The sequence below is a fragment of the Musca autumnalis genome, unplaced genomic scaffold (assembly GCF_047663935.1).
Source record: "Musca autumnalis isolate F117 unplaced genomic scaffold, ASM4766393v1 scaffold_1, whole genome shotgun sequence".
Taxonomy (NCBI): Eukaryota; Metazoa; Arthropoda; class Insecta; order Diptera; family Muscidae; genus Musca; species Musca autumnalis.
Window position 1 is genome coordinate 284,177,330 of NW_027411644.1, and position 144,179 is coordinate 284,321,508.

Genomic DNA, 144,179 nt, shown 5'->3' on the forward strand with positions numbered 1-144,179 from the left:
TGGTTTTAATAAAATATTTTTAGAGAAAACAATTGGTTTATTTTTCCGTTAAATCTACATATATTTTTGAATTTGTATCATACATATACACATACATATCGTCATCTGAATAGCCCAAAGACGTAACCCTCAAAGGGTTACGTTGAGGGTTACGTCTTTGGACATTTCAGGTGACGATATGTATGTTCCCACCACATCCCCGAAGGGATAATCAATCACCACTCAGGAAATGAATGCAGAGAAGAATGTAGAGAAGAGATTTGCCACCGCCGAAAATTTTGATGTTCTGCAGACCATCTGAGTGCATGGCGGCCGCGTTTACCACTGCACCACGGTGTCTCGCATGAATTTGTACTCGTATCAACCATCATGTGACCATATTTCATAACTCGGTTTCCAAGCCATAACGTACACTGCAAGACCTTGTGGTTTCACTAAATTGGATCTGTTATTTTTTCATTTTTCCAAAATGTTCTGCAATTCCGACCTACGAACAAAATACGGGTTTAAGTGATTGTATCTTCGAAACATGCATCCACATACACAGCCATGGTAGACATCGTAAAGGATTATTCAATATCAGATCAGATTTGCAGCAAGACAAATGAATTTGAAGGGTCGCACGCATGTTAAAGCTATCTCCAGATGATGTACAACTATATATTTTTCTCTTTTTTGAAATATTTGGATAATTAATTGTTATTTTTGGTATTTTCAAAAACAAATAACAAAAAATTATATTTTGTTCTTGTTACTAAATGTCATTCAATTTTTGTTTTGCTTTGTATTTGACACGGTAACGTACAGGTAAACAGAGTTGCATCGACATACATTTTTGAGATGGGACTACCTGTAATTATTTTACCATGAGACACTAGGGTGACTTGATAAAGAAAAAGACTTCAATAAATACTTCATAATTACAAATTTGTAAAAATGTTTGTATAAATAGAAGTTATCAAAATCAGCCTTTGTCTTCTAGCCATTAGCATTCAAATACGCCTGATGAGCCTGGCTTAAACCACCAGGCGAAACGATCGTAGCGTAATGGTTGAGTGTGTGGTATTTCGCTAGAATTCATTTTTCAATACAAAACTCCTTAGGCCATGTTAGCTCGATTAATCCAATTAATTAATTAAAAACTATTTTTATTTCTTCACAAAAACAATGTTCCTCGTTTCAAAATTGCTTTTTGACCATTTTAAAAATAAACCATATTCATCGGATTGACTGGGGTTCATTTTGAAAATCAAAACTATTTTGATTTTCCTCAATCCATAAAATTCACACACACATTCACATGTTTTGAAAAATGTACACATCCCACCCAGCTAGCATTTGGAAGATTGTTTCTTCAAAAATCACATTGCGGACTCTTTTTAGAGTCCCTTTGGTGATCAAAAATTGATTAAGTCGCTTGTATGATCAGAAAGGGACTCGAAAGTGACTCCCTATAATGATTAAAAAGAGTTCAATTTAAAATACAACAACAAATGTGTAGCAATAACAAATGAATCATTGAGGCGTTTAAAATTTGACTATTTTTTCGTTATTTATAGTCACAGTTTGATCTTCATGAAGATTGAAAAATGCTTAATCAAAAAAGGGTCATGCAGGTGTTTGAAAAGTGATTATAATTATGTATCTTCTGATCATATTTTGAAGAGATAGGTGACTAAAAACTGATTGTTTTGTTTTATTTTTGTTTGGTTGTAAATAATTCTCATATACACTTTTTATAAAACTTTGATATAAATGTAACGTATAATATTTAGTGTATAGACAAACACAACACATGTTCAGGTTTTGCCAAGTGAAATGAAGAGGCAGTATACTAACCACCGCGCAACATAAAGGATAATTAAAAGACATAACAAAGCAGAAAAGACAATAAAACAAAGGAAAGGAACAAAAAAGAATAAAAATAAATTTTTTAAATTTATTTCGTCTAATAAAAATACTCATAAATGAATCCCTAAAGACTCATGAAAATGGCAAAAATGACTCGAAACTAATGCAGAGGAAGACTCATTTGTGATTTTTTTAGAAGAGTCGCCTGAGGTTACGTTTTCCTCCCGACAAAGGAGTCATTTATGATCAGAAAATGAGCTCATATTCCAGCTTTTTAATCGTGCAGTCGGATCAAAAAAGACTCGAATTTGATTAAAATTTTCAAAAAATGCTGGCTGGGCCAGATAGCATTTGGAAGACTGTTTTTTCAAAAATCACATTGCCTAGTCTTTTTAGAGTCCTTTTGGTGATCAAAAACTGATTAAGTCGCTTGTATGATCAGAAAGGGACTCGAAAGTGACTCCCTGTAATGATTAAAAAAAGTACAATTTATAATACAACAACAAATGTGTAGCAATCACAAATAAATCATTGATGTGTTTAAAATGTGACCATTTTTTTATTTTTATTGTCACATATTAATCATCTGGCAGATTGAAAAATGCTTAATCAAAAAAGGGTCATGCAGGTGTTTGAAAAGTGATTATAATTATGTATCTTCTGATCATATATTGAACTGTTAGGTGATTAAAATCTGATTGTTTCGTTTTATTTTTGTTTGGTTGTAAAAAATTCTCATATACACTTTCTACAAAACTTTGATATAAATGTAACGTATAATATTAAAGGTACAGACAAACACAACACAACAGGTTTTGCCAAGTGAAATGAAGAAGCAGTATACTAACCACCGCGCAACATGAAGGATAATTAAAAGACATAACAAAGCAGAAAAGACAACAAAACGAAGGAAGGAAACAAAAAAGAATAAAAAGAAAATTCTTTTAATTTATTTTGTCTAATAAAATGATTCATAAATGACTCCCTAAAGACTCATAAATGATTATAAACATGACTCTAAAAAGACTCGAAAAGGGTTCCAAATTAATCAACAAAACACCAATAAATGATTGAAATACGACTCGAAAAAGACTTTATATACCATCAGAAATGACTCGAAACTGATGCAGAGGAAGACTCATTTGTGATTTGTTTAGAAGAGTCGCCTGAGGTTACGTTTTCCTCCCGACAAAGGAGTCATTTATGATCAGAAAATGAGCTCATATTCCAGCTTTTTAATCGTGCAGTCCCAGCAAAATTTGACGGAAGGGGTTCTTTGCGATGACGTGATTTCATGTCATCTTTTGCATTGGTTCAAAGGAAGTCGTGGAAGATCCGATCTTTTCATTAGGATTTGAACCAATGCAAAGGAAGTCGTGAAAGATCCGATCTTTTCATCAGCATTTGTACCCATTCCATCGATCCAATAGAGATGATGTTTGTGTTTTTATTTACACACCTGTTTATTTTCATTGTGGTATGTTCCAGTACTGCAAAAATCTACTAATTTTTACTATTTTTTTCCGATAACATAAAGGAAAAATTGTTATCGCAGTAAAAATAAGTAGATTCTTGCAGTTTCTGGAACAGACCAAAGTTGTTAGAACTGTCGTCGTGATGTTGTCCTACATTTCCTGCATAGTCGATGGTCAGACTAGCAAGGTTTCTTGAAACCAATTTCGTTAAAATTTCTTTTCAAGCTTCGTTAGTGTCCACACACGTTAACGTGAAATTTCAGATTTTTTCGTGTCCTCTTTATTTTACCATTCGCGTTTGTTGTGTTTCTCATACCAATAAAAACAAAACAAACATAAATAAACTAAAACCAGCACAATATAATTAACATTTATAATTAAAATAATATTAATACATAGTTAAATTTTCACTATTTCATTAATTTAATGTTTTTATTAAATCTTTTTATGCTTGCTTTGTTCTTAACATCTGCTTGAGAAAATAAAAATGAAAGAAAATGGAAGAAAAAATCTTGCAACGAACAACAAGAAGAGGCAACACAACAAACACAGAAAACCATGTACATGGGTTTCACTACTTCATACCCCTCGCCTATAAACTTGACGTCGCCATGTTGAAATCGTGCTAGTCTGACCATCGACATATCAAACAACTAAAACTTCTAAACAATTGGTATTATATGAAGTCCCAACCATCGAGCTAAAAATAGAATCGGACTGCACACATTGCTATTTTAAAAGTTCCCTTGTCTGTTCTAAATCTGACATATGTTGAATGAAATCAATCAAATCTCGCTTCTTGAAATTTGAAAAAAAGTCCGAAACGAAGAGTAACAAGAATCTGAAAATAAAGAAGAAACTACTTTTGGAAAGAAACAATTAAAAATAAATTAATTAAACATGAATGGTATTTTCCATAAAAAGTCTCTCCTCCCCGTTCGTTACATTTTGTTCTTAGAGATCCCTAAAGCAAGCCGGGTTGTAGATCGCTACATATTTCCGTCACTAAACAAAAAGTATAAATTACCAAAATGTTGTTATAAAATAACAAAATTATAAAATAAAAGCAATTTACGAAATTAAAATACTTAAAGGAGTACATTTGGAGTCCATGTTGAAATCTGAACTGGTGATGGGAAGATAATTGAAAAAACCTTTTGTAAGATGAAAGAATATCAGTTGCGGAGAACGGAGGAAGTAATCTTTTGCGTTGCAGCGGTGGTGATTACATTGCAATTTTGGATGTAAACTTTTGAAAAACTAAACTGATAAATTAATTGTAGCTATTTCATGAATTCGTTTGAATTAATAAAGAGTTTTGTTTATCATGAAAACCATATTTCAATACAGCATTTCCATTTTCCAAACAAGACATGAAAATTTCATGCCAAGGGGTTGGTGAAAATGACATGCCAAAGCATTGGTTAAAATGACATGTCAAAGCATGGGTGAAAATGACATGTCAAATCATTGGTGGAAATGACATGCCAAAGCATTGGTGGAAATGACATGTCAACGCATTGGTTAAAATGACATGCTTAGGATCCAGAAAAGAACGTCATCTTTTGGGGTCCACGCTCATATAAAATTCATCGATGAAGATGCTAAAAAGATGACATGCTAGATCACTTGCACCCATGATTGAATGTCATCTTTGGCATCGAACATTTTGCTGGGTCGATGCCAAAGATGACATTCAATCATGGGTGCAAGTGATCTAGCATGTCATCTTTTTAGCATCTTCATCGATGAATTTTATATGAGCGTGGACCCCAAAAGATGACGTTATTTTCTGGATCCTAAGCATGTCATTTTAACCAATGCGTTGACATGTCATTTCCACCAATGCTTTGGCATGTCATTTCCACCAATGATTTGACATGTCATTTTCACCAATGCTTTGACACGTCATTTTCACCCATGCTTTGACATGTCATTTTAACCAATGCTTTGGCATGTCATTTTCACCAACCCCTTGACATGAAATTTTCATATTGTTTGGAAAATGGAAATGAAATGTATTGAAATATGGTTTTCATGAAAAACAAAACTCTTTATTAATTCAAACCATGGCAGAACTACCAGGTAGTGGTATCACACCAGCTGATCGAATATGAAAAGTCAAATCACTTTATAAAAAAATTATTTTTGTTGTAATTTCCACAACAACATAAAGAAAGTATTGACATAACATATTCAAAATTTTACGATGCCACTACCTGGATAATTGTGCCATGATTCAAACCCATTCATGAAATAACTACAATAAATTTATCAGTTTAGTTTTTCAAAAGTTTACATCCAAACCCAGCAAAATTTGACGGAAGGGGTTCTTTGCGAAGACGTGATTTCATGTCATCTTTTGCATTGGTTCAAAGGAAGTCGTGAAAGATCCGATCTTTTCATTAGGATTTGAACCAATGCAAAGGAAGTCGTGAAAGATCCGATCTTTTCATCAGCATTTGTACCCATTCCATCGATCCAATAGAGATGATGTTTGTGTTTTTATTTACACACCTGTTTATTTTCATTATTTTCAGTATGTTCCAGTACTTTGTTATCGTAGTAAAAATAAGTAGATTCTTGCAGTTTCTGGAACAGACCTGAACAGACTGATATTCTTTCATCTTACAAAAGGTTTTTTCAATTATCTTCCCATCACCAGTTCAGATTTCAACATGGACTCCAAATGCACTCCTTTAAGTATGTATTTTTATTTCGTAAATTACTTTTATTTTATAATTTTGTTATTTTATAACAACATTTTGGAAATTTATACTCTTTTGTTTAGTGAAGGAAATATGTAGGGATCTACAACCCGGCTTGCTTTAGGGATCTCTAAGAACAAAATGTAACGAACGGGGAGGAGAGACTTTTTATGGAAAATACCATTTATGCTTAATTAATTTATTTTTAATTGTTTCTTTCCAAAAGTCGTTTCTTCTTTATTTTCAGATTCTTGTTCCTTTTCGTTTCGGACTTTTTTTCAAATTCCAAGAAGCGAGATTTGATTGATTTCATTCTATGTCAGATTTAGAACAGACAAGGGAACTTTTAAAATAGCAATGTGTGCAGTCCGATTCTATTTTTAGCTCGATGGTTGGGACTTCATATAATACCAATTGTTTAGAAGTTTTAGTTGTTTGATATGTCGATGGTCAGACTAGCACGATTTCAACATGGCGACGTCAAGTTTATAGGCGAGGGGTATGAAGTAGTGAAACCCATGTACATGGTTTTCTGTGTTTGTTGTGTTGCCTCTTCTTGTTGTTCGTTGCAAGATTTTTTCTTCCATTTTCTTTCATTTTTATTTTCTCAAGCAGATGTTAAGAACAAAGCAAGCATAAAAAGATTTAATAAAAACATTAAATTAATGAAATAGTGAAAATTTAACTATGTATTAATATTATTTTAATTATAAATGTTAATTATATTGTGCTGGTTTTAGTTTATTTATGTTTGTTTTGTTTTTATTGGTATGAGAAACACAACAAACGCGAATGGTAAAATAAAGAGGACACGAAAAAATCTGAAATTTCACGTTAACGTGTGTGGACACTAACGAAGCTTGAAAAGAAATTTTAACGAAATTGGTTTCAAGAAACCTTGCTAGTCTGACCATCGACTATGCAGGAAATGTAGGACAACATCACGACGACAGTTCTAACAACTTTGGTCTGTTCCAGAAACTGCAAGAATCTACTTATTTTTACTACGATAACAATTTTTCCTTTATGTTATCGGAAAAAAATAGTAAAAATTAGTAGATTTTTGCAGTACTGGAACATACCAAAATGAAAATAAACAGGTGTGTAAATAAAAACACAAACATCATCTCTATTGGATCGATGGAATGGGTACAAATGCTGATGAAAAGATCGGATCTTTCACGACTTCCTTTGCATTGGTTCAAATCCTAATGAAAAGATCGGATCTTTCACGACTTCCTTTGAACCAATGCAAAAGATGACATGAAATCACGTCATCCCAATAACCCCTTCCGTCAAATGTTGCTGGGGAACATTTTGCTGGGGTCGGATGAAAAAAGACTCGAATTTGATCAAAAATTTCAAAAAATGCTGGCTGGGATACTACTACAAATATTGACATCAAAATTTGATAGTGTATGGGCCGCTTTACATTCCTACATACGATGAATGTACAGTCGGTTTTGTTAGATTACCATGATTAAACTTCATCGTATGTATAATAGGGTGAACCAAAAAAAAAAGAAAAAAAATGAAAGACCTACCCCTATTTGTTCATTTGATCGATAAGAGAGAAGAAAGGTTTGAGACAAAATCTGTTGATAAATTTAAAATCCTCATCGGTTTGACAATGGGCCGAAGAAGTAAAGTAGAAAACATCTATTTTTGAATTGTCAAGCATAAAGTCCATAAAAAATTTTCAATAAAACTAATTAGGACGGGCCAACAACGCGGACCGGGGTTTGCTAGTTAATAATAAATTTAGATATAACCTCCCCCAGAAAAATACAGACTAGAGCGCTCAACGTGCCTACTTAGCACTTCAGCCTTTGTCCCTACGGACATTTGGCGATTTCATCGCCCATCTTCTCAACCTAACCTAAAGGGGATACGATTCACTTTTTGCACGTCTGTAATTGTTAAAATTATCAATTCATTGTCCATTGGAGCGCACTTAACGACTGGGAATGGGGGAAATGCAATCGAAATTCTTGCTGCTTATCACTGTCGTAAATACTGTAGTAATGCAGATCAATCGAAAACAGTAATAAAAAATGTCCCACGATTGTCAAAAACAAAATATGGTTGTTAACCTGATGATGATAACAATTTTCGAAGATGATATTCTATGGACTAGTCAGTAGCCGCATGGTATAAATAGGGAATTTCGACAGTTGAGAAATGTAGTCACTTCAAGTGTTTACAACGTTTGAGTGGTGGGCTCCCTATAGTAAAGCGAGAAGATGAGAAATATTTTAGTAATTTTGTGTATAGTCGGCTTTGCCGCCGCTGGTGTGATTGTCGATCGTCCAAGGCTAAATTTAAATGTAGTTCAAGGATCACAAAATGGTAAGAGAATACTTTTTGTTTTATATTTTTCATGAATTTTCTAATTATTCTTTTCCCATTCTTTGCAATATGTCATGTAGGCATTGGCCGCCTGTATACCATGTCCAGAGATGAATTACTTCGTCAGAAATTCATTCTAGACATACTCCGACAGGTTGAGTTGCCATTGGAAGATCGCCTCCTGTTGGAGATTAATATCGATGGTGTTACCGATGAAAATATGTATATGGGGGTAAGTGGGATTGACGAAATGGCACAGTGGTCTTCCATAAAAAACCCATTTATAAATGGAAGATCCCTTAGGGGCCAAATACATGCGGTCCGTTGAGTGTCCCGTTACAACAACCACATGAAGACTTCGAGAACAAACTTGGCATCACTTACACATTTTTCATGTGGTCGTTGTTGTTTCTCTCACATTCTCTCTCTTATGTATTTGGACCCTTAAGCTGGAAACATATCCTTAAAGGCCGCGACTCAACGGACCGTATTTACCGCGGCCTTCAGAGGTATTTTATATATTGAAGATCCTCATGCACCAACCGAAATCGGTCCGTTGAGCGTCTGTATACAACAACCCCATGAAAACTTCAAGAAAAAACTTGGCATCACTTTATGATATTTTCATGTGGTTGTTGTGCAGGGCGTTGAAGGCCTCGACAAATCGGTCCGTTGAGTGTCAGCATTTGCTATGAAATATGCCAATCCTTACAATACTTCCTTCCTTACAGCCCCTTGACGATGATATGCTAATGGTGTTGGATTTGATACGTAACAATCGCATCCTAGACCGCAACGTAATGTGTTCCTATACCAATGAAGTGCATATACGCCAACTTCTAGGACTCTATCGTCTATTTGTTCGTTGTCGTGATTTCCAAAGGCTGCAAAAGTTGGCGGTTTATGCTCGTCGCTATGTTAATCCCGTGCTCTTTGTAAATGCCCTAACATTGGCTCTGCAAGATCGTGCCGATACTGAGATGTTAATTGTTCCAGCTCTTTATGAAATTTTACCCAGATATTACCTCGACGATTCTGTGATACGCACTGTGGAGAATTTGGAAAGAGATACTAACCAAATTGGAACTATTGCTAAAAATGATGTGTCCGTGCGTCCTAGCCTATTCGATCTTACTCAATTGCGTCGCAATGCCAAACTGAATTTCAATCCATTTTTCGGTGGTAATGGAGTTGGTATCTTTGATAAGTCCCAACTGTGGATGCCATGGCGTGATCTGCATCAACAATTGGCTATGCAAAAGGCAGCCACCATTGGTGGCAATCGTTTGATTATGTTCGATCAAAACAAAGAGAACATGTCACTGCGTATTATTCCCATGGGTAATAGCCAAGGTCACTTATCGGAAGATATTGGTTTGAGATCGTTCCTTAATATTTTACTGGATGAACTGGTTGTGGAACAGTCGCGTGCAATGAAGAATTTGGATCGTGATGTGATTACGAATGAAAAACAAGACTTGGGGCGGCGATCAATATTCCTGAATCGTGAAAGAAATATACTGGATCGAGTGGAACCAGTAAGACGCTATGAAGATGAGGATGTGATGTTTAAAAATCGTGATAGGGTGGAACCTCTAAGACGGGATGATATTATAATGAACCGAGGAGATATGGTAAGTTGGATATATAAACAACTCTATCCTGACAAAGTGGATATTGTGTCCACACAATGTGAATAATGTATCTGCACCATCCATGTAGAATGTAGATAACATATCCACACCATCCTTACAATGTGGATAATGTATATACACCATCCAAATAGTGTGGATAATGTATCTATTTTATCCAAACTATGTGTGTACACCATCCTAACAGTGTGGATAATGTATCTACTTTATCCAAATAATGTGGATTATGTGCATACACCATCCAAACTGGCTGTATAACGTATCTGCACCATCCTCACAATGTGGATAATGCATCTGCACCATCCAAACTGTCTAGATAATGTTTCTGTGCCATCTATGCGATGTAGATAATGCATATACGCCATCTTAACAATGCGGATAATGTATCTACACCTTCCAAAGAATGTAGATAACGTATCCACATTATCCTTACAATGTCGATAATGTATCTACACCATCCAAACAATGTAGATAATGTATCTATGCCATTCAAACAATGCAAATTAGGATGATTATGTATATATGTATACCATCCAAACAGGCTAGATAATCTATCTGCACCATCCTTACAATGTGGATAATGTATCCACGCCATCCTAACAATGTGGATAATGTACACCTTCCAAAGAATTTAGATAACGTATCCACACTATCCTTACAATGTGGATAATTTATCTACACCATCCTAACAATGTGGATAATGTATCTACACCATCAAAACAGTGTGGATAATGTATCTACTTTATCCATACAATGTGGATTATGTATCTACACCATTCACACAGGATAGATAAGGTATCTGCACCATGTGGATTATCTACGTCATGCAAACAATGTGGATAATGCATCTACATTATCCAAATATCTTAGATAATTTATCTATTTTATTACCTATCCAATATATGTCTCTTAAAACGTCTCTATATATATTTCTTTCTACAGAATTTGCCACTCAGACGTGATATGGATGTCCGTGAGATTCGTCGTGACAATGATATACGAATGAATCAAGATATACCAATTAGACGCCTAGACAACGATGATGATGAACTGATGCGAATGAATCGGGAACATGTTGGCAGCACAAAACTTGGTCTGCTTTATGGTAAAAGGGGTATTTTGAATCGCGATACGAATACAAAGTACGATGTTAACCGAGTGCAAATGGATAGAAATCTTGAAATAGAAAGAGATTTTCAAGCAAATAGATTTATGGGAGTGAAGAGAAATTTTGGTATGGATAGAAATATCGATGTGCAAAATCGTGAAAGGGACGAAGATCTTCTATTGAAGAGAAATCTTGATATGGATAGAAACGTGGAAATGAATCGAAATCTCCGAGTGGATAGAGAAGACAATGTGATGTATCGTAGAAACTACGACAATGACTTACCCACTACATCCGTGGATGATGACCGTTTGCTACATGTCAGCGGCAGAAGATTAAATTTACTCAACAGTAAAACTCGTAATGTCCCCCTGAATGAGATATTGCAAGGCGAACGGACTGATGAAGTACGACGTATTCCACGTAGTATTGATCGAACGACCGGTGATGATAGACGACAACGCATGGGTCAATTAATTTTGCATCACTTGCAACAGTTAGTGGCACGTCTAAATGTTGAACATATCTCACAACAACAAAATGTTGGCCGGGTCAGTCTGTTGAAAAATACCAACAATGTGGATGTAAGGGAAAATCTTGGCCATTCAGTGGTGGACAATGTAAGGGACCAAATGTTGACGAGGCAACGACGAGGTAGTAACAACATTGTGGACAACTTGAATTTCGATGTGAACAAAATCCAAGGAGGGCGTTTTGACAACTTTGATTTAACTATGTTGGAAGATTTCCATTTGGATGAACGCACAAAAGTCGTAGTAATTGAAAAAATGCAAGAAATTTCCAAACGTCTTGAGACAACCCTTGAACAGACCATAACCCATCTTAGTGAACGTCAGCTGCACTACAACAAACTGGGACTAGATGATGAAATCATTATTCGAGAAATCGATCGTTTGATTTTAAATGAAATCTTACAGGAAATTGTTAATCTCTCGGAATATGTAGAGGGTGGTCAAATATCCAAAATTCTTGAGACTCCCATTACCCAACTGCTGCTACGTTACACAATCAATACCATTGAGCGACAAATTCAGCAACTAAGAAGACCACGAAATTTGGATGAAATTGCCTTTGATGGAGTGACCATTAACAATGTAAAAGTGGATGATTTCCGTACCTATGTGGAAGAAGTTGATGTGGATCTAACAAATCTGCTCAATAAAAGGGATGGTGGTTTGGAAAAATCACAAAGAACTGTTATTGGTCGTGTGCCTCGCCTTAACCACAAATCGTTTGTCATTAATCTTGATCTCACCTCACAACGTAATCAGCGTGTTGTTGTACGCACTCTAATGGTACCCAAATTTGATGCCTTGGGCCGTGTGATGACTCCCGAAGAACAACGTCGAAATGCTCTACTTCTAGATATTGTTGATGTGGATTTGACAATTGGTCGTAATGTCATTAAACGTAAATCCCGTGACATAACCTGGACGGGACGTGATGTCACTACCTACTCGGAATTATATGAACGTGTTATGCGCGCTATGCAAGGTAATGTTGATTTAACGATGAATCCTTTGTTTGGCCAAACCACACTTTTGCCTCATCGTCTTCTGATACCACGTGGTCGTGTTGAGGGTCTTGCCATGCAGTTACTGGTTATCATCTCACCTTTCGATGACAACATTCAAGCAACGAGAATAATTTCCGACGAACGTCGTCGTGATGTAAATACCCGTTTTGGTTTTAATTCTCTTCTTTTAGATGACCTTCCCTTGATTTATCCCATGGATCGTGACCTTATTGATTTCCAGAAATTGTTAAACCTACCCAATGTTAGTATAAAGGACGTACTCATTTATCACGAGGATAAAGTGAAACAACGTCTTCCACAATAAGATGCTGCTCGGAACTACGGTGAATGTTTTAACTTCGACTTAAATGCTGGCAATTATCGGACCGGATCATTGTAACGAACTGTTTCCTGAACTGAATTCCTATATATATGTATAATTTTATTAGTATATACTGTTATTGTATTTTTGTATAAATAAATAAATTTTAAATGCAATTTTTTAAAAAGAAAAATGTGTGGCGTTAAATTTTTGTGAGCAGGACTTGGTTAGCCCAATTTTTACGAATTTAAGACTACGTTTATATCAGAGTTTTTTGTCATGATAAACAACTCTACCACGATTTATTTGACGTAAAATGTATGAAAACAAAACAAACATACGTCAAGTTCCATCGGACAACTCCTTCGGAAATCTCCGTCACAAAAGTTCAAAAATTGTACTTAAGTGCAGTTTAAGAACAGTTCGAAGATAATTTTGAAGCTTTATTTGTTGTTGTAATTGTTGTAGCAGTTTCTATATGGTTGCATATGTCTGAACTTCAAGTTCAGGAAGGACTACATGTGGTCCATTTTGAGAGTGCGGACCTGTGCCACATGCTGGGCAGATATTTTGTACGGTGTCATCGATCCTTGTCCTATAGGAATTCAGACGGCTGCACCATCCAAAAATATTCTGGTTTGTCGCGACAACTGACGCTCTTCAACTGCGATAGAAGACGGATGTTCTCCAAAGATCGCATTCACAGTTGCTTATGTCATCTACGACTGTATCCGTGTGAAAGCTATTTAAACCTGATTGATGGGCTTGTTGATCTAGGGAGTTCTCTTTTGTAACGTTGGAGCTCTCTTTCCAGATCAAGAAGATACCTCCTGGCATACCTTAGGGTGGCTCTCACGGTAGCACCCGAGGAAGTACTTGAAGAATGTTTGTCTCCTCATTTATATGGTCCACTGAAAACATGAGGAGGCACCCTGTTGACAGAATTGAATATTTTTCAATCCCATTGCACTTCTATTTGCGGCCCATATTGGCGCCGCATAGCTTACGACAGACCGACCCATCGCCTTGTATGTGGTTAACAAGATTTCTTTAACTACACCCCAATTACGGCGGGCTAGGGACTTGAGGACCTTGATTTACATCTCAGCTTGTCACTGTGAATATGCTGTCGAATGTGGCTTGTGGTCGAAATTCTGCTACCATCAACCATGACATTTAACTTAGTTCTCACCTCTGCAGTCCATATGATGAACAGAGTGGCCGTAGATTTAGTGGATCATATTTGCATATTCCTGGTGTAGTGAGATCATTTAAAAAGAAGTTTAGCCCTTCACAAATGACATCATTGAAGGTACTTACAATCATCCGCATACGCTACGATCTCAATACCATATGAAGGAGGCCGGAATAGATGAGAGGAAGATGTCAAACAGTTCCGGAGATATCACCCAAATATGAAGAACTTCCTGTTTCAATCTACGGGACTTCTGCTTCTCGTCATGACATGTAATTGATTATCCAACGTTTCAAACTCGACCGGAGGGTAGTCTGCTTAACGTCCTCCCAAAGAGCGAGGAGTGCTTGACAGTATCAAATACTTTTGATAAGTCAAGCGCCACCATCACTGTTCTATCACACGGCTTCCTCTGGTTAGGTCCTCGACTAATATGTGTGAGATGTTGTTGTTGTAGCAGCATAAAAACGACGTAGAAATATAGGCTGGATGCTGGCTGCTGTTGGCCGAAACACTATGATTTCGGGTCAATCCGGTACGTAAGAACCCGCTGCCGTGGGATTGTGTGGATATAGCTTGCAGTGCTGTTGTCGTGCTGTGCAGGCTACGGAACCCATGCTGATGCTGGGGAGGAGTAACGTCTCAAGAGGCGAAGAAACCGAAATCGCTCGGTACGATTTATGTTTGCTGGCATCCTTGCTCGTCTTCAGTAGCAGGACCACCCTTCCCATTTACGAGACTTCGGGAAGTTTGAGAACTTTAGTGAGATACTCGACTCACGGCACATCCATCAGTTTCAGGGTCCAACGCTTTGGATGAATTATCTTGATAACATTCGCAATATCATGCATTGAAAATTGTGGTGGTTCATCCTCGGCAAGAAGAGATCGGTAGTACTCTTCTCGCCCTATCACTCGCGGGTGCTCAACAAACTGTCGATTGAAATAACTTGGACACCTCTTCGGACAAACGTGACTGATGGTCTTCTGGAAGAACACATAGTGGACATAGTATAAGAAAACCTGGTGCCCTTCTATAAAAAGACCTTGTGATCTTCTATAAAAACACCTGGTGGTCTTCCATAAGAAGACCTGGTGGTCTTCTATAAGAAGACCTGGTGGTCTTTTTTAAGAAGACCTGGTGGTTTTCTATAGGAAGACGTGATGGTCTTCTATAGGAAGACGTGGTGGTCTTCTATAAGAAGACCTTGTGACGTTCTTTAAAAATACTTTGTGGCCTTCTATAAAAAGATTTTTTGGGGTCTTCTATAAGAAAACCTTGTGGTCATGTATAAGTAGTTGTCTGGTGGTCTTCTATAAGAAGCCCAAGTGATCTTCTATAAGAAGCCCAAGTGGTAATTTATATGGTGGTCATCTGTAAGAAGACCTGGTGGTCTTCTGTAAGAAGACCATGTGGCCTTCTCTAAGAACTTGTGGCCTTCTATAAACAGACCTTGTGGTCTTCTTTAAGAAGACCTTGTGGTCTTCTGTAAGAAGGCGTGGTGGTCTTCTATAAAAAGACCTGGTGGTCTTCCATAAGAAGACCTGGTGGTCTTCTATAAGATGTCCTGGTGGTCTTTTATAAGAAGACCTGTTGGTCTTCTATGAGCATGCCTGGTGGTCTTCTATAGGAAGACCTTGTGGCCTTCTTAAAGAAGAACTTGTGGCCTTCTGTAAAAAGACCTCGTGGTATTCTATAAGAAGACCGTGTGGCCTTCTTTAAGAAGAACTTGTGGTCTTCTATAAAAGACCTGGTGGTCTTCTATAAAAGACTTGGTGGTCTTCTATAAGAAGACCTGATGGTCTTGTATAAGAAGACCTGGTGGTCTTTTATAAGAAGTCCTGGTGGTGTGGTCATCTTTAAAAATACCTGGTGGTCTTTTAGAAGAAGATCTTGCGGTCACCGATAAGAAAACCTTGTGGCCTTCTCTAAGAAGACCTGTAGAAGATTTTGTAGTCTTTTATAAGAAGACTTTGTGGTCATCTATATATAAGATGACATACATATATCATATATTAATGTTAGCAATATTTTTAATATAATATTTAGCGTTTGTTTATTTTTTATTACTTTGTGTTTCAGAAGATGTCAAACATCGACCGACAAGTGAATAGCTTATTTTTTTATGGTCAATTAATAATGTTTACTGAAGCCATTAATCAAACATTGGTTTGATGATTACCTTATCAAAATCTGTTGCGAGTACAAATTACATTTCGATGCTAAAAATTGCGACCAGTGAATAGCCTTTGCGGTAAAGAAAGCTCATTCGCTCTCCCTCTTCACAGCAAATGTTATTTGAAAATTTTCATTTTACCCAGCTAGCACTTGGATGATTACTTTTTCAAAAATCACATTGCGGAGTCTTTTTAGAGTCCTTTTTGTGATCACTTGTATGATCAGAAAGGGACTCGAAAGTGACTCCCTGTAATGATTAAAAAGAGTTCAATTTAAAATACAACAACAAATGTGTAGCAATCATAAATAAATCATTGAGGCGTTTAAAATGTGACTACTTTTTCGTTATTTAATGTCACATTTTGATCATCATGAAGATTGAAAAATGCTTCATCAAAAAAGGGTCATGCAGGTGTTTGAAAAGTGATTATAATTATGTATCTTCTGATCATATTTTGAACAGTTAGGTGATTAAAAACTGATTATTTTGTTTTACTTTTGTTTGATATATACACTTTCTACAAAACTTTGATATAAATGTAACGTATAACATTAAGAGTATAGACAAACACAACACATGTTCAGGTTTTGCCAAGTGAAATGAAGAGGCAGTACACTAATCACCGCGCAACTTTATATACCATCAGAAAATGGTCAAAAATTACTCGAAACTAATGCAGAGGAAGACTCATTTGTGATTTGTGTAGAAGAGTAGAATTACCATGATTAAACTTCATTGTATGAATAATACGGTGACCCAAAAAAAAAAAAAGAAAAACAAATTAAAGTCCTACCTCCTATTTGTTTATTTTATCAAAAAACCTTATATGGCGAAAACCAAAAATCCTTTGCAATTCCATTTGAAAAAAATTAAAAAATTTTTTTGCGAGCACATCTACAATTTTTGGTTTTCTGGTTTCAAATCTGTTCGCGTTCACAAAATTGGACGATGCGCGCAAAAGTTATAGCGGTTTTTATTCTCATATAAAGAAAAAATATTTAAAAATATCTTATTTGTTGTTATGAGAAAATCTATGCATAAATCGTTATGCATAATCGTAGATGTTTAAATAGTTATTAAATTTATTATTATTTTCGCGGAAAATCAACAAATAATACAACAAATTTGACGAAAATCCAAATTATCCTTTCCCAGAGTCCGTACAAATCCTCAAAAAATAAATTAAAAATAAGTAAAAAAGTATCAGTCGGCTTTGCCGACAGAGATATACCCTCAGCCTGTGCAAATTGAAACACTTTTTTCACAAAAAATATAAGGATTTTGGGGGTTTCAAAATTTTGGTCGTATTGCGGAAAAGGTACTTAAAGGAATGGATCGACATAGACCATGGGGGTGCCATAGGGGGTTTTTACACCCTTCGGGCTGTTTTCTCAAGAAGTATGGACTTGCCCCTGAAACAACTTTTACCATCGTAATTGAGGCAGCGAATGCAATTTGCTCCAACAAAAATCAAAGTGATTCAATAGCAGGTCATAAAGTGAACTTATCCAAAATTGAGTGTGGGAAGTACGGGATGGAGAGGACCGATATAATCCATCTTTGAACTTGAACTAAATTTGGACAAAATATTACGAAAGCCAAATTTTGGACCGAATCGGCAGATCCGTTCGAGAGTTATCTTGCGCTCCAACCACTACACACGGTGTCATAGGTTTTTTTGTAACTTTCAGGCTATTTTCTCAGGAAGTATGGACTTGCCCCTAATGAAACATACAGCGTCGTATAGAGGACAGCGAATAGAAGTACTACAACAAAAATCAAAGCGATTCGAGACCAGGTCCTAAACTGAACTTTTTCGAAATTTTGTTTGGGAGGTACCCGAAGGAGTGGACCGATTGAGTCCATATTGGAACCTCATCTAAGTTTGATAGAAATTACACGATGTGTAAAGTATGGACCAAATCGGTTATTCCCTACAAGAGTTATCGTGCGCACAAGTTTTGCGACAATTTTTGAACATTTGTGGGGGAGGTACCTGAAGGAGTGGACCTATATGGCCCATCTTCGAACTTAAATCGAATCTGGACAAAATATTTCGATACCCAAAATTTGAACCGAATCGATTGATCCGTTCGAGAGTTATCGTGCGCACCAGCCAGCCGTCCGTCTGACGGACATTGCTAGATCTACTCAAAATTGTCTGAAACGGATATCGTACAAACATACTTGGGGTCTAAAACCATTATTTCGATGAGGCACATTTTTGGTCGTATCAAAGTGTAAATACCCTCTTTAGCCTAAAGGCTGAGGGTATAAAAATAGTAAAAATTAGTAGATTCTTGCAGTTCTGGAACAGACCCATTCTGTGTATGCCTGTGTGCTGTTTGAATAATATGCCAAACAATTTAAAAACAATCAAATTCAATGATTTTTTTTTAAACAAACATTTTATCATATCCACAACTCGATTATGTGGAGAAACCTTGACACTTCATTAATTTTTCGCGTTTTTTATAAAATGCTTAAAACTTGTTGCTTTTGTGTTTACTAATTTTGACGTTTTAGGAATTCATGAAAAACAATGGTTCTCTTTATACCATGACTATCTGTTTTTTATTTCCCTTTGTCTCTTGAAAATCCTATAAAATATTCGTAAATAAGATGAGAACCGATTTGAAAATTACCAAAAAGGCCGTAAATCATGCAAATTCAAATCAATATTTGCAGCAGTCAATAAATAAATTAAAATTATACACAAATGCCAAGAGATAATTAAAATGAGCGATAAATCATTTTAATATATTTTCGTAAATGATTGAAGCTGTCCATAAAGCGGCCCATACACTATCAAATTGGCTTGTCTAGCCGATGAACTCCTTCTGTACGTGTGCGCTTGATAAGTGTTTAGCAAAGCATTCAATCAGCCTTCAATCTGCAACCGAAATCTTCAAATATTCCTCTAAAAATTAATGAACTTAAACTATTTTTATACCCTCAGCCTTTAGGCTAAAGAGGGTATATACACTTTGATACGATGAAAATGTGCCTCATCGAAATAATGGTTTTAGACCCCAAGTATGTTTGGACGAAATGTGTTTCAGACAATTTGGAGTCGATCTAGCCATGTCCGTCCGTCTGTCTGTCCTGCTGGCTGGATCGCACGATAACTCTCGAACAGATAAACCGATTCGGTTCAAATTTTGGCTTTCTTAATATTTTGCCCAAACTTAGTTTAAGTTCGAAGATGAGCTACATCGGTCCACTCCTTCCGGTACCTCCCGCACAAAAGATCGAAAATGTTCGAAAAGTTTGTGCGCACGATAACTCTTGAAGCAAGTAACCGATTTGGTCCATACTTAGCACATCGTGAAATTTCTACCAGACTTAGACGAGGTTCCAATATGAACTCAATCGGTCCATTCCTTCGGGTATCTCCCACACAAAATTTCGGAAAAGTTCAGTTTAGGACCTGTTCACGAATCGCTTTGATTTTTGTTGTAGTACTTCTATTCACTGTCCTCTATACGACAGTACAAGTTTCATCAGGGGCAAGTCCATTCTTCCTAAGAAAATAACCTGAAAGTTACGAAAAACCCTATGACACCGTGTGTAGTGGTTGGAGCGCAAGATAACTCATGAACTGATCTGCCGATTCGTCGTAAATTTGGCCTTCGTAATATTTTGTCCAAACTTAGTTTAAGTTCGAAGATAAGCCATATCAGTCTACTCTTTCAGGTACCTCCCCCCATAAAGTTCAAAAAAGTTCGGAAAAATTCTGCGCATGATAACTCTTGACGGTAGTGACCGATTTGGTCCATGCTTTGCCCATACCAGTATATCTACCAAATATATATCAGCTTTGAATATGGACTACATTTGTCCACTCCTTCGGGTGCCTCCCAAACAATATTTTGGATGAGTTCACTTTAAGAACTGCTCTGGAATCAATTTGATTTTTGTTGAAGCAACTTTCATTCACTGCCTCAGTTACGACGGTAAACGTTTTTTTTTCAGGGGCAAGTCTATACTTCTTGAGAAAACAACCCTAAAAGTGTAAAAACCCTCTATGGCACCATGTAGTGGCTGGAGAGCACGACAACTCCCGAACCAAATACTGAGTTGATCTACATTTTGCATATCGTAATATTTATTGGAATATTAGATGAAATTCGAAGGTGCTACTTGTAGATCCACTCCTTCCGGTACCTCCGGCATAATATTAGCTAATATTAGCTAAAATAGTACACGCGATATTTGTCGGTTCATACGCTTAAAATTGTCAAAACCCCTTAAATATATACGTGTTTGGAAAAAAAGTGTTTCAATTCACACAGGCTGAGGGTATATCTCTGTCGGCAAAGCTGACTGATCCTTTTTTACTTGTTATTTCTTCACAAAAACAAAGTTCCTTGTTTCAAAATTGCTTTTTGACGATTTTAAAAATAAACCATGTTCATCGGATTGACTGGGGTTCATTTTGAAAATCAAAACTATTTTGATTTTCCTCAATCCATAAAATTCACACACATTCACATGTTTTGAAAAATGTACACATACTACTACAAATATTGACATCAAAATTTGATAGTGTATGGGCCGCTTTACATTCCTACATACGATGAATGTGCAGTCGGTTTTGTTAGATTACCATGATTAAACTTCATTGTATGTATAATAGGTTGACCCCAAAAAAAAAAAGAAAAAAAAATTAAAGACCTACCCCTATTTGTTCATTTGATCCATAAGAGAGAAGAAAGGTTTGAGACAAAATCTGTTGATAAATTTAAAATCCTCATCGGTTTGACAATGGGCCGAAGAAGTAAAGTAGAAAATATCTATTTTTGAATTGTCAAGCATAAAGTCCATAAAAAATTGTCAATAAAACTAATTAGGACGGGCCAACAACGCGGACCGGGGTTTGCTAGTTAATAATAAATTTAGATATAACCTCCTCCAGAAAAATGCAGACTAGAGCGCTCAACGTGCCTACTTGGCACTTCAGCCTTTGTCCCTACGGACATTTGGCGATTTCATCGCCCATCTTCTCAACCTAACCTAAAGGGGATACGATTTTACTATTTGCACGTCTGTAATTGTTAAAATTATCAATTCATTGTCCATTGGAGCGCATTTAACAACCGGGAATGGGGGAAATGCAATCGAAATTCTTGCTGCTTATCACTGTCGTAAATACTGTAGTAATGCAGATCAATCGAAAACAGTAATAAAAAATCTCCCACGATTGTCAAAAACAAAATATGGTTGTTAACCTGATAATGATAACAATTTTCGAAGATGATACTCTATGGACTAGTCAGTAGTCGCAGAGTATAAATAGGGAATTTCGACAGCTGAGAAATGTAGTCACTTCAAGTGTTTACAACGTTTGAGTGGTGGGCTCCTTATAGTAAAGCGAGAAGATGAGAAATATTTTAGTAATTTTGTGTATAGTCGGCTTTGCCGCCGCTGGTGTGATTATCGATCGTCCAAGGCTAAATTTAAATGTAGTTCAAGGATCACAAAATGGTAATAGAATACTTTTTGTTTTCTTTTTTAAATAAAAGTTCTAATTATCCTTTTTCCTTTCTTTGCAATATTTCATATAGGCATTGGCCGCCTTTATACCATGTCCAGAGATGAATTACTTCGTCAGAAATTCATTCTAGACATACTCCGACAGGTTGAGTTGCCATTGGAAGATCGCCTCCTCTTGGAGATTAATATCGATGGTGTTACCGATGAAAATATGTATATAGGGGTAAGTGGGATTGACGAAATGGCACAGTGGTCTTCCATAAAAAACCCATTTATAAATGGAAAATCCCTTAGGGGCCAAATACATACGGTTCGTTGAGTGTCGCGTTACAACAACCACATGAAAACTTCGAGAACAAACTTGCCATCACTTAAGCCCTTGTTGCGAGGCCCTCTAAAAGCCAAGTCCGGTCCTGGACAGCAAAAAAAAAAAATTTTGCGTGGAGGGTTTCTTAGGGGAGACCATTTTGCCTTCGTGGCGGTCTCAAAACCACGGCCAAATTAAATTATTCCTAGCTTCCGATTTTGCCAGTAAAGATGAGGAAGCTAGAAAGAGCTAAAAGTTAGTAAAATATTAGTGTTTTTGTTTTTTTTGTAGGCACTTGCTGTGGGTAACCTTATTTTTGTTTCTTGTGGTTAGCCATGCCTTGTTAGTAGGGTTAGGTGTTGTTGGTGGGGCAAATTTTTGTTGCCTGTTGTGTATGTTATCTGGGGGTGGAAATTTTATTGTGTTCCACCCATTCAATTCGTTGTGGCACAGAATTTGTCTTTTTTGGGGTTATGCCAATCGTTGGGGTGCCGCTGGTTGTTGTATAGCTATACACCCTTGATGCCTGGGTATGGTGGCCAGGATTGAATTTTTCAGCAAACAAAATCCACATGTGAAGGAGTACATAAGCTGTCCAAACTCCATCAGGAACACGTTCACTGAGATTTTGGGTACTTTCCTGCACTCCATCACATGTGGAATACCTGAAAAGAAAAAGAAAATCTGGTTAGTAAATGTAAATCAATTATTTTTTTTGTAAAATCAATTTTTTTTCTCGACAATGAACGATATACCACCAAATGAAAAAACAAACAATGAAAAATGTCAGATGTGTTAGACGTCAATTGGCTATGAATGTCATGCACGTAGGTGCGATAGCATGGATAGGGGTTGCCAGCCATATATACGGCCAAGTAGGGATACTGTATTACCGGTACAGTGTGTTCTCTTAAATGGCAGTTTAGAGAAATTAGATTCTCATTTTTTTGAGTGAAACCTAATTTGAAAATGGCAGTAGAAAGGGACACTTTATGCAAATTTAGAGCAGGATAAAGGGTGTTGTATTGGTGTCCGTCTGCAAAATGTCCATCAGTGGAAAGTTACATCTGCGCACTGAAAAGTCTATAAAAGAGAGTAGCCCTTAAAGAGAGGTTAGTAGTTTTAATGTGGCGTTGAACATAAAACCTTTTAATTGCAGTCAATAGTGAAGTTATATGAGTTAAAAGATAATTGAAAAAGTATATAACATCTATAAGAAACAATAAAGTGAACATATCAAGATTAAAAGGTAGAGAACAATGTGTGTATTAAAGTTGAAAAAAGTGTTAATTATATACTTAAAATTAGGAAAAGGTGGTGTTTTGTTTATGGAAGAGAGCTTTGGTCAGCAGTCTGTATCCGTAACTTAATAGGAATTCTGGCGAAAGTTAAAAGGTAATAGGAAATCAATATAAATTTGTAAAAAAAAGCCAAATATTTATTTGGAATACATTTTTGATAGGCAAGCCAAATTGTATGGACATGTTTACCGGCTCGAAAATTTGTACAAGTGGTATCTAGTGGACATTGGTAAAACTAAAACCATCCTGGACAACACCCCACTTGGTATAAGGTAGGAAGTTATATTTCCCTATATTAAAAACATCGGCTGAGCGCCACCTATGAGCCAAGATTATTTCCAAGTTCAACGCCACAGAATTGTTATACCTGTTATACATTATCCAAGACACGAAATAGTGTCCACAGCTAGCTGTTCTAATTTTACTGTGAGTGAAATTCCAATACGCGCACCTGGCAAGATCATTGAAATTAGAAAGCAGATTTGTTTGATTTATGAAAATTTGAGGTCAAAGAGCAAGAAAACTGGCCTTGAGACACATTGATGTGAATAATCATTGGAGATCAAACCAAAAGAAATAAATTGACAACCTATAAGGACAATTGAGTCAAAACCAAAAAAAACAAGCAGATTACATGCAAATAGAAAATTTCCCTTGACATATCCATTTTTTTTATGTTTTTATTTTCTTCATATTAGTTATTATTGTTAGTGTATTATTTAATATATTTCTTCTGTTTATTTAAGATTGACGTCGTAATATTTATATTTAGTTTTAATTATATTTTTTTTTTTGATATTTTTAAACCTTTGTTTCAGCATTCCCAAAGTTTAGTTTTTTTTTTTTGAAAATTTGTTCCCCATCGATTCCTTCATAAAAGAGCTCTTTGTTGAGGACATTAGGGTGGGTTTGAATGTTTGAAATTATTGATATTTAAGACCACGGTCATAGTGGATTCCGATTATTATCACTTTGCGAGTGTTGATTTATTTTTTTTTATGTTAATGTTCAGTATAATAGAACGATAAAATAGGCCCATCAGGGTACATGTTTATTGGTCAACAGACCTTTCGCTTTTTGTGTTGAATTGGTAAATAACCGCCAAAATTTTAAAAATTCCTAATTAGGATTATATTTAAAACAACGAAAAATTTGCTTTTTTTTATCATTTCTATTTTTATTATCTATTTATCTTTGTTAAATTGAAGAAAAGAAAATTTATTAGTAATAGTATTCATATGTTTAATGTTGGTATGTTTGTTTAATTATATGTTAGGATTAAAATTACAATAAATATGGTTTGATTTTTTATAAAGATTTTAAAAGATGATGTGTTAGATATTTCGATAGAGGACTAAAGGACGAGGTAAGTGATGTGATGTGGGCGGCGTGTGGGGTCACTAAGTGGAACAGAAGGAGGTAGTGATCATGGTTGGGTGGGCAGTGTATGGGTCACAGTTGGGGGTAATATAGGGGGTGATGCATCTTGGTGTTAATTCAGTGTCAGTGTGTGTAGTTTTCCTTTGTTTAATTGGTACATGTCAGGAGTAGGGGCAATGGGTTGGGACCACACCCAGAGAGGCGACCAAACTAGCCGGTGCCCATAAGGACAAGGACCCCCTACCAAAGCGCATGTAACAATATGGCGCCCAAGAATAATGTTAACCAGATATAAAATCGGTTGTTATGTCGGAGTGTATGTCACCAAAACACTCGGCAATAGCCCATTAAAGAAAATGAAATAGCCCAAAGTCTCCTACTCGAGTTTCAGTGTCCAAAGTGTTCTCGCTTCATAGCCAGTCTGGACATGAGCCAGACTGTTGTATGGAGTGAAACATATTGGAATACTGGGGCGAAAGTGGGGAATGACTATATTCAAAACAGGAAAGGATTTGGCCTACCGTGGGAGAAAGTACACCGGGGTAGTTTGCAAATCATTTTCTGGGAAAAAAATTTGAATGTTAGTGTTAGTGTATTTGTTTTGTGAGCCTGTTCAAACGTTAGATAGCCGTCCTAGAAATATGTTAGGATATGTTGTATCTGTCCATGTTGAATAGTTAAGGATGTACTCGTAACAACGATGCATCGTGTCACATCGCAAATTATGAGTTTTGTTAGTGATTATGTTTAATGTTGTCTTATGCATCACCGTCCAGATAGACCCCTTGAAAGGCCAAGAAAAACCGCACATATCACACCTCGTCCAGAAGTCCTCGCTAATAATGAAAAAGTGAACTTTAGTGAATAATAATTACATATATTAAAATAGTAGATAGTTTTTTGAATTACTAGTAGGGAAGTTCAAATTGTAACCGTTGTGTTGGGGATGCATCTATCAACGCGTTCCAAAACGAAAGATCTGAATAGAAAAAGGGATAGACCAGAAACATTTGATTTAAATAGATCCTTACTAATTGAAAATAAGAAAAAGAAAGACGATATTAACCTGGAGATGGCAGAAGGTAACGCAAATAACCCGGGTCAATTTAGGGATTTGTCAGCGACCATCAACGTTGGCTCTCCAGTTACTAACTCGTTAGGGCCAGTTTTTTTGCATGGGGCACCAGAAGGTGGTCCTCAGGAAAATGAAGCCACTGCACAGGGAACGTTTGTAGGTCAGCGAATCTTGGAGAATCAAATGCAAAATCTGAAATCAGAAATGGATGAGATAAAGAAAACATTAATCAATTTGACCAAGGCGATAAATGAAGGGAATGGAAATGGGGTAAGTCGTAATCAGGGACCTGAAAGGCCAGAAAGGTTTACTAATAGTGCAGAAAATGTAGCTTCTACTAGCAGACTGGTGACTCATCAACTAAATCTAATTTCAAACCAATTGACAGGACAGGTTCCAAACCTAAATAGCGACCCCACATCCTTAGATCCTATCAACGGGACAATGGGAGTAACTTCTAACAGGGAAGATGCAAACCCACAGCCCAATTCCACTTCTAACCACTTGGCAAGGCATGGTCCGGTACAAAACAATAATCCGACCCGATTTGACCCGAATTTTGGTATAAGAATCAACAAGCTAGGGCTCCATTTCGACGGTAGCTCGTCAGGACTCTCAGTCGAAGAGTTCGTGTATCGTGTAGAGTACTTCCAACGCCAATACAATATCCCGTGGACTGAAATGATACGCGACTTTCACATTATGCTTACTGGAAGAGCTGCGTCGTGGTATTGGCTATTTGAGAAAACTAATAAATTCCATGATTGGGATGAACTCAAACATAGTTTATTGAGTCAATACCAATCCTCAAAAACCAATGTGGAGCTTATAACGGAATTGGCCCAAAGGAGACAACAGCCCAGTGAGTCAATTGATACGTATTTTCATGTCATGGGTCAGATGAGGGCGAAGTTGGTTCAACCACTGTCAGAGTTTGACGTGATAAAAATAATGAAGAGAAATATTAGGGAAAACGTAAGTCGAATTGTTTATCCCATACAGGTCTCTTCAGTGGAACAACTTCGTGTGGAATGCAACGAAGCTGAAAAAAATTTTCTTCGACGAGAAAATAGAGCTTACATTCCACCACCATCTCGACCGATGAGACAGGCGAATGAAATAGAGATTGACGGGAGTTATTACCAAGAAGAGACTTATCAGAATAAAGAGGGGTTTGAAGAGATTGCTGCCCTACAAGCAGGGAGACAACGAAACCTAAATATAAGTTGTTGGAATTGCCAAAAATCTGGCCATACTTTCCGCGAATGCGAAGCAACAACCAGGGCATTATTTTGCTATAAATGCGGTAAGCCTGGAATTAAAACCCCGCAATGCGACATATGCCAACAGGGAAACCGGAACAGGGGCGTGGACATGACGGGGGGGCCACGTCCAACTGCAAACCCCTAAAGGTTATTCAGAATGTTCAATATCGTCCAGTTACAAACCAGAGATCTATATTAGACCATATTTCTAAAGCTAATAACGGGTCATATGAACCCAATATGAGACATTATGTCCCACTTGAAATGCGAAAAGAAAATTATGATAAAGTCAGAGCAAGGATAATGGGAGATAGTCAAGTCCCAAAAGAAAATGATTCCAAAATCAAGAAAATGCGCCAAAAATTCAAGAACAAGCATAATGAGATGAGATTGGTCATAGAGTCAGTAAAGCAATTTGGTACTAATTCTGACCCACGTTTATTTGCCGAGGTAGAGGTTCAAGGTGTAAAAATCAGGGGCCTATTAGATACAGGGGCCTCAATTAGTATCATTGGAAAAGGTTGTAGGGAATTTATAGAATCCATAGATGTCGCTATTAAACCTCTATTCACCAACGTCAAAACTGCCTCTGGCCAGCAACATAGAATAATTGGAAAAGTTAAATTAGATATAAAATATAATGATAAAATCAGAACCTTGGATTTCTTCCTTTGTCCTGACCTTGAACGAGAATTGTATTTGGGCATAGATTTTTGGAAATCATATAATTTGGTACCCAAAGATCTGGAGGTAAATGAAATTAATATAGAAAAAGTGCAAAAGGATATTTTAGAAGATGAAGCATATAAACTTAATCCCCACAATTTGTCACCCCAACAACAGCAACAACTAAATGAGGTCATTAGAAATTTTGATACTTTTGAAGACAAGGGTTTGGGTAAAACTACTCTAGAAAAACACACAATAAAGTTAGTAGAAGGAGCAGAACCGGTAAAGGATCGACATTATCCGTTGTCCCCGGCTGTCCAAGCTATAGTTTACGGGGAAATAGATAATATGCTCCGGCTCAATGTAATAGAAGAAAGCGAGAGCCCTTGGAGTAATCGTACAACTGTAGTTAGAAAGCCGGGGAAGAACAGGTTCTGTCTCGATGCCCGCAAATTAAATAAATTAACCGTGAAAGACGCATACCCACTTCAAAATATTGATGGGATTTTGAGCCGGATAGATGAAACGTATTTCATTAGTAGTGTCGATTTGAAATATGCCTTTTGGCAAATCGAACTTGACGAGGAAAGCAAGGCCTGCACTGCGTTTACAGTACCCGGGAGGCCATTATACCAATTCAGGGTAATGCCTTTCGGGCTCTGTAACGCAGCGCAGCGCTTATGCCGACTGATGGACAAGGTCATTCCTCAGCGCTTAAAAGAACACGTATTCATCTATCTGGACGACCTCTTGGTTATCTCGAGTGAGTTTGAAGAACATCTTCGACTCCTAAACGAAGTGGCAATATGCTTAAAGAAGGCTAATTTAACAATAGGGATGAAGAAATCCCAATTTTGTTTTCAGGAACTAAAGTATTTAGGTTTTATCATTGGCCAGGGTAAACTTAAAACGGACCCAGATAAGATCAAAGCAATTAGGAACATAAAGGTACCCAGAAATCCACGCGAAGTTCGGAGCTTCCTAGGAACCGAGGGCTGGTACCGCAGGTTCATAAAGGATTTTGCAACGATATCAGCTCCACTAACAGATAGTCTTAAAAAGTCGAAAAGGTTCGAGATCAGTGAAGAAGGCATAAAAGCATTCGAAAATCTTAAAAAGGCCCTAACGTCAGCTCCTGTGCTACGGCACCCAGACTTTACCAAGCACTTTTACATACAATGCGACGCATCTGAGTATGGCATAGGGGCCGTTCTCTACCAGTTAAACGACCATCAGGAAGAACACCCTATAGCCTTCTACTCACAAAAACTTAACTCGTGTCAAAGAAACTATAGCGTGACCGAGAAAGAGTGCTTGGCAGCGGTGATGGCGATTAGAAAATTCCGGCCTTATGTGGAGATGATGCCCTTCACAGTGATAACCGACCACGCCTCCTTAAAGTGGCTAATGTCCCTAAAGGACTTAAGTGGTAGATTAGCCCGTTGGTCTCTCCAATTACAGGCCTACGATTTCGAGATCCAACATAGGAAGGGGTCGGACAATGTCGTTGCCGATATGTTGTCTCGAGCTCCCGTAGATAATCAGGTAAATGAACTGAATATGGAAGAATTCCTCAATTTTGAAACAACGGAGTTTGAGAGCGATGAATACCTGGATCTTATAAAAACTATTAATGAGAATAGCCAAAGACTGCTCGATCTCAAGGTAGACAACGGAATGGTCTATAAGAAGACTCTTCCGGATCCCATAATAGGCGATGAATTTCGCTGGAAACTTTGGTTACCAACAGCGATTACTCATGAAGTTATTGACAAGGCCCACACATCCCTTACGGCGTGTCATGGGGGAATATCTAAAACCCTGGAACGGATCAAAAGGTTTTTTTATTGGCCCAGGATGGCAAGCCAGGTCAGGCAGTATATCAAAAATTGCCAAAAATGCCAGGAAGCAAAAGCGAGTAACCAACATTTAATGCCGGAGATCGGTAGGGAAGTGGTTACAGACAGACCCTTCCAAAAGTTATATGTAGATTTTCTGGGAAAGTATCCCAGATCGAAAAAAGGGAACACATATATCTTTATTGCTGTCGATCACTTCTCTAAATTCACCTTTTTAAAGGCCATGAAGGAAGCCACAGCGGCAAATGTTGTACAGTTTCTAATAGAAGAAATATTTCACAAATTTGGGGTCCCCGAAGTTATTCATAGTGACAACGGGGCCCAATTCGTGTCAAAAACTTTCCAGCATATGATCGAGTCGTACAAAATTACCCATTTAAAGACTGCCTACTACTCCCCCCAGGCCAACGCCTCTGAGAGGGTGAACCAGTCTGTAATCACCGCAATAAGGACATACCTAGAAGAGGATCACAGGGACTGGGACCTCTATTTGAACGAAATCGAATGTGCATTACGTAATTCGGTACATTCTGCAACAGGAATGACGCCATTCTTTGCACTATTCGGATTTCACATGTTTTCCAGTGGCCACGACTATAACCTGGCGCGGAAGCTAATTTCGATGACAGACCATGAGTTAAAAGATCTACAAAGGCATGAAAAACTGGAGATGATTAGGGACAAGGTAAAAGAAAACCTCCATAAGGCTTATGACAGGAGCTCGGAAAGATATAACAGGAGGGCCCGAATAGTGAAATTTAGACCAGGTCAGGAAGTATATCGGCGAAATATGGTCCAATCCGACTTTGCCAAGAATATTAATGCAAAGTTTTGCAAAAAATTTCTTAAATGTCGGATTGTGAGGCCCGTGGGGACCAATATGTACGAACTGGAGGATCTTAAAGGACATCCCATTGGGGTTTATCATGTAAAGGATATTAAATCCTAATGTGCAATATGGAACCGAACCTGTGATACTATTAGAACTAAGCATTTATGTTTGTGTTGTCCTAATAGTATTTAAGTTCGATTTAATAGTGCAATATTATGATTTGATAGCTGTGATAGACCAAGTACCTAAGATTTTTAATGTTCGTGAATGTCCTGATTATACACTTCTCCTAATAATTATACATCTGATTTTACACCTCATCTAATTATACCCTACTCCTGATTATACACCCCTTTGTAATTATACACCTATTTTTTTTAACTATTTTATACACATCTTTATATAAAACTTACCGAACCAATGGCTCGAAGTAATCCCTCCCTCATTCTTAGGAATGTCCAAAATGTCGGTGATAACGTATATTCAGAAGGCCCATACCTAAAAGGAAAAGAACCAGTCACCAAGTATCGGTACTTAAGACAAAAGATATCTAAATACTTCCCTAATTACTATGCCCGGCTTATCTCAGGGCGTGAGAATTCCCCACGTTGGGTTTGTTTCACCATATGCTGCATAGATTCTGTAGGCCCATCGCACACCATCACTGACGGCATCCTTTGCCAGTGAGGGAGTTTTGTTGCGAGGCCCTCTAAAAGCCAAGTCCGGTCCTGGACAGCAAAAAAAAAAAATTTTGCGTGGAGGGTTTCTTAGGGGAGACCATTTTGCCTTCGTGGCGGTCTCAAAACCACGGCCAAATTAAATTATTCCTAGCTTCCGATTTTGCCAGTAAAGATGAGGAAGCTAGAAAGAGCTAAAAGTTAGTAAAATATTAGTGTTTTTGTTTTTTTTGTAGGCACTTGCTGTGGGTAACCTTATTTTTGTTTCTTGTGGTTAGCCATGCCTTGTTAGTAGGGTTAGGTGTTGTTGGTGGGGCAAATTTTTGTTGCCTGTTGTGTATGTTATCTGGGGGTGGAAATTTTATTGTGTTCCACCCATTCAATTCGTTGTGGCACAGAATTTGTCTTTTTTGGGGTTATGCCAATCGTTGGGGTGCCGCTGGTTGTTGTATAGCTATACACCCTTGATGCCTGGGTATGGTGGCCAGGATTGAATTTTTCAGCAAACAAAATCCACATGTGAAGGAGTACATAAGCTGTCCAAACTCCATCAGGAACACGTTCACTGAGATTTTGGGTACTTTCCTGCACTCCATCACATGTGGAATACCTGAAAAGAAAAAGAAAATCTGGTTAGTAAATGTAAATCAATTATTTTTTTTGTAAAATCAATTTTTTTTCTCGACAATGAACGATATACCACCAAATGAAAAAACAAACAATGAAAAATGTCAGATGTGTTAGACGTCAATTGGCTATGAATGTCATGCACGTAGGTGCGATAGCATGGATAGGGGTTGCCAGCCATATATACGGCCAAGTAGGGATACTGTATTACCGGTACAGTGTGTTCTCTTAAATGGCAGTTTAGAGAAATTAGATTCTCATTTTTTTGAGTGAAACCTAATTTGAAAATGGCAGTAGAAAGGGACACTTTATGCAAATTTAGAGCAGGATAAAGGGTGTTGTATTGGTGTCCGTCTGCAAAATGTCCATCAGTGGAAAGTTACATCTGCGCACTGAAAAGTCTATAAAAGAGAGTAGCCCTTAAAGAGAGGTTAGTAGTTTTAATGTGGCGTTGAACATAAAACCTTTTAATTGCAGTCAATAGTGAAGTTATATGAGTTAAAAGATAATTGAAAAAGTATATAACATCTATAAGAAACAATAAAGTGAACATATCAAGATTAAAAGGTAGAGAACAATGTGTGTATTAAAGTTGAAAAAAGTGTTAATTATATACTTAAAATTAGGAAAAGGTGGTGTTTTGTTTATGGAAGAGAGCTTTGGTCAGCAGTCTGTATCCGTAACTTAATAGGAATTCTGGCGAAAGTTAAAAGGTAATAGGAAATCAATATAAATTTGTAAAAAAAAGCCAAATATTTATTTGGAATACATTTTTGATAGGCAAGCCAAATTGTATGGACATGTTTACCGGCTCGAAAATTTGTACAAGTGGTATCTAGTGGACATTGGTAAAACTAAAACCATCCTGGACAACACCCCACTTGGTATAAGGTAGGAAGTTATATTTCCCTATATTAAAAACATCGGCTGAGCGCCACCTATGAGCCAAGATTATTTCCAAGTTCAACGCCACAGAATTGTTATACCTGTTATACATTATCCAAGACACGAAATAGTGTCCACAGCTAGCTGTTCTAATTTTACTGTGAGTGAAATTCCAATACGCGCACCTGGCAAGATCATTGAAATTAGAAAGCAGATTTGTTTGATTTATGAAAATTTGAGGTCAAAGAGCAAGAAAACTGGCCTTGAGACACATTGATGTGAATAATCATTGGAGATCAAACCAAAAGAAATAAATTGACAACCTATAAGGACAATTGAGTCAAAACCAAAAAAAACAAGCAGATTACATGCAAATAGAAAATTTCCCTTGACATATCCATTTTTTTTATGTTTTTATTTTCTTCATATTAGTTATTATTGTTAGTGTATTATTTAATATATTTCTTCTGTTTATTTAAGATTGACGTCGTAATATTTATATTTAGTTTTAATTATATTTTTTTTTTTGATATTTTTAAACCTTTGTTTCAGCATTCCCAAAGTTTAGTTTTTTTTTTTTGAAAATTTGTTCCCCATCGATTCCTTCATAAAAGAGCTCTTTGTTGAGGACATTAGGGTGGGTTTGAATGTTTGAAATTATTGATATTTAAGACCACGGTCATAGTGGATTCCGATTATTATCACTTTGCGAGTGTTGATTTATTTTTTTTTATGTTAATGTTCAGTATAATAGAACGATAAAATAGGCCCATCAGGGTACATGTTTATTGGTCAACAGACCTTTCGCTTTTTGTGTTGAATTGGTAAATAACCGCCAAAATTTTAAAAATTCCTAATTAGGATTATATTTAAAACAACGAAAAATTTGCTTTTTTTTATCATTTCTATTTTTATTATCTATTTATCTTTGTTAAATTGAAGAAAAGAAAATTTATTAGTAATAGTATTCATATGTTTAATGTTGGTATGTTTGTTTAATTATATGTTAGGATTAAAATTACAATAAATATGGTTTGATTTTTTATAAAGATTTTAAAAGATGATGTGTTAGATATTTCGATAGAGGACTAAAGGACGAGGTAAGTGATGTGATGTGGGCGGCGTGTGGGGTCACTAAGTGGAACAGAAGGAGGTAGTGATCATGGTTGGGTGGGCAGTGTATGGGTCACAGTTGGGGGTAATATAGGGGGTGATGCATCTTGGTGTTAATTCAGTGTCAGTGTGTGTAGTTTTCCTTTGTTTAATTGGTACATGTCAGGAGTAGGGGCAATGGGTTGGGACCACACCCAGAGAGGCGACCAAACTAGCCGGTGCCCATAAGGACAAGGACCCCCTACCAAAGCGCATGTAACACCCTCGGCACATACGGTCCGTTTAGTGACACGTTGGGACACACGTTGTCCCAAAAAAGTTAAATTATGTTTAACTTTAATGCGTCAGCCACATTGTTGTTTTTCAAAAAACTTGGCATCACTTACACTTTTTTCATGTGGTTGTTGTACCGCGACGCACAACGCATCGTATGTGCCGAGCTGTAAACATATCCTTAATGGCCGCGACTCAACGGACCGTATGTACCGCGGCCTTCAGATGAATTTTACTATGTATTGAAGATCCTCATGCACCAACCAAAATCACTCTGTTGAGCGTCTGTATCACGGCACAATAATACAGGTACAGCGGCAAAAACAGCTGATCTTCCATGGTCCGCCATGGTCTGTATACAACAACCACATATAAACTTCAAGAAAAAACTTGGCATCACTTTGAGATCTTTTCATGTGGTTGTTGTTTTAGGGCGTGAAAGGCCTCGACACAATCGGTCCGTTGAGTGTCGTTCTAAATTATGTTTTGCTTTAAAGCGCCAGCAAAGCATTTGTCATGAAATATGTTAATCCTTACAATACTTCCTTCCTTACAGCCCCTTGACGATGATATGCTAATGGTCTTGGATTTGATACGTAACAATCGCATCCTAGACCGCAACGTACTGTGTTCCTATACGAATGAAGTGCATATACGCCAACTTCTAGGACTCTATCGTCTATTTGTTCGTTGTCGTGATTTCCAAAGGCTGCAAAAATTGGCGGTTTATGCTCGTCGCTATGTTAATCCCGTGCTCTTTGTAAATGCCCTAACGTTGGCCCTGCAAGATCGTGCCGATACTGAAATGTTAATTGTTCCAGCTCTTTATGAAATTTTACCCAGATATTACCTCGACGATTCTGTGGTACGCACTGTGGATAATTTGGAAAGAGATACTAACCAAATTGGAATGGTTGCTAAAAATGATGTGTCCGTGCGTCCTAGCCTATTCGATCTTACTCAATTGCGTCGCAATGCCAAACTGAATTTCAATCCATTTTTCGGTGGTAATGGAGTTGGTATCTTTGATAAGTCCCAACTGTGGATGCCATGGCGTGATCTGCATCAACAATTGGCTATGCAAAAGGCAGGCGCCATGGGTGGCAATCGTTTGATTATGTTCGATCAAAACAAAGAGAACATGTCACTGCGTATTATTCCCATGGGTAATAGCCAAGGTCACTTATCGGAAGATATTGGTGTGAGATCATTCCTTAATATTTTACTGGATGAACTGGTTGTGGAACAGTCGCGTGCATTTAAGAATTTGGATCGTGATGTGATTACGAATGAAGAACAAGACTTGGGGCGGCGATCAACATTCCTGAATCGTGAAAGAAATATAATGGATCGAGTGGAAGCAGTAAGACGCTATGAAGATGAGGATGTGATGTTTAGAAATCGCGATAGGGTGGAACCTCTAAGACGGGATGATATTATAATGAACCGAGGAGATATGGTAAGTTGGATATATATAAACAACTCTAATTTATCCTGTCAAAGTGGATAAAGTATCTGCTTTATCCAAACAATATGGATTATATATCTACACCATCCAAACAGGCTAGATAATGTATCTGTACCATCAATACAATGTGGATAATGTATCTACACCATCCAAATAACGTAGATAACTTATCCACACCATCCTTACAATGTGGATAATGTATCTATAACATCCAAACAATGAGGATAGTGTATCTATCCATAAAATGTGGATAATGTATCTACACAATCCTAAGGATGTAGATAACGTATCTACACCATCCTAACAGTGTGGATAGTTATATACACCATTCAAACAATGCAGATAATGTATGTACACCATTCAAACAGTGAGGAATTTGCACCTATACCATCCAAACAGACAAGATAATGTATCTGAGTCATCGAAACAATGTGGATAATGTATATATACCTTCCAAACAATGCGGATAATGTATCTACTTTATACAAACAATGTGGATAATATATTTACACCACCCAAACAATAAGGATAGTGTATATAAAACATCCAAACAATGTGGATAATGTATTTACAACATCTAAAAAATGCTAGTAATGTATCTACTTTATCCAAACCATTTGGATAATGTATCTACACCATCCAAACGTAATGGATATTGCATCTGCACCGTTCTAACAATGCAGATAATATATCTAAACCACCCAAACCATGTGGTAAATGTGTCTACAACATCCAAAGAGGCTGGAGAGTATATCTACTTTATCCAAACAGCTTCGATTTTGTATCTAGTATGTTTATAGGCAGATAACTTATTAAAATTACCTTACTCCCATACAATGACTCTAAAACATTTCTTTCCACAGAATTTGCCACTCAGACGCGATATGGATGTCCGTGAGACTCGTCGTGACAATGATATACGAATGAATCAAGATATACCAATTAGACGCCTAGACAGCGATGATGATGAACTGATGCGACTGAATCGGGAACATGTTGGCAGCACAAAACTTGGTCTGCTTTATGGTAAAAGGGGTATTTTGAATCGCGATACGAATACAAAGTACGATGTTAACCGAGTGCAAGATAGAAATCTTGAAATGGAAAGAGATTTTCAAGCGAATAGATTTATGGGAATGAAGAGAAATTTTGGTATGGATAGAAATATCGATGTGCAAAATCGTGAAAGGGACGAATATCTTCTATTGAAGAGAAATCTTGATATGGATAGAAACGTGGAAATGAATCGAAATCTCCGAGTGGATAGAGAAGACAATATGATGTATCGTAGAAACTACGACAATGACTTACCCACAACATCAGTGGATGATGACCGTTTGCTACATGTCAGCGGCAGAAGATTAAATTTACTCAACAGTAAAACTCGTAATGTCCCCCTGAATGAGATTATGCAAGGCGAACGGACTGATGAAGTACGACGTATGCCACGCAGTATTGATCGAACGACCGGTGATGATAGACGACAACGCATGGGTCAATTAATTTTGCATCACTTGCAACAGTTAGTGGCACGTCTAAATGTTGAACATATCTCACAACAACAAAATGTTGGCCGGGTCAGTCTGTTGAAAAATACCAACAATGTGGATGTAAGGGAAAATCTTGGCCATTCAGTGGTGGACAATGTAAGGGACCAAATGTTGACGAGGCAACGTACTATCCAAGGTAGTAACAACATTGTGGATGTTATGCGAGGAATCGGTCAAATAAATCGAATGGACAACTTGAATTACGATGTGAACAGAATCCAAGGAGGTCGTTTGGACAACTTCGATTTAACTTTGTTGGAAGATTTCCATTTGGATGAACGCACAAGAGCCGTGGTTATTGAAAAAATGCAAGAAATTTCCAAACGTCTTGAGACAACCCTTGAACAGACCATAACACATCTTAGTGAACGTCAGCTGCACTACAGCAAACTGGGACTAGATGATGAAATCATTATTCGAGAAATCGATCGTTTGATTTTAAATGAAATCTTACAGGAAATTGTTAATCTCTCGGAATATGTAGAGGGTGGTCAAATATCTAAAATTCTTGAGACTCCCATTACCCAACTGCTGCTACGTTACACAATCAATACCATTGAGCGACAAATTCAACAGCTAAGAAGACCACGGAATTTAGATGAAATTGCCTTTGATGGAGTGACCATTAACAATGTGAAAGTGGATGATTTCCGTACCTATGTGGAAGAAGTTGATGTGGATCTAACAAATCTGCTCAATACAAGGGATGGTGGCTTGGAAAAATCGCAAAGAACTGTTATTGGTCGTATGCCTCGCCTCAACCACAAATCATTTGTCATTAATCTTGATCTCACCTCACAACGTAATCAGCGTGTTGTTGTACGCACTCTAATGGTACCCAAATTTGATGCCTTGGGCCGTGTGATGACTCCCGAAGAACAACGCCGAAATGCCCTACTTCTAGATATTGTTGATGTGGATTTGACAATTGGTCGTAATGCCGTTAAACGTAAATCCCGTGACATAACCTGGACGGGACGTGATGTCACTACCTACTCGGAATTATATGAACGTGTTATGCGCGCCATGCAAGGTAATGATGATTTAACCATGAATCCTTTGTTTGGCCAAACCACACTTTTGCCTCATCGTCTTCTAATACCACGTGGTCGTGTCGAGGGTCTTGCCATGCAGTTACTGGTCATCATCACACCTGTCGATGACAACATTCAAGCAACGAGAATAATTTCCGACGAACGTCGTCGTGATGTAAATACCCGTTTCGGTTTTGATTCTCTTCTTTTAGATGACCTTCCCTTGATTTATCCCATGGATCGTGACCTTATTGATTTCCAGAAATTGTTAAACCTACCCAATGTTAGTGTAAAGGACATACTCATTTATCACGAGGATAAAGTGAAACGTCTTCCACAATAAAATGCTGCTCGGAACTACGGTGAATGTTTTAACTTCGACTTAAATGCTGGCAATTATCGGACCGGATCATTGTAACGAACTGTTTCCTGAACTGAATTCCTATATATATGTATAATTTTATTAGTATATACTGTTATTGTATTTTTGTATAAATAAATAAATAAATTTTAAATGCAATTTTTTAGAAAGAAAAATGTGTGGCGTTAAATTTTTGTGAATATGACTTGGTTAGCGTAATTTTTACGAATTTAAGACTACGTTTATATTAGAGTTTTTTGTCATGATAAACAACTCTACCACCATTTATTTGACGTAAAATGTATGAAAACAAAACAAACATACGTCAAGTTCCATCGGGCAACTCCTTCAGAAATCTCCGTCACAAAAGTTCAAAAATTGTACTTAAGTGCAGTTTAAGAACAGTTCCAAGATCATTTTGAAGCTTTATTTGTTGTTGTAATTATTGTAGCAGTTTCTATATGCTTGCATATATTTGAACTCCAAGTTCAGGAAGGACTACATATGGTCCATTTTGAGAGTGGAGTTAGTAGAGTTGAAAAGGTGCGGACCTGTGCCACATGCTGGGCAGATGTTTTGTACGGTGTCATCGATCATTGCCCTATAGGAATTCAGACGGCTGCACCATCCAAAACTACTCTGGTTTGTCGTGACAGCTGACGCCCTTCAACTGCGATAGAAGACGGATGTTCTCCGAGGACCACATTAACACGATAGTTGTTTATGCATACGTGTGAAAGCTATTTAAAACTGCTTGATAGGCTTGATGATCTAGGGGGTTCTGTTTTGTAACGTTGGAGCTCTCTTTCCAGATCAGGAAGATGCCTTCTCATTGTAGCACCCGCGGAAGTACTGGAAGAATGTTTGTCTCCTTCACAGTTCACAGGGCGGCATTCTGACAGAATTGAATATTTTTTTAATCCCATTGGAATTATATTCGCGGACCCTATTGGTGCCGCATAGCTTACCGTAGACCGACCTATCGCCTTGTATGTGGTTAACAAGGTTTCTTTAACTACACGCCCAACCTCGCCGCATAGGGACTTGTGGACCTTGATCTATATCTCGGCTTGTCACAAAGAGCTGTGAACATGCAGTCGAATGTGGCTTGTGGTCGGAATTCTCTACCATCAACCATGACATTCAACTTAGTTCTCACCTCTGCCTTCCATGTATTGGACACAGAGCCCGTACATTTATGCCATCTGGAAGAGGCCGGAATAGATGAGAGGAAGGTGTTAAACAGTTCCAGAGATATCACCCAACCTTGAGGAACTGCCTGTTCCACACTAAGAACACAAAGTGGTCTTCTATAAGAAGACCTGATGGTCTTCTATAAGAAGACCTTGGGGCTTCTATAAGAAGAACTTGTGGTCTTAAATATGAAGACGTGGTGGTCTTCTATAAGAGGACCTGGTTGTCTTCTATAAAAAGAACTTGTGGTCTTCTATAAAAATACTTGGTCGTCTTCTATAAAAAGACATGGTGGTCTCTATAAAAAGACCTGGTGGTCTTATATAGGAAGACGTGGTGGTCTCCTATAAGAATACCTCTTGCCCTTCTATAAGAAGAACTTGTGGCCTTCTATAAAAATACATGGTGGTCTTCTATAAGACGACGAAGTGGTCTTCTACAAGAATGCCTGGCGATATTATATAAGAAGACTTTGTAGTCTTCTATAAGAAGACTTTGTGGTCTTCTATAAGAAGACCTTGCGGTCACCGATAAGAAGACCTCGCGGTCTTCTCTAAGAAGACGGGTAGATCTTCTATAATAACATTTTGTTGTCTTGTATAAGAATCCTTTGTGGTCATCTATAAGAAGACATAGATATATATATATATATATATATATATATATATATATATATATATATATATCGTCACCATAAATGCCCGAAGACGTAACCGACATGAAGATCGAAATTCGTTTTTTGACGTAATCTGATACATAAAGCTAAAATACATGCTCTAGCAAAATTTCAAACTTCTACGTTCAAAAACAACGATCCTATTCAAGAAATGGCATTTCGGAAAATGGGATAATATTGCAGATTTTGTTGTAATGGAGGATCGCAAAACTAAGCAATTCCGCGGTTTTGGTTTCACTACTTATTCCCCTTCGTATATGATCGATAATATCCCATATACTCGCCTTCATAAGATTAATATTTCGTAAAACAGTTTTTAATTTCATAACGTTTTTTGCTTCTCCTGTAAAGTTTTGGTTTTGTGGGTTACGTCTTCGGGCATTTATGGTGACGATATATATATATATATATATATATATATATATATGTATCATCTATTAAAGTTAGCAATATTTTTAATATAATATTTAGCAGTTGTTTATTTTTTATTACTTTGTATTTCAGAAGATGTCAAACAGCGACAGACAAGTGAATAGCTTATTTTTTATAGTCAATTTATAATGTTTACTGAAGCCATCAATCAAACATTGGTTTGATGATTACCTTATCAAAGTCTGTTGCCAGTACAAATTACATTTCGATGCTAAAAATACAATTTATGATGTTAAAAAGTGCAACCAGTGAATAACCTTTGCGGTAAAGATAGCTCATTCGCTATCCCACATCACCTCAGACCTCGCATCAGACCCGTCATCACCTCAGGCATTAACATTGGAGATGCAAATGCTTAGTATCCGACTACTTGTCTAACATGTCTTCGAAAATGTCTTCTGAGGTGTCTTCTGGGGATCTTGGGACAGATGTTGGAACGTATAAGGACAATGGAGTTGAGTCCGCAACATTCCTTAGCAACATGTAACGGAACACTTATTCGTGTGGTCTTATCGTGAAGACACACAAGACGTCATTCCATTGAGCGTCAATAGATTTCATGAAAACCGTTCAAAGCATTAAGAAAAGGATTGTCTAGATGAAAATAGCGTAAATTTAATTTGCAAAAATTAAAAATATTTAATCATTTACGTTATCTTCCATAATTATTGTGTCATGCAACATCCCTTTCATAGATTGGCAGCACTTTTCGTCAAATAGCAAAACTCGACTTATGTATCCCTATCGGAAAGCATCAAAAAATACAGCAAACAATCTATTTCTTCAATATCGGTGTAGATTAAAATTTCTTTTATACAATTCAATTTATTAATACTTTCTATTAGTTCAAATTTAAGTGGTGTCTCGTTCCACAAGTGAAAAAAACAAATAAATAAAGAACGAAAAAATAACAAAAACAAAAAAGAATCTAAACAAACGTCACCAGTCAGCAACATTGTATAAAATCTATCTGAGAAGTAGAAGTTTCACAACACATTCGGTTTCGGTGAAACATACATACACACAGATACTAACAACACAGAAGAGATTCCAAATACAGGAAGAATCGAAAAATGACCATGGAATGGACGAGAGAAAAAACACTGGCCCTCATACAAGAATATCGCAAACGCCGTGGCCTGTGGGATATGACCCACGAAGATTATCGCAAAAAAGATGTAAAACACAAGTTGCTTGTTGAGGTAGTCGAGTCATTGGGCGGCAATATACCCATTTTGGAAATTGAGAAAAAATTCCATACTCTTCGAACCCAATATCATCGGGAAATTAATCGCATGAAACGCAAAGAACCATACAATTCCAAATGGTTTGGCTTCAAGTGTTTGCAGTTTCTAAGTTCCCCCAAGGCATGTCGCTCTAATAAGGGGGGACGTATAAAGGAAATCACTGAAGATGGTACTATGACCACAAAATACATTATACGAGAAGCAATACCGGTACAACAGCATGACACCAGTGTTGGATCGGCGAATGATGACAATGAGGAATTTCTCACCTTGCAACGCCGACCCACAACAATTACATATGAGGCAGTGCCAGCAGGAAATGCCACCTCCACATCATCCAGTCGTTCACATGAATTGGAAAAACTCATAGAAGAAACTACCAAAGATGTGGAAGAAATTGAAGATACCAAACCAAAAATGACCATAAAAGAAATAAGTGTGCCGCCATTGGAACATCAGCAGCAACACCACCACCACCATCATCATCAACAACAACAGCAGCAACATCATAGTTCGGCAACCTATACCCATGCCGGTGCCAGTGAACTGCAAATAACCAATGTTGAAACCGAACATGAAGATTTGCATCACATTGAAGATGACAATGATCAGATAGACTCTTTGAATATTCAGGGTACATCTGATGAAGAAATTAACTATTCTACAAGTAGTGTAAATAATGGGGGAAATGGTAATATGGTTGGCGGTGCTGCATCAACAAATCCCACCAACAATACAACAACAGTGCACACAATACCGGCTCGAATTATTAAGATACAACGTAGAGAAACACATGATCAGGGTGAATACTATGAGCAACATCATGCCGCACAACAACAACACCATCCGCAGCAACAACATCATTCCCAGCAACATCATCAAAATCCCGCCACAACACATCATCATATACATACGGTGTCTCCTAGTGGCGCCACAACCACCAAACGTATTTATTATGATGCTTCGGGTCATCATACAGCAACCATATTAACACCAACTCAACCGCAGCAATCACAGCACCACCAGCAACAACAGTCATCCGGAATGACCATATTAAATGCCTCCACATCTAGCCTAAGTTCACCAACATCTTCGTCCAAGCTACATTTACGTAATACATTGGCCGCCTCGGGTACAATACACACAATGTCAGCAACTTCACCGCCATTAACATTTCCTCCCAATACAGTTGTTACAACGAATCCAGCAGGAACAGCCTCTTCTGGTGTTGCTGCTGTTGGTAGTCTGGTGCGTGATGAATATGTCACATATGGTGAATATGTTGCCAATGAAATGCGTAACATTACAAGTCGTGAAATATTAATTTCACTTAAACATAAAATTAATACAGCTCTCTTTGAGGCCAATATGCAAGAGTTGCAAAAGTAAAAATAATACTAAGTGCATATTTTATTAGTAGACATTGGATTTTGCATATGCAAAATACAATAGGAAATATGCAAAAGTATGACAAAAATACATATAAAATCACCAGAAAATATGAACTTTTTTATTTGGTATTTTAAAAATTCCTATGCAGAATCCGAGGTCTATTTATTAGGGTTATTTTTTTTTTGTTTGTATTTTTAGTGTTTAAATTTAGTGTAATTTATTGTGTAACGTATTTGTAATGTTGTAGACATGTCTTTTAAATATTTATATATACATATGAATACACCATTTTCACATGTAATTCGAATAATTTCATTTGTAATTCGAAGAATTTCAGTTGTAATTTGATTATTTCATTTGAAATTCGAAACATTTCACTTGTAATTTGAGAATTCCAATTGAATTTCGAATTATTTCATTTGTAATTTGAGAATTCCAATTGAAATTCGAATTATTTCACTTGTAATTTGAGAATTCCAATTGAAATTCGAATTATTTCATTTGTAATTCGAATTTTTTCATTTGAAATTCGAATTATTTCATTTGTAATTCGAAATTTTCCATTTGTAATTCGAATTATTACATTTGTAATTTGAAGTTTTTCATTTGAAATTCGAATTATTACATTTGAAAATCAAAGCATCTGAAATATTTTTAAATTAAGGGTGGTGGCAACGATGATCCATTTTTAAGTTTTTTTTAAGGTTGTGGATCATCCCAGATGGTTGAGAGGGTGTTGGAAGCGTACACTTAAAACGTCGACACAATGATGTGGAAAAGTATTATAAATAATAATAATTTAAATATAGGATAAAAATTTAATCAAAAATGTTAGAATCATATAAAGTCAGGGATTTGTTATTTTCCCAATCAAAAACCAAGGGATTGGCATGTAAGGATACACCTATATTACCCTCCAAAGTTTTTGGAACTTTTAAAAGAAGACCCGATTGCAGGAAAACGTTTTAGAGAAAAAAGTTAATTATTACAAAATGCTTAAAAAGTCTCAAAAATATAATTTTCATAAAAAATTTTAAGTTAAGATGAATACGATCCTTTATTGATTTAAGCGTTATGGTTGGATTATCTTCACCTTAGTATAAAGAAGAAATGAGAGTATTTTTGTTTTTATTACAAATAAAATAATTCGATTTTCAAATGTAATAATTCGAATTTCAAATGGAAAAATTCAAATTACAAATGTAATAATTCGAATTTCAAATGTAATAATACGAATTTCAAATGAAAAAATTCAAATTACAAATGGAATAATTCGAATTACAAATGGAAAAATTCGAATTACAAATGAAATAATTCGAATTTCAATTGGAATTCTCAAATTACAAATGAAATAATTCGAATTTCAATTGGAATTCTCAAATTACAAATGAAATAATTCGAAATTCAATTGGAATTCTCAAATTACAAGTGAAATGTTTCGAATTTCAAATGAAATAATCAAATTACAACTGAAATTCTTCGAATTACATGTGAAAATGGTGTAGTATTAATTATAGGTTTTGAGTCACAGTGTCAAATGCAAATCAATTCGAATGTTGTTTTCAAATATCGGTGGTTTTCTAAGAAATTAGCCAAGTCCAGTTATGTCAATATTGAGTGATTGCTACCACGTAGATGTACTTTATGAGAGCTTTCCTTAACAGAAATTCCTCCTGAGAAATTGTCGGGAAAATGAGAACCAATTTTTATGGCTCTTGATAAATCTAAATATCATGTGTCAGAAAAGTATAACCCAAATATTTCTCAATTCATTTTTTGACAAAACGATTGATGTTGAAATAAGAAGTTTATAAGGAAAAAAATAAATCGCACATGCAAATTAAATAATTAACAAATAACAAAAATATTTTTTTCAAAGAATGCATTTTCCATTCCCCCCCTCCCTTCCTTTCTTGTCTTAGAAATTGGCAAACTACTGCAGATATTAAAAAAAAATTATGAATAAAAATCCGTTTATATTTTTCGCTCTCCAGAGAAATTTCAACTCAAACATAGTTTATGGCCACCTCGCGGATCAGTTTGAATTTTATCGCATGAAACGCAAAGAAGCGTACAATTCCAAATGGTTTGGTTTCAAGTGTTTTCAGTTCTTAAGTTCCCCCATAGCTTGTCGCTCTAATAAGGGGGACGTATAAAGGAAATAATTTTTTCCCGTGTACTGGACTTAAATCTCCGAAGGGCGATGTTGTTGGAGTAAGTTTTTAACATTTTTAGGGTAACTATTTCAGGACTTATGGACTAAATTTGTACATTTCTCACATTTAGAAAAACTGTGAAATTTTGTTTGGACGTTAACTGAAGGAGTTGGACCTATATAGTCCATAGACGAACTTGATTTAAATGTGAGAGAAATTTGACGATGTGGAAAGGTTGGTCCAATCACTGCTTTCCAGAGTTATCGTGCCCATCAAAAATTTTAGTTGGTCACAGTGGGATTTTTGAGAGCTTTTGGGCCATTACTTTCAATAACAATTTGAAAACTATCCTCGAACAATCCTTAAATTGTACTTAAGGGAAAATGTTGGCCTTTTTTGAGGGACCTTCATAGAACTTGATGTACCTTTGGAAGATCTTTTACGATGTAAAAAGTTTCGGCCAAATCGAATAGTCAATTCCAAGGCGAATTTACACCATGGTCAATTCGTAAGTTTGTTTTTGGCTTCTTAGAGCATTTGGGGCCATAATTTCAGAATGTATAGACTTGCCCTCGATATAAATTGTACCGTACTACAATTTTTCACGATTATTTTAACTTTTCTTTGAGAGGTTTGGACTTATATAGTCCATATTTGAAGCTGATCTATGTTTGGTAGAAATATTTCGACGTGCACATTACGAACTAAATTCGATACTACCTTCGGGAGTTATCTTGTTCGCCATTTTAACGAAAAAAATTTTGGGGGGAGGTACCCAAAGAGTGGAACGATGCGTCAAAAATAATATCTTCATCCCGATCCGTGTAGTGCCATTGGACAATGTAATGTAATTACGGATACTTTTAAGGAACATTTATCCAAGTGTTTTTATTATAGAAATGTTGTCATTTTTTAATAATAAACTAACAAAATTCTGAAAATAATTTGTAATTTTTTAACATAAGGTATGATATAAGGAATGTCTATCGTAGAAAGTACTTTTTTTATACTTCCAGAAAAATGGGTCATGGAAATTCCTGTAAATAAACGGTCTTCGGTCATAGTTTCTCTAAAGGCCAGAACAGAATCAATCTTTGCTTGCTTCCCCAAATGTCAAATTATACAGGAATGCCAGAGCCTCTTTGCAAATCCGCCAGCGTTCCCCTTTAGGAGGCTCTGGCATTCCTTTATAATTTGACATTTGGGAAGCAAGCAAATCAGGCGACAATTGATTCTGTTCTGGGGCCTAATTACGACATTCGATTCGATCGAGTATTTGCTGAGTGAATGAAAAAATCGATCTATAAAAACCTATTCGCACCACCAACCGTACATTTACTAAGGTAGATGCATTAGCAATTTGTTACAACCATATCAAAAAGTTTTACAAAAATAAATCATTTCGTACATTTTTCTATCACAACATCATTCCAAAATTATTATCCAAAGTATTATTCAACGATTTTAAAAAATATTTAAATTTTTTCATTAATAATTTTGTTTTTTTAGTTTATTGCATTAAAATAAACACATTTTTTACCATCTACCATGGTACAATAATTCTTAGGTAGGCCACAGCTAACAGCTGATTACAATTTTTTTTTGTTATGGCTTAATCTGTCAAAACCGTGTTGACATGCAGAGTTGATATTTATTATTGATCAAAAAATTCAACTCTGTTTTGTTTTCATTTCAACATTTCGTTCTTCTTCTTCTTTGTTTACTCATCCGTTATCATTCATCAAAACAATTTTGACGTTTTAAGCCATAGCGACAGGGTTGTATTTTTTTGGCGATTCTCATACCTGGCCTACCTATGAATTATTGTACCATGCCATCTACCTTCTTAATATTCTTTAGGTTTTCATAGTTCGATTTTTTCATTCACGAGCAAACACTCGATCGAATCGAATGTCGTAATTAGGCCCCTGGCCTTTAGATTCGAAAGGAAATTCAATCGTATTACTTCTATTTTTGAAAAAAAAAAAGAATTTCCACAGGAATTTGGCAATAACCAAACCTATTTAATTTCGAATCGTCTTAGAGGAAGTGGACATAAGTCTACGTATAACGGCGTTTGCATTAGAGCTTCATAAAGAAGGTTAACTAACCTTTATAAAGATTTATTTGACGTTTGCGCTATGGAATTGACATTTGAAACTCTGTGGGTTTATTAAATCCGGTTAGGGGCAAACGGAACCAAGTATGGAACTCCCACTTAAAAATATACATATATGATTTTTATGTGTTGACCAATATATTAAATTTTTGGATGTTTGTAAAATACCACCATTGAAAAAGTTGGGAAAAAACTAACGAAATTTCGGGTGAAAATGGATTTTTTATTTTCATAAAATTATCAACTGACCATAAAAAGTCCAACAACAAACATCCAAAAATAAAAATGTGTATGTATATATGATATGTTTGATATAACAAGGACCACATATGGTAAACATTTGTGCCACAAAAAGAAACTTAAGTCCCAGGTATTTTACGAGAAGGATTCAATGCACACCGTTCAAATTGCATCACTTCCTTGGATCATTTAATTGTGGTATTGGTGCCAATTTATTGTCCACCCCATAAAATTGACCATTTAAAATTTTACGCTTGACCACAAAGCATCTGAAAGGAAAAGGACATACATACATATGTATGTATATTTTAGAAATGTGGTAACGTGAAGCCACTAAATTAGACTCAAACATGGGCGAGGTTTAATTACTTACTCGCCTTCCTTTTGATAATCTCGAAATAGCCGTATCTTCACATACTCCTGTGGTGCATTGTTTAAGAATTGATTCCAACGACAATTTAAATATCGATTTTCCTTGACAGTTAGCACGGAGTTTAAATGTTCAAATTGATCGTAGAATTTTGGTAAAACGTGATATTCTTTTTGTAAATATGAAATTTTAGGTTTGACATTTTGCGATAGCCAATCAATGGAATGCCGTGTCGACGGATCACTTAGAGATAGTTTCCTTTCGGCATCGGAAGAATTTTGCAATTCTTTAATATCGATTTTTTGTGGTAAATTGAAGTTTGGTTCACAAATCATGTTGAATATTTTGAAATAAATATGTAAATAATTTAAAATTTTAAGTTACATACATTGTTTTATTTATAAATGCACTAAAACTAGAAAATAATTTTCTCTTTGCTTTTATAAATAAAACACTGTAACTTACTATTTTAATTATTTATTTTGCTCTGTTCCATAACCTGCAAGAATCTAAAAATTTTTACTACGATAACATTTTTCCCTTCATGATATTGACATAAATCTACAATGGCCCACCCTTGAAATAGCATTTACAGCTTTCTATCAACCAACATGGTTTCAGGAAGGGATATAGATAGCTTTGCTGGTGTTCCACTATGATCGCATCTACGAGCAGAAACGACACGAAACCCTCTCGAACAGAGTTTGTCCACCCAGAAAAAGCTGTGGGGTTTTCCACAGGTACGCAATTTATGTCGGTAGCTGTGCTGTATGGTGTTTTCTCTGAGCCACACCAGCAAAGACATTTGGCACTACCGTTCAGGCATCTAAGACTTAATTCTAACTGATATCTATAGCGGCAGGTCTGAATCAGTCGATATCCTTAACCAACATCCTCCTGCAATTTCTGAGTGCCCAAGAGTTAAGAAAACATTCTCAATTTCTTCCACATCTTTGGTAGTTTCTTCTATTAGTTTTTCCAATTCATGTGAACGACAGGATGATGTGGATGGCATTTCCTGCTGGCACTGCCTCATATGTAATTGTTGTGGGTCGGCGTTGCAAGGTGAGAAATTCTTCATTATCATCATTAGCCGAACCAACACTGGTATCATGCTGTTGTACCGGTATTGCTTCTCGTATAATGTATTTTGTGGTCATAGTACCATCTTCAGTGATTTCCCCCTTATTAGAGCGACATGCCTTGCAAACACTTGAAACCAAACCATTTGGAATTGTATGGTTCTTTGCGGTTCATGCGATTAATTTCACGATGATATTGCGTTCGCAGAGTATGGATTTTTTTTTCTCAATTTCCAAAATGGGTATATTGCCGCCCAATGACTCGACAGTGTACACAGGGCCGTCTGACCAGTTATATGTAACAGAAGAACTGTAAGGCGGCCATCAGACCATCTGCTTTTTCACATGTATGTTATCACTTTGGGTATACTAATATATAGAACAGCTGATGTCATACATGTGAAAAAGCAGATGGTTTGATGGCGGCCTTATATGTAGCGGGATCCAATCTTCAAGTTTTGCTACTTTTGGCTCGAAAAGCTTGCCATTACCGCCAAGTGAAATATCTCTCGATAAAACCGCCACAAAGTCGAGTATTTTCACTCGTTTTACGTCTTGTTTGGTGTCTTGAGTACATTAATTGTATGTATGTATACTAACCCAGAAAATAAAAATACATAGGAATAAAATGAAAAATTTACCACAGGTAGTGTTTTTTACAGATTTATATATACAATATATCGTTAGTTTCTTCTGGGAAATGTATAGTTCCCGAGATATGGCAATCTGAAGTTCCGAAAATTCCCTTGTTAAAGGCCGGCTAATTAGAAAAAACATCTTAATTTAAAAGATATTTTGTTCCCTTGTCTGAGATTTGCACCTGTCCATAGGAGAAAGTCTTAAATCACTTGCCGAAGGCCGGGTAATTAGAAAGTCCAGGGGCTCATGGTTTAATAAGAAAGGTTAGCCAAAGCTTTATGTCAATTTAAATTTTTTCATTCGAGTATTCCAAAAACTTCAAAACAATATGAACAAACTGTGTATGTATGTGTGGTGTTTGAATAATATGCCAAACAATTTTAAAAACAATAGAATTCAATGCTTTTGAATATTGTTTTTAGACCATTTGTATGGAAGAAATTCGTCAGATTTGCATTGAAACAATCATTTTATCATATTCACAACTCGATTATGTGGAGAAAACTTAACACTTCATTCATTTTTCGCGTTTTTTATAACATGTTAAAAAATGCATTGTAAACAAACCCACTTGTTGCTTAATTTTGAAGTTTTAGGAATTCAGGAAAAACAAGGGTTCTATAGATTTTTTCATTTAAATCTACCTCTTTACTTATACCATGCAGGGGCTGGATTCTTGTTCTATGAAAATTTGAAATGATAAATATTTTCTTTATAATTTTTTTCATTTGACATTTATTTCCTTCATAAAATTTTTCATTTCACATTTTCATAGAAACAGAATTGAGCCCCAGAAAAAAACTTTTCACTCCTTTAAGCATAGTACACACGATCCAACAAAACTGACAGTCATCGAGGTCTATTTCGTTAATATCAAAGTCTAGCTGAATAATTACTTTCCTAATCACTAAATTATACCTTAAATGTTGTATTTCAATCATTTTTAGCTAACAAAAAGTTTTTATTTGCCAGAAAATTGCCGTAAAAGTACGTTGACTGTCAGTTTTGTTGGACCGTGTGTACTATGCTTTAAATACATATTTTGCCCATTCATTCTACTGTTTCACATAGTCTACAGACCCCTTAAAAACTTGAGCATATGTTGCCAGCAAAGTACAACACTGTCCCCTATTTTATATTCGCCCAGCAGTGTTGCCACATAAATTTGTGCTTCTACTACAGTGGCAAGCAACTGTGAATTTTTGTTAGATGGGTGTAAAATATAGATCCGGGAAATTCATTAAAAAACGCATTTAAAAGTCCAGAAAAACTAATAAAACTTATCGAAGACATTTGAGGAAACCTCAAGCTTTAACAATTCTATAAAGTTTCGATGTTAAAACATCTTATTCGAATGTAAAAAGTGTTCTATTGGAAATTGCTTTTCTTCGCTTCGTAGAAGTTTTTCGAGACGAAAACGGCAACTGTGCGTATGAGTGAGTGTGTCGGTGAGAAGAAACATAGCGAAAAAACACAAAACTCAGTCACTTTTAATTCACAACAAAGAATACACGCGTTTTTTTCGCATACTGAATTGAGGTTAGTTCAAAAAAGCATTAAAAAATGGAACAAAGAATCTTAAAAGATACAAACGCGAATGTTCTTTGAACGGAAAACACAATACAAAGCAGACTGAAATAAGTGATTTGTGAAAAGAGTTATAATTTATGTTGGTTTCTCAAACATTTTTCTCGAGTCCATTTATCTCTTGTGAAGATTGCGAAACCCCCTCAATTTGAAAGAGTGCTTTTTTAGTTGGCCTTATTGTGTTCTTAATGATGTGATGTGAACAGTTGATTTGTGTGGGCACAGCAATCGGTTTCTCATTTCAATACGTTTGCATACAACTCTGTGCGCAAAATACATTTCAATGTCGCCGTATGACGAATTCGCCGCAAAATGGTATTGGTCGTCGTTAATGTCGGTGTAAAGTGTGTGTAAATGAATTTCGTTAGCACATCGTGAAAATTCTTGAAAAAATTTGGTGAATAATTAACAAAAATTCTCATAATTGTGCAATAAATTTCAATAAATACCCAAGCACAATCGATTGCAAAAGTCACACAATATCAAATAAATTTATATAATTTGCAAAAAGAATAGAAAAAGAGATGAAAGAGCCAAGTGAAAAAATGTGAAAATGAAAGGCTTTGAAAACCTGATTTCTTGTCTACTGCTGCTAGCTGTGTGTGATGTGAAGAAAAAATTTTTTCGACGTCGTCGCCACAATCTCTAATCTTAGCAGCATTATGATGAAACAAATTTTATGCTTTTAGTGATATTTGTAAAGAGAAAGTGTTGAAAAAATGTTGTGGAAAAATTAAGATCGATAAAAAATTTGGACAAAAGTGTCCTAGAAGAATTTATACGCCCTTTTTGCCAACACGCCCCTTTAATCAACATTTTTCCATCATCAGCAACCATTACCATCGTTCATGTTTCAATTCCTTTTCGCCTTTTCGAGTTCAATTTCGTTGCACGTCTTCGTCGCCTCTCTTTGTGTGCTGTGTAGTGTTGTAGTTTGATGTAGCCCGTCGTCATTGTTGTTGTCGGAGTCGTAGTTCGTAATCGTTGCCATATCCATTATCGTCGTGTGTTTGGTGTGTTGTGCCGAGGAAATGTTGGCATGAATCTGTGTGTGTGCGGTGCGCCGTCCGTTGAGTGGATGTGAGTTGGGTTTATTTCTTTTTCGCCGTACAAACGAGCTAGCGAGCCCATTATTCATCTGTAAAAAATTTCAAGTCTCCTAATTGTTCCCCCATCTTTAGACTTCGTCTATAATATTTTTTGGATAAAATTATATTTCCGGTTAGTGGAAAAACAATTCTCACAACGCCGAAAAATGAAAATCATTAAGTCCAAATCGCCTTAGGTGGGGAACAACTTTCGGCAAACGTTCATAGCTAATGTACGTTTCTTTTGGGGTAAATTTGCTAGAAATTCCTTGAGTTTGCTTGACGACGACGTTTTGTACGTGTACGTGCTTTATTGTATTAATTTTTTTTACTTTGTACCCGTACTACGACGGTCATTATGTCTTAATTTTTTCATTATTATTGTTGTTGTTGTTTTTAATTTTAATAGGAACAAATGCATTTCATAAATATCGATGTACTAGAATTCTCCACACATTCCTTTTGTTCATTTATTCTTTGGTGTCATCGTCGTCATTTGTAAAAGGGAGATGGAATAAACATAGAGTAAAAAATGAGAGAAGAGTGAGTGGTCTTTGTACAAAATGTGAGGTTTCTCACAAAAATGTGCTGCAATGCAGTCATTTTTTATTCATTATAAACATTTTATAGAATAATTTAACAAATTAAGGGGCATATTTTTAAATTTTGTTAAATTTGTTCAAGTCTTAGCTTTCTCATCCTTTCTTCCCAATGCCACACAGTTCTTTGTTAAAAGTACAACCCTGTATCAAAATGCATGGTTTTGACAGCTAAACAATCAGCTGATTGCTGCTACAGTCATTTTTTTCTCCACAATAAATTGTGTGTATTTTAGATTATCATTTTCCTAAGATAAAATTTAAAGCCTAAATTGCTTTTTTATAACAAAGTAAAGATTAAAAGTAACATTTGTAACATAAAAGAGAACTGTTAAAAATTGTATAAAGTAAAGAAAACTGACTTTAACTAGCAGACACTGCTGAATAAGCATTTGTGGTAGGCTAGCACACTTTGTTATGATGAAAACTTTGCCAGATATTTCCACGACATTCCAAAATACAGTTGGAGTGAATGATCGGTATGATTTATTTGATATTTTTTGCTTTTTATATTTTAAATGTGTTTTTACATCTTTATAGAATAACAAATTATTCAGAATATTTGAGGTTATTGAGAACGAGGTAAATATCATGGATCACAAACTAAAATGCAGTCGGAAAATGTTCGAACTATATGTATCTCCTTCGAGTATGACTTAAAGTATACATCATCTATAGTCACCTACAACTTTATTTGAACATATTCCGTAGAGTTAGTTTGACGACAGCAAACAGAAAGAGGTAAAGAAACACGTAAAAGGACACTACATAGCTTCAATCAGTGCATACATATTATCTCTGGTTGTCCGTATGCATACAATAGATGTCTTGTGGGCAAATGAAATCTGGTATTTTATGAAGGTTACAAATTTACAACATTGTTGCTTACTATTGAGCTATCAGTCCTCCTGTACTAGATGTAGTTCAATCAATAGTGCAAGTGCCCATCACTGCATTTGTTTCGTGCATTTTTAACGAGTACCGTTTGCAAAACTTGCAGTATTTCCTCGGTTAGTACTGCCGTTAATCCTTACACACTGCAATATTTGCAAGTATGCTGCAAAAACGTATTTCTAAACATGTTATTAATTGTTATTATATCTAGGTCGACAACTGGATTCTAAACGTAAAATAGCAGATCCATTATTGACAGATTTCATATAAAGAGAATTGGCTGCTTTAAAGTAAAACCGGAGGAAGGTTAAGTGAGACAGTTTAGAAGGTGAAACGTATCATGTTGTGCATGTGTTTGGAATCAATCTATGGTTATCTGTGTCCACATTCAAAACTTCTGTAACCTGGACTGGCTGCATTCATAAAGGCTCGGGGGACAGATAAAGCCACTTAGATGAGTGGGGGTACCACATGAGGGGTTTGCTGGGGAGTTAAACAGACGAAGCGATTTCCGGTTTTGTTGTAGCAGCACAGGTTTGATGCTGGGTTGGAAACGTTGTAAAGAACCCTCTGCCATGGGATTGCAGGACATATGTTATTGTTGTAACCCCTACAATTTTAGTATAAAACGTAGATTGGGAAAGAAAAGAATAAACAAATAGTAAAGAGAATCGGCTTAAGTTGAATATACGGACTAGATTCGGAGCGATGATAAAACAATTTGGATTTAAAGGAAAATTTTGTTCGCATTAGCCGATATTTGTTGTCCATAGGAAAAAGTCTTAACTCCCCGGCCGAAGGCCGGCTATATATAGTAACATGGGGCGCCTTCGCCACTGGGGCGGGTACGCCATCGCCGATTTTCTCGCAAAATACAAGTGGTAGAAAAAATCCGTTAAAGGCAAAATTCTGAGTTTAATGAAGATCTATCATCTCCCAAAAGTTGGAAGTTGTGTCATAAGTATGATAGCGGACACACGCCGTTTTGTGTTTTGAGGGTATTGCGAAAAATAATTATGGTATATGTTTTTTGTCATATCTTCTTTACCTTTTGTGATATCAAAAATATATTTTATACCGTTAGAAGACAACTGCTGAAGAATAGAAATCCCAATAATATGCATGAAAAAAACAATAACAAATGTCAATATATTCATATTATGAGATATGTTGGGGGTGGGGCGCCTACGCCATGATAGGGGTGTGCTGGGTTAATCTCAGAAATTTGTCATGTTTAACTTCAATTCTTTATGCCATAGATATACCACACTATAATGTGAAGTTAAAATCAAATATTAGCATAAACGTATCTTGTTTTGGTTATATTATGATTTTTGTACCTAAATTCAAGGAACCTATTCCAATTAACCGCTAGAATCGGTTACTATTTGTGAATTTTAGAATCATTTTTGATTATTCAATAGAAAACATATTCCTTATTCGCATAATGTTGATATTTAAGGAAAAAGTATTGTAAATTACAGTTTTAGAGTCCGTTGGGAAATGTTCAATATCGATGGCGAAGCTGCCCCATGGGTGGGGATGCTTCGCCACATTTTAGACATTTTGTAAATTCTCAAAAATAATATTTTAAAAACAAAATTATAACCACATATATATCAAAACTCATAGCCAAGATACGCTAATATTTGTACCAAAAATAATATTTGAAAAAACTTTAACGGTGTAGGTATGAGAACATTTTGAACAAAAACGTGGCGAAGGCGCCCCATGTTACCATATATTTAACAAATTTCGATTTAAACTAAACTTATCGTCAAAACCAAGGGATTTTTTGAATTTTCGGAGCCTATATCTCGGGTAGTATGAACTTCTTGCCCATGATGTATATATTGTCGCGATCAGCACCACAAGCCCTACCTGTGGTAAAAATTTCAAATCGATCCGAATCCAGTCCAAACATTCAACCTGCTCCTAATTGTGTTTTGGAGTAGTATAGTCATCCCTCCCTTAAGGTACATAATTATTATAGTTATCATGGCATATTGTAGTGTACATCCTTAAGGACGACTGCCATAAGACTGGGCATATGAGAATTGAAATAAATAAAAATAAATAAACAGAAGAGAGAAAACAATAAAGGGCATTTAAGCGTCCACATCAATTCCAAGGAAGGAAGCTGCCTCGACTGTGTGTGTCCAAGTGATTCAGGTGTGAGATTAGTTGGGTTTGCAGGGCATGGTAAGATGTGTCTCGTGATGTGTTGTTCCCATTTAGGCATACATCTGAGATGTCAGGGTTTAAGAGTGATAGATAACTGTTTAGATCGGAGTTGTGATAGTACCGATCTTGTGTCTCTGGGTAATGTCTTTTCATCATTTGGTGTGTATTTTAGTACCATCTCTGTGGACATGCTTCTTCATTGCCTTTTCTATTTATCGGCTTCTGAAGGTGGTGGTCTCCGAGCGTACGACGCCTGTGTAACTGCATCAGTGTGAAGCCACTCAAACCTGCCTGGTAGGATCATTGATTCTGAGCTTTCCGTTTGTACCTTTGGATCTCTCTCTAGGCTGTCTACAAGATTGTTAGAGGGATGCGCACGGCGATAACACAACACCCAAGCAGTTACTACATCAACAACATCTTGTTGGGCTTATGCACCGGTAAAATGTTCGCCTCCTTTGAATGCTCTTCTACTGCGTAGCGCTAACATTTGCATACCACACTGACTCCGGTTAGTTTTTTCTGCTGGCCAGCCACAAATATGGGGGTTATAATGAACGGCAATTCCCCTTGAAATTTTTTTTTCACTTTCTCCCTTAAGTTGTAACGGTGGAAAGACGAAACTCACGGGGAATTTTCATTCATGATTACCACCCTATGTAAATTTGCAATGTGTAATTCACTGCAAGGACTGCGAAGGCAAAAACGATATTTACAGTTGATAGATTGTGCCTAACGGGGAGGCCAGTCCACAAGTCTCGTTTTTCAAATATCATCAAGTATGTACGGTTACCTCCTCCTGAAGTTGGTCCAAATTAGATCATTAGATGATATTGTACTGCAGTTCTTAGGCTATGAATAATTTTCGGCATATAGCACAAACATTTGCAATTCTCGGGGGCGAAGTATAGCATACAACTATTCGGCTTATTGTTTTAAGGGAATTAAAAAGGTTTCATTGTCAACAAATTAAAGTCCTATTTCTAATCATTCTTAAAGTTTATTTTGGGAGCTCCAGTCGGATAACAAAAACAAAAAGAAAAATAATATAACCTCTTAAATCTCTATCGAATGTCGACAACCTACAATGTAGATTTCATAGGTCAACAATGTAGATGCGTTACGTTTATAATAGGTCCCTAAACAATTCCGGTAGCTATTACATCCCTTCAGCATCAAAACGCATCGTCACCAGACGTTCAAAGAAGATGTTTTATAAGTATGTTAGAATTTCTGATTTGTAGAAGCATATGATGCTGTGTTGGTAGCCGATGGCCGAAGCACTTTTGGTTTCAGGTCAGTCCGGTGCGAAAGAATCCGCTGCCGTGGTATTCTGACTTTTCGTATCTGCTTCCCAATTAATCTGATTGGAAGAAGAATGCATGCAATATTATCATACGGAAAAATCCATGAGCAAGTTAGACAACTGGAAACTGTATTCCCATCAAATGAAGGAGTAGTGTCTTTATATTCTTCGAACAATAGAGAAATCGATCTGTGCTACTCACCTATGTCGACATCAATATCTGACTTGAGTAGCCCCACCATACCGCCTGATTATCAGTCTTTAGAGGGAATTTGCCTTGACAACAATTAATTGGGTGGTTTCGGCCAGTGCATTTCACCTCCGCTGGCACATTTGCCAGACTTATATAAAGCCGTTTTCGTGGCTTTGGAGTGCACCGACAGTTTAAATATGTTTTAAGTAAAACTCAAAACTGTCAGCTCATTACGACCAAATTATGCTATAGGAATAAATGCCTTACTTTTCTTAGAACAATGGATATGAGAATATGTTTCAAGAAGACACTCCAAACAATGTGCCCGCGGCCATAGGAAATGACGTAGGAAGAAACATTTGCATTGGCCAGCAGTAGTTTAAACAATACATTTTGTGTATCCTTCCTCCATTTAGCAAACATGTGGTGGATTAAATAGAAAGTCATTTGAGACTTAAGTATTAATTAGGGCTGACTGGATGACTCACTCTTGGGGAATTACATGTAGAAACATTTTCATTAAGTGGCTACATCATATTGTAATAAATATCCACTAGGAATTCCATACCAAAAATTTCTACTCACACCTTATCCAATTTGTTAAAAACAACAACACTTCGCATTTAGCAACTATGCAGTTAACTAATAGAGACGACTACTTTGTGCATTCATTCCAATACGCGGCGATCTCACAAATACACCATCATACCTAGCTTATTTGTATATTTTTGGAAAGAAAACGAAATATGTTTGGCAAAAAGGCAGCAGTGTATGCAAATTAGCCATGAATAAATAAAAAAAAAAGAAAACGCGAAAGTGTTTTTGTTATTTTATTAGTGATAATACAAAAATGCTATATTTTTTCGTCTTTACATCTGTCGTTATTATCGGTTTCTTTTGCTCTCACTCGGTTTGGTTTTTTTTTGGTCGCTGGTCGGTCGGTTCCTATGCTCCGCTGTGTAAATTTCGTTCGTACTCTTTGTATTGTGTTTCGTTTCGTTTTTTGTAACGTCTCTTTTTTTCTTCATCACGGCATCCGCTTTAAACAAAGTTAAACTAATGTTAGTGTTGTGTGTGTTTTCTTTACCCTCCTAAAATTCTTTTGTTATGTTTCTTCTTCCCCATAAAACAGAGAAAAAAGTGAACAAAGAGCTTTGAAAGAATGTTTCTGAAATCCAAATAAAAAATAATCAAATAAAAAAATTCAAATTAAAAGCAGTTCAACAACAACAGAATACGATAACAACAAAATAAACAACAACAACAAGATTGATTCAAGTGAAAAGTAACAACAATAATACAACAACCATAAGAAAATTCCTTCGATACCCCGATTTTTGTGCAAATTCAAAGAAAATTGTTATACAAAAATTATAGAAAATGAATAAAGATGATCAAAACAAAAACCTGAATAAAACAACGGCTGGGACAAACTCGAAAAACAGCAAAGCAGCAGAAACCAATCAACAACAACAAACCAAGTCCAACAAAAACAAGAAAAACAATAACAATAATAACAACAACAGTTTGAAATTGGCCGCAGCTACAGCAGTAGCTGCAACAATAGCCACCATTGCTACCAACAACAACAATAGTCAACAACAAACGCCTGCCGCTGTTGGCAATAGCAGCAAGAAGTCCTCACGCCAGGGCAATGCTACTAACAATACAGCAGCAGCAGGTCGTCAAAATTCCTCCAACTCAGTTTCCACCTCCGCCTGCAATTCTTATGCCACTGAAACAATAACACCCGCGACATCAGCTAACGATTTGTTGGACACCAACAACGGTGGTGTGGCATCTGCTGCCGCTGCTGCTAGGTTGAAAAATACTAACAGCAATAATAATAACAACAACACCAACTCAAAAATCAAATTAAAAGTTAACAACAATAACACCAATTCCAACACCTCATCCGCCGCGTCATCAGCTTCCTCGACAGCAGCAACAGCATCTAACCCCGCCGCAGTCAACAACACTGCCCATGGTAATAAAATGTCGAAAACATCAAATTCCAATCCAATCACAGCAACTAATGCCGGCGCTGCCAACACCTCCTCCTCCGCCACCACCACCTCTGCAGCAGCAGCATCTACGACATCAGCAACATCAGTAGATGTTGATTTGGGAGCCTTAAATGCAGTACCCTCTCCAGCCATTACATCAACGGCAACCGGTACTGTGCCCACAATTACCTCAAGCAAATCAGCATCTGCCACCTCAAATAGCGGTAACACTTCTTCACGACTGAAGAAATCCTCCTCAGCAGCAGCTGCTGCGGCTGCAGCCGCCTTAGCATTGCAGCAACAAGCTGCTGCTGTAACAACTGGTAAATCAGCGTTATCATCTGCCTCATCATCGGCGAAAGCCGGCGGGGGATCTACAAAAGATGCCCATTTAAAATTTACCTCCGCGTTACCACTGTTGGTTGGTTCGGCGGCAGCGGCTGCTGCAGCAGCCAAGGGAGCTGGTGCCTCCTCAAGTGCAGGTGCCCAAGCGGCAGTCGCTGCCGCTGCAGCACTTAAGCAAAAACTCAAAAGTGCTACAGCTGTATCATCGGTTGCTGCTGCTGCTGCCGCCAACAATTCCCGCTCAAATTCCACATCGACATCTTCGAATTCATCATCGCTGTCATCATCGGTGGGCATTGTAAATGCCATATCGAATGCATTGCAGAATATCATTACCAGCGATAATTCAGATACCGATACGGAATTATATCCGCCGCCAGTTACGGATCTATCAGAATCGGATGAGGAATCTGTATCAGAGGTAAGTGAAAATATATGTAGCTACATATTTGAAATTTGGGATACGTAAAATCGATTTCGGTTAATCGATTTTTGGCCAGAAAATTTTTAAAAGTCGTAGTCGGTTATTGTCTTTGCTAAAACCGGATAATCGATTATTCTTAATCGACTTTCGAAAGACGGAGTCAACTATTAGTTGTGTCTTTTTAAGTGATAATTAGTAATAATTATTACTATTGTTGCAGATTTTGACAGTTGTATAAAGGAAAAGTTGCTGAAAAAAATGTTTCAGCAACATTTAGTAAGTAAAAAGACACACCTATTATTCGTAATCGACCATTAGTCGTAGTTGAATATTGAGTGTGCTTAAACCGCGCGATCGACGGTATTTTTTATACATATGTATATACATTAGAGTTGGGCAATCTCGTTCAATTGAACGATCCGGATCACTATCTCGTTCAATGGACACCGGTAATTTCTTTGACAAAACTGCGTATACTTAATTTCACACGTTGTCATGATGATGTCACTCATTCGTTTTTGAACGAGTACAGTGATCCGGATCGTTCAATTGAACGAAATTGCCCAACTCTAATATACAACACGGGTTGCATCAAAGAAAATGGTCGATTATAATCAGTTTTCGGCGGTTAACGAATAATTGGAAGCCGACTTTTAGAACACTCCCGAATAATCGACTAACCGAAATTGCATTTAACTGCTTATCCCTATTTGAAATGTTATATCGTTTCTTTAAAGAGCTTATCTTTAATTTGTTTTTAGCTTGGAGCATTATAGTTTTTGGCATATTTCTTGTTTGTAGTCCTTTTAGATTTACCTTAATTTATGGATATGTGAATTTGTTTTATGTAAACATATGTTTACACTGGAGTTTATCAAAAATATAAATATAACAGTATAGGATATTTCATTATTATTATTCTTCAGAGAATGGATTTCGAATTTAACATAATGTAATGTAACGATATGGTTAAATACAATTTTAAATTTGTTTGTTATTTTTATACGTCTTTAAACGATTTTAACAAATTTTAACGATTCAATAGACACGGAACTCCTCTGGAATATATTCTTGAATTCATAAATTTTGTTTCTGATACTGCATGAACAGTTAATAGCTGTTTTACGTGATAATTTGTAATAATTATTACTAATGTTGCAGATTTTGACAGTTGTATAAAGGAAAAGTTGCTGAAAAAATGTTTCAGCAACATTTAGAAGGTAAAAAGACTCCCCTAATGTTAGGGGTAGTTTACACTATATGTAAATGTCATATGACACAAAATAAAAACATTTCACATCTACCCACGCAGGCAATGTGGAGACGTAATTTTATTAAATTTTTGCTGGTGTGGACGCACAAAGTAAATGACGTAAGGAAAATCCCCAATATTGCACATATTAGCGACTATATAATGATGGAAAATTGCATGTCATATGGCATTTACATATAGTGTAAACTACCCCTTAATGGTAATGTTTCTATACATTGCTTCAAAAACATTTTTTGTATCATTCATCCTTGTACTTGATAATAGGTTTGTCCTCGTACTTAAACACTCTTTTCAGCAACTTTTTCTTTGTACCACTGTCGGTTTTAGAAACATTTGTAATAATTATTACAAATTATCGAGTATACGCAGACAGACATAATTTTTACCAAGACATGAATACAACAAGATAAGACATTTTCTTGCTATCATTCTTAAGTGAATGACTTTTGAATTTAACATAATAGCGGTATTCACTCATGTTGGTAAAGTGGCATTGTAGATCTTGTACATCTTGTTAATATTGTAGATCTACAGTCTGTCGCAAAAGTTAGTATACACCGTTGAAACCAAAATGTATTAAGGATAAATATCACTATAACTTATTGAAAACAATAAACAATTTGTTTTATTTGATAGACAAGAAGGTTGTCTTCCGTAATAACAATTAAAAGTGCGCAATATTTGCATACATTAGCAAATGTACGGTTCGAATCCCAAAAAGACCAAAATTTATGTCGCAAAAGTTAGTATACAACGGAGAATCCCCGTGGAACTGTCTAAAAAATTCTTCATAATTTTGAACAAAATGAAACAAAATCTGTACTTAAGATCATAAAGAGTATATAAATTAGTTTTAATGGCAGTCATACTACTTATAGTGACAAGTCCAACGTACACTGGATCTTAAAATCCACTAAAATTGGTCATCTACAAATACAACTGTAGCGACAAAATTCCTAGTGTTATGTCCTGTTTATGAATTCTAAAGCCATGACATGCTCAGCAAAGCTCTTAATTTTGAACATGGGGTGATATTGATCGAGTTTCGACTTGTCCTGTTTGAAAAAAAACGGAACTTTCTTGAAGGAAACCCATGCTTTTTAGGCCATTGTCCTTTCGAAACATGTAATAATCCTTAATTCTTACACAAAAGGACTTTCCTTTTGAGTTAATTTTCTCACAAATGTTGCCGCTTTTCATATTCCCACCAAAAGTAAATAGTAGGAGAACCTCAAGGTCCGCTGTAAGCCCTACAGTGATATTGTCCTACCGGCCTTTTGCAGTATCGGACATTCTTCTCGTGTCCCCAGTGTCTAATGTACTACTAATGTCTAATGAACTACTTCTAACTGATCCATTTAGTTGTATTTTGGTCCTAAGTGAAGCTAACACAGCTTTTCAGAACGTTTTTGCACAATCCATGCGTTATAACAGCAGAGAAAGGTCTGTATTAAAATTTTAAATTAGCTATCATATCCTTCTGTGGTGGTGGAGTATTACTGTAGGGCTTACACCAGAACTTTTGGTTCTCCTACTATTTATTTTTGGTGGGAATGTGAAAAGGGACATAATCTGTGAGAAAATTAACTGAAAAGGAAAGTCCTTATGTGTAAGGATTAAGGATTATTACAAGTTTCAAAACGGAAACGGCCTCAAAAGTATGGGTTTCCTTCAAGAAATTCCCGTTTCTTTAAAAAGAACAAGTCGAAACTCGATCAAGATCACCCCATGTTGAAACTTTAGAGCTTTTCTGAGCATTTCATGGTTATAAAATTCGTAAACCGGACGAAACAGCCGAAATTTTGTCGCTATAGTTGTTGTATTTGTAGATGACCAATTTTTGTGGATTTTACGATTTTTGTGGATTTCCAGTGTACGTTGGACTTGTCACTATAAGTACTATGACTGCCATTAAAACCAATTAATATACTCTTTATGCTCTTAAGTACAGATTTAGCTTCATTTTGTTCAAAAATATCAAGAATTTTTTAAACAGTTCCACGTTGATTCTCCGTTGTATACTAACTTTTGCGATATAAATTTTGGTATTTTTTGGATTCGAACCGTACATTTGCTAATGTATGCAAATATTGCGCACTTTTAATTGTTATTACCAAAGACGACCTTAGTGTCTCTCAATAAAACTAATTGTTTGTTGTTTTCAATAAGTTATTGTGCTTTTTATCCCTAATACATTTTGGTCTCAACGGTGTATACTAAATTTTGCGACAGACTGTACAAGGGTTTACAATACCACAACAACAAAATACATGAAAGTTTAATTTACCACAGGGTTTTTAATTTACTCGACCTAAAAGTATTGTAAACATTCCATTGTACTTTTACAAGGGTGTAGAACAGCTGATTGTTGTGCCATCACTTTGTTGTGAGTGTTATTTTATGTCGGAGTTTTGTTTTTTAGTAGAAAAATGGGAAAAATAAAAAAAAATAAAAGAATAATAAAAGAATGGAGGCCAAGAAAAAAAACAATTTTTTATGAAAAAAGTGTAATAAAACTGAAACTAAAAGATAGACTTACGACGACGTTAAGATGCATTTCATGTAGTAGTATCAGAAACGAAATTTATGAATTCAAGGATCTATTCCAGAAGAATTCCATGTCAATTGGATCGTTATAGGACAATTGGATCTATAAAGACAATTTAATGTTAATCTTTGAATTTCTTGATATTGAAACTTATGTGTGAATGCTTGATACTGGGACTTATGTTGCATATGTTTATTTGGTCCTGAGAATGTGAATCTGAAGTGTGCTTCAGATAATTTAGATGTACCTGAAAAAAATGCATAAAAGTTAATGAGATAATTAAAAAATGTATTGTCCCAAGCAGTATCTATACTTACCAAACATTCTTCTAAAAATATTCATCCTTTTTTAATTTAGCCCAATAACATGTTTGTTGCATCTTTTACCAATTTTCGGTATTTTGAAAGTTGTAGCCTCAATATCTCACCGAAATGGCGGAAATTTGGTATTTAGTCTTCGTTGGGGGTATAAAACTTTCCACCTGAAATTTCTCGGTATAGGTTCACGTCTTCATATAGCCCCCATAGAACAGTACCTCTGGATTTCTGGTATTTTGAAGGTTGTGGCCCCAATATCCCTCCGAAATGGCTGAAATTTGGTATTAAGTCTTCCTTGGGGGTATAAAACTTTCCACCTGAAATTTCTCGATATGGGTCCACGTCTTCATATAGAACCACAGTACCTCCCGAATTCTGTTTTTTGAAGGTTGTGGCCTCAATATCCCTCCGAAATGGCTGAAATTTGGTATTAAGTCTTTCTTGGGTGTATAAAAGTTTCCACCTGAAATTTTTCGGTATAGGTCCACGCCTTCATATAGCCCCCATAGAACGGTTCCTCCGGATTTCTTGTATTTAGAAGGTTGTGGCCTCAATATACCTCCGAAATGGGGGAAATTTGGTATTAAGTCTTCCTTAGGGGTATAAAACTTTCCACCTGAAATTTGTCGGTATAGGTCCACGCCTTCATATAGCCCCATAGTACGGTACCTCCCGATTTCCGGTATTTTGAAGGTTATGGCCTCAATATCTCGCAAAAATGGCTGAAATTTGGTGCTAAGTCTTCCTTGGGGGTAAACAACTTTTCACCTAAAATTTGTCAGTTTATGTTCAGGCCTTCATATAGCTCCCTTAGAACGATACCTTCCGATTTTATTTAATTTTGCATAATTTTATGAATTTTGCTTGTCATATGTTTCAATTGCAATTTAATCAGAAGCCAAACATATGCCCAGTCCCAAAATTTGACATGAATCGGACCAAAAATAGGGGTTGCATAAAATTCCGCTGTCTAGTGGTAGTATGGCTTCTACATAGACACTTCCGGTAGCAGGAGTGTAAGGGACCTGTATGAACATCCCAGTTGTGCGGGTTAACCAGATTTGCGTACCGGGACCATCATCACATTCTTCCACATATCGTGAATTTCCATCCACAAAGCTAATTTTCTTTTGAGAAATAGTACAGTTAGTAGTAGCTTTACTAACGAAAAATTACAATGTAAACGTAATTTGTGTGCTGACTTACCCCCAGTTTTTGTAAAATTTTTTATTGTTTTCACACGAATTGTCAAATTTTGTAGATCGATTTACTCGCCTTAGCGCAAATGTAGGCCGCTGATTTTTAAATGAGGAATTCTTAACTATATAGGGAACGTGTCTACGAAAAATTAGGTCTGTATGTCATCTGGGGGCTGAGCTATGGATGCCTAAATTATTACGAATATAGACGAACGAACAAAAATTAGTTACAAAAACAGGGGGTTAAACATATTTCTATGACAAATGAGGCACAACTTCGTGGCAACTCTGGTTGATGACCAGCTGTTTAACGAGAGAATGATTATGATGGTGGGATGAGAGAGTAATTTGACAATTAATTTTGACACTTTGCATTTTTCATGGAATTGTAGTTTTATTCTATCTTCGCATTTTATTTTTATCCTCAATGAAATGTAAAGATATTTTTTATCACATCATCTTCAATGTAAAATCCTCTTCTCCTCCCTACGTTTATGCGTCCACCAAAAATGTTTTATTAACACTTGTAAAGTATTGAAGGTTGTTTATTAAACAGATGCCTGTTTGTTGTACGCTTTGATTGTTTTTTTTTTTTTTGTACAAAATTAAAATCCATTCCATACACGCAAATACACACGTCGTCCATACATTCGAACGCAATAAACCCCTCCACATACTCCGTCGTGTAATAAATGAAACGAACAACAAGGAACGACACGACAACAATGATGATGAAAAGAATAAACATTAAACAACACCACTCGCATATCAAACAAAAGAATAAAAAAACATTTTTGAAATTGAAAAAATAAACATTGACTTCACAGAGTATTTTAGTAGTAGGAAAAGGGGCGAGAGGGACAAATGAACCAGACGTTCGTTCGGATAAACAGCGACAGCGGTGACGGCGGTGGTCAGTAAAGACAACGACGACCAACGATTTGTAGAGTATCTTGCCCTGTGTGGTGTGTTGTTTGAGACGACGACGACGATTGACTTCCATAAAGCAAATCAAACACAACAACGTGTTTTTTCTGTAGTAGTATTCCTCCTCATTTTTTGCACTTTGGATATAGCACGATGAAGGCAACAGCAACAACAACGATTACAACAAAACTACGAGACTATTCGAGTTTTCTTCTTTCAAAGCCAGAAATGAGGAATGATTGCTGCCGCGGACGCTTGTGCTTTGTGTGGTTGGTTGGTGTATTTTTTTTGCGTATTTTATGGTTTGGCCATCATTTTTTCGGCAACCACAAAAACAACAACACGATGATGTCGTTCCAATCACTAGTTCTTTGCATTTTTGAGAAATGTCTTAAGAAATGGCAACTTTACAAATGTTGTTTTCTTTGTCAATTTTGTTATTTCTCTTTTTCCTTGTACAGTGAAAGGAATAAAGCTCTGTTCCAGAACTAAAAAAATTTTACCACTTGTACACATTTTGCGTTCCCGTACACAAAATTTATATGAAAATCGTTTACGACTTTTACAACTTTTACGACTTTTACCACTTTATAAAGTACGGGAACAGGCCAAATATTGGTGGTGCCAGAAATATTGGATCTGGCCCAGACTTTTTTTTAATAGAAAAAGTACTAAAAAAGGAAACTGTCAAAAATGTCTTCCCCCATACAAACTTGTTCAAATAGTCCGGCAACGAAAAAATTGCAAACACTCGCAGACTGTCAAAATCAACGTAACAGCCATAGTACAATAAAAAAGGTTGATGGCTAGTCAAATATGTACCTATATAAGGTACTGGTATGAAGTCAGCTGGTTGAATATGAAAAGTGTGAAATATTTTTATACCCTCAGCCTTTAGGTTGAAGACGCTAAAAATAAAAACACTTTGATAATTTTGCCTCATGTAAATAATGGTTTTAGCCCCAAAGTATTGTTACGGAATTAGATTTAACTAATCTCCGTGTAGACGTTGTTTTATTCCCCAGTACGATTTGGTACCAAATAAAACAGGGTTCGTTTTAGATTACGTTTCTACAATGCTTTATTTACTTTATTACACTTATTCAGAACCGACTTTAATTACTAAGCACACAGCAAGTCTCTAGTTAGCACGCAGCTCTTATTTAACCGATCTGTTCAGTTTAACGCTTAAAACACAACTACTCGTCATTGCCAGTTCCCCTGCATTTATATCCCAAAGTCTCCCTGTTCGAGAAATATCTAGAGCATATGGCAACACCTCGAATCTGTACAACGAACACACAGACGCACATTCGCACTAAGCGAACAACCATACTCACATACATACATGGGGGATGATCAATGACGTAATTACAACAACAAATAAATGCAAGAAAGAAGTAGCAACTAAACGATAATTACATGATTATGGCAAAACAAAATAAAAGCACATTAATGAAAGGTAAAGTAACATCTAGAATAATGAAGAGAGTTCTACATGGTAGTTGTTGCTGCTTAAATAAAGTAACTGCGTAATAAAAACTTTACGTTACAATTCAAATTTTTAAATTAACGGAAATTAAACTAAACTAACTTAAACCTATCAGTTACATTCGTAACAGTATGTTTGGACGAAATCCATTTCAGACGATTTGGAGTTGATTTAGACATGTCCGTCCGTCTGTCTGGCGGGTGCGAACGATAACTCTCGAATGGATCAACCGATTTGGTTCACTGACATCCTGTTTCTGTATGTCGAAAGAAGAATGTGCGCGAAAGAAACACGACCAAACTCTTGTGTGTTTTTCAAATTTGTTTTTTGTTTTAAAGTAAAAGCAAAGCTGCTAAAATTATTTCGAAAACTAAAGTTCGGTCGTGTTTCATTCGCACACATTCTTCTTTCGAGATACAGAAACTGGCTGTGAATTGGTCATGATTTTCCATATGGTAATATTACTTCTAGGCAAGGCATATTTATAGAAGGTAGTATGGCGCATTTTTTTCGGGGCAAGTCCACACTTCCTGAGATAATAGCCCAAAATCTCCAATAAAAAAAAATAAAAACTAACCCTTGAAGGGAGAAGCCTATTTGGCCCAAACGTTGTTCATCGTATTATTTCTTACATACTCGTATTATGTCCTCCGTGTATTGACGAAAATCGGACCAATCTTTTTTTTTTTTTTGGAGTAGTTTAATATCGCTCCCGCTCACTTCTTCCTTGAGTAGGGTTTATTCATTATACCCTCAGCATTTATGCTAACGAGGGTATATACACTTTCATACGGGCAAAATGTGCCTCATCGAAATAATGGTTTTAGACTCCAAGTATGTTTGGACGAAATGTGTTTCAGACAATTTTGAGTCGATTGAGCAATGTCCGTCCGTCTGTCTGTCTGGCTGGAGCGCACGATAACTCTCGAACGGATCAACCGATTCGGTTCAAATTTTGGCTTTCGTAATATTTTACCCAAACTTAGTTTAAGTTCGAAGATGGGCTATGTCGGTCCACTCCTTCCGGTACCTCCCCCACAAAAGTTCGAAAATGTTCGGAAAATTTGTGCGCACGATAACTCTTGAAGGGAGTAACCGATTTGGTCCATACTTTGCCCAACGTGAAATGTGTACCACACTTAAATAAGGTTTCAATATGGACTCAATTGAAACCTCCTTCGGGTACCTCCCACACAAAATTTCGGAAAAGTTCAGTTTAGGGCCATCTCTCGAATCGCTTTGATTTTTGTTTTAGCAACTTGTATTCACTGCCCTCCATACGACGGTATAAGTTTCATCTGGGGTAAGTCCATACTTCCTGAGAAAATAGACTGAAAGTTGCAAGCCCCTATGACACCGTGTGAGGTGTAGAGCTGGCAAAAAATCGATGGCACTATCGATAATATCGATTGTTATTTAAAAATTCAATATCGATAGATAGTTTTGCCTATCGATATTATCGGAATAAAAACCCCTAACCTGAAATCCATTGAAATAAATAGAAATTTCGCTACTTTTCGGTTATAGCTTCGTTCCCGTACTTTTTAATGGTAAAACTCGTAAAAGAGAGAACTGCAAAAAATTTGTTCTTACACACAAGTTTTCTGAAATAGTTCGGGAACGGAAAAATGGAAAATACGTCAAAAAAACTGGAACAAATGTCAAAGTCGGCGTATCAGCCAATCAGACGCCGGCAACCATGTTACTATTTTTTTACTCGCCCAAATTTGTCGTGTAAAAAGTTTTTAAAGAGAGCGTCATTCAGCGCCATTTTTGTTTAAAGACAAGTGAACATTTTACAACTTTTTTGTGTACGGGAACGCTTTTTCGAGTAAAGTGTGTAAAAGTCGTAAAAATTGTAAAAACTTTTTAGTTCTGGAACACAGCTTATGTGTGTGTAAGAAAGTAAGTCCGTAGTCACACGTACAAATTTTTCGGTAAAATAAAATGTATTTTTTTACATTTCTCCTAAAATAAAAGCATTTGTTTATTCTCCTTAAAGTATAGTACACATTGACAAGCAAAACTGACAGTCATCGAGTACTATTTCGTGAATATCAAAGCCTAACTTATAAATTTCTTTTGAAATCTCTAAATAATACCGTATGTATTGTATTTCAACAGTTTTTAGCTAAATAAAAGTTGTTATTTTCCGGAAAATTGTCCTAAAAGTACGTTGACTGTCAGTTTTGAATGATAGTGTGTACTCCCCTCTACATTTCTGTGAACTACTTTTGCATAATTTCAAGAAAATCATTGACATTTCCGCCATTTTTATCTCCAAATTAATGGCGACGACAACTTAACGATAATATCGATAGCAATCGATATTTTAAAACATTATATCGAAAATATCTAATGTTGGGAATATCGATGGTTTGCCAGCTCTAGTGAGGTGGTTAAAGCGCAAGATAACTCTCGAGCGGATCTGCCGATTCGGTCCAAAATTTGGCCTTAATAATATTTTGTCCAAACATAGTTTAAGTTTCAAGATAAGCCATATCGGTCCACTCCTTCAGGTACCTCCCCCACAAAAGTTTAAAAATGTTCGGAAAAATTGTTCGTACGGAAACTCTTGAAGCGAGTGGCCGAATTGGTCTATACTTTACACATTCTAATATATCTACCAGACATAGATCAGGTTCAAATATGGACCACTCCATCCGGTACCTCCCACACAAAATTTCGGATAAATTCACTTTAAGGCCTGGTATCGAACCACTTTGATTTTTGTTGAAGCAACTTGCATTCGCTGCCTCAATTCCGATGGTAAAAGTTTTTTTAGGGGCAAGTTCATACTTCTTGAGCAAACAGCCCGAAGAGTGTAAAAACCGCCTATGGCACCATATGTTGTGGCTGGAGATCCACTTCCATAACGGTCAATGTCGATCCATTGCTTTTAGTATCTCTTCCGCAAAACTTTTGATCTTTAATTCTAATCAACATTTTTGTCGGTTCAAACGCCCAACATTTTTAAAACCCCCTAAATACATACGTATTTTGGAAAAAAAAATAGTTTCAATATAAACAGGCTGAGGGTATATCTCAGTCGGCAAAGCCGACTGATACTTTTTTACTTTAAAAAATCCACGTTATCTCATCTGCCGGTCCATAGCAAAAATTCTTTAATAAATCCAAGTTTTGTCGTCTGCTGATCCTTAGAAAAAATTCTTTAAAAAATCCACGTTATCTCATCTGCCGGTCCATAGCAAAAATTCTTTAATAAATCCAAGTTTTGTCGTCTGCTGATCCTTAGAAAAAATTCTTTAAAAAATCCACGTTATCTCATCTGCCGGTCCATAGCAAAAATTCTTTAATAAATCCAAGTTTTGTCGTCTGCTGATCCTTAGAAAAAATTCTTTAAAAAATCCACGCTTTGTGGTCTGCCGGTCCGTAGAAAAAAATTCTTTAAAAAATCCACCTCTTGTGGTCTGATGTTTCTTGGAAAAATCTTTAAAAAATCTAAGTATTGTGGTCTGCCGGCCCATAGAAAAAGTTCTTTAAAAAATCCACGTTTTGTGGTCTGCCGGTCTATGGAAAAATTCTTTAAAAAATACACGTTTTGTGTTCTGCCGGTCCATGGAAAAATTCTTTAAAAAATCCAAGTTTTGTGGTCTGCCGGTCCATAGAAAAAATTCTTTAAAAATCCACGTTTTGTGGTCTCCCGGTCCATAGAAAAAATTCTTTAAAAAATCCACGTTTTGTGGTCTCCCGGTCCATAGAAAAAAATCGTTAAAAGATCCAAGTTTTGTGGTCTGCCTGTCCATAGAAAAAATTCTTTAAAAAAATCCACGTTTTTGGTCTGCTGTTGCTTTCAAAAATTCTTTAAAAGATCTACGTTTTGGTTGTAATTTGGTACTTTGTGTCTCCAGAGGCCAAAAAATATTCCTACCAAAGTTGGGTTACATAGGTCCACGTTTTGGTATAGCCCCCATATAAGGCCCCATATAAAGTACGCGTCATTTTAATATATTTTGAATGTATTAGACCCATTTGACCACAGAATTGGTTGTAATTTGGTACTTTGTGTCTTCAGAGGCCAGAAAACATTCCTACCAAAGTTGGTTTATATAGGTCCACGTTTTGGTATAGCCCCCATATAAGGCCCCATATAAAGTACGCGTCATTTTTTTATATTTTGAATGTATTAGTCCCATTTGACAACAGAATCAGTTGTAACTATGTATTTTGTGTTTCCAGAGGCTAAGAAAAATTTATACTATAAAATTTTTATATAGGTCCACGTTTTCGTATAGGCCCATAGGACGATATCTCCCGATTTTCGGTATTTTGAATGTTTTAGCCTCATTATCACACCGAGATGGCTGAAATTTGGTATTTAGTCTTCATTGGGGATATAAAACTTTCCCCCAGAAATTTGTAGGTATAGGTCCACGCCATCCGATTTTCGGTATTTTGAAGGTTGTGGCCACATTTATTTACCGAAATGGCTGAAATTTGTGGTGGAGGGTATAAAAAGTTCGGCCCGACCGAACTTGACGTCCTACTTGTTTTGAGTAGCTTAATATCCCTTCCCTCTCAATCGATTCTTGGGTAGGTTTTATTCATTCATTTTAAATTCAAAAAAAGTTTCTCTAAGGAAGTGTACAATTTAAGAATTATTTTTACTCTTAATTATGAACAGTGTTTTGTTTGCTTTGGAGTAGTTTAGCATCCCGTCCTTAATATTTTTAAGCTACTATATTTAAGTCGTACAATTTTTTTGTTTTAACATAAAATGTAGGTAGTAGTCGAAAGATTAAGCATTAAAAATTAAAAAAATATCAGGATTGTACAATAATGCTTCTGTATTACAAATGAAGAAATAAATAAAATAAATAACTTTTTGACGTTTAAAAAGTAAGTTTTGTGCCGTCAATCTACTTTTAGGCCATGTTTATATCAAAGACATAAAGTAATAAAGACCAGACAAAATGCATGCAACAAAAAAATGTTTACGAAACTATGTATAGAAACATTACCCTTAACAGGTTGCCGTTAATTCAAAATCGCAACCAAGGAGGAACATTTCATGTAATGTTATCAGAAACGGAATTTATGAATTCAAGGATCTATTCAAGAATAATTTCATGTCAATTGGATCGGTAAATTCGGTTAAATACGTAAAAATGTATAAAAGAAAAAAATGTTATGTCACCATATCTTGATATAACATTATGTTAAATTCAAAAGCCATTCACTGAAGAATGATAGCAAAAAAATGTCTTATCTTGTTGTATTTATGTCTTTGTTTATATTATAGCCTTTTGCAGGGTTAACCTTCTTAATGAGGATTTATTTGACGTATACGCAAAGGAATTGACATTTGAAACACAGTGGGTTTGTTAAATCAGGTTATATATAAGCGTACTATTATTATTGTGTTTTGCCCAGTTGGCATTCTAGATTCTCACAATTAATCAAGTTCCACTTCCTATAACTGTTAATTGTAAATTTCACAGCATAGCTTCAAAAAGGGATGTTTACATAACACAATAAAATGTGTCATTATTTACCGAAAACGTAAAACATCTGCCGCAAGTAATAATAGGTATGTTGGGTTACTTTTGTGGATGAAATTAATTAGTAACATCCTTGAGTGAATAATGAATAAATATTATTCAACTGCAAATATTATTTTTTAAGTAATTTTTTTTGTGTTATATTCTATCATCCTTTCCCCTTAAAAGTAGTGCCATTTGATAAAAAATCTTTTGGTCGGTTTTCAAGATAACTTTAGTACGGCAACACATATAAAAAATTCTTATATTAATTTGTTTATTATTGTGTGGTCTCCTTGCTGAATGGGCTTTGTAAAATTTTTTCGACCAAGACATGTAATAAAAATGAAATGAACGGAAAGAATTAGTGCGGGCTATTTTTTACACATAATTTGATGAACGTACAACAAACGACCGCCAAACAAATGGACAAACAAGTACATACCTACATACTTTTGAATATAGAACTGCACATTGCAGCAATTTTTGTTTTGCCATAGAGCGCAATAGTTGGATGGTGTGCATAACCTTTATATGATGTTACAAATACAAACTTACATCTTGATGAGAAGTCATGAATGAATAGATTATCCATAGCAATTATTATGATGTGCACAGTTGTTGTTGTTGTTGTAGCAGCATATAATGCTGGATTGGCAGCCGCTGGCCGAAACACTTTTGGTTTCGGGTCAATCCGGTACGTAAGAACCCGCTGCCGTGGGATTGATGATGTGCACAGTAGTTTACATCAGCGCAAATGCGAGAAAGCAAAAACTCTCAATAGGCCACCAAAAAACCACCAAAGATGCCACAATGTTTGAAAGCAATACCATGTGGTGATGGGCTTTTCCGTGCCATAACAACCACATTTTGGTGACTCATTATGTCAAAGTCACCTGCGCTGGTGAGTAATATATGTTGTTTGGTGTATAGTGCGCCACTTTATGGTTTGGAACACCTTTTGCTGCAAGTCCACAGCGGACTTGCATACTCCATTTGATTGCAATGATCGATGTCCAGCAAGAACTTTCTCAGAGAGTAAGGAGTTGTTATTCTCTTTTACAAGAAAATTGTAAAAAGTAAACAGACACCTTCCCAGGAAAAACCAGCAAGCAATCAGCTGACTTGCCAAAACAGAACAATTTGTCCGCCAATAAAGGAACCAAAGGATGCAAAAATGTTGTATTTTATTAAAAATAAAAAAGAAAATGACCCAAAAAAGTATTTTTTCCACTTTGCAACTTTGTTCTCCAAACAAACGACACAATTAGGCTTGCTATTTCCACAATAAAATTGTTTTTAATTTTCACAAACATAAATCAACGAAAAATTAAAAACAGATGATTGATTGTTTTCAGGAAGAAGAAGAGTTGCTAGTGCTTGCTAGAAGAAATTTGTCCACCAAGAATTTGCAAACTCTCAGTAAACGAACTGTCAAATGTCTCTCTCGAATCGCCCTCTTTTGCTGACTTTTTGCAACAATTTCAGCAACAATTGGTACAAATTGTTACAAATTTTACCAGACAGACTTATTATGTCAATAATAAGAATCATGTTCGATTTTCTCCATTTATTATTCGTAGGTATTTCGAAGGGTATATAATTTCGAGGTAACTTCAACGAATATTAGAACTAGAAACTTTCAGGACTAAATCAGGAATTTTCCATGTTAAAAACAATCGAACCGTTGCTTTGTAATTCTCATCCCCTACGTCATCCATATGGATGATCAGTATTGCGATTTTTTAAGTATTCAATTGTAAAAAAGTTGTAAAGGTTGTACTACAGTTATACAAACCGTCGGCCAATGCTGACAATGCTTTTCTTGAATATCAATTGTAGACAGATATATTGTCTGTCATTGAGTTTATTTGTCCATTTTTCCCTGTTGACTTGCCAAAGTTACCAATGCCGCCTTTAGTACATCGTGGTTTTTGTTTACTTGCTTTGAAATTATTGCTAATTGCAGGAGGAAAAACACTCAACTTGTTTACGTTCGAAATGTGGCTACTATCGGAATGCAATATAGAATCACTCAATTATCAATTTTTCTATATTTTCATATTTAAATGAATAAATGAGTAGCAGAGTGCATACCTATATGTATGTCAATATATATTTGTACTTTTCTATACACTTTATTCCATTGGCATTTGTTGTAGCTCAGTATAGGTACTTTTTCTTATAGCTCATTTAGACTAGCCATAAATCCTCGACTGGATTTAATAAATCCAGTACAAATCTGATTGCATTTAGATATACATTTTGGAGGATTTAAATGGCATTCATCTGATTTTTGTTCATAGCACAATTACCAAGGTAGATGCATCAGCCCATCTGATCGAATTTGAAACATAAAAAAAAAAATTTTGTAAATTGAATTCGTCTCAAAAAACATACGTCAAATTACAAATTCATTGTTTAATACTGAAAATGGTCGCACATTATATGCTACTAATGCTAACTAAAGAGCAAATAAAGAATTATTTTATCGCAGTTTGCCCATCTAAAATAAATAAACGAATTATTTTATCGTTTAGACATCGTAAATATTAGTCTTGGTTGATTAAAATCAACTTTGTACATCAAAACAAATTTCATTTTTACACCTTGTTTACAAATTATTACATTTTAAATTATTTTTAGTGTAGCAATTCACCGATGCCAGCTTGCAACTTTTTGTATTTTCTAGCAACATGTTGCAAAAACAGAGTTTTATACGAGGATTTATGCCAGATTTAAAACAAATCCACTCAATACGATGATTTATTTTTGTATGGGAAATCTGGTAGATTTTGGCTGGATTTAGCAAATAAAACCTGATAATGTGCTAAATCCGGCTAATGATGTCAATTGCAATTTTAAATTGTCAATTGCATGACATATAAGTCAAATAAATTCCCATAAAGAAGAATACCCTCAAAAAAAATCTAATGCAAACATTCTATAAGTCTGACTGACTGCCGCATCGTCATTTGCTTTGTGTAAAATATTTCAGTTATACACTCATTCATTGTTTCTCGGAAATGCAAAGTTTCTTGAAACGAATAATAGGAAGAGGCAATATCGCAAACTCAAAACCATGTATAGCGGTTTCATTACCCGAAGTCGCCATGTTAAAACAGCGCTAGTGTGACCTTCGACATAGTGACAAAAAAGATATGGAAAATTATATATCGCTGTGATCAGAGCACCAAAGATTACCCATGGTAAACATGTCAAAGATGTCCATAAACAAGGCTTGTTCCCAATATGAATTTCTGCACAAAAACCCTACATGACCTTTGTCACACAACTATAAGAAATAGTCTAGGTTAGGGCAGTCTATAAACTGAAGTTACTGACTTTCTAAGTCAGGTCCCTTTTTGCTAGCAACATCCAGTAAAACTTTTTACAAATCATATAATATTCATACAGTAGGGAAAACACACTGTATGAATATTATATGATTTTTTTTTTTTTATTTGGAATATGTACACATACATCTATCCACTGCTGCTTTCGCCTTTTAGTGGCGTCGTGTCTAATTAATGACGTGTAGTTTTTTATTTGTTTTCAATTGTTTTTGTCGGTCTAGCCTGCTCTCGCTTATGTGGCTGCATTGTGACACATGATAGAATGGAAAGAACGAAAATACACAAACTTAAAGTTAATTCAATGAAATACTTTCCTTGTCGCGTCTATCATATTTGATTGTACATATGTATGTATGTATAGATAACTAGATGTATACACAAGAACTTTTCATTGAACATTTTGTAAGAATTTAACTTCTGCGGAAAAAACATGCTATGACAATTTCTAAAAAAAAATCAAAGGGTTGTACCGAGTCTTCACATCAATAATTCATATGTATGGTGCAAGGCAAGAGAGATATGTTAACAGATTTCTGTTAATGTTAAGTACTTTTTGCGTTGATGTTACGTTTTACTAATGGAGGTACGTACATTTGACAGCTGCTGAGAAGAAACCCGCCCGTAAAATAGTACGTTTACATATAACCGGATTTAATAAACCCACTTGGTTTCAAATGAAAATAGTCCATTGGTTTCAAATGAAATTAGTCCATAAATCCTCATAAAGAAGGTTAATCTGGCAAATATCTATAATATAAACAGACTATAAGGTGTGTCTTATGTCAGTCAGCTCGGACTCGGCGATAAAAATTAGAGTTGTCCCCTTTTCCCTTGAAGAATATTTGTGTTAATATATGGGTGCCACCGTGGTGCAAGGTCGGGGGTTCGATTCCCCGGCCAGGCAACATCAAACATTTTTTAAACGGTGGCAAAATACCCCTCAGTAATGTTGGCGACATTTCCTGAGTATTTCAGCCTTGAAAAACTTCTCCATAAGTGGTGTCTTAAGACACTCCGTTCGGACTCGGCGATAAACAGTAGGTCCCATATCATTGAGCTAAATATGAATCGGGGTGCACTCATTGATATGAGAGAAGTCTCCCTTGTCCCGTATGGGATGTTGTGGAACAATGTTTTTTGTTTGTTTTATATGTGTGGATTTACTAACTAAATCCAGTACAATGTAAACACATTCTTACTTGTGTAATCTCGTTGATAGTTTTTCTTAAAATCTTGCATTAGTAGTGCAAAAATACAACCTTGTTTGTGTAGTTACATGTCCCACACTGCTGTCAGCTGTTCTCAAATGTCACATTGCAAGAGATTTCTTCTCTCTTTGCAATGAGAGCAATGTAGGGTACTGCTCAATTTTTTGCAAACATCACAATAATTTACAATGTTTGTATTATTTTTATCTAAATATTTATTTAGAGCAATTATTTTACAGCTATATTTCTGCCTCTTCACACATTTAGCTTTCCACTTTTGTATATTTTTTGCCGAATCTATTTTCTTGTTATTAACATATTTTATTGTGCTTTGCTGCGATAAAGTATAATTTTGATTTTTGCATTGCCGTCTTTACTAGTATGTGTGTGTGTGTATTTTCACAATTATCATCATCCTACAATTTGTTTCTTTTCCACGACTGTTTCTTGTCTAAACTTTGTTTTTTGTTCGTACATTCGTGTTTATTTGCTGCTGTTGTTGGTGGCCCCAATGTATTGCTCTCCCCAATATGTATTTTTTTCGTTTCTTCTCTCATTCCCCAAATGATGAAAACGAACAGTGTTGCCAATTCGAATAGAAATAAATAAAAGGCCATTGGCTTGTTAATTCATTGTGGTGTGCATGGTGGAATAAGAAGGAGTTACATCAAATCATGACAAACGTCAAATTTGCTCACAATAATGCATTGCCGTGATTTGCTTGTTTACATTTTGTATGTGATTTTATTCACAACAACGCACTTTGACAACTGGTATGAAGATCAGCTGTTTTTGGCGTTACATCTTATTATTCCACCATGGTGGTGTGCATAAAAAGTTTTTGCCAAATAACTGCAATTATAAGCTGTGTTCCAGAACTAAAAAGTTTTTACAATTTTTACGACTTTTACACATTTTACTCGAAAAAGCGTTCCCGTACACAAAAAAGTTGTAAAATGTTCACTTCTCTTTAAACAAAAATGGCGCTGAATGACGCTCTCTTTAAAAACTTTTTACACGACAAATTTGGGCGAGTAAAAAAATAGTAACATGGTTGCCGGCGTCTGATTGGCTGATACGCCGACTTTGACATTTGTTCCAGTTTTTTTGACGTATTTTCCATTTTTCCGTTCCCGAACTATTTCAGAAAACTTGTGTGTAAGAACAAATTTTTTACAGTCCTCTCTTTTACGAGTTTTACCATTAAAAAGTACGGGAACGAAGCTATAATAATTTAAAATAAATCAATAGTTTTGGCAACTCTCTTGCTTGCTGCTCGCTCTCCCACAATCAAATGTGAAATTCCATATAAAAAAGTAACAAAAACAACATTGTTGTTATTTATGGCTTGAGCAATATACGTAAAAAAGCTTAACAAACAAAAAACAACGTTTAAAAATTGAGACGCTTGACGGACATTGACATAACGAAAAAATGCTTGTTAACAAAAAGTAAACAAAAAAGATCTTAACATTTGGAAGACGAAGAAGACAAAGGAAGTAAATAGCAAAATAAAGTAAAATGAATAAAATATTTTAATGTTGAGAGTAAAATGACGAAGTTTTTTTTTGGACGAAACTAAAAAAAAAAAAAAATTACTTTAAGAACTAAGAAACCTGTGACAAACAACAAAATAAACGGCAGATTGGTATCTTGCTTCGGCGGATAAATGCAAATCCTCTATTAAAGAAACTCAAAAGAAAATTCATTTTGGGCGTAATGATGACCACGTAACTTTACTTTTTATTTAACTTACGAGGCAAGAAGGATTTTGTGGGAATAACCGGCAAGTATAAATAAATATTGTTCCACAACATCCCATACGGGACAAGGGAGACTTCTCGCATATCAATGAGTGCACCCCGATTCATATTTAGCTCAATGATATGGGACCTACTGTTTATCGACGAGTCCGAACGTCATGTCTTAAGACACCACTTGTGGAGAAGTTTTTCAAGGCTGAAATACTCAGGAAATGTCGCCAACATTACTGAGGGGTATTTTGCCACCGTTGGAATCGGGAATCGAACCCCCCGACCTTCTTTCTGTGTGCAAGGCGGGCGTGCATACCATTGCACCACGGTGGCACCCAACCGGCAAGTATGGAAGTCTTAAATTTACAACAATTTCATTATTTTGACCTCGACTATAACCAAAGAACCCTAATTTTTATTTAATTCATATTTGGAAAGAGGAAAGGAATGCCAGTTATATTTAAGATAAATTAAACAAAAAAAAAAAACAATATTTCAGCAACATTTTTTCACAAGTACAACAATGTTGGAAACGAGTGTAGTTTAGGGGCACCTCTCGTGTCGGATTAAATTTTGTACCATATGTAGACCTTGGTAACAATGTTATACATATGTATTGGTTTCGGTAAGGCGGCCATCAGACCATCTGCTTTTTCACAGGTATGACATCAGCTGTTCTGTATATTAGTATACCCAAAGTGACAACATACATGTGAAAAAGCAGATGGTCTGATGGCCGCCTAAGGAAGTCTATAACTGCTTCCCGAAGGCTTAACAATCGGATCAGTTTGAACTTTTTACCACAGGTCCCTTGTTGTTGTAACAGCATATTTATTATACTTATGTTTGTAAGTTCGTTTTTATACCCTCAGCCTTTAGGCTAAGGAGGGTATATACACATTGATACGATGCAAATGTGCCTCATCGAAATAATGGTTTTAGACCCCAAGTATGTTTGGACGAAATGTGTTTCAGACAATTTGGAGTCGATCTAGCCATGTCCGTCCGTCTGTCTGTCCTGCTGGCTGGAGCGCACGATAACTCTCGAACGGATGAACCGATTCGGTTCAAATTTTGGCTTTCATAATATTTTGCCCAAACTTAGTTTAAATTCGAAGATGAGCTACATCGGTCCACCCCTTCCGGTACCTCCCCCACAAAAGTTCGAAAATGTTCGGAAAGTTTGTGCGCACGATAACTCTTGAAGGGAGTGACCGATTTGGTCCATACTTTGTATAGTGTAAACTTTCTACCAGAGTAATATGAGGTTCCAATATGGTCTCAATAGGTCCGCTCCTTCGGGTACCTCCCACACAAAATTTCGGAAAAATTCGAATCGCTTTGATTTTTGTTTTCGAAACTTGTATTCACTGCCCTCCATACGACGGTACAAGTTTCATTAGGGGCAAGTCCATACTTCCTGAGAAAATAGCCTCAAAGTTGCAAAAAAAAACCTATGACACCGTGTGAGGTGGTTGGAGCGCAAGATAACTCTAGAGCGGATCTGCCGATTCTGTCCAACATTTGGCCTTAGTAATATTTTGTCCAAACATAGTTTAAGTTTGAAGATAAGCCATATCGGTCCACTCCTTCAGGTACCTCCCCCACAAAAGTTCAAAAATATTCGGAAAATTTGATCATACGTTAACTCTTGAAGGGAGTGGCCGAATTGGTCCATACTTTACACATCCTAATATATCTACTAGATATAGATCAGGTTCAAATATGGACTATATTTGTCCACTCCATCCGGTACGTCCCACACAAAATTTCTGATAAGTTCACTTTAAGACCTGCTATCGAATCACTTTGATTTTTGTTGAAGCAACTTGCATTCGCTGCCTCAATTACGATGGTAGACGTTTTTTCAGGGGTAAGTCCATACTTCTTGAGCAAACATCCCGAAGAGTGTAAAAACCCTATATGGCACCATATGTAGTGGCTGGAGATCCACTTTCATAATGGTCAATGTATATCCATTCATTTAAGTATCTCCTCCGCAAAACTTTTGATCTCTAATCCTAATAACATTTTTTTCGCTTCCTAAAATGTTTAAAAACCCCTAATTACATACGTTTTTTGGGAAAATTTTTTTTCAATATATACATGCTGAGGGTATATCTCTGTCGGCAAAGCCGACTGATACTTTTTTGCTTGTTCTACTTAATCTGGCTCTAGGTCTGATTACAATTCTAGAAACGTAGATGCTTCGCTGGGTTGTAGTCTCAAAACTACTGGAGTTAGTTGATTAGGTTTGGCAAGGCAGTTAAAAGGTGCAGTGTGTTGTGCGGGCCTGTGACGCAAGCGGTGTCATCGATGCTTTCCCTGTAGGAATTTAGACGGCTGCACCATTCCGAGCGTAGTTGAGGCAAAACTACTCTGGTTAGTGGTGGCAGCTAACGCTCCTCAGCACTGTAGACATGAGAGGGCACCCTGTCGCAATTCTCAGGGCGTTATTTTTACAGGTTTGACTATTTTTTGCATTTATATTCGCGGACCACACTAGATTTCGCATAGCTTACCGCAGACCGACCTAATGCGTTATATGTGGTCAACAAGGCTTCTCTATCTGCACCTCAAGTACTGCCGGCTAGGGACTTGAGAACTTGTTCCTAAATCTACATATACCTGGAAAACTATCGCTGTAATCGGTTTAGCAAGGACAACTTATGATAAAAATTTAACCCGACGCAAAGAAAAAACTTTTCCGAAAGTGAAGACGCATGGTGTCCTTGTGATCAGGACAACAAGAACTACCTATTACAATTTTCTACCTGATCCGAGAGATGCCTCTAAACGAACTGGTGGGTATGATAAGGAGCGAATGACATTGGTCCAACCTTTGCACGTCGTAATATTCCTTTCAACTTTAAATTAATTTCGAAGTTCGAGTAGCTCCTCACAAAAGTTGGGAATTTTCGCTTAACTGTAGTTTATGGTCTGTTTGAAGACTGTTTAGAATTTTTCATCGACGGCAGTTCTTGTGATTCTATTTACAATCACATAATTTTTTGTATTAAAGTTTTTAGTTTTTGTTGTTGTAACGTAACAGTGTTTATCATTATGTTTGTATTGTTACGGAATTAGATTTAACTAATCTCCGTGTAGACGTTGTTTTATTCCCCAGTACGATTTGTACCAAATAAAACAGGGTTCGTTTTAGATTACGTTTCTACAATGCTTTATTTACTTTATTACACTTATTCGGAATCGACTTTAATTACTTAGCACACAGCTTGTCTCTAGTTAGCACGCAGCACTTCTTTAACCGATCTGTTCAGTTCAACGCTTAAAACACAACTACCCGTCATTGCCAGTTCCCCTGCATTTATATCCCAAAGTCTCCCTGTTCGAGAAATATCTAGAGCATATGGCAACACCTCGAATCTGTACAACGAACACACAGACGCACATTCGCACTAAGCGAACAACCATACTCACATACATACATGGGGGATGATCAATGACGTAATTACAACAACAAATAAATGTAAGAAAAGAAGTGATAAACTAAACAATAATTACATGACTATGGCAAAACAAAATAAAAGCACATTAATGAAAGGTAAAGTAACATCCAGAAAAATGAAGATAGTTCTACATGGTAGTTGTTGTTGCTTAAATAAAGTAACTGCGTAATAAAAACTTTACGTTACAATTCGAATTTTTAAATTAACGGAAATTAAACTAAACTAACTTAAACCTATCAGTTACATTCGTAACAGTATGTTCGTTCTTCTGTTTAATCTGGCTCAGGGTCTATCTCCATTTCAAGGAAAGTGGCTGCTTCGATGGGATGTAATCACAGGTCCACTGGAGTTAGATGAGTACATGTGTGTCAGTTTTTTGGTGGGCTTATTTGGTCAGATTATTGATATGACAATAACAATATATACTTTTTTGTGGTCACGTTTATGCTTCTATATTTCACGCGATAAATAAAGTAAGACATGCAAAATTATATCCAAATAAAAGGTAGGTACCTCCTCCCCAAAAGTTCCTATATTTTTGTCGGCAAGTTCATTGCTACACAACGTTTGGGGAAAGGGTTATGTAGCTGGTATTTCGACATTGATATGACAATAACAATATATAATTTTTGTGGGCTCGTTTATACTTCTATAGTTCACGCGATAAATAAAGGGAAGACATCCAAAATTATGGCCACTTCCCAAATGGAAGGAAGGTACCTCCTCCCCAAAAGTTCCTATATTTTTGTCGGCAAGTTCATTGCTACACAACGTTTGGGGAAAGGGTTATGTAGCTGGTATTTCGACATGAATTCACATATGCTAAAGGTATATCTTTGTCAGCAACGCCGGCTGGCACTTTTTTACTTGTTTTTAATAAATTACAAACTTGTTCTCAAGGAAAAGAAGATTCTTGTTTTTATATGAATTTCTTCTTACTTGGAATTTAAATTTCCTTGCCTTTTTTTCCTTAACAAAAAAGGTCAAGTACTTGGTATTACGTGTTTCGTTGACGTTCTACACTACAACAAACTACAAAGAAAGGCAAACAAGAAAAAAAAAAAACAAACTGGCCCACCATCTCATAACGTTACTGCTTCATTGGTCTGTTCGTCGAGTAGTCGTAAACAAATATGAATTTGTGTGTTTATTTTGTATGTTAACATACAATATATGTATATTTACCAGCAACTATCCCCTCCGCTGGCCGTTTTCGTTGCTGCCATTCTCATTCATTGACTCAATTAATTTGAAGCATTGATGATTCATACACAAATGTGATTCTTGAAAATTTTCTAATTTTTGTTCTCCTCCATCAACAAACAACAAGAAACACCAACCAAACGCATGGGCAAACGACAATGACGACGCCATTGGTAAATTCTGTGTCCATGTGTGCTTTGGGACTGCAAATATATATGGTATTTTACGGGTTATTGGAATTGATATTATGTATTTTGGGAGTAATAAGCTTATAGGTTTGGGATAACTCCAGGTTTAATATCCCTCTTCTTTGAACTGACTTGATTAAAATATGTAGAGGCGTGTCATACTTTTTTCGGAATTGTACGGCACATGACATGATAAAGGCACTTAGAGAAATTCTGAAGTTTGTATTTTCCATACCAATTTAGAGCGTTGCTTGGTATCTATCATATCTTATACCATGTTTACATTAGAGTTTTTTTGCTGGGTTAACCTTAACCTCATTTATGAGGGCTTAACCCGCATTTACATCCTTTTAAGTTGTCAATTCCATAGAATATTTGTCAGATAAATGACTTAATTGGGCTTAAGTGTCTTTAAAGTAAATGGGTAACCTTTGGGCCCTGATCACAACAATATATTGCATTTCAGGGGAAATTTATCCCCCCCGAGATATGGGCCTTGACCGAAATGCCTCACTTTAACACCAATACGTTGTTTATGAGCCACTCTCGGATCGAGCTGAAATTCTTATTACAATAGGTAGTCCTTGGGACCCTAATCATAACGATATATTTCATTCCGGGGGGAAATCTATATATTCCCAGATATTCGAAAATGCCTCACTTTAAAACCATTGAAATGTTAACCATAGGTTTCCTTGGGACAAAGATAAAAATTTTTTCGGGGGTAGTTTATATTAATCGAGAAGTAGGTCTTGACATTTTACTATTCTAACGTGGGGAATAATGGGTATCATTTTGATACTGTGAATGTAACTGATCTTTGCACCTGTTCATAGGATAAGGTTTTAAACCTTCCCGCCGGAAAACTATATATTCTTGCAATCAGGGTACTATGGACTACCCATCACAAAATTTTCAGCCCGATCCGAGAGGTGCCCCTAATCGATACTTGTTCCCGTACTTGCCCCAAATACTTGTAAATTAAGTTTTATAGTATATTTATATTGTACTGGATTTAGTAAATCCAGTATAAACGTCAAAAAATCCTCATAAAGGAGATTAACTCGGCAAAAGTTCTAATGGAAACCACTTATTACTTGACGTTATATATGCAGTGGGATTAGTGGGATTGACAATACAACAATAGCTCTGTTCCTTTACGTTCAAGAATCTTCAAGTTTTACTACTTTTTACTCGAAAAGTGTTCCTTTACTTCAGACACAACACAATTTATATGGGAGCAGTTTACAACTTTTACTACTTTTGCCGGTTTTACCATTTTCAGAAGTAAAGGAACAGACCAAATGTAAGCGTAATATTACGTCACAGGGATGCCCTATGATTTTTTTTCTAAAACCACAAACTTCGTAGGAAATTCATAATGGCAGGGCTTAAAATTTCAAACAAATAAATCGCAAACAAAATGTATGCGGAATTTAGTACATAAATATATCTTTACTTGCTACTTTTATGATCATTATTGTGTGTCTGCATTGTTTGATGTGCCTTGTCTGTTTTTGTTGTATTTTTTGTTAAAAACAACAGCGCTTCGCTCTGTTGTCGTTTGGTCTAGTCATTTTGCATGTAATTTTTTGTATCGCTACAACAACTACATTCAGACTTGTTCTTTTTTCGTTTATTATGACTTTTTATTTTAATTCTTCTTTATGGATGTTCTATGTAGAGTTTCTCTGCTACTGTAGACGAAGGTCGGTCTTGTCTTGACAGCCATTAATAGACGTGTTTTTTTGTATTGTCTCATACCTTTTATTGATCTGTAATTCTTCTTTGTCTCTTCTTTTACATTTGTTATTTATTATTTTTCGGTTAGTTTTTAATATTGATTAAATTTAATAAAAAAAATCAATCACATTGACAGCTACACATGTCGCTTTTTGTTAGAGGTCTGTCTCACTGTTTGCCGCCTACCTACTTTTTTCATCTTATTATTGGCTGGCAACAAAAGCCTCCTCCTAAATCGTTTGTACTTTTTTATTAGTGTTTAATACAGGTCATGGCCTTTGCAAAATCCCCCAATTATGCTTTCGTCGTTGTATTCTGTGTATTTTCTATTCCGTTGCAAAAATATGAAAAAAAAAAACTAAATAAATTTACAGAAAGCTGCTGCTTATGCGGATGACAAATCTTTTGTCAAGTGTTTTAGGTTGGTTTGTTTGGTTGTGTCGTTGTCGGAACACATGTTTCTCTCACTCTCATTGGGGTTTTATGTATTCTTTATTAGCAGAGTTGCCATTGTGTAAATGGAAAAAAGGGGACAAATTAAAAAATAAATGCCCGCCCACAACTTTAATCGATTTATTCAGTGCTTTATATAGAAAAATTAATATATGGCTTAAGTTGAGTTTAAGCATTAAGCTCGGATCGGGACCAATTTTTTCCACAAGTAGCTCTTGTCATCCTGATCACAAATATGTATAACATTTATGGGGGAAGTCTATTCTTCCCAAGATGTGGGCCTCTGAAGTTCTGAAAATCCCCTTTTTTAAAGGGCGGATACGTAGAGAAACATTTATAATTAAAAAAATATGTTCCCGTTCCAGAGATTTGCACCTGTCCATAGGAGAAAGTTTTAAATCACCGGCCGAAGGCCGTCTACTTGGAGGAACAATTATAATTTAAAAGAAAATTTTGTTCCCGCTACCGAGATTTGCTCCTAAGCATAGCAGAATGTTTTAAATCCCCGGCCGAAGGACTGCTATTTAGAAAAAAAACTTACTTTCTTAAAGAAAATTCTACTTTTATACCATAAGCTTTACCATGGGTAATATGGGTATTATCATTATCCATTCAAAAATAGCGAAGTTATATACTAAGGAATGTTCGGAACTTCAGAGGCCCAAATCTCGGGAAGTATGTACTTAAGTACATGTCTCGAACTTTTTTGCGGCGAGTCGTCCTCCGACTTGTTCTATACCGCCAATAATACTCCCGGCACAAACTTAAATGAGTAGGAATTGTGAATTTACTATCAGATCTGGCCAAAACATTACACATTGTAAAATTTCTTCCAAATGCGCATCAAGTTCTATGAAGGTCTATATCGGACAACTTTCGGTCCTCCCTCCCAAAAGTTCAAAATTTTCGCTCAAGTGTAGTTTAAGCGTTTACAGCGATACACATGCTCTTCCTGACATAATGACACATAACATCTAAAAAATGTTATGGTGACCAACTCAAATGGCTGGTGGGAACGCTAACTATCGAAAGGAGTGACAGATATTGGTCCAAGGTTAAATCAAGCTCGCAAAAGTTAAAAATTTGAATATATTTTCAAAAGTGTTTTGCTATTTTTATCATTAAGAACCGTTCATAGACATTTCGCATGTTCCAGAAAGTTGTTTATTGATTCCCTTGCTAAACTATTGCGGTTGATTGTTTTCTTGAATTTTGAACGGTTTAGTTTCTATGGAGCAGTAGCCGAGAAAAGGGGATAAAAATCGCAATTGTTTTGCTATTTTGACCATTAAGACCCGTTTCTACAGAGTTCGTATATTTTAGAAAGATGTTTATTGAGATCTGAGGTACATTTTTGTAGTTGGTTGTTTGCTTCAAATTTGATCGGTTTGATAGCTGTATAACAAAAATTGAGAAAAAATTTTAAAAGAAAATGGACGATGGCGATTTTGACCTTGCAGATGAAGTTTCATGGATTTGTTCACAATTTTTGTTCTTTAAGACAAGAGCTGGAGGCCTATAACCGCGAAAGTTGATGAGATACGAAAAAACGGCGAGACACGTGTCCTCTCTTTTTTGGTCTTCTATCACGCTGCGGTGTCAGAATATGGTTAATAATTTGCACAGTGTTATTTATTAAATGTGTTTTTTATACCCTCAGCATTTATGCTAACGAGGGTATATACACTTTCATACGGGCAAAATGTGCCTCATCGAAATAATGGTTTTAGACCCCAAGTATGTTTGGAAGAAATGTGTTTCAGACAATTTGGAGTCGATTGAGCAATGTCCGTCCGTCTGTCTGTCTGTCTGGCTGGCTGAAGCACACGATAACTCTCGAATGGATCAACCGATTCGGTCCAAAATTTGGCTTTAGTAATATTTTGCCCAAACTTAGTTTAAGTTCGAAGATGGGCTATATTGGTCCACTCAATCCGGTACCTCCCCCACAAAAGTTCGAAAATGTTCGGAAAATTTGTGCGCACAATAACTCTTGAAGGGATTAACCAATTTGGTGCACACTTTGCCCATCGTGAAATGTGTACCAGACTTAGATAAGGTTTCAATATGGTTTCAATCGGTCCACTCCTTCGGGTACCTCCCACACAAAAAATTTCGGAAAAGTTCAGTTTAGGGCCATCTCTCGAATCGCTTTGATTTTTGCTTTAGCAACTTGTATTCACTGCCCCCCATACGACGGTATAAGTTTCATCAGGGGCAAGTCCATACTTCCTGAGAAAATAGCCTGAAAGTTTCGAAAAACCTCTATTACCGTGTGAGGTGGCAAGATAACTCTTGATAACACTTAGTATAAGTTCGAAGGTAAGCTATATCGGTCCACACCTTAAGGTACCTCCCCCACAAAAGTTAAAAAATGTTCGGAAAAATTGTTCGTACAGTAACTCTTAAAGGGAGTGGCCGAATTGGTCCATACTTTACACATCCTAATATATCTACCAGATATAGATCAGCTTCCACTCCATCCAGTACCTCCCACACAACATTTCGGAAAAGTTCAGTTTAGGGCCATCTCTCGAATCGCTTTGATTTCTGTTTTAGCAACATGTATTCACTGCCCCGCATACGATGGTACAAGTTTTATTAGGGGCAAGTCCATACTTCCTGAGAAAATAGCATGAAAGTTGCAAAAAACACCTCTGACACCGTGTGAGGTGGTTGGAGGGCAAGATAACTCTAGAACGAATCTGCCGATTCGGTCCAACATTTGGCCTTAGTAATATTTTGTCCAAACATATTTTAAGTTCGAAGATAAGCCATATCGGTCCACTCCTCCAGGTACCTCCCCCACAAAAGTTCAAAAAGGTTCGGAAAATTTTTTCGTACGGTAACTCTTGAAGGGAGTGGCCGAATTGGTCTATACTTTACACATCCTAATATATCTACCAGATATATATCAGGTTCAAATATGGACATATTTGTCCACTCCATCCGGTACCTCCCACACAAAATTTCGGATAAGTTCACTTTAAGACCTGCTATTGAATCACTTTGATTTTTGTTGAAGCAACATGCATTCGCTGCCTCAAGTGCGATGGTAAAAGTTTTTTCAGGAGCAAGTCCATACTTCTTGATCAAACAGCTCGAAGGGTGTAAAAAACCCCTATGGTACCATATGTAGTGGCTGGAGATCCATTATTTTTAGTATCTCCTCCCCCAACATTTTGGTCGGTTCAAACGCCTAAAATTTTTAAAACTCCTAAATACATGCGTTTTTTAGGAAAAAATTGTTTCAATATACATAGGCTGAGGGTATATATCTGTCGGCAAAGCCGACTGATACTTTTTTACTTGTTTTTTGTTTGCTTTTGTAATAAGCTGCGAACAAGATAATCATCGACTTTTTCTCTTAATAGTTTTACTAAACCCCGCTTAGAGACACCTTTATAGTTTTACTAAACCCCGTTTAGAGACACCTTTAGTCTGTACTTCAATCTGTACTGCTGGTGATAAAGTGCATATTCTCGATTTACGTAAAATGTACGACAACATTCGTCAAACAAATCGAGGTAGAGACATATAAAAACCGTTAGTGTAAACGTACTTTATTGTTACTATGATATTTGTGTTTCTCTGTCCCTACAATACCATAAAGGCCAATAACAACATCTGTAGAATTTCCCCCCATTTTTATTTGCTTCAATATTTTATTGGCAACCCTTGGCCTCTGTCAAAAACTAAAATGTAATCTCTCGCGCTCTCCCTCTTTCTACCGATTTGCCATACATTGTTTGCCAAATTTTGGTCATGTTTTTTGTTAATGGGGTTTTTGTTATTCCCATGGACATTGACCACTTCTGTATAAAGAAAAAGTTTGATTATTTTTCTAAGTAAAACTTGCTGAAATGGCTTCTCATTGTCATCACTTAGGTTTTTGTTTTAATTAATTCATAAAACTGATTTTATTGCTGAATTAGAAGGCAATTTCTGGAAATTGTGTCTTGAGAAAAATAAAACATGGAGGATGCTTTGATTTGAATAATATTTGGTCTGTTCCTTTACGTTTTAAAATGGCAAAAATTGAAAATCAATTTTTAAATTGTTTGCTTTTTTAAGTAAGGGAAAATTTTTCGAGTAAAAAGTCTAAAAGACTCTTGCACGTAAAGGAATAGAGCTTTTATTTATATGTACATATGTATAAAAACGATATTTTTTGTATTATTTTATAATGCAGAGTTTGGCCTTCTGTAGCTATAACTATAAGACCCTGTTACTAACATTAATTTTTTGTCATTAGTATTGTATATCTATAAAGATAGTTTATAAAATATAAATATATTATACCTACTATATCGTGTTTTTTTCTTTTTTAATTTTTATTTGAAATAAGTGTTCTATTTTATCATTATTATTATTTTTTTTTTTTTTTAATTAGCCAAGCCTATTGTGAAGAAGCAAATTGTTTATGATTTTTATGTTCAATATTTATTATTTTATTCTTTCTTTTTTCCATTTTCTTTTTGTAGATCCTTTTGGCATGCTTGTGTCTAAGGCCAGATTTATTGGTAAGTTGCGCCGTTTTTATGCATTTTTTGCGTTTACTTACTATTGTTTTTTATAAAACTCTTATTTTATAAAAAATAATTACTCAAAACAAATTTAAATTGAATTATATTTAGACATTTCTTCTAATACAACTAATAACAAAACTAAAAAAGCTTCTTTTGGAAAAAAACTCATTGCAACTTTATTGCAAAAATCTATAAACAAATAGGATGTTGATTGTCTTCGTTGTAAAAATGCATAAAAAATCCTATATAAACAATTGGAATTTTAAAAATATTTTGCACATTTGTGAAAAGCTTTAGTTTGAGATACCTATTTTGTTTACGTTTTATACATATAGTATCAAATGTGTAGCTTTTTATGTTGTATAATCAATTAAACATTTGTAACATCAACAACTACCATCAGAAGAGGGATGATGATGAAGAAGAAGAAGTGATTGAAACAACCTTAACTGATTTTGTGCTGGCCTTAGACAACATGAACTCTTCTTGTTTTATTTTTTTATATTGTAATAATTTTTCTTATTAGTTTGTTTTGTTAACATATTCTAATATTTTTTCCACATAGTTTGGCTTTATTTTATATAAATTAACAGTTTTTTAATTATTTTGCTTAAATCCTTTCAAACTTTTCCAAATGTACAAACAAAATCCACTAACAATCGTTATTTATTTTCCTTTTGTTTTAGGATGATATTCCTGAATCAGATCCTGATTCCTGTGGTCATGATGCCGAAGGCCATGATGAAGAGGATGATGGCGACGACGAGGATGAAGATGAAGAAGACGACGAGGACGAAGAGGATGATGAAGATGAAAATGAGGACGACGACGAAGATGATGATGACGACGATGAAGATGAAGAGGAGGAAATCGATGATGAAGATGAGGATGAAGAAATACAAGATCCCAATGAAGTTAGTGGTGATTTCCTGCTCGATACAACCATTGATCGTAATCGTAATCTAAATGCCCTCTTCGAAGCTGCCGGTAAGTGCTTATTTTTATCCTATAGATAAGGGATTAAATTAATTTATTTTTCTTTGTGTTTTTTTAGCAAACGAAAAAGCTCCTGTTTTACGCCATGCCACTCATGCTATCGATGAAACAAAACAGGCTTTAACGAAAATGCGCGGGGCTAGTAGTGATAAGACGTAAGTAATTATTTTACATACAAACACACATGTTCATTTATTGGTGTATAATCTATTCCTGATGTTGTTGTTTTTTGTGAACAATCAAACAACTATAAACAATAGTTTAGAATGTGAAAATATTTCTGATTAGATTAGATTTTTTCTTAAATCAAACAAAAGAGAATGAATGCTGAAGAGAGGGAATTCGATTTTTTAGAGAGAAATAGCATCGAAAGGAATTGTAGGGAAAGGAAAGGCAATTGAACACAGGACATCATGGATCGTATGTGTGGTCGAAACAAAATGTATATCCGATCCTCTAATCTGTATACAGAAATGGTTAAAAGTATGATTTAGTGGAACAAAATAATACCAATGTCGCAGATTTTGACAGTTGTATAAAGGAAAAATTGCTGAGAAAAATGTTTCAGCAACATTTAGTAAGTAAAAAGACACCCCTATTATTACACAGTGGGTCCAAGCGTAAATATGACAGTTAACAAAATGTATTTAATTTTCTTATTTCACTGACACATAACGAGACACGAGCAAAATAGACAAATTATAAGCGCAATTACATTAAGTGTGTTCGTTAACTTAACAATTTGTACAAATTTTTACTGTATGTTGTTCGTTTACTAAATGTTCCAATGTAGAAGATTTTAAACAATTAATGGCCGGCAGAGGATTGCGACATTAAATCCTATGTACTCGAATTAAGGCAGTTGTGTCGCATGCGCTAACGCAGTTTCTGTGAGTAGAGTTTGGTGCAATGTCTTGCCAATCTGGGCTTTGAACGCTTACCAAAAGTTACTGAACAATTTGTACAGGAAAAGTTAACAAACAGAAATATTGTAGAATATTGGGGGTTTAGGAACATTCCGACCATTATCGAGAGAAGTATGGAGAATGAAATAAAAATTGCACTTTTGCGTATTAGGTACCTGAAGGAACTCTCTCTGTTTTGTGCTTCGCTTTTTGGAATACCGCGCCTTGTCATCTCTTCATCCAGTTGTTTGCGCCGTCTATTCTTTGGCTTGCCAATTCTGCGTGCACCGCCATGTGGCTCGAATTTATACGCCTTTTTAACGGGTTCATCATCGCTCATTCTTATTATGTGGCCTAGCCAACGCAATCGCTGCATCTCGATACGTTTAACTATATTGATGTCGTTGTATAGCTGATACAGGTCGTGGTTCATGCGACGTCGATATTCACCGTTAGCGCAGATTGGGCCGTAGATCTTTCGAAGAATTTTTCTCTCAAACACGCCAAGCCCTGCCTTATCTGATTGCGCAAGTACCCAGGCTTCGGAACCATACATTAGCACGGGTAGTATCAGTGTTTTGTAAAGCGGTTTTTTTGTTTGACGAGTTGTGGCTTTGTTTTTAAAGTGCTTACTTAAGCCAAAGTAACATCTGTTGGCCAATACAATTCTTCCTTTCATTTCACAACTGATGTCGTTTGTTGTGTTTACGACGGTGCCGAGGTATACGAAGTCTTTTACTACCTCAAAAATATAGGAGCCACCGTGGTGCAATGGTCTGCACGCCCGCCTTGCACGCAGAAGGTCGGGGGTTCGATTCCCCGGCCAGGCAACATCAAACATTTTTCAACGGTGGCAAAATACCCCTCAGTAATGTTGGCGACATTTCCTGAGTATTTAAGCCTTGAAAAACTTCTCCACAAGTGGTGTCTTAAGACACGCCGTTCGGACTCGGCGATAAACAGTAGGTCCCATATCACTGAGCTAAATATGAATCGGGGTGCACTCATTGATATGAGAGCAGTCTCCCTTGTCCCGTATGGGATGTTGTGGTACAATGTTTTTTTTTTACCTCCATTTTTGGTCCGATCTCAATGGACGCATTGCGCGTCGACACCATCAACTTGGTCTTCTCGCCGTTTACCGCCAGATTCTCCTTCGACCTTCATAAAGGTATCGGTTACTTCTTTTACTGATCGTCCCATGATGTCTATATCATCAGCATAAGCAAGTAACATGTGGCTATTGGTGTAGATTGTGCCACTTCTTTTGACGTTTGCCTCTCGTATAACCTTTTCTAGCAGGATGTTAAAAAGATCACACGAAAGACTGTCTCCTTGCCTGAAACCTCGTTTGGTACAAAACTCTTTGGCGAGGTTCTTCCTATTTTAACTGAAGATCTTGTGTTAGTTAGAGTCATTTTACAAAGTCGAATGATCTTTGCGGGGATAACAAATTCAGACATGGCTTGGAATATCTTTGAACGTAGCGGGCTGTCGAATGCGGCTTTATAATCGACAAAAAGGTGGTAGGTGTCGATCTGCATCTCTTGGTCTTCTCCAGTATTTGCCGCAGGGTAAATATCTGGTCAATGGTGGACTTGCCAGGTCTAAAGCCGCATTGGTATGATCCAATTATTTCGTTGACCATGGGCTTTAGTCGTTCGCACAATATCCCCGACACTATCTTGTAGGCGATAGGGAGAAGACTTATACCCCATACAGTTGGAGCTTAAAGTCTTATCTCCTTTCATATGGACGGGACACAGGATGCTCAGGTTCCAATCGTCGGATACGCGTTTTTCCTGCCAGATGGAGCTAACTAGCTGATGCATACACCTTATCAGCGTGTCGCTTCCGGTCTTAAACAGCTCGGCTGGTAGGCCATCAGCTCCTGCTGCCTTATTATTCTTCAGACGGTTTATTGCTGTCTTTACCTCATCTTGGCCGGGTGGTATACATTCAATAACATCTTCTGGGATTGGATCTGTGGTATCTTCGTCGACTTCGCTACTATTGGATACCAACAGTTTGGAAAAATGCTCTTTCCATATCCTTAGCACACTATCTGTATCAGTTACCAGATTACCTTGCTGGTCTCTACAGTTCCAAAGCCATCAGTTCGATGTTTCGCTCTTTGGTAGAATTTTCGGACTTCATTCTGTGTCCTGTTCACACTCCCGCTTTTCCTTCTCTCTCTTTTTCCTGGGGAAAAGACGTTTCTTCTCTCACCTTTTCTCCCGCTACGCGTTGCTACTGATTGTAAAGTAGCCCTATATGCCGCATCTTTCTCTTCGGTAGCAGCACGACACTCCTGGTCATACCATGGATTCCTTGGTGGAGGTCTCTGGTATCCAAGTACTGATTTTACTACTGTTTGCATGGAGTGGGCAATGTTTTGCCATTGTCCTGATATGTTATCGGGACGAGGAGTGCTTTAATTAAGCAGTTGGGCCAGTTGAGTGGAATATGCTGTGGCTATCTGTTGTGATTGCAGCTTACCGATGTCCAACTTCCGTGTTGTGTCTGTTGCCACTATATGGTTGACTATATGTTGAAAACTCCACATATAGTCCACCTTCAAAGTTAATTAAAATTTGAGAGAACAAGTAATAAAGTATCAGTCTGCTGTGTCGAAATACCCTCAACCTCCGACCCAAAGAAAAGAAGTAAACACTATACTTCTGACGTCTATAGGTGTTTCTAGACCCGCATACACAACATGTTGGCAAAAATTTAAAAAAGTTCCCAGGCGGGTCCTTAAAATTCACTCTTTCCAAACTTTGTGTGGCCCTATATCTCAGGAAGTATGGACTTGCTCAATAAAATGTGTCGTCGTAACAGAGCTCACAAGAACTTGTTGCAAACAATTTCAAAACTGAGAGACGAGCTGTGGACTTTTTCAAATTTTTGTGTGGGAGGTACACGAATGAGTATATTCATCTTGATCCCAGGAGTCTACGGTCAAAGGAACGCGCAAAACACGTACCATGGCAACTAAATAGCATACGAATAGATAAAGCTCCAACAACAAATCTTTCCTCCGATTTAGCTAAGTCAGTGACGCATATTCGACCGTCCTCCGGATCAGCTCTTGATTGTCGCTCGAAGGTTTTCCTATGGCTCCATAATTTTTGAAAACATACTTTGAGGAATATGTCTTTTCCACCGTCTCAGTACTTACCTTCTTGACAGTGACAGCTGGATTGGTCGTCTATAAAATCAATATCATGTTGCATGAAGGATGTGTACCTCCCTCCGAGGAACGACACCGTTGGACTGTTACTTGTTTACTGAAGCGATTGGTTCGTCTTCTTCCACGAAGTATGTTAACAACCCCCTATTTACCCAACTGTATGTACAAAATTTGTTTCAGATAATTAGCTGCGCACAATAACTCTGGAACTAGTAACCGAGTTAGATTTGTTTCAAAATTATATCAAACATGTACTATATCGGTTTTATCCTCCATGTATAACTACCACAAACATTTTCGTTTAAATATGCTTTAATGGCACTTTCGGTTACACAACTTCAGTTACAACAACAAAGAGCACCACCTGGCATCCATGATGTATCGGAGGCTGTTAGAGTCTATAAGCCAATATTCCATAATCAGGCCTACAATAATACCGCTACCGCCAGTGGAGCAGCTAAGTATCTTTAAGGCAGGGACGAGCTTCTTTGCAATGAAGTATAGTGAAGTCGCCCACTGAGTTGTTTTTGCATTTGCTTTGCTCTCTCACTTACAGTGTGCGTGAATAAAAACACCATGTGGTTGTTGGTTTTTTTCACCCATACATACACATATACTAAAACATTGATGGTAAATCATGGGCGACACTGCGTTAAGGTCAATTGCAAATGGCCTCAACACCAACATCTGCTGCTGTTACAGCTAATACTATTGGAACTACGTCGAGCACGGATGTCAATCAAATGACGGTCTGTAATGAAGAGTACGCAGCCATTGATATAAATTCATTGAGTGTTCAGCAACAGGAGGCCATTTATAGCCAAATCGCGACAATTTCACTTACAATCTGGCTTCGGTAATGTGGGCACCCTGGTTGTTGGTAATGTGGCAACAACAGTTGCACGTAACGATGTATTTTATCCTCCTGGTATCACTACACAAAAATGTTCCCTTAAATGTGGTTTAAAGGTACTTTCGTTTAGTTTTAGCTTGACCCTTGTAGTCCCTATTACAGCTGAAAATTTTTTCTTAAGGAAGTCCGCACTTTCTGAAAAAATGACGCGAAAGCTGCTCTACAAACCACTACATTCATCAACTAACTCTTGGTTACATGGTCCAAATTTTGCATATCGTAATATTTCTTCCGGTACACTCCTTTGAGACCCTCCTCCACAAATTTTCAACATTTTCACGAATAAGTCAAGTTTAGGGTAAGGCCTTGGATAGTTTTGAAATTTTTATTACAATCCCTATTACAAGGGTATACTTTGTTTGGACACATGCATTCTTCCCTAGATTAATTTCCGAAAGTTCCAAAAATCCAATCCAAAATGTTTTTTTTTTTTTTTTTGTAATAAATGATGGCTGGAGGATGTTCCACTTTTGCTTATACCTACCACACAAATCCCTCCTCATAGTCGACACTGGTTCCAAGCCTTTTAGTCCCGAATGCAACATTTATTTGTATTCAGGAACTTCATATTTCTCTAGACAAAGTCAAGGAAATACCAAAAGTCCCAAAATTTTTATCACCGTAATTCCTTGTGGCACTTTGTAAGGGTTCTGAAATTTCAATTGACTCCAAATTTAAGGGTATAGTAGTTATCTAGGGTTTTGATGACGATTTAAACATTTCTTTGTTTTTTCATTCCAGAATGTTCTCCCGTACACTAATTGCCGCCTGCAACGATAACGATGTCAATACTGTGCGCAGTTTACTTGGCAAGGGGAATGTTAATATTAACGAATCAACCGATGATGGTGAATCCTTGCTTTCGATGGCCTGCTCAGCTGGTTACTATGAATTGGCACAGGTACATTGAAGATATACTGATTCACAGCTTACAGCTAGTAACCACATTTTGTGTTACCCTTTTTCATTCTTAGGTTCTTTTGGCCATGTCTGCAGCACAAGTCGAAGACAAGGGCCAGAAAGATTGTACTCCTTTGATGGAGGCTGCCTCTGCTGGTCATTTGGAGATTGTTAAATTATTGCTTAGTCACAATGCAGACGTAAATGCTCATTGTGCCACTGGCAATACCCCGCTTATGTTTGCCTGCGCCGGTGGTCATGTTGAAGTTGTAAAAGAACTGTTGAAACATGGCGCCAATGTTGAGGAACAAAACGAAAATGGTCATACACCATTAATGGAGGCAGCTTCAGCCGGTCATGTGGAAGTAGCCAAGGTAAGCATTATATTTTTGAATATACTTCCCCTACCCCAATCTTCATACAAATGATGACAATCCGAGATTTGAGACTTTTAAACTATAACCGATGTCTAACTAAAGAATCGCCAAAAAGATTGAGTTACTAATCTGATTCTTTGGTAGATGTCACTTTGTTATATGTTCCACAAAAGTTTGTGATATCCTTTGATCTTATTTGATGTTTTAATATAAACTAAAGTGTGAAGCCTTTGCCTTTTCACCACATTCTAATGAAAATAATTTCCAATTGATCAGGTTTTATTGGAACATGGTGCTGGCATTAACACCCATTCGAATGAATTCAAAGAGAGTGCCCTGACATTGGCCTGCTATAAAGGTCACCTAAATATGGTACGCTTTTTGTTACAAGCTGGCGCTGACCAAGAACATAAAACCGATGAAATGCATACTGCCTTAATGGAAGCATCTATGGATGGACACGTGGAAGTTGCCCGTCTACTTTTGGATTCCGGAGCCCAAGTGAATATGCCTACGGACTCATTTGAATCGCCTTTGACATTGGCTGCTTGCGGTGGCCATGTTGAGCTGGCCACCTTATTAATTGAACGTGGAGCCAACATTGAGGAGGTCAACGATGAAGGTTACACACCTCTAATGGAAGCTGCCCGCGAAGGTCACGAGGAAATGGTTGCTTTACTGTTGAGCAAGGGTGCAAATATCAACGCCACCACTGAAGAAACCCAGGAGACAGCTTTGACGTTGGCTTGTTGTGGTGGTTTTAGTGAAGTGGCAGAATATTTGATAAAACATGGAGCCAATCTTGAACTCGGCGCCTCTACACCTTTAATGGAAGCAGCTCAAGAGGGCCACACTGATTTGGTACGTTTCTTGTTGGAAAATAAGGCAAATGTTCATGCTGAAACTCAGACCGGTGACACGGCCTTGACGCATGCCTGTGAAAATGGCCATACAGATGCTGCTGAAGTTTTACTAAGCTATGGCGCCGAGTTGGAACATGAGTCTGAAGGTGGCCGCACACCTCTTATGAAGGCATGTCGCGCTGGCCATTTATGTACTGTGAAATTCCTCATTTCCAAGGGAGCCGATGTCAATAAACAGACCAGCAGTAATGATCACACCCCCTTGTCATTGGCCTGTGCCGGTGGCCATCAGGCCGTGGTGGAGTATTTACTGAAAAGTGGCGCTGATCCCTTCCACAAATTGAAGGACAACAGCACAATGTTGATAGAAGCCGCCAAAGGAGGACACACACGAGTTGTGGAACTGCTTTTTAAATACCCTCACTTTATACAAAACCATCAAAACGATTTGCAGTCGGCAGCAGCCGCCGCTGCGGCCGCCAATGCTGCTGCAGCTGTGGGCATAAACAACACCACCACAAATGCAGCAGCAGCAAATCAACTCCATCTTATCAATTTGCAACAACAAAAACAGCTCCACCAACAACACAAACAATTACAACAGCAACTACAACTGCAGTTACAACAACTAAGTGCACCACCTAGCATCCATGATGTTTCGGAGGCTGTTAGAACCTCTAATCCCATATTCCATCAGCAGGCCTACAACAATGCCGCTACCGCCAGTGGTGGAGCTGAGTATCTGGAAGATCAATTGCAAATGGTCTCAGCACCAACATCTGCTGCGGTTACAGCTACTACTACTGGAACTACGTCAAGCACTGATGTCAATCAAGTGGCGGCCTGTAATGAAGAGTACGCAGCCATTGACATAAATTCATTGAGTGCTCAACAACAGGAGGCACTTATAGCCAAATCGCGACTCTTTCATTTACAAGCTGGCTTTGGTAATGTAGGCACCCCGGTTGGTGGTAATGTGGCAACAACAGTTGCAAACAACGATGTGGCACAACAGAATAACAACACGCAGCAACAACAACAGCAACAGTTGCAGCAAAGGAAACATTTTGATTTGTCACATATAGTGCCTTTAACACCTCCTCAAAAACAACCACCAGCCCCGCCTGTGCTACAACAATCATCGCAGGCAACAGCGGTTCAACAACAACAAAACAACAGCCATGCTTCCGGTCAACAGCAGACATCTCAGCAGCAGCAAAACAAGCTGAAAGGAAATCAACGTAAAAATCGTCTACAACCACCCCAACCCTTCGAGGTTAATTTACCAACAGCCAACACTGCCGCTAATACTACCACCACCACTAACACTCCATCTACTACTAACAACAGCAATGAGCAGCAGCTTCAACAACAACAGCAACAACAAATGCAAGACGTTGAACGTTCTCAGCCATTGGGTGATGATGGATTGGGCAATAAATGCCAACAACAGCAGCAGCAACAATTACCACCAACATCCCAGCAGCAGCAGCAATTGCAGTTTCCCAGTTTCAATGATGAGGCTCGTTTTATTAGACGTCGTGTCCTAAGACAGGATTTAAATAAGGTATGTTGTCCAGAGAGTGGGTTTTAAATGTGTTGTTGTAATAAAAATGTCATTGTTGTTGTCATTTCAGATGTCTAATGACCAGAAAAATTTAGCAGCTACATTGTTGCCAACCACATATTTGGAAATGGCAGGTCCTGGTGTTAATACTACAGGTCAAAATGTAGGCGATGGTGCCGATGCCATGTCCTTGAATCAGAATCTGTTGGCAGGTAAGAGTAACATTATGAACACATCTTTAATACCGTAAAATCACAAATATTCTCATTCCTGCAGTTGCTCCTGGCACTTTGGGTGATGGCTCCGAAATGCAACCGGTTATTATAGCAAGTCCAGAGCCATTAAATTTTGCACCCAATCAGGCTTTAATGATGCAAGAACTGTTTGATCCCAACAATCCACAGACACCATTAACATTGGCTACAACATTGCCACAGGGTACACAGTTTGTCTTGGGACCAGCACCCACACCTCAGCAGCAGCAGCAACAACAGCAGCAGGCATTACAGCAGCAACAACAACAACATTCGACACAACAGTTGCAACAGCAACAACAGCGCATTGTGGCCGGTAAGGCAACGCAGAAAACTGGTGGTATTACCACACCATCCGAAGTATCGCAAAGCACAGCTATCAGTGATAGACCCAAGGCAAAGCCGGTGTCCAAAAAGGATGGTAAAATGTTGCGTAAAACATGTACCCAATCCACAGTTGCGCCTAGTTCTGTTGCAACTTCGGCTGCAAGTACAGCCATACACCAGGCCCAGCAACAACAGCCACTCTTCAGACAAAATCAAATGGTATCCATCTACAATAACTTGGTAAGTACTGGACTAGACCTTAATACCAGACTGCTTTTTCACTTGTTCCAATATTTCCTTTTGTTCAATTAGCCCATGTTAATAACGAACGAATCGACTCCAAGCATACAAACCCAGCATGCCATCATGAATCACATGGTATTCGCTGCCCAACAACATCAACAGCAGCAGCAACAGCAACAATCACAAATATCATTGGACGTTTCTCAGCAAGGTGTTATTGCTTTAAGTAATTCACCGGCTTCACCCCTAGCTTCACCTTCCTCTGGTTCGGTGGCCTTGTACAATCCTCAGCAGCAACAACTGCAACAGTTGATGGAACTTCAATCTGCCGAACATGCCCAAAATCAAGCCCTTCAACAACAGCAGCAACAGCCAGATAATGAGGCAACAGCCCAGGAAATCCAAGATGCTCTCGATGCTGCTTTATCTGACTCCAAGTTGGCTGTAACAGAATCATTGAATGCATTGAGTAAAGCTAATGCTGCCACCGCTGCTGCGGCCGTTGCCAAGGCCTGTGGCCTCAATCAGGCCGAACAGCAAGAATGTCTGAAGAAACTTCAGGAGGGTTGGCAAATTGTTGATTTGCGCCAGCGTATATTCCATAAACAACCAAAATCGCCAACAGAAACACCACCAGACAAACAGCAACTAATGGAAATTGGAGGCGGCAGTATGGAAAGCGGTAATGCTTTGGAAGGCCATGAAATTGGGGAAACTAGTAATGAAATGAAAAACTTGGCAACTCTTTGCACGGCCGCCGCCCAGGCAGCCGCAGTGAATGTTACTGGTGTTGATCAACAGCAGCAGGACACCTTGGTAAAAGATGAACCCAACACTACTAGCAGCGGTCAGACACAAACTAAAAAGCAGCGCAAATTATCTAAGAAAGAAAAATTGGCGCAACAGGAAGCGGCTGCAGCAGCCGCCGCCGCTGCTGCGGCATCTGCAAATGAACAACAACAGCAACAGCTTAACTCTGAACGACGCAGTTCATTCGATGATCATTCCTTAGCATCTGAAGAATGCCTGCCCGAGGATGACACAAATTCCGATGTCGAACAACAGCAAAATCTGGCAGAGGACTTGAATTTTGTGGCAGCTTTACAACAATACAACAACAGTGATGCTAACGACAATCCATCCATCAAACCCATTTCCCAACGTTTAGAAAATCTCATTCTATCGAATGCCACTCTAAAACCAGGAGATTTATCACAAGCGTTTACCAATCTGCGTCAAGAAATTGTTGCAGGTGCAACGGGATCTTCGGGTAAAGATGTGCTTACAGTTTTCCCACAAAATATGAATTTGAAATTTTCCGGCAATACAGCCTTGAGCAATGCCTTGCAACAACATTTGGCTGCTGTAAAGCAACAAATTGGTGATGCTACCACAACTCAGGATGACAAGAACGATATGCTACAAGTACAAGAATCTAGCGGAGAAATGGAATCTAATTCCGGTCAAGGTGGCAGTGGTGGTGAATTGGTTTACGCCTCTTCCATGGACGCCGAAACTTTGGAGCAGTTCGCAAATTCTGCTGCCAGCATGGATGTTTCAAATGGTCAGGATCATCAAAATCATCAAGTGGTAGGCGGTAATGAGGACCAGCAAGTCGAAGAAGGTATGCGTGATGAAATGTATGACATTGAGGTGGAAATGGATGAATTTTTCCATGTCATACACAACGTTCACGACCCAGCACTACAGGTAAGTTATGACGAAAAAAGTCGTCTAAATTTGTTTCACCATGAACACTTTACACATTCTGCCCCCCTCTTAGGAGTTTGCCAGCAACTTGAATTGTGGTGAATTAACTGACTTTGGTATAAATTCCATATGTAAGACCCGTTGGAATGGCAATTGGGCTCTGACACCCAAATGGACTAGTCAAGATCATTTGATTAGTGCAGCCGCTGCTGCGCATCATCAGCAACAAGGTCTTTTAACCGCCAGCGAAGAAGATGAACAACAGCAACAACAACACGAGCAACAGAGACAAGCCAATCAGTTGCTTTTGGATTACCAACTACAGCAACAATTACAGCAAAGATTTGCTGATGCCGATGAATTACAAATGCAGGTGAGTTACGCTTTGAGCTTCGTGTGTATACAGGACTAGGAATAACTTTGAATAACCCCTTAATCTCTATTAGCAACATCAACAACAGCAAACGACTTTGTCATTGATACCATTTTCACCAGAAGATGCTGCAGCTGCTGTCGCCCAACAACAGCAACAATTACAACCAACACTGCCTACATCACAGACCTCACAAGATGCTGTGACTGAGTATCAACAGCTCCAGCAACAGCATCAACATTTAGGTTTGGATCATGAGCTAAAACAACATATACAGCAATTGCAGCAACAGCAAACAAATGTCCGCCTCTTAAAGGCTGTAGCTGCAGCAGCTGCAAACCAGCAACAACAACAGCAGCAACAGCAAAATGCCGCTGCAAATGGGCAACAGCAAAACCTCTCTAATACCAATGCCAATTTTGTGTTCAATGTTGATGGTAGTGCTGCTGGTGGAGGTAATGTTGGTGACAAGCCATCACAGTCTTTACAACTGTTATTCCAACTGCCACCCGCTGTTCAACAACAGCTACAGCAGCAGCAACATCAGGATGATCAGTTGGAAGACGAGGTAGCTGCAACAGCTCAACAATTACAGCACCTAAAGCTACATCATCAGGAATTACAAGATCAAAAGAAACAGCAGCAACAGCAATTGAAACTCCTGCAACAGGAGCAACAAATGCTACAAGATTTGTCTCAAGCAGAAAGTCTAATGCAACAACAGCAAGAGCAGCAGCAACAGGAGCAACACTTGCAACAGGCACAATCAACGTTGGAGCAAGTAGCTCAAAATAATTTGCTGTTGCAGCAACAAGCAGCACTAGCCCAACAAGTCCTTAGCCAGCAAGTTTTGAAGCAGAAACAACAGCAGTTATTATTACAGCAGCAGCAACAACAACAACAGCAATCTACGCAGGTAATAAAAGTATAGAAAAATATTTGATCTCTATTTTGTTTATGTCACCCAATTTAAGAAGATTACAATCTTCTAATATCTCTTTATCATCTACATCATTTCATTGCAGGTTCAAGTTGCCACACAAACCCAACCATCGGTTGTTGTTCCACATCCCAATGCTGTCCAAACTGCAAGAGGTGTAAATCAATTCTGTCCAACCTTATCAACAATGGCCGCCACTGTTGATGTGGGCTTGGGTAGTGTTTGTGCTATAACGCCTCAACAGCAGCAACAACAACAACAGCAGCAGCAACATCAGCAATTACAATCACAACAGCAAATGGCTGTGGCAGCTGCAGCCGCCGCCGCTGCTGCAGTACAACAACAACCGCAAATATCAGCTCCAGCCAATTTGAGTTCAGCATTTACCCAAGTTGTTGCAAATGCAAACGTTCCACCACCTCAAGCCTCTACAAGTACAGGCGGTGGCAGTGGTAGTAGTGGAAGTAGCAAAATGACTGGTGGCATAGCAAAGAAAGTTATTGACAAACAATCGCGCAAGGAACGCAATCGCTATTCTTTGCTGCGCACTGCAGCCGGAAGTCAAGGTAAGTGATCTACTTGTGATCTTTGAGATTGAATTGTAATATTCCTCCTCCTCTTCGTCCCCTTTTATATAGCCAATGCTGTTGCCCAACAACAGTATCAACAAACTGTAGCCGCTACAACAACACTGGACAAAACCATTGATGTTGATTCAGAAACTGATTCCAATCATGATACTGCCCTCACTTTGGCCTGTGCTGGTGGTCATGAAGAACTTGTGGAATTGTTGATAAATCGTGGTGCAAATATTGAGCATCGCGATAAGAAAGGTTTTACACCACTGATATTGGCCGCCACTGCTGGCCATGAGAAAGTGGTCGACATCCTGCTTAAACATGGCGCCGACTTAGAAGCTCAATCGGAACGTACCAAGGACACTCCATTATCACTGGCCTGTTCTGGCGGCCGATATGAAGTTGTTGAGTTGCTACTTAGTGTTGGAGCCAATAAGGAACATCGCAATGTCTCCGACTATACACCATTGAGTCTGGCCGCCAGTGGAGGTTATGTGAATATAATTAAGTTGCTATTAAGCAACGGAGCCGAAATTAATTCACGTACAGGCAGTAAATTGGGTATATCACCTTTGATGTTGGCTGCCATGAATGGTCACACTGCAGCTGTAAAACTTCTATTGGATCAGGGTTCTGATATCAATGCCCAGATAGAGACCAATCGTAATACCGCATTAACATTGGCCTGCTTCCAAGGCAGGCATGAAGTCGTTAGCCTACTTTTGGATCGCAAAGCCAATGTGGAGCACAGAGCAAAGACCGGCCTTACACCCCTTATGGAAGCAGCATCCGGTGGTTACATAGAAGTGGGACGGGTGTTACTCGATAAAGGCGCTGACGTCAATGCCGCCCCCGTACCCACGTCTAGGGACACAGCCTTAACTATTGCCGCTGATAAGGGGCATTTAAAGTTTGTAGAACTTTTGCTATCGCGCGGTGCTGCCGTTGAAGTTAAAAACAAAAAGGGTAATTCTCCATTGTGGTTGGCAGCCCATGGTGGCCACCTGAGCGTTGTAGAAATCCTATACGCTCATAGTGCCGACATAGATTCACAAGATAATCGCCGTGTTTCCTGTCTTATGGCTGCTTTCCGCAAGGGTCACACCAAAGTGGTCAAATGGATGGTCCAGTATGTCACACAATTCCCCTCTGACCAGGAAATGAATCGCTTCATTTCAACAATAAGCGATAAAGAACTCTCCGAAAAGTGTTATGACTGCATGAAAATCATACGCGCTGCTAAAGAAGCTCAAGCTGTGAAGGCAAATAAGAATGCATCCATACTTCTCGAGGAACTAGATATGGAGCGTACACGCGAAGAAAGTAGAAGGGCAGCTGCTGCACGCAGACGTGAACGCAAGAAGAAAAAGAAGATGGAGAAGAAGGAAGAGAAACGTCGACAAATGGAAGAAGCTACTGGATCCAGTGGTGGTTCACGTAAACGTCAACAAAGTCAAGAAGACGAAGATGACAAAGACTCAGACAAGGATGAAGACTCCGAAAATGAGGAGAACAATGAGTATGACGAACAACAAAATGCTCCCAATTATCGCGAGGAAGGTGACTCAGGCATTGACCAAGGTTCATGTTCGAGTACAGACATTAAAGGAGCCGCAGGCAATAACCAAAGCACTGATAAAACTGCCACTGGTGGCAAGAATAAAAACAAAAAGAAAAATAAACAACAAGCCCATCAAAATACCCGAAACAGTAGTCCTGTAATTGAAGAGCCATCAGCACCAGCCCCAGCATCCACGAATAAACAGGGTCAACAGAAAAAGAAGGATGACGCCAAAACCTCAGCTGGTAATAAAAAATCACAAGATTCCAATGCCTTAGCCACCTCCAAGACACAGCAAACTACAAATAACTCCAACAACAAGAAATCTGCTGCAGCAGTAATGGAACACAAAAAGGACGATACGGCAACCTCAAATGCTGGCAATAATCAGTCGAAGAACAAAAAAGATTCAAATAAGCAAAAAGAAAAGGAGAATTTAGCACCGAAAGAATTACAAACAGCCGCAGGAACGGCTCAACAACCACAACAATCAGCAAGCAACAATAAATTACAACAGCAACCACAACAGGGCCAACAACAGCAACAAACAAAAACAGATGGTACATCAGGAGGAACGCGTAAGTCGTTGGCCGGAAAAAATTCCGAAGAACGCAAAGAAATGGCAGATAATCTATCCCACGCCACAACAGCAGCTCCTACTACGACCGCAGCAACTAGCAAGTCTCATCCAAATGCCACGGCTCCCAAGAGGGGAGAAGATGGTTGGAAAGAAGTTGTAAGGAAAAGTTCGGCCCAGCAGTCTTCTTCGGGAACTACTCCTGCAGTTACCCCATCTGTTGCTACTTTGTCTTCAACGTCCAACAGCAGCACTAACAGTTCATCAACAACAACCTCTGCCGCTTCTTCTTCATCGTCCACCTCGTCGTCATCTTCGTCGTCTACTTGTATTTCAGTGCCAGGTGTATCAACAACCACCACAGTAACTTCTACTATGCCCGAAATGATTTGCAAGAAAGTTCAAGTTCCTGTCAATGCCATTTCCCGTGTTATTGGTCGTGCTGGCAGTAACATAAATGCCATACGTGCCACGACTGGCGCTCACATTGAAGTCGAAAAGCAAGGCAAAAATCAATCGGAACGTAGTATTACAATAAAAGGCCTAACAGAAGCCACAAAACAGGCTCACATGTTGATTTTGGCCTTAATCAAGGATCCGGATGTAGATATTCTGCAGATGTTGCCACGTATCAACACCACGATCAAGGCAAATGCTCTTCCTCCGCCAGTTACCACACCACCAGCCTCTTCTGCATCAATGTCCTCGTCGATTGCCACCATGCAGGTGGGTACGTGGGACAACAAGACAGCATTACAAGCTGCAGCAGCATCAAACAATACAACTGGTAGTATGCAAAATATGTCTTCGGGTTCATCGACGGCATCCTCAGCTTCGTCTACCACCGGCGGTAATAGTAGCCAAGTTTCGAATTCCAAGTCACTTGGCAACGGTACTGGCAAAGCCAGTGTCACTAGGTTCCTGGGTGTTGCCGCCAAAGCAGCTGCAACTCGTAATCAACTGTCCAAACCTTTCTATTCCCAACAAACCACAACTACTCGAGGCCCTGGTGGCACTGGAGGCGCTACAGGTGGCTCTCTTGCTACAAATCAAGGAAAACATAAGGATGTTAACTCTAAAGTCCTTTCGTCGAACTACACTAGTAGCCAAAAATCCCTACCTTCTCAACCTGGCAAGGGCGGATCGACAGCAATCAACAATCAAACATTTGCAGCCAAACTTCTAACTGGAGCAGCGTCATCCGCGCCTGGAGTTAACAGCATGTCTCCCACCAAGAAAACCGATTTGGGAGGTATACAACGTCCCGGTATTACAGCTCCCTATGGACGTGGCAAACCTGTGCCTAGTTCTACTATTCCAAATCTTGGCGGTGGACATTTGAATACCAATACCAACAACACATTGGCTGGACCCATTGGTACGTTTAATGTGGCCGAAGCTGCTGCTGCGGTGGCAGCTGCAAATGCTGCCGCTGCTGCAGCCAATAACAACAGTTCTTCGTCGGGTAATCATGGTCGTTCAGTAACACCTATTGGACCACCAAATAAACAACGAGCTCCCACACCAACTGCACAACAGCAACAACCAATGGCTGGCCAACATCAGCATCAAGCATCGTCCCATCATATTGGCAATTCGGTATTGCCTACAAGCGTTGCTCAACCATCGTCACAGAATCTGCACATTAACACTGGAACTTTGGGCGTCGATGTACCCACTTCTGTTGCAACATCTATGGCATCATCTGGCAACTTTGCCACGCAACTGGCCTCTAAAATAAGCAGCGAATATTCATTGTTTAATGACTACCATCAAACACAATGGGGTACCACCGCTACATCGGATACTTCACAAGTCTATGCCAATCCCAATCAAATGGTCAGTGATAATTTGCCTCAGGCTGATGCCTCCAAAGCTCCAGGTTATAATCGTAACATCTTAAGTTCGCCTGTGGGTAGCTCCAAGGCATCATCTAGCCTCTCAACAACGCCACCAGGCAGCAACAACTTAAATATGGTGGTTGGAAGCCAACAAACATTAACCATATTGCCAGAAACTGGAGTGCCACCAATTGGAGTACAGACTGCTAGATCGCCAGGAGCTATACCAGCAACAACTGAAATTTCGCCATCTGCTGCTGGTAATGTGGCAGCAAATCAGCAGTCGCCTGCAGCCCAGACAGATGTTAGTGCTGTTTCTCCGGGAGTTATTAAACCACCTTCTGCCAATCAACAACAACAGCAACAACAACATCAGCAGCAAACAAATACAGCCACAGGCAGTACTCAAGCAGTGGGACCTCCTCCCAGCGGTTTGGCTATACAAAGACCTAATACAAGTGGACAGCATCGTTCCAATCAAAGCGGCGGAACTGCACAGCAGTCACCACCTTCAAATGTCACAAGTGTAGGCGATAACAACAGCGTTGGCAACCCCCATAATTTCGGACCAATTGGATCCAATGCCTCAAACCGCACTACAAATCCACCTGGAGCCATAGGTGAACAACCGCGATTCTATGATCCAACTGGCCAGTTGAATGTGACAGCTCAAATGGGCTATCCCATGGATCCTTCCGTTTTACAGCAGCAGGCTTTTAATGCCAACAACGTCCGAATGAATGTGCGCGGTTCAGTATTTGGAGGTGGTCAACAACAATCAGTTGGAAATAAACCACAGCCACCGCAAGGGACTCAAAATATGGGCGGAACTGGCATGTACCATCCTCAATCTCAACAGAATCAAGGGCAACAACAAAACACAGCAGTGGGACAACAACCAACTGGATCAGGAAATGGCTTTAATGCTGCACCTGGTAAACCACCCCATAATCACAATCAGAATCTAGCTCCGCAAAGACCACAGTCTCAACCACAAGCAGGTCAAACACAAAATCAACGTTGGTATGCGGAATATGCCGCTTCCGGTGGTTATGTTCCACCATCTACCAGAGATATATTAAACTTGGAAAATGGTTCCACTGGACCTGGTTCGAATTCCCCTGCAGCAATGTCACCCAACCAGGGCGGTGGCGGCGGCAATGTTATTAATCCACCTATGTTATTGCAAACACCACAACAACAAATGCAAACCCAACAACAATCATCCGAGGATATGCGTAAAATGCCGAGACCTATTGGTACAGAAAGAGCCTCATGGAAATACAACAATTATCCAAATATGACCAACATGGGTATGGGTATAGGTGGTTTAGCCGGTGCTGTAGGTCTAAGTGTTGATGATACACTAGCTGCAATGGCAGCTGCTGCCAGCGGCAGTATGGCTGGAGGACCAGGAGCAGCTATGCATACAACAGCAGGTCCATTGCCACCATGGTTGTTGGGTGCTGCTGTTGACAAACAGGCCGCTGTAGCTGCTGCACAACAACAACAGCAGCAGCAACAACAAGCAAATTGGATGAAACAACAGTATCGTTATTATGGCGGTGCTGGTGCAGCTGGTACTGGAGCAGGTTCAATGGCGGGACTAGCAGGCATTGGTGGTCCCGGTGATTATCACCATCAACAAGATCAATATCATGTATGTGTGGTTGTTATTATTATTTTTAATTGGAATTTAAATAATGTTACAATTTTCTTGGTTTTGTTGATTTTCTTTCATTTCTTTCAGATGGCTTTGGATTATCACAATTCTATGCAACAAATACCACCCTTGAATCAAAATCAAGCCATGAATGTAATACCAACATACGCCACGTATCAACCATTTTTAGGCCATGTCGGTGGTAATGATATGTCCCATATGCCGGATAAGATCGAATTGTGGGATCATCATGATAAGCATGTAAGTTTTGATTTTGGAAAGAAAATGAATATTTTGTTGTAAATAGCCTAGGTATGGCATCGGGTTAAAATTATGTATGTATATGTTGATCAAGTCCATGAAATTAGATCCCCTTAGTATTATTATACCCTCAGCCTTTAGTCTAACTTTGTGCCTTATAGAAATAATGTTTTTTGTGTTCTAAGTATGTTTGGACGAAATCCCTTTCAGACAAATTTTGAGAGAATTTAGTCTCGTCCGTCCGTCTGGCTGGTGCGAACGATACAACAACAACGGCATCAGCAGTAAACAAATAAAACCACAGGCAATACTCAACTAGTGGGACGTCCTCTTCCCAGCGATTTGTCTATACTAAGACCCTCATACATGCGGCCAACATCGTTCCAATCAAAGTGGAATTGTACGGCAGTCACCACCTTCTAATTTCACAAGTGTAGGTGATAAAAACAACGTTGGCAATCCCCAAAATTTCGGATTAATTGGATCCAATGCCTCAAACCCTACAAATCTATCCGGAGCCATAGACAATTTGGAGTGGATTTAGTATCGTCCGTCCGTCAGTCTGACTGGTGCGAACGATAATTCTCGAACGGGTTCGCAAGTTCGAAAATTGGCCATATCAGTCCATTCCTTCGGGTACCTTCAGCACAGTTCAGAATTTTTCGCTGAAATGCTTCAGACGAACCCTTCCATTTGTATTTGTATATTTCAATTGTAATTCGAGAATTTCATTTGAAATTCGTATTTTTCCATTTGTAATTAATATATTTCCATTTGAGATTCGAATTATTTCATTTGTAATTCGTGGTGCAATGGTATGCACGCCCGCCTTGCACGCAGAAGGTCGGGGGTTCGATTCCCCGGCCAGTCAACATCAAACATTTTTTCAACGGTGGCAAAATACCCCTCAGTAATGTTGGCGACATTACCTGAGTATTTCAGCCTTGAAAAACTTCTCTACAAGTGGTGTCTTAAGACACGCCGTTCGGACTCGGCGATAAACAGTAGGTCCCATATCATTGAGCTAAATATGAATCGGGGTGCACTCATTGATATGAGAGAAGTCTCCCTTGTCCCGTATGGGATGTTGTGGAACAATGTTTTTTTGTTTTGTTGTTAATTCAATTATTGAATTTGAAATACGAATTTTTCGAGAATTCAATTCGTAATTCGCTACATTTTCTTGTAATTCGAAATTTTCCATTTGTAATTCAAATATTTCCATTTGGGATTCGAATTATTTCATTTGAATTTAAATTATTCCATTTGTAATTCGAAACATTTTATCTATAATTACACCTTTTTCAGATGTAATTCGAATCATTTTAGTTGTAATTCGTAACATTTCATTTGTAATTCGAGAATTCTATTTGTAATTCGTAACATTTCACTTGTAATTCGAATTATTCTATTTGTAATTCGAAATATTCCATTTGTAATTCGAATTATTCTATTTGTAATTCGAATTATTCCATATGTAATTCGAATTATTCCATTTGAAATTCGTATTATTCTATTTGCAATTCGAATTATTCCATTTGAAATTCGAATTATTCCATTTGTAATTCGAACTATTTCATATGTAATTCGAATTATTCCATTTGTAATTCGAAATATTTTATTTGAAATTACACAGGAAATTATTCAAATTACAAATGTAATAATTCGAATTACAAATGGAAGAATTTGAATTTCAAATGGAATAATTCGAATTACAAATGGAATAATTCGAATTACAAATGGAATAATTCGAATTACAAATGGAATAATTCAAATTTCAAATGGAATAATTCGAATTACAAATGGAATATTTCGAATTACAAATGGAATAATTCGAATTACAAATGGAATAATTCGAATTACAAATGGAATTCTCGAATTACAAATGAAATGTTACGAATTACAAATAGAATTCTCGAATTACAATTAAAATAATTCGAATTACATCTGAAAAAGGTGTAGAAAAGCCAATACAAAAACAAATTTTGTATTTTTTTGTTGTTTCGAATTCAAATAGAATAATTCGAATTACAAATGAAAAAAGAAAGACAATAATATAACGAATTACAAATAGAATTCTCGAATTAGAATAGAAATGTTTCGATCCTATACTGCGTTAGAATTTTTGTTCGGGGGAAGTCCATACTTCCTTAGATATGGCCCAAAAAAAACCCTGCTGCTAACCCAACACTAAATGACTGATGATCAGGATAATTTACGAATTGAGAATCAAGTTTGGCCGAATTCCAAGAAGACACAATCGGATACCTCCCTCGCAAACGTTTAAAATTTTCCCTTAAGTGTAGTTTAAGAGCTTTTCGAGCATCGTTTTCAAATTTTTACCGAAGGTACTCCTTGTGGTCCTGTTTACAGCGATATAATGTTTTTCGTGGGCAAGCCCCGCTGCCTGGCAAAATGGTGCAAAAGCTCTAAAACATCCTACGGTGACTAACTAAAATGTTTGATGGACACGGTGACTGCAGAATGGAGTGATTGGTCCAACATTTGCAAATCATATTTCTCTCAAACTTAAATCGGACAACTCCTCGGGTACCTCCCTCGCAGAATTTCAATATTTCGCTTAAGCGCAGTTTAAGGGCTGTTTTGAAAATTTCATTGAAGGTGGTACCCCTTGTGACTACGATAAAATTTTGTTCATGGACAAGTCCATGCTTCCTAACATAATAACCCAAATGCTTTACGGTGACCAACTAAAATGACAGATTGGCACGATATCTATCGAAAGAAATTACGCCCAAAATATGGACTATGTCGGTCAATTCCTTCGGGTGTATTCTCCACAAAAGTTCAACACTTTTATGCTATATTTAGTCCAATTTAAAGCCACTTCTGCGATGGTCTTAACATTTTAATAGCATCCTGTTATTGTGATCCTAACTATGGATCTGTTCATAATACATTTAGGTCCTGTACTTGTTTTTGTGCAGACATGGGCTGAGGGTATTAAGCTGTCGGCAAAGTCGACTGATTCTGTTCAATTTGATTAATTACAATATGTACATGTTATTTTGTTACATTTACAGACCTGGGCCAGTAATTGGACCAATTGATGATGCAAACGCAAAACTAGCCAGTGAATGGATAAACAGCAACAACAATAACCAACAAATCAAATTCAGCAAACGACTTCAAACATTGTATCCTCCAGTTATGACAAAGCTAAACAACAAGTGAAAGGCTAAGCTAAAAGAAATAGAAATCAAAAACTTCTCTCGAAACTCCACGCGATACAAAAATAAAAATGTCGTCGTCGTCGCCGCTAAACGTCTTTTTGAGAATGAATATTTATAATAATATTATAAAATATTATGGCAAGCGCTACTTTCCTCTATATATTATACACACCACAAACATATAACAAGAAAAATAACTGCAACAAGAAAAACAATACTGAAAAACGGAAATGAACAATTCTCCCTAACCTTCCTCACGCTCATTACTATGATTACTTTTTTTAGTTATTTCCACAAACAATCTGATTATTCATTTGAATTAAGCTTAAAAAAAAAAAAAAAACATAAAAAACACAAATACTAGAGATTTGGATGGCCTGGCCCAGCTTGGAAAATTGAAAAAAAGAAAAACACAACCGAATTATCTTTAACTTCAATTAAAAATTGTACAATTTTATTTTTAATCTAAACTTATCATTCATTATATATTTTTTCTGTTCTATTTGCAAGTTACGCTTGAATGAATTTTAATTTAATTTTTGTTTCATCAACATTACTCCTTATAAACTATAATAAACAAAACAACAAAAGAAAAAAGCTAAGGCAAACATTTTGAACTACTCGTATAAGAAAAATCATTGCCCATATATCTACTATTACTACTACCACAACCCCCCAAACCTACCCCCCATTATAAAATCCCCCTTTTTGAAAAAGAGAGAAACTACCAGAAAAAAGAAGAAAACATAAAACACACACTCTGATATATAAAATGAAATTACATACATTGTTAGTCTGTAAGCAGCTACAAAAACAGAAGTATAAGAAGAAAACAAAACAAAAATGTTTTTGAATAAAAAATATATATATTATAAAATAGCAAACACTGAAATATTTAATAAATATATACTATATACATATAAAAAACAAACATAAAATCGCATGGAATATAAATAAAAAACACAAAGAAAACCATTAAAACAACTATTTTGAAATTTCACCAATTTTTTGCGCTAATGAGGAAAGAAGAAGAAAAGTACTATACCACGGCCATTAAAAAATCAATTATTGCCAATCGTGTTGCCATCAATCGTATTTTAATTGGCTTTAGTTATGCTTTTCTCATCAAACTGGATATTATAAAAAAAAAACGGAAAACAACAGATAATCGTTCTCAAAAACATGGATTTTCAAAACTAATGGCAGTCAGTAGATTTCCCCAATAAATGAAAGTGATTTTTATCACCATTAAATAGAGCACATTAGGGCTGGATTAGTGGCGAAAAAATCAGTACATATTTTGCGCGACATGCCCTTGTTAAAATAATGAGTTAGTAGGGGGTTCTGTAATGAGTATTTTTATTTTTGCTGGGTATTACTACATATTTCATTTATCCACATTTTTCTTATTTTCATTTCAAAAATTCTAAGGGGAAAGTTTGAAATATTCCCCAAAATTAACATTTGGATCGATACTGACAAAACGCCGAACACAAGTCACCATAAATGCTTGGAGCTACGTGTCCAAAAAAAAAAAAAAAAAAAAAAAAAAAAAAAATCAGAAATTCGTTTTTAGATTGAATCTGATACATAAAAATATATGATCTTAGAAAATCAAAAATAATGATCCTATTCAAGAAATTGCATTTCGGAAAATATTTTAACATTGCAGATGTTGTTGTAATGAAGTATCCCCAAAACCAGTCGTTTCCGGGGTTTTGGTTTCATTACATACTCCCATTCATACATGATTGATAATACCCAATACATGATAATAATACCTCATCAGGTCGCCCTCTCCTGTAAACTTATTGTTTAGTTACTTACGTCTTTGGTCATTTATGGTGACGATATACAATTTTTAAGTATTTCTGCTTAATATGTGTATTGCTACGGTCAGGTTTAATTTTCAAATTTGTTCGTTATTGGAAGATTTATCTAAAAAATATCAAACGGAACAAGTATTCGATTATAAGGATATATTTGCAAATATATATATATATATATATATATATGATTTGTTATTTCTTCTAGTTTGACATTTCTGCAATTTTTTCGTTCCTTGTTCGCCCAAATTTGTGGTACAATTTACAATTTTGGACAGTTCGTTCTTTTTTAACTTTTACTATTAAAAAGTACGGAAAGCTTATTTCTCATTATACAGCCCGATCAAGAATGTCAACTCCCCGTGAGTTGTCTAACTCTCCCCCATTAATGGGTCGATTCCGTATTGCGCGAGGCGAGTCATGTCGCGTCGTCTATCGTCTCTGTGACAAAATTTAAAATATGCACCACGTAAAGCGATAGAAAATAATCGTCGATAACAAGTTATCGGTGATGTAGCGGACAGTTTTTTGTTTTGATTTTAATAAATTAGAAAAAATATCAGAACAAGTTGTACACAAAAGTTATAGTTTTCTACAATGATAAGCTCAGTGGAACTATTTTTTGATGATAGTGAAAAAAATGACTTTAAAAAACCTACAGATCAACAGCAATACAGCCACTCCTTAAAGTGTGTGCTGCTTTAAGGTTTTTTGCAGAAGGAAGCTTTCAAAAATCCCATGGCAATGACTTTAACCTCGGGATGGTTCAACTGGAGTTAATAGAGGAAAAACTGTGTAAAATTTGGATTGTTTCCAAATTAACAGAAGAGGAAAAACGTCAAAATAAAAATTATTTTTATTCAAGAACAAATTTCCCGGGCGTTGTCGGTTGACCGAACACATGTGCATATAATGGGACCAAAGGAAGATGTTTGCCATTTATCGGGCATGTTCTGGCATTCACCTCTGCACCTCACGTGTATCGAACACACCTGAAGCTGTTCTGCAACACACTTAACACCTAGTTGGGGTGTATTCCTCGCACTGAAATTTTGATGGCGAGAGCTGAGTGAATCCTTATTTTTTAAAGAAAATAATTGAAAATTTCTACAAAAAACTGCATAGAACTAAAATTTAATTTGTTTTCTATGAGCATATAAAAAAATATTTAATTTTCTTAACAAAATATGATTTAAAAATGTATTTTTTCTTGAAGTACTAAATTCAACATGTACGCGCTCTTTTAAGAATTCGTTTTTTTGTTTACGTCTGTTTCGTAAACAATCAAAAGAACAAGGCGTACATACACACACACGCATGTGTATTCGTTGATGCGCCAGCACAGACTGATATTTTTTCACTGTTAATGATAAAGTTTGAAAGCTCTAATAAAGCTTTCCAAAGTTCTTTCGTGAAATATGAAAGCTCTTTTCACGTGAAATACAGAACAGCAATTGCTTTCACAGGTGAAGTGCATGTGTGATGTGAAATGGATACACGGTGAATTCCAGAACATTCCCGTATATCTGAATAGAAAAGGATATTTTAGTATAAACGTTTTGTTGGCAAGTAATATTTTACCAATTTTGAAAAAAATTCTAAAGTGTTTATTGGTTGTCCACACTCTGTGCCATTCATCTGGTGTACGAGTTGGTGACCACAACTATTTAATTGCCCCGCAACATCCTTCCGCTCCTCATCAAAAGTGGCTTTAGTTTCGCCAAAAAGTCTGACTCCACGAGCTACGTTTGGGTGGGCTTCCATTTTTTCAACCAGCATTTCAAATTGCTGTCTTGTAGTAATTTTCACCATTATAAGTACTGAAACACCAAAAACCTATATAATATTAAATAAATTCACTTAAAATAAATGAAAATCTTACTTACGTTTCAATTTTTCGTTTTTATTCGTTAGTAAAAATGTACGGCGACAGCTAATTTGTTGTCGCCGGAAAATGAACATTACGGCGACAAAATTTGACGGCGTCAGGCGAATATTGCCGTACGGAATCGAAAAATTGCATTTGGCAACGCGACACGACTCGCCTCGCAATACGGAATCGACCCATAAGTTTCAACGACAGAAAGACAAAACTCACGGGTAGTTTACAATCATGATCGGGCTGATAATGTAGGAGTATTTATCAAATAGTCGGCTCCTTTTTGTCTTCAGGAAATGACACCTTCCAGTTTAGATGTTTTGCCATAGACAAATAAAATAATAGACAAAGAAATCCTCTCACTGAGTGTGAATTGAGTCAGTTAGATATGCACTCAATTTTTAAAATGGCAATAACTATACATTTTTAAGCTATTTATGCTGGTAAAAGACAACATTTGGGTAGTCTTTGACCAGATCTACATCCTCATATAAACAAATTCAACAAAATCTTGCAATTTACCCCAAAACAAAATGCAATTGAGTGAGATGTCTGCGTAGTTTTCGTTAGGGCGACCCCTACAAAAAACAAGCACACTACAATTTCTCTGTCTATGGTTTTGCCTCAAACTGAGTGTTGTTGACTTTCTAAAATAAGGCATAATTTTAGGCATTTTAGTTAAACAGGAATGTCTTTGATGTTTAGTGTGTGTGTGTGTGATATGGCAACTTTTTGCAGTTTGAGAAATGTAAATTTTCATTTTTGGAATAATAGGCAAACAGAATCAAGTAGCAGCTATATTTTGACACAAGGTCCACTTCAAATGACCATATCTCAGCAAACAAATTGAACTAGTTTTATGAACCGTTTACTATTGTGAAGGAGAAATATTCTAGTTTATTCAAGCAACAAGAAATGGATAAGCAGCTATTCCAGTTACTTGGTAATCATGTAGTTTAAAAAAATCATTGAAAGTCATAAAAATGGTTAAAAATTGAAGAATTTTAAGAAAAGTTTGTCAAAAAGCTGCTGATCAAATACAAAACTCCAGTGAAATTATTCCATTTGTCTCATTAGAAGCTATCTCTCAAAGAGGTGGCGCCTTTTATTGAAGACAATCGGGTATGTTCTGAGACAAACTTCACGCCTCCCGCAACTTGTTCACCCCATTTACGCTTATTTTTCGAGCATTTTGTGGATGGACTAGGGTGTACTCTACTTTTGAATCTTAGCCCCAAGAAATTCTCAAAAAAATAGTAAATGGCATGAACAAAATGCTAGAAGTGAGAGGTGAGGTGTGACTCAGAACACACTAAAGCAATGATGAACAAAACAGTACTCTAGCGTCGATTACTCTTAATCGCAGCCATACTTGACACAAGTACAAGTATTTTTAAACAATATGCAACTTTTACTATTTTAGAATACAATTCAAGTTTTAAAAAATAAAAAAGTTAAGAAAAGCCAACAAAAATGCAGTGTGAAATATTTAAGAGAAAATGTGTCAGATTCTCTTTGTGCATCTCTGCACTAAAGTGACTTTCAACTATATCAAATCGATGGATATTCTGCCTTCAGAATCTAGTTCACTTGCTGTGACCGGCATTTTCGAAATAGTAGTATTAGCACATGGGTGACCTGACAGACTCAATGATTAATAGATCAGTCAACTGAAAGCCAATCTCAGATTCTGCATTAGTTTTATGTTTTCTAACTTGGTGGTCGCCTGAAACTGGCTGTCTTTCTGAAAGCTTGAATCTCCGTTTGAAGGGTGCTACAGTTGAAGTTAAGCTGAATGAATTTTTAATGGCTGGATTTTTGCAGTAGACACCGTGTAAAGGACATAATTTTTTTGACAATCGGGCATGTTGTGGCATTCACCTCTGCACCTCACGTGTATCGAACTCACCTATAGCTGTTCTGCAACACACTTTACACCTAGTTGGGGTGTATTCCTCACACTGAAATTTTGTATGCGTTGATGCGCCAACACAGACTGATATTTTTTCATTGTTAATGATAAAGTTTGAAAGCTCTAATAATGCTTTCCAAAGTTCTTTCGTGAAATATGAAAGCTCTTTTCACGTGAATTACAGAACAGCAATCGCTTTCACAGGTGAAGGCATGTGTGATGTGAAATGGATGCACGGTGAATTCCAGAACATGCCCGAATGGTAAACTGATCATTTGTGGTCGCATTTAACTTTAGTTATATATCATCATCATCCGTTGTGGGTGTAATAACCCAAGTCATCATCCATAAGGCTTTAAAAATACGACTCTACCAAACAAAGCTGGTTGGATACACAATCTTTTGAAGTATATTGATTAACTACTTTCTATATGTAACGTTTACATATATATGTACATATCGTCACCATAAAGTCGTAACTAACAAAATAATAATTTTACAGGAGAAACAAAAAACGTTATAAAATGAAAAACTGTTTTATGGAGTATTAATCTTATGAAGGCGAGTATATGGGATATTATCAATCATATACGAAACTAAAACCGCGGAAACGCTTGTGGGTCGATTCCGTATTGCGAGGCGAGTCATGTCGCGTCGTCTATCGTCTCTGTGACAAAATTTAGAAAATGCACTACGTAAAGCGATAGAAAATAATCGTCGATAACAAGTTATCGGTGATGTAGCGGAGCGTTTTTTGTTTTGATTTCAATAAATTAGAAAAAAATATCAGAACAAGTTGTACACAAAAGTTAGTTTTCTAAAATGATAAGCTCAGTGGAACTATTTTTTATGATAGTGAAGAAAATATAGTTAACATAGCATCTATCAGACGACACTTAAGAGATAAATCTAATCCTTTAGAATTGCCATCAGTATTGTGAGTTTGTTTGTTTTCCAACATTTATCAAAATAATTGTTATTTTTTTAGGTTTAAAGCCTATTTTTGGCTTCCAAAAGACGCTGTTATTTATATAGTGGAGGCATTAAAAATGACATCAAAAAACCCACAGATCAACAGCAATACACCCACTACTTAAAGTGTGTGCCGCTTTAAAGTTTTTTTTTTGCAGAAGGAAGCTTTCAAAAATCTCATGGCAATGACTTTAACCTCGGGATGGCTCAACCCAAATTGTCAAAGGTATTAAGCGAAGTTCTGGAGTTAATAGAGGAAAAACTGTGTACAATTTGGATTGTTTCCAAATTAACAGAAGAGGAAAAGCGTCAAAATAAAAATTATTTTTTATTCAAAAACAAATTTCGCGGACGTTGTCGGATGCATTGACGGAACGCACATACATATAATGAGACCAAAGGAAGATGTTCGCCATTTATATCTGAATAGAAAAGTTTTTAGTTTAAACGTTTAGTTGGCAAGTACGTTGTCAATTTCTACTTCATTTTGAGGTTTTTCATTTTCTACCTCAGCAGATTGTCCAATTTCACTGTTATTATCATCCCATGTCTCTTCAATTCCGTAGATCGCACCTGCAGGATTTGAAACCATATTAATTTGCAGTAAGTCTGCTACCGCTTGCTCCATCGACGACAAAGATATTTCTTGTGATGGTCCACCTCCTGTAGCTGTAATGTTCTTATTTTAAGAAATTTTTTTCTTTTGTCTGGATTTAAAATGAGTCCATACTCTGTTCCATTCATCTGGTGTACGCACAAAACTATTTAATTGCTCCACAACATCCTTCCACACCTCATCAAAAGTGGTTTTAGTTTCGCCTAAAAGTCTGACTCCACGAGCTACGTTTCGGTGGGATTTCATTTTTCAAGCAGCATTTCAAATTGCTGTTTTGTAGTAATTTTTATCAATAGTAAAATCAATGAAAATGTGATCTACGTTTCATTTTTTCGTTTTTATTCGTTTGCAAAAATGCACGGCGACAGCTAATTTGTTGTCGCCGGAAAATGAACTTTATGGCGATAGAATTTGACGTCGTCGGGCGAAATTGCAACTGGCAACGCGACACGACTCGCGTCGCAATACGGAATCGACCCATTGATCTTGGGATCCGTCATTACAACAAAATCTGCAATGTTATCCGATTTTCCGAAATGCATTGAAATTTTGCAAGAGCATGTATTTTAGTCTTATGTATTAGATTCAATCAATAAACTAATTTTGAATTTTTTTGGAGATACTACTTCGGGCATTTATGGTGACGATATGTTTAACGAATTTTACTAAATGTTAAATATGTAATTTGATGCGATTTGTAATTATGTCTGAATGACCAAATTAACATTTAGCACTTTTTGTTTTAGTGGGTGCCACCGTGGTGCAATGGTGTGCACAGCCGCCTTGCACGCTGAAGTTCGTGGGTCCGATTCCCAGGCCAAGCAACATCAAATTTTCAAGAGTGGTAAAATACCCCTCAGTATTGTTGGTGGTATTTCTTAAGACACGCCGTTCGGACTTGGGGATGAACAGTATGTCCCATATCATTGAGCTAATGTAAATCGGGTGCACTCATTTATGTGAGAGAAGTCTCCCTTGTCCCGTCTGGGATGTTTGTGGAACAATTATTATATTATATATATTTTTCCTTTGTTTGACGCTGTCACAGAGAAATTTACTTCATGTAAACGTGGACAATATAATCATTAAAAAACTTAATTTTTGGGGAAGATTACAAAACAGCAAAAACATTACCTACAAAACTACACCATTTTCACATGTAATTCGAATAATTTCCGTTGTAATTCGAAACATTTTACTTGTAATTTGAGAATTCCAATTAAATTTCAAATTATTTCATTTGTAATTTGAAAATTTCATTTGAAATTCGAATATTTTCATTTGTAATTTGAACTTTTTCATTTGAAATTCGAATTATTTCATTTGTAATTTGAATTTTTTCATTTGTAATTCGAATTATTTCATTTGTAATTCAAATTTTTTCATTTTTAATTTGAATTTTTTTAATTTCAAATGAAAAACTTCGATTTACAAATAGAAAAATTCAAATTACAAATGGAAAAATTCGAATTACAAATGAAATAATTCGAAATTCAATAGGAATTCTCATATTACAAGTGAAATGTTTCGAATTTCAAATGAAATAATCAAATTACAACTGAAATTCTCCGAATTACATATGAAAATTGTGTAGAACAAACGACGACATATTGTTTAAATGAACTAAGCAATGATTTATAATAAAAATAATGTATGTTCCAGAACTGCAAAAATCTACTAATTTTTACTTTTTTCAATATCATAAAGGAAAAAATTGTTATTGTAGTAAAAATTTGCATATTCTTTCAGATTCTGAAACAGACATAACATTTATTGGCATAGAAGTGACAACTATGTTTAGGAGGAAACTTAATCAACAAAAACAATCCACAAATCTTATCTTTATGGTATCTATTTAGGTATGCTCTGGTTCACAATTTGGTCTTTGGAGTTGACGGTTGTCATGGCACATTTTGTGTGTGCCCTGGTTCACATGTTGGTCTATGGTATTAGCAGATATGGGTGTCATACCACATTTTATGCAAACATAGAGGTGACAAACACTCCAAATATCCGTTCTAATCGATTTCTAGGAATTCATTCGTATTGAAGCTTTACAAATTTTTGTTATTTTCCTCTTAGTGAGTTCAATTTAACTCATTTAGGCAAAATGTTGTAATTTCCCTTAAGCTCGACACTGAAACAACAGACTTTTGCCAAACTTTATTTAACTTTCTTCTATTTTCACTCGTTTCTAAGGCTTATAAGAAGTTTTCAAAACTTCAATATTTCCATCGTGTTGCAGCTGCTGGCATTAATCTTCTTATTATACCCAAAAAACTAGAATATTTTGCCAATATAATGGTAAAAGTTTCACGGAGATCGGTAAATTGGTTACTGAGATATAGCCATTTGAAATTTAGCTTATGTCAAAATATAGCTGCTACGCCACAAAAAACAAAACGAGACGTTTCTCAAATGGCGGTCGTAGGTAGAAGAAACAACAATGTTGCCACCTGAATTAAGCTAAGTGTGTGTGATTTTGTAAAATATGTTTAAAGCATAGTTTTAGTCATTAAAAATGTAAACAGAAATAAATGTCTTTGAAATGTAAGGCAGGGTTAACCTTCTTTAAGAGGATTTATTTGAAATATAGGCAATGAAATTGACATTTGAAACCCAGTGGGTTTGTTAAATCTGGTTATATATAAACGTACTATAAGTGTTGAATTAATTTGCAACAGAAGCCTAGAAGTATGCTTTCTGCTTTGTAGAATTTGTTTAATGCTAATGAGATGAAGTTGGCAATATCTCAGCAATTAGTATAAGCTCCGTTCCAGAACTAAAAAGTTTTTACAATTTTTACCACTTTTACACATTTTGCGTTCCCGTACCCAAAATTTATATGAAAATCGTTTACGACTTTTACAACTTTTACGACTTTTACCACTTTATAAAGTACGGGAACAGGCCAATAACTATTTTCAAGAATCTTTAACTGTTGTGAAGGGGAAGTAATGCAGTTTATATAAATACCAACAAATGGACAAAAAAAAAATCTACCAGTTACATGGTAATCATGTAGTTTCGAAAAATCTTTGAATCTTATAAAAATGGCTGAAAATTGAACACTTTTAAGAAAAATTTTGCCAAAAGATTGTTGATCAGATGTCAGGGTAAAATGATATTGCTTCATTTGGCACAAAAGTGCAGTACTGAAATAGGTGAGAAGGCAATGAGAAACAATTTGTATTTCATTCAAGAAATGCATTAATATGTTCGTGTAGCCGAAAATACAATCAATCAACCCGAAAATACAATCGTTTGAGTAAAGTTTTGCATCATTTCTGGTAAAACAAAGTGCAGCCATGTTTGAGTTTTTTTTATTCATTTACCAGAAATGACCCAAAACTTTACTCAAACTTTGATTGTGTTTTCGGTTTTAAACTTGAATATGATTTTACATTTTAGAAGACATTATAAAACATTCTAAGCATTCTGAACCTGAGGGGTTTGACAAAATTTAACAAGATTATAAAGATTATACCACAAAGTCTAATATGACCATATTTCTTGATAAAAACCTGCACATGTCTAACTAACAGCTTGTTTCTGTATGTCGAAAGAAGAATGTGTGCGAATGAAACACGCCCAAACTTTAGTTTTCGAAATAATTTTACATTTGTTTTTGCTTCAAAACAAAAAACAAATTTGAAAAACACACAAGAGTTTGGACGTGTTTCATTCCCACACATTCTTCTTTCGACATACAGAAACTGGCTGTAAAACTCTAATTTTCGACTGTATAACAAGTTATAGGAATAATTGTGCACTGCAGTGAAACGAATATCTGTCTTAAGTACGAACCGGAACGCATACCTATATTTATTGAAACATATATATTTGGCATTGAAGAAACTCTTCATTAATAAAAATAAAACATAAATTGCACTTTTTTTTCTTTTTTTATTTAAATAAATTAATGCGATAAATAAAAAAATATATGAATGACATTTTTAAATTATTAGACATTAAACATAACTAAAAGAAAAATAAATCTATATAACGAAAAAGATGATTAAAAAACGAATACTAAATGGTATACACTAAAAAACAAGGCTTGCTTTAAAAACATTAATCCAAAAGTTAAACAAATTAAAAATTGAATAAAAATAAGTTTACATTAAACAAAAAAGTACTTGGTTTGTTTGTTAGAATTTTTTCCAGTTATTTTTATTTTATTTTCTTTTCTAAGAAAAAAACGGGCATATAGGTATAAGTTTTATTGAATAACCATTTAAAATGAAATATTTTAACATATTTATTAATTTAAAATTAACTTAGTTGCTTGTCTTTTAGATCAGAATTGACCCACTGACCAACAAAGCTAGCAGTCATCGAGGTCTATTTCGTTAATATCAAAGTCTAGCTGAATAATTAATTTCATATTCATTAAACAATTCTTTATATTTTGTATTTTAAATATTTTTAGCTAAACAAATGCTTATATTTGCAAAAAAATTGTTCTAAATTGTTCTGTCGGTTTTTTGACTGTCGTTGTGTACCAAAGTCCAAAGGTCAACAAAATTTACATAAACATTATTTAAAATTGTTTATCATTATTTAAAATTGTTTATTCATTATTAAGCTATTAAGATATGATATTTAGAATTTTTTAAGTTGCTATAACACATACAAAAATATGTTATGTTCCTTTACTTTTGAAAATGGTAAAACCGGCAAAAGTGGTAAAAGTTGTAAACTGCTCCCATATGAATTTTATGGTGTCTGAAGTAAAGGAACGCTTTTCGAGTAAAAAGTGGTAAAACTTGAAGATTCTTGCACGTAAAGGAACAGAGCTTTAATCAGCCCAATCACGAATGAAAATTCCATGCGGAATTTCTTTCTTTTCCCTTCTCTCCTATCACAAACAAAAAATCCGCACGGAAAAAATTCCGATGGAGAAAAAGTAGGTATTTTGAACGCTCTCAAACTTGTGTTTTCCTCCAAAAAATCTCCCTTGCAAAACTGAAGGGAGATTACAAAAAGTTGGTATTTTGTACAAAACATGCAAAATAAACAGTTTTGTTGGGTTTTTATACTAAAATCTTCAATTTGCGGTTGGAATTTTATTTAAAACTGAACTGACGGCTCGATGTCACATGTGCCCCCAAAAACTTAATTTTATTCGTTTGTTTGATTTCTTTCCGCTCAATTGTGAAATCTAACCTGCATGGCATGAAATGCATTACATGAACCTTGTTCATGTTGAAATGCAACTTCAGTTACTCACATTTGTCTCTAAATTCAATAATTTTCCTGTACATTAGTGTTTTGGTGTCTTTGAGATCTTTCCCATAGCACAAAATGAAAAAATCATCAGTGAACTGAAATAAGGTGCAATTTTCCGAATTCAATTGGTGTAGACTGGCGGTATATAAGTTAAACAATATTGGGCTTAATCCACTGGCCTGTGGAATGTCATTCCTGATGTTTACACTCTTGTTTCTCCATATTAGTGTTCTCCTTTCCATCCCTTGGTAAAGCGACTTTATAATATGAGTATTGAGAACGAGATCGAACAAAATCAGAGCTAGCTTTCCTATATCCGTATTGTCAAAAGCCTTTTGGATGTCGATACAGGCTCCCGGCAATGTTCCTGTTCAGTACAATTGTGTTCACTAAGTCATTGATGCAATTACGACCTTTTCGGCACAATTTGATTGTCTTCGATGAACTTCTGCACAATTACCTTCAGCGCACCTTCCATAATTTTCTGTCCAGTACACATTAAGCCCATCGGTCTGTAGTTTTGCACGTTCGAGAGATCCTTTCCTCGCTTTGGCACTGGCGTTATCCTTATACTTCTCCATTTTTCCGGGAAATGTCCGTCTATCCAAACCTGCTGCAAAATGTTGAAAAACTTCGTTCGTTCCTGCTGATCTAGCTTCTCAATCATGCCATAAGAGATCAAATCAGGTCCGGAGGCCGAATACGGTTTTCCTAGCTGCAAGAAAATTTTCCATATCCTCCACATCAATTAAAGGTTTATCCTCAATGATATTGCCAAAGCTTATTGGTGTTGGCTCACTGTTAACTAGAGTCGAACTGACTATGTGATTCAGGAATTCTTCATTCTGTTCCTGATTCCACGAATTATTTACTGGCTTGAGGTTTCTCATCCTAGTACACATTTCTTTATTGTGTATATCCTCGGACAATTGATTTTGGAAGTCTTTAAAATTCTTATTCTTTAGCCTGGCTATTTGCCTGTAAAGCCTTTTCTCTATGGCTGCTAACTTGATTATGTCTTCCCACTTTTTAGTTGTCTCGTACAATCTCCTTTTGGCAGTCCTTTTGTTGTATAACCTCTGTATGTTTTCATTCCACCAGGCCTTGGGTGTGTATTTGTTGTTGCTACTGATTACCACCGTATTTTCAGCCCGGATAATTTCAAAAGCATCATAAAATTCGTTATGACTATTTCCAATTTTGAGTTTTTCGATTTGCTTGAACATTTTCTTTTTCAATAATATCTTGGTGTTGTTTCAGGGGACACAATCCCCCTCCAACACAACAGTGATTGGCTTGTGGTTACTGTTGGTGATCTTGACATCTCCAACACTCCACTTGATTTTAAATTGTGCGCTGTTAATGAACGTTAGGTCCAAAGCTGATTTTATGTCATCGTTTAGGAAGAACGTGGTTTCCCCCCAGTTACAACAAATGAAATGATTTTTATCCGCCATTCCACTTAAAATCTCCCCTTGAGCATCCGTATGAGTATTTCCCCAGTTAACTGATTTAGCATTAAAATCACCTACCAGCAATGCCTTTGAAAGTGTCTCGGCTCGTGTTGGGCGGGACATATGCGACTACTAGGTTCAGATTATTCTTCAGATTATGAGTAGTAATTCCTACTATATCATCACGTTGGTCAAACTTCATTAAAGAGAATTCGAGACTATGTCTCAAATAAACTCCTATACCACCATAACCATCGCTTCTACTCTTACCGTAGAAGTTATATGTAGGTATTTTACCATTTTGTACCAATCAACGATGGGATGGCAGAATTTTGCACATACAAAGTACCGATCCGTTACTGTTGAAAACACTGAACAAACGCATAATTTCAATTACACTGTACAACACACAAAAAAATTACAAGACAATTCGGCCAGATTATGAAAGAGGACCGAAAAAAAGAAGACACGTGTATCGGCGTTTTGAAAGTTTACGTCGAGAAGTAACCTAAATAGGCGTGGCAAGTTCCGCCCATTTCCACAGGTTTTGAAATATTCGACATCAGATTCCTTGGAATCCTTGCATTTTAGGTATAAAATGTCTTTGGCAATATTACTGACAACAATGCGGGGTATCTTTTTATGGAAAAAATTAACCCTCATGCGAGTCAATAAAGGGGTCTTTTTGGTCAATTTTTTCAAAAACGTTTAAAAAGTCCTTTAAAATGAGATCGTATTAGATCGAAATATTATACAAAATTATTTGTCATAAAATTTTACTATAGGTCCCCAAATACACCAAAACTTTAAATCGTACCTAAACGCCAGAAATCTGATATTGTATGTGAAAATTCGGGGATAGTCTACGGCTATTGTCCAGTGAATATATATCTCACCTACGAGTTCTAACATCCATGATTTTGGCAGGGTCCTAAATACTATAATGATGACAGCTACTTCTGCTCTGATCAAATTGACTGAATTAAACCTTGAAATCGAAGTAACTAGTCATATCTTAACTAAATTTGTTATGATCGTTCATTATACACACATGTATGTCAAATTCTAGGGTAAATTCAGTCAATTTTATTAGAGCAGAAGTAGCTGTCATCATTATAGTATTTAGGACCATGCCAAAATCATGGATGTTAGAACTCGTAGGTGGGATATATATTCACTGGACAATAGCCGTAGGCTATCCCCGAATTTCCACATACAATATCAGGAACCTACGACTTATCCTGATGACTTTATTTTAGTTTATAGTACTAAAATACGTAATTTTACCAAGTCCGATCTGGGTTGTCAATATTTTCCCTATATATATTCATCATAGATATTTCAAAAACAGTTTGGATCGAGCACACATAATCTTCTGAAAGAATTTATTATGAAAAAACATCAATAAAATATATTTTGTGACCGCAGATAACGAAAATGTGAATAAAAGCGGTAGAATATGGTCCTAAATCATATATAAAAAGCGAAAGCTTTGTGAGATGTTAAATAGTATAGCTACAAATTTCATTTGTTCAGAGACTCATAATGAAATTTGATTTGGAATATTTCATCTTTTGACACAATCCCCAAAAAGTGTAGTATATTAGGAGATTTTGACTCAGTATGGAATAAATTTTAATTAAGAATCTAAAAGTTTAAAAAATAATTTCTACCTATAATATCTAATTTTGTAACGTCATTTTCTTAACAAAGTATTTTACTTAGATATATAGTTTGTTCTGGGACTTATAGTGAAATTGTGTGTAGAATATTTCTTCCTTTAACAACTTTCGTCTAAAACCAAATTTCATGTTACTTTCATGCATCAACCCGAAAAAAGAACAAAACTAATTTATTCAAAAATTATTTGGGTGTTTTGTTGGCAACATTGATGTATATATTTTCTTGATATATATTGTAAATACATATTTCATTTATTCGGCGACTTATATTGAAATTTGATGGAGAATATTTTTGTCGTTGACGTCTTCTATCTAGAATGAAGTTTTGTGGGACAAAACTTAATAAACTCAGATAAAGTACAACATTAACCCTAAAACGTGATTTTGCTTTTGGCAGATTTCTGGCGTTTAGGTACGATTTAGAGTTTTGGTGTATTCGGGGACCTATAGTAAAATTTTATGACAAATAATTTTGTAGAATATTTTGATCTGATACGATCACATTTTTAAGGAGTTTTTAAACGTTTTTGAAAAATGGAACCAAAAAGACCCCTTTATTGACTCGCATGAGGGTTAATTTTTTCCATAAAAAGATACCCCGCATTGTTGTCATATATATATTGCCAAAGACACTTTATACCTACAATGCAAGGATTCCAAGGAATCTGATGTCGAATATTTCAAAACCTGTAGAAATGGGCGGAACTTGCCACGCCAATTTAGGTTACTTCTCGACGTAAACTTTCAAAACGCCGATACACGTGTCTTCTTTTTTTCGGTCCTCTTTCATAATCTGTGCGGGGTTTATTGTAATTTTAAAAAAAGTTCAATTTTGTTGTACAGTGTTATTTTTATTTCAATATTTATATATATTTTTTTTAAATTTTTGCCATCTTTTTATTAAAAACACTCGTTTTTAACACATTCGTAATAGTGGCAGTTCCATAGCACAATGCACTGTTTCCTTGGAATTTTCCAATCTTATTTGATGTTTTTCATAATAAGTAACATCTTCTGAATATCTTTGATGTGTAAAAGTGTAATTTATTTGATTCAATTTGTTTATTTTGTCTAAAAACACAAACACTTAACATTTTCTCTTTGTTTTCACCACAATTAGGGCACACATGGTATGAAAAAGACGCTTCAGTGCTGCCAAATTCAATGATTATTCACCCTTATTACGGTTGGCGTAGTCGTAGACGTTCAAGTGGCGTAGACGTTGTCGTAGGCGTAGTCGTAAGATACATTTTTAAATGATGAAAAATTATATACAACGAAATTTTCTGTCTTTTACAGCATTTTATATCCTTAAAAAACCGAAAGAAATACATTTGCAATTCCCAGAACGCATTTCTTGGTTTAAATACAACATTTATTTTTTTTGATACGACAAATCGGTATTACGTATGGCGTAATACGACAAATTGGTATTACGTATGACGTTGAAATACGAGGAAAGAGTCGTGACCGATTTTGTAAACGACAGTATATAAAAGTAAAAACAAATTAATTTTAAAAGATTTTTTTGGCAATGATTATTAAAATATATTGGAAAATAACTATAATAAATACAAATTTTACTACTTTGATTCATTTGCATGAGATAAATTTCGTGTCTTTATCAAATGACAAACTTTCTATTGAAAATCTGTTAGAGTCCTCATATAACGATTGATGCAATGTAAATTTCTTAGTTCTTGCTCAAAAGATGATTCCAAACGAATAATGTTTGTTGCCAAAAGAATTATTTAAAAGTTGAAAATAACTATAATAAATACAAATTTTACTACTTTGATTCATTTGCATGAGATAAATTTCGTGTCTTTATCAAATGACAAACTTTCTATTGAAAATCTGTTAGAGTCCTCATATAACGATTGATGCAATGTAAATTCTTAGTTCTTGCTCAAAAGATGATTCCAAACGAATTGTTTTACAATTAAAAAAAAATATATTTTTTAAATTTAGTATGAGAAAAAAATTGTCGTTGTCGTAAATGTTACGTGGTACCAAAAAATATCCCTACGACAACGACTACGCCAACGACCACAAAAACGTCTACGCCAAACACTTATTTTGATTGTAAAAACTGTAGGGTTAGTTTTTCTTCTGAATTAAAAGTTTAAAAATGATCTACTAATAATTCTAATAATGTTTGTTGCCAAAAGAATTATTTAAAAGTTGAAATTTTTGCTTTTTTGTACAAAAACATACATAATACCAATTAGACGTTACGACACGTCAGCTTGCAATTTTGGATACGACAACGCCAACCGTAATAAGGGTGATTTTTTTTGATACGACAAATCGGTATTACGTATGGCGTAATACGACAAATTGGTATTACGTATGACGTTGAAATACGAGGAAAGAGTCGTGACCGATTTTGTAAACGACAGTATATAAAAGTAAAAACAAATTAATTTTAAAAGATTTTTTTGGCAATGATTATTAAAATATATTGGAAAATAACTATAATAAATACAAATTTTACTACTTTGATTCATTTGCATGAGATAAATTTCGTGTCTTTATCAAATGACAAACTTTCTATTGAAAATCTGTTAGAGTCCTCATATAACGATTGATGCAATGTAAATTTCTTAGTTCTTGCTCAAAAGATGATTCCAAACGAATAATGTTTGTTGCCAAAAGAATTATTTAAAAGTTGAAAATAACTATAATAAATACAAATTTTACTACTTTGATTCATTTGCATGAGATAAATTTCGTGTCTTTATCAAATGACAAACTTTCTATTGAAAATCTGTTAGAGTCCTCATATAACGATTGATGCAATGTAAATTCTTAGTTCTTGCTCAAAAGATGATTCCAAACGAATTGTTTTACAATTAAAAAAAAATATATTTTTTAAATTTAGTATGAGAAAAAAATTGTCGTTGTCGTAAATGTTACGTGGTACCAAAAAATATCCCTACGACAACGACTACGCCAACGACCACAAAAACGTCTACGCCAAACACTTATTTTGATTGTAAAAACTGTAGGGTTAGTTTTTCTTCTGAATTAAAAGTTTAAAAATGATCTACTAATAATTCTAATAATGTTTGTTGCCAAAAGAATTATTTAAAAGTTGAAATTTTTGCTTTTTTGTACAAAAACATACATAATACCAATTAGACGTTACGACACGTCAGCTTGCAATTTTGGATACGACAACGCCAACCGTAATAAGGGTGATTTTTTTTGATACGACAAATCGGTATTACGTATGGCGTAATACGACAAATTGGTATTACGTATGACGTTGAAATACGAGGAAAGAGTCGTGACCGATTTTGTAAACGACAGTATATAAAAGTAAAAACAAATTAATTTTAAAAGATTTTTTTGGCAATGATTATTAAAATATATTGGAAAATAACTATAATAAATACAAATTTTACTACTTTGATTCATTTGCATGAGATAAATTTCGTGTCTTTATCAAATGACAAACTTTCTATTGAAAATCTGTTAGAGTCCTCATATAACGATTGATGCAATGTAAATTTCTTAGTTCTTGCTCAAAAGATGATTCCAAACGAATAATGTTTGTTGCCAAAAGAATTATTTAAAAGTTGAAAATAACTATAATAAATACAAATTTTACTACTTTGATTCATTTGCATGAGATAAATTTCGTGTCTTTATCAAATGACAAACTTTCTATTGAAAATCTGTTAGAGTCCTCATATAACGATTGATGCAATGTAAATTCTTAGTTCTTGCTCAAAAGATGATTCCAAACGAATTGTTTTACAATTAAAAAAAAATATATTTTTTAAATTTAGTATGAGAAAAAAATTGTCGTTGTCGTAAATGTTACGTGGTACCAAAAAATATCCCTACGACAACGACTACGCCAACGACCACAAAAACGTCTACGCCAAACACTTATTTTGATTGTAAAAACTGTAGGGTTAGTTTTTCTTCTGAATTAAAAGTTTAAAAATGATCTACTAATAATTCTAATAATGTTTGTTGCCAAAAGAATTATTTAAAAGTTGAAATTTTTGCTTTTTTGTACAAAAACATACATAATACCAATTAGACGTTACGACACGTCAGCTTGCAATTTTGGATACGACAACGCCAACCGTAATAAGGGTGATTTTTCTCACATTATTCATGATAGGAGGAATATTCTCTCGAGAAAAATCTATTCCGCGAGAACTGCATTCCGCAAGAATATTCATGATTGGGCTGAATACAATCTTCATTAAAATGTTGATTAATAATCTTTAAGTTTAGTGCAAGATATACATTTTTGAATTTGATTTTTTTTCCTCTTAAAAATGTAGGGCGACGATCTTGTTATATTCGTATAGATATGCACTTAAAAATTTAAAAATTAATTCTTAAGGAGATCATCCTTGCCAAAATGAATTAATTCTCGGTTATCCGATAATTTAGATTGTTTGATAATTTATTGTAATAACCACAAATACATACTGTTAGGTTAAAGAATGGGAGGTAGTCAACTCATTCGGAGGCCTTTTGCCTATCGTCTTCATCCCAGGCAATGAACGGAAACAAACAAAACGATTCTCGTACCAATCACACAAAGCCAGAAACTTTTCAGTTTCTCTAAATCGTTTCATTCTCACAACTAAAACAAAAACACAAACTTTTCAATGTAAAAAGATGGAAACCGTACGATTGCTGAAATGTAACTTCGGCTATACTTTGCCGAGTTGTTTCATTCACCACCGAAACAAGAAGTATTTTTGGGAAACGTTTGCCGTGCGTATACAACAACAAACCTATAAGTTAGCATCAGCATACCACAGTGAATTTTATCAACCACCAAACGTTTTTGATTTATTCACATGTGTTTAGTACTATTCCGTTTTCTATCTGCTCTTGTGGAGTTGAGTACTTTTCGCTTTTCGTTTTGTTCGCACTCACGAATGTAAACAAAACAAAACTAAACAGCGAGCTCGGCCAACGTGGGTTATGTTTCGTTTTGTATTGTTCCTATGGAAAATACGAAACGATTGGAAATGTTATTTAAAGTATTTTTACGTACGCTGATCCCAGGTATTTTGAAGAATTATGACATAGTGAAGCAAACTGGAAAGATAGAAGAGATAGAGAGGTGTTAAACAACATTTTAGAGTGTATATTGGAATATATGGCTGCATTAAAGGTAAGGGCATCTGGTATAAGACACCCAATTTCTCGGGAAAGTAAATTCAGATTTTAGGCAATAGGGGTTAGGAAAGAGTATTGGGGAGCTCTTCCTCTCCGCTCTCTCCCAAAAAACTCAATTTACTTACCGAGAAATTTGTGTGTCTAAACACAGACTAGGTAAGATTATAAAGTGTAATGAGATCTACATATGTACATGAAAGAAGGGGTATTTATCCCATATTAGTCGAAGGTCACGCTAGCGCTGTTTCAACATGACGACTTCGAGTTTATAGGCGAGGGATATGAGGTAGTGAACCCGCTGTACAGGTAGTGATTTTCTGTACTCGCTAGTGTGACCTAGGACTTACATACATTAATTAAAATAAAAAAAAAATCATCCCATATATTAACCTTTTTATTTTTCCTGCATCTTCACATAGCCTACAGTGATACAAGAGACCTATGATACAAGAGACTCAACCCTGCTGCGACCTGAAATCTGAAATGATACACTGTGATTTTAATCTCTACTTTATACACGTAGAATAGCAAGTGGATTCTTCTTTGTAATTTCGCAGGTCAGATTTCCCTGGATACTCTGCATCCAGATTCCTGTTGTCATCTGCTAAACGTCATCACGAAGCGAATTATATGTTTTTGTTGTTTACAGATGTAGTAGTACCATGGTGGTATGACAGGCAAATTTATTGGTAGATCTATCGACAAAGATCCACCCATGGCGAATAATACCCTAGACAGACGGCACAGTTAATTTGCATTAAATGCCTTAATTCAAATTAATTCGTGCATTATCCACATTCTTAATGCACAAAATCAAACAGAATGTAAAGCGCATTTAAGTATTTCAATATGGCAATATTGTAAAAGAGAGCTCATATTCATATGATGGAGAGAGCATATTCATGCTATGAGACCCAAGGAAAACAAAAAATTACAGTGCAACCAACAACAATATAGCAATCAGCTGCTTCGGAAATGCAGAAACTGTCGTCTGTCAAGGTAAAATTAAATGCAGATCTTAATGAAAATTAACGCTGCCGTCTGTTTAGGGTATAAGAAAAAAAAACTTCCTCAAATCATGAATCCACTCTTAAGTTTATGGCCCATGACTTTGGACATTAAATATCGTCACTGGCCATGTGAGTATGGGTTCAAGTGCTTATAGCTACAATCTTCCCATGAAGGACGCTGCAGCTATCGTTGAGCTTATTTGAGCTTTATTCCCTCATCTTGGTTGCATCAGTATAGATCACCAAAGCGTCTACATAAGGTCTCGCTATAAACTGGTAATTCCGAAAAATATAAACAAAAAATGTTCCTCACATCGATCGTACGTCGTAAAGGCTGGGTGAGTGTTCTCCATCTACCTTCATGGCTTGGTTTCTTTTATCTTCATGAGGAGAGCAATAACCATTCTTTAATTTTTTTGTCAGTTGTTTCACTTCGGAGGCTGAATATTTCGGCATATTTGCATTTCTATATATGAATAATAAATAAATAAATTGGCTACTTTTTATCCAATCTTTGGCTAACGAAATAATAATTTTGGACCCCAAATATTTTTCAATGAAATTCGTTTCTGTCAATTTGGAGTCGATAAATCTGTATGCCTGGCCGGTGTGCACGAAAAGTGTCGTGCGGATTAACCGATTTGTTATAGATCCAGTTCGAATAATTCACCTAGCTTAAAAGTTAAAAAAAGTTCACTTAAATGGTGTACATCGCAACTCTCCAAGGCAGTAACCGATTTGGTCTAAACTTTGCATCACATAATATTTTGTCTAAAATTAAATCGAGTTCGTGGGCGTGGGCCATATCAAATGTTTTCGCCAAAATGGTGCGAATGTCAACTCTTGAATGCAGTAACCGATTTGCACATCGTAATATTTCTTCCTGACACATGTCTCTAAAATCCTAAGATGACCATCTGAAAAATGCTGATTGGCACGAAAGCAATGACTCCCAAAATTAAATCCAGTTCCAAGATGGACTATTTCTTCAGATATCTCCTATAATCCACCACCACCTCTCGGATCGTGTTGAAATGTTAATAGCGGGCAGTCGTTGTTATCATATCTGCGTTTACAGGGGAAGCCTAAAATTCCCTCAGGCCACACTTTCATACACCTTTCGCATTAAAATTTTAGTAGTCATTGTGGCATTTCTTACTTACAACCATTTAAGATCCATTTTTTAATGTGAACAAACTTTTGGTGACCTCAAATGCGCTGATTTTAGGTTAAGTTTCATTTCTTTTTTTGTTTTATTTCTTAAATTCGCAAGGATGTAAGGCATTTTTAACTTTTTGTTGAACGCTTATAGTTTGTTTTATGTTAAATACATACATAGGTATATGAAATTATTTGACTATGTTTTACATGACTACTAGTTTACCGTTAGTTATTGTTTCTCTACTTACTATCTTTAACCTATTTATCACTTAAATATTATTTTAATGTTTAAACTTTAATTACAACTTTATTTATAAACATATTATTTTCATTTAATTGTTGTCTTATTAGGACGACGGTCATTTATTTGAAAGAGTTTTTTTTAATTGAATTAATTGAGCTATCACAAATTTATTATTTTCAAATTATTAAACAAAACATTACCACACAACTATACTCTAAAGCTGCAAGCAATGTTTATAATTAAAAAAAAAAATGCTAAAGAAAATTAAAATAAATTCTCAAAACAGATTAACAAGTGACTTTATGAAATCTTATTAACAAAAAACTAATAATATTAGATTAAAAAAAGGAAAACATTCGAAGAAAGAAAAAAAGAACACAAGAAATTAGTTACTCATTCCTTATAATAATGGCGCCATAATGTTTGCTGGGTAGAAAGAAAAAACGGAAACTCTCTTATTCATTCTCATATAAGAAACAAATTCAAAATATTAACTATGCAATGTTCATATTCATGTTTTTTATTACTAAAACTAAAACGAAATGATTAAAATAGAAATTAGTAGATATTGAAAGAAGGAGAAGAAGAAGATAAAAACAGAAATACTCCAAAAAGAAAGACAGTAGCAAAGAAAACCCACTATTATTACTTTATGAAATACACAATAGAAAGAACATGGGCTGCAGAAGTTCTAATCTCAGACTTGTATCAAAAGGACATTTTTCCTTATAAATGTCATGCTCGTAAATACTGCGAGAAGGATTGATGAACGCAAGATTGAAAAAAGAAACCAAGATATATTAAAAGCGTAAACAAAAATATGCATATACAATATTATTTAAATACTATTTATTATTATATTATGATGATGATTACTATTAAACCGATAAAACTGAAACACGTATATATTATTAATAAACAAAAAAAAAAAAAAACAAATGAACAAACAGAAATATATAATTATTATTATTATTGTATTAATAATATATTAATTATTATTATGATTATTATTAACTATGAATAAAACAAAACAGAAACAACAACAACAATATGAAAACTGCAAAATAAACACCGTATTCGACTCTAAGATAACACAAAGCGTAGTTACAAGCTGACAAGTAAACCCTCTTTAAAATTAAAAAAAGGAAACCAAAACAACTTATTAAAATGCATTCCCAAATAAACAATGCAAAATAATATAACAATTTTGAAATTGCATTTAATCAATACTCCACAACAAGTTAAATTGCAATTTCTCTATACATACTAAGGAAAAACAAAACAGAAAACATGAAAACCCCCCAAAAAATATTATTAAAAAAATCCACTAGTAATAATACAAAACAGATAAAAACGAGAAGATGAAAAAAAAAAATCAGAACACAATGCTAAATAATAACATAAAAAAGAAGAACAAGAAAATATCATTAGTTTTATTGTCAAAAGGAGGGAGAGCGAGAGAGAGGTAAGTAAAACATCTCCGAAAAATATTGGTTGCAGGTGGAACTTTATTTCCTTCTTATTGCGGCAACCGGATAACTAATGGTATGGGATTACAATGACCAACTCTATACGAACCAATCACCGCTCTATAAATAATTTGGACAGGTTTTTAGGCAAAAAGACGTTTTTTGCACTTTAATAACACGAGTATTATAATTTGATTTGAAGAAGGAACATGTCAAATTATAGGGATATGTAATTTGTTTTAAAAATGTTCAAAATTCACGGTATAATTCGAATTCAAAATTTCGAAGGCAAAATAAAAAAAATATCCCCCCATACCAAGTGCGGATATTATTCGAAAGTTCGCCACAAAACTTCGAAAGTGATATTATTTTCGAGCAGAATTCAAGGGTTTTTTCGATAGTGTAGGCCAAATATAAAATATTTGGAATTGTTGTCAAATTTTATTTTTTCAAATTAAAATCAGTTTGTAAAAAGTTTCATGTGAATTCGTTTATTTAGTTGAATTAAAAGAATTTGGTTTATTTATAAGTTGTGTAAATAACAATCGCGAAATTTTATTGTGTTATATGTTTTTTATAAAAGAAAAGTTGAAAATATTTTTGTGAAACCTGTAATCGACAGTCTAGGAGCTGAGCAAATATACCAGATGAAGGGACTTTTGAATAAGATGAGAAAATTATGCCCCTGGAAGAAGTGGATACATATTGCATGAAGAATACATTGAAGGTGAGACTCCTGACGTTGAAAAACGTTTGACGCGGGTTTGCGTCCCTGGAAGAAGTGGACACATAGTGTCAGAAGATTCAATCGATGTCGAAAATATTCTCCGATTACCTGGCCGAAAAGGTTTCTTGGCGTGTGAACAGCAACTAAAAATTGCAATTCGGAGAATGTATATTTATATTAAGTCTATTTTAAATATTAATTTTTGACATATATATTTTCTCTCGTTTTAAATGTACCCGGGTGACATGGTGGCTGACCTGGCATTTTCCCTGGATGACAGAGTTGTTAAACGCTCATGACAGGGTTGTAAAAGCCGCGAAATGACATATGAAAAGCAAAAGTTCGATGAATCTAAAAAAGAAAATGAAGAAATTTATATCTATATAGTCTTAGTTTTCCCGCTATTTAATACTTTGAAGTAATTGTTATGTTTTCTGTTTATTTTGCAATTCTTGCATTGAATTATATTATTTTTAGTTTTTGCAATACACTTTCCTAACTCAATAAAAATACATATATGTATTAAAATTTACCTAAAATACCCTTTAATTATTGGGGAACGAATGGAAAATGAAACACCAAAACTATCGATAATAATAACATTAAAGAGCTTCTAGCGATATCTAAAATGAATCGTTAAAGTATCGCTAAATTATATGTTTCCGTATTGTTTTTGATTCGAAAATAATATTATTATCGATACTTCGAAAACGAAAGTTTTACTGCCACAAACTGAGCGGCCAGTGAATCGTTTTTGATTCGTTTTCGTGTGTCGTTCTCGAACAAAATATCCGCAAAACTATCGCAAAATATTCGAAAACGATATCGTTTGCGATAGCAATGGTATGGGGGGATATTAAAAAAGATTAATATTTAGGACAGAAATTAAACGCATTTTTTGAGTTTGGTTTGGTGACGTAGGGGATGAAAGATACCAAGGAACGGTCCTGACCGGCTTTAACATGTTAAAGTCCAAGATTTATCTTGGTCCCTCTCTGATCTCAAGTGGACACTGACCTCCCCATGGTGTCACCTGGGAGCTGCCGTTAACACCCGTTAAAGGTAGTCAGCTAACATGTGCCGCGCGTTCACCCATAAGAACGTTAAAAACTTGGGTTTGGGCGTTTGCCCCCCCCCCCCCCCCTCTAGAAAAAAGCAGCCTACTATGAACAAACGAAAGAAAAGAAAAACAAACCCCTCTAAAGTTGACGACACCCGCAAACGCTTTAAGGACCATGATCTGCGAATCTGCACCTGGAATGTTCGCACTCTTTATAGAGAAGGTGTAGTTTACGCGCTGGCAGATGTACTTGAAAAGTACAAGGCCGACATTACTGCCATACAGGAAATAAGATGGAATGCTGCCAAAGCATGAGTTTGGTTGCGGTTTTGTAGTTGGTCAAAGGTTAAAACATCTGGTCTCCAGCTTCGCCCCAGTGAATGAAAGACTTGCTACAATTCGATTAAAAGCAAAATTCTTCAACATCAGCTTTATCTGCGCTCATGCTCCAACCGAAGACAAGGACGAACAGACCAAAGATATATTCTACGAGCGCTTAGAAGAAACATATGACCGTTGTCCTGCCCATGACATTGAAATTGTTCTAGGCGATTTTAATGCCAAAATTGGAAAGGAGAATATCTTTGGACAAACAGTCGGGAAATTCAGTCTACATAGTGAAACATCAGACAATGGAATGAGACTGATAGACTTCGCAGCGGCAAAAAACATGGTAGTTAGCAGTACCAGATTTAAGCATCTCGATATTCATAAGGGCACTTGGCTGTCTCCAGACCAAAGAACAATAAATCAAATTGATCACGTTGTGATAGATGGAAGACATTCATCGAGCGTGTTGGATGTACGATCGTTCCGAGGAGCAAACATAGATTCGGACCATTACCTCGTTGCAACAAAGGTACGTACCCGTCTAAACGTTGCAAATAAAGCACGGACAGACACAACACGAAAGTTGGACAACGCTAAGCTGCAAACACAACAGATAGCCACAGCATATTCCACTCAACTGACCCAATTGCTTAATGAAAGCGCTTCTCGTCCCGATAACATATCAGCACAATAGCAAAATATTGCCCACTCCATGCAAACAGCGGCGACCTGACTTAACGCCCAAAATTAATTTTGGGCGTTATGTCCTCCCCGACCCCGGGCTTAACCCCCAAAATAAAATTGGGTGTTATGTCCGCCCTAACTCCGGACATAAAGCCCAAAAATAATCGGACACAAAGCCAAAAAAATGTGGGCGTTATGTCCGCTTTGTAAGTGGACATAACGCCCAAAATATTATGTTGTTTTTTCATATTTTAATGATTAAAAATTAATATTTGTAATGCAGGGCCGGTTTCAATTGCTGTGTTCCAAAACCTACAATAAACTATTATTTTGATCATTCTGTCTAATTTTATTCTAAAAAATTTTTTAAAATTTTCGAAATGGTAGACTCTTTCAGGTTATATTATGGTTATGTAGATTTTAAAAATGATTTGATTGATTCCTAAAATAGCAAACATCATTCAGTTGATTTTAAACTAGTTGGATGCATAAGGAGCTCAGAAAAATCGAAATCTCCTCAGGAATTTATTAACACATTTCCAAATAACGAATACTGACAAAACGGAATGTTTAACAGCGTGTTGAGTGATTTATTTCTTATTGTGAATTAAAAATTGAGTCATAGATAAAACCTAAGATGTTGAAAGCGATCGAGCAAAAGTCGAAAACTGTATATTTTATAAGAAAACGCGCGAGCGATTGTTAAGTTAACTGTTAAGATGTATTTAAAATTGTTTCCTCATTGAAAATAAAATTGAGTCATAGTCATAAAACCTAAAGATGTTGGAAGCGATCGAGCAAAAGTCGAAAACGGTATATTTTATAAAAAATCGCGCGCGCGATTTCTTATAAAATATACCGTTTTCGACTTTTGCTCGATCGCTTTTGTAAGTTGTTTAGTGTTAATATGTATTTAAAATTGTTTCCTCATTGAAAATAAAATTGAGTCATAGTCATAAAACCTAAAGATGTTGAAAGCGATCGAGCAAAAGTCGAAGACGGTATATTTTATAAGAAATCGCGCGCGCGATTTTGCGTAAAATATACCGTTTTTGACTTTTGCTCCATCGCTTCCAGCATATTCAGGTTTGAATTTTGATTTTGATTTTCTACGACTCAATGTTTTATTTATGGCGTTGTAGATGTATCGCAAGCAAGAAAAATCTTTTATACGAAATATGTTTTTAAAAAATAAAATTGGAGGTTTGCAAAATTGTGCATGCTTGTAAATCTTGTTTCGAGAAAACTCAAGTAAATCATAACAATCACAGTACTGTTATGTTGGGTCCATTTGTCCACAAATTGTTGGAAAATCCGTATACATTTAAATATGATTTCAGTATGATTTTTATACCCTCAGCCTTCAGGCTAAAGAGGGTATTTACACTTTGATACGACCAAAAATGTGCCTCATCGAAATAATGGTTTTAGACCCCAAGTATGTTTGTACGATATCCGTTTCAGACAATTTTGAGTAGATCTAGCAATGTCCGTCCGTCTGTCTGTCTGTCGGTCTGGCTGGCTGGTGCGCACGATAACTCTCGAACGGATCAATCGATTCGGTTCAAATTTTGGGTATCGAAATATTTTGTCCAGATTCGATTTAAGTTCGAAGATGGGCCATATAGGTCCACTCCTTCAGG

The 144,179-nt window shown here is 36.3% G+C and overlaps 5 protein-coding genes and 1 long non-coding RNA gene across 22 annotated transcripts; 4 read left to right on the plus strand and 2 right to left on the minus strand.

Annotated features, from left to right (window-relative positions):
• The first annotated feature begins 8,217 nt into the window (after positions 1–8,217).
• Positions 8,218–13,195, plus strand: LOC141389657 (fat-body protein 1-like). The gene is made up of 4 exons (XM_073961495.1): positions 8,218–8,383; positions 8,464–8,615; positions 9,115–10,017; positions 10,978–13,195. The coding sequence occupies exons 1-4, from the start codon at positions 8,278–8,280 to the stop codon at positions 13,003–13,005; spliced, it is 3,189 nt and encodes a 1,062-aa protein (XP_073817596.1). The 5' UTR covers positions 8,218–8,277; the 3' UTR covers positions 13,006–13,195.
• An 8,502-nt stretch (positions 13,196–21,697) lies between these two features.
• LOC141389659 (fat-body protein 1-like) lies at positions 21,698–38,724 on the plus strand. Its single transcript, XM_073961497.1, has 4 exons — positions 21,698–21,863; positions 21,944–22,095; positions 34,692–35,594; positions 36,467–38,724. The coding sequence occupies exons 1-4, from the start codon at positions 21,758–21,760 to the stop codon at positions 38,528–38,530; spliced, it is 3,225 nt and encodes a 1,074-aa protein (XP_073817598.1). The 5' UTR covers positions 21,698–21,757; the 3' UTR covers positions 38,531–38,724.
• LOC141389660 (uncharacterized) lies at positions 22,114–34,238 on the minus strand. The gene is made up of 5 exons (XR_012409135.1): positions 31,492–34,238; positions 30,974–31,431; positions 25,927–26,127; positions 22,489–25,839; positions 22,114–22,428 (listed from the first exon to the last, which is right to left on the minus strand). It is a non-coding gene; the product is annotated as an uncharacterized lncRNA (long non-coding RNA).
• A 2,869-nt stretch (positions 38,725–41,593) lies between the features above and the next one.
• Positions 41,594–46,577, plus strand: LOC141389658 (uncharacterized). Its single transcript, XM_073961496.1, has one exon. It carries the CDS (start codon positions 41,924–41,926, stop codon positions 43,484–43,486), a length of 1,563 nt encoding a protein of 520 aa, XP_073817597.1. The 5' UTR covers positions 41,594–41,923; the 3' UTR covers positions 43,487–46,577.
• A 1,467-nt stretch (positions 46,578–48,044) lies between these two features.
• Positions 48,045–48,730, minus strand: LOC141391321 (uncharacterized). The gene is made up of 2 exons (XM_073964233.1): positions 48,378–48,730; positions 48,045–48,273 (listed from the first exon to the last, which is right to left on the minus strand). The coding sequence occupies exons 1-2, from the start codon at positions 48,707–48,709 to the stop codon at positions 48,177–48,179; spliced, it is 429 nt and encodes a 142-aa protein (XP_073820334.1). The 5' UTR covers positions 48,710–48,730; the 3' UTR covers positions 48,045–48,176.
• Positions 48,731–51,273: 2,543 nt separating this feature from the next.
• mask (multiple ankyrin repeats single KH domain) lies at positions 51,274–115,330 on the plus strand. Of its 17 annotated transcripts, none has more exons than XM_073961499.1 (17): positions 51,274–51,634; positions 59,079–60,718; positions 91,838–91,876; positions 92,569–92,869; positions 92,937–93,033; positions 98,631–98,790; positions 98,864–99,163; positions 99,443–101,596; positions 101,667–101,808; positions 101,873–102,417; positions 102,490–104,130; positions 104,204–104,503; positions 104,577–105,419; positions 105,529–106,009; positions 106,082–111,660; positions 111,751–111,924; positions 114,969–115,330. In XM_073961499.1, the coding sequence occupies exons 2-17, from the start codon at positions 59,327–59,329 to the stop codon at positions 114,993–114,995; spliced, it is 14,175 nt and encodes a 4,724-aa protein (XP_073817600.1). In that variant the 5' UTR covers positions 51,274–51,634; positions 59,079–59,326; the 3' UTR covers positions 114,996–115,330. The 17 variants fall into 17 exon arrangements, with proteins under 17 accessions (XP_073817600.1, XP_073817601.1, XP_073817610.1 ...); XM_073961500.1 differs by having other exon boundaries at positions 51,274–51,543; positions 59,081–60,718; XM_073961509.1 differs by having other exon boundaries at positions 51,274–51,521; positions 59,163–60,718.
• Positions 115,331–144,179: the final 28,849 nt, after the last annotated feature.

Bases quoted from the DNA above. Each gene is read 5' to 3' on its own strand.
- LOC141389657 (XM_073961495.1), top strand. From the start codon at position 8,278: ATGAGAAATATTTTAGTAATTTTGTGTATAGTCGGCTTTGCCGCCGCT. The intron at 8,384-8,463 runs GTAAGAGAATAC...TATGTCATGTAG, and splicing joins AGTTCAAGGATCACAAAATG to GCATTGGCCGCCTGTATACC. The intron at 10,018-10,977 runs GTAAGTTGGATA...TTCTTTCTACAG, and splicing joins TAATGAACCGAGGAGATATG to AATTTGCCACTCAGACGTGA.
- LOC141389659 (XM_073961497.1), top strand. From the start codon at position 21,758: ATGAGAAATATTTTAGTAATTTTGTGTATAGTCGGCTTTGCCGCCGCT. The intron at 22,096-34,691 runs GTAAGTGGGATT...CCTTCCTTACAG, and splicing joins ATGAAAATATGTATATAGGG to CCCCTTGACGATGATATGCT. The intron at 35,595-36,466 runs GTAAGTTGGATA...TTCTTTCCACAG, and splicing joins TAATGAACCGAGGAGATATG to AATTTGCCACTCAGACGCGA.
- LOC141389658 (XM_073961496.1), top strand. From the start codon at position 41,924: ATGACCATGGAATGGACGAGAGAAAAAACACTGGCCCTCATACAAGAA.
- LOC141391321 (XM_073964233.1), bottom strand. From the start codon at position 48,709: ATGATTTGTGAACCAAACTTCAATTTACCACAAAAAATCGATATTAAA. The intron at 48,274-48,377 runs GTAAGTAATTAA...TTTTCCTTTCAG, and splicing joins GATTATCAAAAGGAAGGCGA to ATGCTTTGTGGTCAAGCGTA.
- mask (XM_073961499.1), top strand. From the start codon at position 59,327: ATGAATAAAGATGATCAAAACAAAAACCTGAATAAAACAACGGCTGGG. The intron at 93,034-98,630 runs GTAAGTAATTAT...TTTTCATTCCAG, and splicing joins GGGGCTAGTAGTGATAAGAC to AATGTTCTCCCGTACACTAA. The intron at 98,791-98,863 runs GTACATTGAAGA...TTTCATTCTTAG, and splicing joins GTTACTATGAATTGGCACAG to GTTCTTTTGGCCATGTCTGC.